Source organism: Jaculus jaculus, chromosome 5 (assembly GCF_020740685.1).
Source record: "Jaculus jaculus isolate mJacJac1 chromosome 5, mJacJac1.mat.Y.cur, whole genome shotgun sequence".
Classification (NCBI taxonomy): Eukaryota; Metazoa; Chordata; class Mammalia; order Rodentia; family Dipodidae; genus Jaculus; species Jaculus jaculus.
In genome coordinates, this window is record NC_059106.1 from 69,706,821 (window position 1) to 69,850,999 (window position 144,179).

General features: G+C 42.6%; 2 protein-coding genes and 1 pseudogene across 9 annotated transcripts; 2 read left to right on the plus strand and 1 right to left on the minus strand.

The window, feature by feature from the left end:
- Positions 1-20,457: 20,457 nt before the first annotated feature.
- Positions 20,458-106,048, plus strand: Zmym6 (zinc finger MYM-type containing 6). 8 transcript variants are annotated; one of them, XM_045150497.1, is made up of 17 exons: positions 38,803-38,938; positions 41,649-41,804; positions 48,947-49,031; positions 49,643-49,892; positions 55,419-55,593; positions 55,923-56,111; positions 63,057-63,207; positions 65,700-65,815; positions 68,718-69,005; positions 69,165-69,315; positions 71,952-72,127; positions 74,157-74,304; positions 76,098-76,178; positions 76,756-76,920; positions 77,705-77,742; positions 85,762-85,903; positions 104,096-106,048. In XM_045150497.1, exons 2-17 carry the CDS (start codon positions 41,712-41,714, stop codon positions 105,925-105,927), a joined length of 4,080 nt encoding a protein of 1,359 aa, XP_045006432.1. In that variant the 5' UTR covers positions 38,803-38,938; positions 41,649-41,711; the 3' UTR covers positions 105,928-106,048. The 8 variants fall into 8 exon arrangements, with proteins under 8 accessions (XP_045006430.1, XP_045006431.1, XP_045006435.1 ...); XM_045150499.1 differs by lacking the exon at positions 38,803-38,938 and adding an exon at positions 39,038-39,095; XM_045150498.1 differs by lacking the exon at positions 38,803-38,938 and adding an exon at positions 39,042-39,167.
- On the minus strand, positions 90,289-92,994 carry LOC123460908 (annotated as a pseudogene).
- Positions 106,049-108,898: 2,850 nt separating the features above from the next.
- Positions 108,899-112,298, plus strand: Tmem35b (transmembrane protein 35B). Its single transcript, XM_012950299.2, has 3 exons — positions 108,899-109,003; positions 110,097-110,277; positions 111,501-112,298. Exons 1-3 carry the CDS (start codon positions 108,899-108,901, stop codon positions 111,674-111,676), a joined length of 462 nt encoding a protein of 153 aa, XP_012805753.2. The 3' UTR covers positions 111,677-112,298.
- The last annotated feature ends 31,881 nt before the right edge of the window (positions 112,299-144,179 follow it).

A 144,179-nucleotide genomic window follows, 5' to 3' on the forward strand; every position in this document is an offset into this window, starting at 1 on the left:
AGCCAGATGCACAAAGTGGTGTATGTGTCTGGACTACGTCTGCAGTGGCTGGAGGCCCTGATGTGCTCATTCTCTCTCTCTCTGCCTCTTCCTCTCTGTCTGTTGCTTTCAAATAGATAAATAAAAATAAACCAAAATAATTAAAAAATATTTTTTTTAGGGCTGGAGAGATGACTTAGCGGTTAAAATGCATGCCTGTTAAGCCTAAGGACTCAGGTTCACTTCTCCAGGTCTCATGTATGCCAGATGCACATGGTGGCACATGCATCTGGTGTCCGTTTGCAGTGTGGCTGTAGGCCCTGGCACGCCCATCCTGTCTCTATCTGCCTCTTTCTCTCTCTGTCACTCTCAAATAAATAAAAATAAAAAAATATAAAAGAGGCTGAGCATGGTGGCACACACCTTTAACCCCAGCACTTGGGAGGCAAAGGTAGGAGGAATACCTCAAGCTCAAGGCCACCCTGAGACTACATAGTGAATTACAGGTCAGCCTGGGCTAGAGGGAGACCCCAGCTCAAAAAACCAAAATAAATAAATAAATAATAAAACAGCTGGATGACGTGGCACATGCTTTTAGTCCCAACACTTGGGAGGCAGAGGCCATGAGTTCAAGACCACCCTGAGATTACATAGTGAATTCTAAGTCAGTCTGGGCTAGAGCGAGACCCTATCCTAATAAAACCAAGAAATAAAAGTAAAAAAAGGGGCTGGAGAGATGGCTGAGTGGTTAGGTCACTTGCTTGCAAAGTCTAAGGACCTTGGTTCAATTACCCAGTACTCACATAAGCCAGATACACAAGGTAGCTCATGCATCTGGAGTTTATTTGCAGTGGCTAGAGGCCCTGGTGTGCTCATTGTCTCTCTTTCTCATTTGCCTCTTTCCCATCTCTCTCAAATAAATAAATAATGAAAAAATATATTTGTTTTTTTCAAGGTAGGGTTTCACTCTAGCCCAGGCTGACCTGGAATTCACTACATAGTCTCAGGGTGGCCTCAAACTCATGGCGATTTTCCTACCTCTGCCTCCTGAGTGCTGGGATTAAAAGTATGCACCACCACGCCTGACACAATATATTTATTTTTGTTTATTTGAGAGCGACAGACAGACAGAGAGAGAAAGAGGAAGAGAGAGAGAGAGAAAGAGAGAGAGAGAATGGGCATGCCAAGGTCTCCAGCCACCGCAAATGAACTCCAGATGCATGTGCCACCTTATGTATCTGGCTAACGTGGGTCCTAGAGAATTGAGCTTTGAACTGGGGTCCTTAGGCATCACAGGCAGGTGCTGAACCACTAAGCCATCTCTCCAGCACCCTGGCACAATATTTTTATTTATTTATTTATTTAAAAATTTTTATTAGCATTTTCCATGATTATAAAAAAAAAATCCCATGGTAATTCCCTTCCTCCCCCCCAACTTTCCCCTTTGAAATTCCATTCTCCATCATATTACCTCCCCATCACAATCATTGTACTTACATATATACAATATCAACCTATTAAGTACCCTCCTCTCTTCCTTTCTCTTCCCTTTATGTTTCCTTTTTAACTTACTGGCCTCTGCTACTGTTGCAGTCTGGGCCGCATTGCTGGTAGAAATCACCCAACAAAGAGCAGCTTCTGGGAAAAAGAGATTTATTTTGGCTTACAGGATCAAGGGGAAGCTCCACGATGGCAGGGGAAAATGATGGCATGAGCAGAGGGTGGACATCACCCCCTGGCCAACAGAAGGTGGACCACAGCAACAGGAGAGTGTGGCAGACACTGGCATGGGGAAACTGGCTATAAAGCCCATAAGCCTGCCCCCAACAATACACTCCCTCCAGGAGGCATTAATTCTCAAATCTCCATCAGCTGGGGAGCTAGCATTCAGAACACCTAAGTTTATGGGGGACACCTGAATCAAACCACCACAGCTACTAAGTATTTTCATTCTCACACAGAAGCCCAGTCATCTGTAGCTAGGATCCACATATGAGAGAGAACATGTGGTGCTTGGCTTTCTGGGTCTGGGTTACCTCACTAAGTCTAATCCTCTCCAGGTCCATCCATTTTTTTTTAATTTATTTATTTGAGAGCGACAGACACAGAGAGAAAGACAGATAGAGGGAGAGAGAGAGAATGGGCGCGCCAGGGCTTCCAGCCTCTGCAAACGAACTCCAGACGTGTGCGCCCCCTTGTGCATCTGGCTAACGTGGGACCTGGGGAACTGAGCCTCAAACCGGGGTCCTTAGGCTTCACAGGCAAGCGCTTAACCGCTAAGCCATCTCTCCAGCCCAGGTCCATCCATTTTTCTGCAAATTTCATAACTTCATTTTTCTTTACTGCTGAGTAGAACTCCATTGTATAAATGTGCCACATCTTCATTATCCACTCATCAGTTGAGGGACATTTAGGTTGGTTCCATTTCCCAGCTATTATAAATTGAGCAGCAATAAACATGGTTGAGCTCGTACTTCTAAGGAAATGAGATGAGTCCTTTGGATATATGCCTAGGAGTGCTATAGCTGGGTCATATGGTAGATCAATCTCTAGCTGTCTTAGAAAACTCCACACTGATTTTCACAATGGCTGGACCAGATTGCATTCCCACCAGCAGTGTAGAAGGGTTCCCTTTTTTTTCACATCCCCACCAACATTTATGATCATTTGTTTTCATGACGATATCCAATCTGACAGGAGTGAGATGTTATTTCAATGTAGTTTTAATCTGCATTTCCCTGATGGATAGTGACGTAGAACATTTTTTAGATGCTTATATGTCATTCGTATTTCTTCCTTTGAGAATGCTCTATTGAGCTCCATAGCCCATTTTTTGATTGGCTTGTTTGATTCCTTATTATTTAACTTTTTGAGTTCTTTGTATATCCTAGATATTAATCCTCTATCAGATATATAGCTGGCAAAGATTTTTTTCCCATTCTGTAGGTTGCCTCTTTGCTTTTTTCACTGTATCCTTTGCAGAGCAAAATCTTTGTAATTTCATGAGGTCCCAGTGATTAATCTGTGGTTTTATTGCCTGAGCAATTGGGGTTGTATTCAGAAAGTCTTTGCCAAGACCAACATGTTGAAGGGTTTCCCATACTTTTTCCTCTAGCAGTTTCAGAGTTTCAGGTCTGATGTTAAGGTCTTTAATCCATTTGGACTTAATTCTTGTGCATGGAGAGAGAGAAGAATCTATTTTCGTCCTTCTACAGATATATATCCAGTTTTCCCAACACCATTTGCTGAAGAGGCTGTCTCTTCTCCAATGAGTATTTTGGGCATTTTTATTGAATATCAGGTGGCTATAGCTACTTGGGCTTACATCTGGGTCCTCTATTCTGTTACACTGATCTACATGTCTGTTTTTTGTGCCAGTACCACGCTGTTTTTGTTACTATGGCTCTGTAGTATAGGTTAAAATCAGGTATGGTGATACCACCAGTCTTATTTTTGTTGCTCAGTATTATTTTAGATATTTAAGGTCTTTTGTGATTCCAAATGAATTTTTGGATTGTTTTTTTCTATTTCCATGAAAAATGCTTTTGGAATTTTGATAGGGATTGCATTAAATGTGTAGATTGCTTTTGGTAAGATTGCCATTTTTGGGCTGGAGAGATGGCTTAGCGGTTAAGCGCTTGCCTGTGAAGCCTAAGGACCCCGGTTCGAGGCTTGGTTCCCCAGGTCCCACGTTAGCCAGATGCACAAGGGGGCGCACGCATCTGGAGTTCGTTTGCAGAGGCTGGAAGCCCTGGCGCGCCCATTCTCTCTCTCTCCCTCTATCTGTCTTTCTCTCTGTGTCTGTCGCTCTCAAATAAATAAATAAATAAATAAATAAATAAATAAAATTAAAAAAAAAAAAAGATTGCCGTTTTCACAATATTGATTCTTCCAATCCAGGAATGGAGGATGTTTCTCCACTTTCTAGTGTCTTGTGCAATTTCTCGCTTGAGTGTTTTAAAGTTCTCATTGTAGGGATTCTTTACTTCCTTGGTTAGTTTTATTCCAAGGTAGTTTATTTTTTTTGATGCAATTGTGAATGGGAGTGATTCTCTGATTTCAGCCTCTGTGTGTTTGTTGTTAGCATATATGAAGGCTACTGATTTCTGTGTATTTATTTTGTATCCTGCTACATGGCTGTAGGTTTTGATCAGCTCTAACAGTTTGCTAGTAGAATTTTTAGGGTCCTTTATGTATAGAATCATGTCATCTGCAAATAATGATAACTTGATCTCTTCCTTTCCAATTTGTATCCCTTTTATGTGTGTCTCTTGCCTTATTGCTATGGCTAAGACTTCCACTTTTTAAATAAAAGTGGGGACAGTGGACACCCTTGTCTTGTTCCTGGTTTTAGTGGAAAAGCTTCCAGTTTTTCCCCATTTAGTAATATGTTGGCTGTAGGCTTGTCATAAATAGCTTTTATTATATTGAGATATGTTCCTTCTATTCCCAGTCTCTGTAGGATTTTTATCATGAAGGTATGTTGGATTTTGTCAAATGCTTTCTCTGTGTCCAATGAGATGATCATGTGATTTTTGTCCTTCAACCCATTTATATAATGTATTACATTTATAGATTTGCATATATTGAACCATCCCTGCATCTCTGGGATAAAGCCTACTTGGTCAGTGTGAATGATCTTTTTGATATACTCTTGTATTCTGTTTGCCAATATTTTGTTGAGAATTTTTGCATCTATGTTCATGAGGGAGATTGGTCTGTAATTTTCTTTTTTTGTTCTATCTTTGCCTGGTTTTGGTATCAGGGTGATGCTGGCCTCATAGAAGGAGTTTGGTAGAATTCCTTCTTTTTCTATTTCCTGGAAAAGCTTAAGAAGCAATGGTGTTAACTCTTCCTTAAATGTTTGGTAAAATTCAGCAGTGAATCCATCTGGGCCTGGGCTTTTTTTAGTTGGGAGATTATTGATAACTGTTCAGATCTCCATGTTTGTTATAGGTCTATTTAATTGATTAATCTCATTTTGATTTAATTTGGGTAGGTCATATAAATCAAGGAAAGCATCCATTTCTTTCAGATTTTCATACTTTGTTGAGTATATGCTTTTATAGTATGTCCCTATGTTTTTTTGAATTTCTCTGGAATCTGTTGTGATGTTACCTTGTTCATCTTTGATTTTATTAATTTGTGTCTCTTCTGTCTTTCTTTTGGTCAGATTTGCTAAGGGTTTATCAATCTTGTTTATCCTTTCAAAGGACCAACTCTTTGTTTCATTAATTCTTTGGATATTTTTTTGTTTCTATTTCATTAATTTCTGCCCTAATCTTTATTATTTCTTCCCACCTACTGATTTTTGGTTTGCCTTGTTCTTCTTTTTCCAAGGCTTTAAGGTGAAGCATTAGGTTGTTTACTTGTGACCTTTCTAATTTCTTAATATAGGCACTTAAGGCTATAAATTTACCTCTTAGAACTGCCTTCATCGTGTCCCAGAGATTTTGATATGTTGTGTTCTCATTATCGTTTGACTCTATAAATTTTTTGATTTCCTTCTTGATTTCTTCATTGACCCATTCATCATTTAGTAGTGTATTGTTTAGTTTCCAAGATTTTGTGTATGCTCTATAGCCTTTCTAGCTTCTGATTTGTAATTTAATTCCATTGTGGTCAGATAGAATGCAAGGAATTATTTCAATTTTCCTGAATTTGTTAAGATTTGCTTTGTGTCCTAATATATGGTCTATTTTACAGAATGTTCCATGTGCTTCTGAAAAGAATGTATATTCTGCAGCCTTTGGATGAAATGTCCTGTATATATCTGTTAGGTCCATTCCTTCTATGACCTCATTTAGTCCAGATGCCTCTCTGTTTATTCTTTCCCTGGATGACCTGTCAATTGATGAGAGTGGGGTGTTAAAGTCACCCACCACCACTGTGTTTGGTGTTATCTGTGACCTTAGTTCTAATAGTGTTTGTTTGATGAATTTGGGAGCCCCCATGTTAGGTGCATATATGTTTAGGATTGTAATGTCCTCCTGTTGGAGTGTGCCCTTAATCAATATAAAGTGACCTTCCTTATCTTTCTTGACTAACGTTGGACTAAAGTCTACCTTGTCAGATATTAGGATAGCAACCCCTGCTTGTTTTCTAGGCCCATTTGATTGAAACACCGTCTTTTAACCTTTCATCCTAAGATAATGTCTATCCTTTGTAGAAAGGTGAGTTTCTTGGAGACAACAAATTGTAGGATCCTGCTTTTTAACCCGTCTGCAAACCTATGTCTTTTCGTTGGGCATTGAGGCCATTGATATTAAGAGATATTATTGAAAGGTGTGTATTTATGTTTGCCATTTTGTGTGTGTGTGTGGTTCCGGTTCTCCCTGTGTTCTCTTGTGTTAACTAGTATTTGAGTATTGCTTGTTTTTTCTAGGTTCCTTATATGTGTGCTTTTCCTTTTGTTCAGCATGGAGTATTCTATCAAGTATTTTCTGTAGAGCTGGTTTTGTCTTCAAATACTCCTTTAACCTGCTTTTGTCATGGAATGTCCTTATTTCTCCATCTATTTGAATGGATAACTTTGCAAGATAAAGTAACCTTGGTTGACAGTTGTTATCTTTCAGAACTTGGAATATATCACTCCAAGCCCTTCTGGCTTTAAAAGTTTGTGTTGAATAATCTGCTGTAATCCTGATGGGCTTGCTTTTGTAGGTAACTTGATTTTTCTCTCTAACTGCTTTCAATATTTTTTCTTTGGTGTGTGTGTTTGAAAGTTTGATTATAATATGGCAAGGAGAGATCCTTTCCAGGTTTTGTCTGGCTGGGGTTCTAAAGGCTTCCTGTATCTGTATTGGAACCTCTTTCCCAATTTGGGGGAAATTTTCTTCTATGATTTTGTTGAAGACGCCTACTATGCCTTTGGAGTGGAATTCTTCTCCTTCTACTATGCCCTGAATTCTTATATTGGATCTTTTCATAGTGTCCCGAATATCTTGAAATTCCCACTCATACTTTTCTATAAGTTTGTCTTTCTCTTTGTTGGCTTGTATTAGATCTGCCACCTGATCTTCTAGCTTAGATATCCTGTCCTCTCCTTCATCCATTCTACTGGTGAGATTTTCTACAGAGTTTTTTATTTCATTAACTGTGTTCTTCTTTGCTAGTAATTCTGACTGGTTTTTCTTTATTGTTTCTATTTCCTTATTTATGTCTTGTATTGCCTTCTTTATTTCATGAAATTGGTATCCTGCATCTTCTTTGATTCCTTTGATTTCCTCTTTAAGTTCCTCTTTGACTCCTTTGATTTGTTCTCTGGCTTCTTTGAACATATTTACAATCATTCTTTTGAAATCTTTCTCAGGCATTTCCTCTAACTCATTCTCACTGGAGGTCATTTCTGATGCATTAATACTTTTAAGTGGATTTATATCATCTTGCTTTTTAGTGTTTCTTGTGTTATAATGTATATATTTTTGTATCTTGGATTAAGTTAATGCTTGGATTTTCTAGCTAGCTGGGTATTCTTAGCTGTATCAATTGATTTGATGTTATATATTTTCAGGGTAGGAGCTTAAGGTGTTAGGTGTGGCTCTTAAGACTCTCAGAGAATCTACAAAGGTGCTCCTAGGGGTTGAGTTTCCCTGCTATGGGAGTATTCAAGTAGGCTGAGTAGAATAAAATACAGGTAGATTGTAAAGGTTAACTAAACACTGTACCCATTCAGTCAAAAACAGCCCCAAGTATGTATGCCAGAGTAGTTATTATAACAACCAGATCCTCTATCAACATAGAGGTTAAGATTTCTGGTCTGTTGAAGGATCCAAGTCAGCTTGCGACCAAGTGAGACCCTTCCCTGGTGCAATCCCAGTTACCTTGGATGATTTTGGTCTCAGTCAAGTTGCTGCCTGGGTCTTCGGGCTGCTGTTCTGATTTCTGGAGCTGGGCACTGGCTTTTCCTGCAGGGCAAACCGAGCCTGGCAACTGTGGCCCTGCAGATCAGCACTCCCGCTGCTGGAACTGCTGCTGCTAAAGGCACCTCTGCTGGGTCTGTCAGCAGCTGAAGCTGCTGCTGCTGGACCCACTGCTGCTGCTGCCTCTGCTGCTGCTATAGCTGCCACTTCTGGAACCACTGCTGCTGCTGAAGCTGCTGCTGCTGGGTCTGCCGCTCCTGGGTCTGTTGCTGCTGGGGCTGCTGTTACCGGTGCTGGAGCCGCTGATGTTGCTGCTGGACTCTTCTCCTGCTTGGGTCTCGCTGTCGGCTCAAGTTGGCGTGGCCAGGTCCCGGGCCGCTGCTCTGTTCGCTGGAGCTGGGCTCAGGCGTTGGCGGAGGGGAGGGAGCCGCAGCTGCTCTGGTTGTCTCGCTGCTCCACATGTTCTTCTACCTCGCAGTGTGCTCCTCCGCTGCTCGCTGCCGCTCTCCCCTCACATTTCCTGAGTTGCGGAGAGCGCGGTGTGAGGGGAAGCTCCTGCACCTGGCTTTTCCTGCGGCTGGAGCTGAGCCTGGTGTCTTTCTGGTGCGCCGCCGCCGCCGCCACCGCCGTGGCTGGCAGAGCTGCCGGGGCTGCTTTTGCCAGCTTGTGTGGGCTCTGGATGCTCTGGATCTCTTCTACTTCTCCGATGCTGCTTCAATTTCCTATACACCTCACTTTTTAGTAAAAGTGTGTATTTTGCTGAGTTTTTTGGTCTTTTTTCCCCCCAGGCTGCTTTGGGGTGGTACCTATGCCGCCATCTTAACCGGAAGTCCCTGGCACAATATTTTTAAAAGCTGAAAACTTACTAGAGTAGTTTCTAAAGAAATGGATTACCCTTCCCCAGGAGCCAAGCTAGTCCACAGAACTCTAGAAAAGCTCGTGATCAGCCAGGCATAGTGGTGCACGCCTTTAATCCCAGCACTCGGGAGGCAGAGGTAGGAGGATCGCCGTGAGTTCCAGGTAAACCTAAGGCTACGTGGTGAATTCCTGGTCAGCCTGAGCTAGAGTGAAATCTTATCTTGAAAAACAAAAATAAATAAATAAATAAATAAAATAAAAAAAAGAAAAGCTCAGGATGCAGAGAAATCAGATGATGAATGATGAAATAGGAACAAAACAATATAAAATGGAAGAAGTTGTGAATTTAGGACAGTTTATTCCTAGCACGCTCACCATCAGGCACTGCAGTCAGGCAATGACCCGTATCCTGACTCCTCATATGGGAGAGATTGAACCAGAAAAGCCTAAGATTTGGGGATATCTGGCAAATGGAGAGTAGTAATATTGAGTGGGGAAGGAAATGGTGAAAATTTACAAACAGAATGATGAGATCTGGAGTCTTCTTTCCCCATGCCATTCATAGGTTAGTGGTTAGAAGAAAGGAAGTTGAATTCCTCTTCTTTTTTTTTTTTTTTTTTTTCCAGTTTTTCAAGGTAGGGTTTCACTCTAGTCCAGGCTGACCTGGAATTCACTATGTGGTTTCAGGTAGCATCGCACTCACATTGATCCTCCCACCTCTGCCTTCCATGTCCTGGGATTAAAGGTGTGTGCCACCACACCTGGCTGGAAGTTGACTTCTTCTCTGAAGAAACTGAAGGACCTTAGAAGAAAGATCTTTAGACAAGTCATTCAGAGAGTCTGCACGGAAGCCAGACATGGCGGTACATCCCTATAATCCCAGCACTTGAGTAGTGGATGCAGGAGGATTAGGGGTTCAAGGTCATCATGACAAGTTTGAGGCCACTCTAGGCTATATGAAAACCTATGTCAGGGCTGGAGAGATGACTTAGCAGTTAAGCGCTTGTCTGTGAAGCCTAAGGATCCTGGTTCGAGGCTCGATTCCCCCGGACCCACGTTAGCCAGATGCACAAGGGGGCGCAAGCGTCTGGAGTTCATTTGCAGTGGCTGGAGACCCTGGTGCGCCCATTCACTCTCTATTTGCCTCTTTCTCTCTCTGTCTGTTGCTCTCCAATAAATAAATAAAAACAAACAAAACAAAAAAAAAAAAAAAAAAGAAAACCCATGTCAAAACAAGCCAAAAACAGAAAGAGACAGAGGAGAGAGCACCTTTATTTATTTCATTTATTTGAGAAAGAGATAGAGAGAATGGGCATGCCAGGGACTTTAGTCCTGAAAACAAACTCCAGATGCATGTGCCACCTTGTGCATCTGGCTTATGTGGGTCCTGAGGAACTGGACCTGGATCCTTTGGCTTTGTAAGCAAGTGCCTTCATCACTAACTTATCTCTCCAGCCCAAGAAAGAGAGATCCTTTAATGAAGAATCCAATATTGCCTTTCCTCTCAATCTGTTTCATTAAATAAATGAACAGGGGGCCGGAGAGATTTCTTAGTGGTTAAGATGCATGCCTCTGAAACCTAAGGACCCAGGTTTGATTCTCCAGGTCCCACATAAGCCAGATGCACATAGTGGCACATGCATCTGGAGTTCGGTTGCAGTGGCTAGAGGCCCTGGCATGCCCACTCTCTCCCCGCGCCCCTGTATCTCTACTAAACAAGCAAATAAAAATAAAATCTTAAAAAAAATGAATAGGAGGGCTGGAGAGATGGCTTAGCAGTTAAGGCGCTTGCCTGTGACTCCCTAAAACTCACATAAGCCAGATGCGCCTAGTGGCACATGCGTCTGGAGTTTGTTTGCAGTGGCTAGAGGCCCCAGTACATCCATTCTGAAAAATAAAAGAAAATAAAAATAAAATAGAACGAGGCAGGAAAGATGGCTCAGCAGTGAAAGGCACTTGCTTGTAAAGCCCGATGGCCTGGGCTCAATTTCCTTGCACCCACATAAACCCAGACGCAGTGTTGTGTGCTTCAGACAAGAGGTCCTGGCATGCCCATAATCTTTATCTCATTCTCTCTCTCTCAAATAAATCTTTAAAAAAATAAATAGAGCACTAAAGAGCCTCAAACATTTGAGAAGATTTTAAAATGAAAGGGAGAAACTAAAGTTGGGCATAGTGGTACCCATGTGTAATCACAGCACTTGGAAGGTGGAGGCAAAGAGGTTCAGGAGTTCACTCATCCTTCACGCTGAATACAAGACCAGTCTATCCGATATATCCTGCCTCAAAAAAAAACAAACAAAAAAAAAAAAACAAGTGTGTGTGTGCATGTGTGTGGGGAGAAACCAAAACCAGGAAAATTTCACAAACTTCAATTAATATGCCTAGAGTTAAGAGAGTATATTACATTTATAAAATAAGAACCAATGCTAGGGGCTGGAGAGATGGCTCAGTGACTAAAGGCACTTGCTTGAAAAGCCTGATGGCCCTGGTTGGATTCCCCAGTACCCATGTAAAGCTGGATGTACAAAGTGGCACATGCATCTGGAATTTATTTACAGTGGCAGGATCCCTGACACATCCATACTTATACTCTCTCTCTCCCCTCTCTCTGTCTGTCTCAATTAAATACATAAAAATATAAAAAAAGAACCCATGCTATAAAACAGAAACAGTCAGAGCACAAGAATAGAAATTCTGGAGGATGTAGCCGTAGCTCATGTGACAGAGGGCCTGTCTGTCTGGCATATACTCAGGTGACAGAGGGCCTGTCTAGCATATACAAGCTTCTGAACTTGATTCTCAGCACCACATAAAACTGGGCATGTTGGGTTGCACATGCCTATAATCCTAGCACTCTGGAGCTGGAGATAGGAGGATTAAAAGTTCAAGGTTATCCTTAAAATAAAATAAATCATTGGGGAGATTGGGCAAAAAGATATGCTATGATGCTAAATTTTTGCCTCTCGTGCACAGAAATAATGATGATAGAATCAAAAAGAAATTCAGGGCTGGAGAGATGGCTTACCTAAAAAGTGCAGTTCCTGCACAAGTATGAGGGCCCCAGGGGTCCCAAAGGGGCCTGAATTTGAATCTCCAGTTCCCATGTAAATAGCTGGGTATGGCCACACCCACAGTCACACCCACAAAAGGGTTTGGAAACCAGGAAATCATCTGAGCTCACGAAAAATAGCAAGCTACAGTATCAGGAAGACTCGGGCTCAAAATGAAAAAGGGCTGGGGGGCTGGAGAGATGGCTTAGCGGTTAAGCACTTGCCTGTGAAGCCTAAGGACCCTGGTTCAAGGCTTGATTCCCCAGGACCCATGTTAGCCAGATGCACAAGGGGGTGCATGTGTCTGGAGTTCGTTTGCAGTGGCTAGAGGCCCTGGCACACCCATTCTCTCTCTGTCTCCCTCTTTCTCTCTCTCTATCACTCTCAAAGAAATAAATAAAATTAAACGATTAAAAAAAAAAAAAGAAAAAGGGCTGGGGGCTGGAGAGATGGCTTAGCAGTTAAGGCGCTTGCCTGAGAATCCTAAGAACTCATGTTCAAATCTCCAGGTCACCACATAGCCAGATGCACAGTGATGCAAACATGCAATGTCACACATTGCACACAAGGGGGCGCACGCATCTGGAATTCGCTTGCAGTGGCTGAAGGCCCTGGTGTGCCCTTTCTCTCTCTACCTCTTTCTCTCTTAAGTAAATGAATAAGTGAATAAACAAATAAATTAATTAATAAGGTCTGGGCATTGTGGTGCATGCCTTTAATCCCAGCCCTCAGGAGGCATAGGTAGGTGGGTTGCTGTGAGTTTGAGGTCACCTTGAGACTACCTAGTGAATTCCAGGTCAGCCTGAGTGACGGAGTGGGGGACACCTGCCATTCTGCTCCAGGCACCCCAGATGAGTGTTCCCTGCCACAGGTGAGCACATGGAACACTGCAAGAACACATACATGTGCATGCACAAACCATGCTACCTATACACACACACACTATACATACTCGACACTACACGTACACCCCCCACTACAAGCTCACACACACACACACACACACACACACACACACACACACACACCACGCTACACATCCACACACACCACACTACACCTACACACAGCATGTACACCACATTGTATACAAGGACCCAGGATAGCGAGAGCAATGTTGAAGAACAAAGCTGGAGGATTCACACTCTCTCATTTTGAAACTTTCTGCAAAGTTACAATGATCAAGAGAATATGGTACCAGCATTTAAGAATAGATATATGGCCTGGTGTGGTGGTGCATGGCCTTTAATCCCAGCATTTAGAAGGCAGAGGTAGGAGGATCATTGTGAGTTTGAGAGCATTCTGAGACTATATAGTGAGTTCCAGGTTAGCCTGGACTAGAGTGAGACCCTACCTAATAAAAAAGAGCGGGGAAGGGGGGGGGGTTGTGCTGGAGGGATGGCTTAGCAGTTAATGAGCTTGCCTGCAAAGGCAAAAGACCCAGCTTTGATTCCCCAGGACCCAAATAAGCCAGATGCAGAAAGTGGTGCATGTATCTGGAGTTCGTTTGCAGTGGCTGAAGGCCCTGGCCCACTCATTCTCTCTCTCTTTCTGCCTCTTTTTCTCTCAAATAAACAAAATAAAATAAATATTAAAAAAAAGAAAAAGCTGGGTGTAGTGGCACACACCTTTAATCCCAGCACTTGGGAGGCAGAGGTAGGAGGATCACTGTGAGTTCGAGGTCGCCCTGAGACTACATAGTGAATTCCAGGTCAGCCTGGGTTAGAGCGAAACTCTACCTTGAAGAAGAAAAAAAAAAAAAGGCAGAAAGAAGGAAATAAAGAAAAGATATGTAAATCAGGCATGATGGAGCACATCTATAGGCCATCCCAGCACCCAGAAGCTGAGGCAGGAGGATGCCCATGAATTCAGGATTAGCCTGGGCTACATAGCACTAACCAGAGCAGCACAACTACTTGTAATCCCTTGACTGAAGAACAGTCCTCTACTGGGGAAAGTCATCCTCTTTGACTGAGTTCTCAGCTTCAGAAGGGATGTGCATGGAGGGGTGAGGGTGGAAGGGGACACCCCCGTAGCCAGTCAGATCAGCCGAACCAACCTTGACAAACAGTAGAGGGACAGATGTCTCAGCCAGATCATCCTCACATCGGCAAGAGCCTACCTAAAGAAAAGTAGACATGTAGATGAATGAAATGGAATTTGGAGTTCAGAAATAAACCTTCACTTTTACTGACAATTCATCTTGACAAGAATGCCAAAACATTTCTCTAGAGGAAAGGTAAGAATAATCTTTTCACAGCTGGTGTGTATGTGGGGGGCATGCCTTTAATCCCAGCACTACAAAGGCAGAAGTAGGAGAATTACAGTGAGTTGGACTGGTCTGGGACTACATAGTGAATCCCAGGTCAGCCTGGGCTAGAATGAGACCTTACCTCAAAAAATAAATAAATAAATAAAAATAAAAAAATAAAGAGGGCTGGAGAGATGGCTCAGTTGTTAAAATGCTTGCGTGCAAAGCCTAAGGACCCAGGTTTGATTGCTCAGTACCCACGTAAAGCCAGATGCACAAGGTAGCACATGTGCCTGGAGTTCGTTTGTAGTGGCTAGAGGCCTTGGGGTGCCCATTCTGTCTTTCTCAAGTAAGTAAAGGAAAACTTTTTTCAACAAATAATTATGTGGATATCCACATGCAAAAGAATGAAGTTGAACCCCTATCACTACATACAAAATTAAATCATAATGGTCCATAGGCTAAAAAGAGAAAGCGATTAAATGATGAAAATCTTGAAGGAAAATCTAGGCATAACCTTTTGTGATCTTAGGTTGCAGTGTTTCTTTTTTCATCATACTAAAATTGCAAGCAGCAAAAAAAAAAAAAAAAAAAAAAAAAAGAAGTAGATTCATTGTTGAAATTAAAGACTTCTGTGTAAAAGCGATCATGAAGAAAGCTGAAAAGGCAACCCAAAAATGGAATTTAAAGTTTGCAAATTATTTGATATTTTAAAAATACTTTATTTAGTGATTTATTTGCAAGCAAAGAAAGAGAAAGAGAGAATGGGCACGCCAGGGTCTCCAGCCATTGCAAAAGAACTCCAAATGCATGTGCCCCTTTGTCCGTCTGGCTTTATGTGGGTACTGGGGCATCAAACTCAGATTGTTAGGTTTTAGGAAGAAACCTTAACTGCTGAGCCATCTTTCCAGCCCTTATTTGAGTTATATATATATTTTTTTGAGGCATAATCTAACTCTCGCCTAGGCTGACCTGTAACCCATTCTATAGACCTAGGCTAGCCTTGAACTCATGGAGACCCTCCTACTTTAACCTTCCAGCTGGAACTAAACATGTATATTGCCGGGCCCAACTTGACAAGGGACTTTTTTTTTTTTTTTTTCCAAGTGTGGTCTCATTCTAGCCCAGGCTGACCTGGAGCTCATTCTGTAGTCCCAGGCTGGCCTAGAACTCACAACAATCCTCCTATCCCTCCCACCTTTTGAGTGCTGGGTTGAAAGGCATGGGACTTTTATGGGGAATGTAAGGTTCGGGAGTGACCAAGAGCACGAAGACCACTTTGAGGCAAAGACGGAAGTTTTAATTCGGGGAAAAACACGAGCTGCCAAGACTGACTCTCAAGAGCAGAGCAGTGAACTTGGGGTTACAGATAGAGGGTTTTATAGGCTCTTCAGTTAGGGGGAAAAGTGAGGAAGGGAAGGAATTTCTTTCTTCTTTGCCTTAGCCATAAGGTGAGACCGGAAGTGACCCCGTGAGAGATGAGGGGGCAGTAAATCTAGACTTGGAGCCTTGTTAGGTAGGGGAGGGATAATGGCTGGGCAATTCCTTGAGGAATGTGGATGACTCACTTGTCTGCCGCCCTCCTGCTCTCACTCCACTTTGTCCTGACCTAACAGTGAGCATGTAAACAGCTCTTACATCTAAACAATGAAAAGACAGTCCAGTTAAAAATGGGGGACTGGGCTGAAGAGAAGGCTTGGCGACTAAGGCACCTGTCTGTGAAATCTAAGGACCCATGTTTGACTCTTCAGATCCCACATAGCCAGACCCATAAGGTGATGCAAACGTGCAAGGTTGCACATGTGCGTAAGGTGACACAAGCATCTGGAGTTCAATTACAGTGGCTGAAGTTCCTGGTGTTCCAATTTCTCTCTCTCACTATTGCTCTCTTACATTAAAAAAAAAAAGGCCAGGAGCTGGGCGTGGTGGCTCATGCCTTTAATCCCAGTACTCGGGAGGCAGAGGTAGGAGGATTACCAAGAGTTTGAGGCCATCCTGAGACTACATAGTGAATTCCAGGTCTGCCTGGACCAGAGTGAAACCCTACCTCAAAAAAACTGAACAATATGGGCTGGAGAGATGGCTTAGCGGTTAAGCGCTTGCCTGTGAAGCCTAAGGACCCCGGTTCGAGGCTCGGTTCCCCAGGTCCCACGTTAGCCAGATGCACAAGGGGGCGCACGCATCTGGAGTTCGTTTGCAGAGGCTGGAAGCCCTGGCGTGCCCATTCTCTCTCTCTCCCTCTATCTGTCTTTCTCTCTGTCTCTGTCACTCTCAAATAAATAAATAAAATTAAAAAAAAAACCTGAACAATAAATAAATAGAGAAAGAAAGAAAGGCCAGGGCAGGAGAGATGGCCTTGTCGTTAAGGTGCTTGCCTGTGAAACCTAAGGAAACAGGTTTGGTTCCCATGTAAAGCCAAGTGCACAAGGTGGCTCATGCATCTGGGGTTTGTTTGCAGTGCTAGAGGCCCTGCCACATCCATTCTCATTCTCTCTCCACCTCTCTAATAAACAAATAAATACATAAATAAAAATATGGGCAGAGCTGGAGGAATGACCCAGCAGTTAAGGCACCTGCCTACAAAGTCTAACGACCCAGGTTTGATTCCCAAGTACCCAGGTAAGCCAGATACACAAAGGGGCACATGTGTCTGGAGTGTTTGCAGTGGTTGGAGGCCCTCGCATGCCCATTCTGTCTGCATAACTTTCTTTAAAAAAAAAATATTTTGTGTTGGAGAGATGGTTTAGCGGTTAAGCGCTTGCCTGTGAAGCCTAAGAACCCCAGTTTGAGGCTCAATTCCCCAGAAACCACATTAGCCAGATGTATAAGGGAGGCACACTCATCTGGAGTTCGTTTGCAGTGGCTGGAGGCCCTGGCACACCCATTCTCTATCTCTCTCTCTATCTGTCTATTTCTCTCTCTGTCTGTCACTCTCAAATAAATAAATAAAAATGAACAAAAAAATTAAAAAAAATATATTTTATTTATTTATTTGATACAGAGAAAGAGGGAGAGAGAGTGGGAGAGAATGGGCACTCTGTGGCCTTCAACCACTGTAAACGAACTCCAGATGCATGTGCCCCCTTGTGCATCTGGCTTATGTGGGTCCTGGAGAATCCAACCGGGATCCTTTGGCTTTGCAGGCAAATGCCTTAACCGCTAAGTTCTCTGGCCCATATCTTTCTTCTCTCTCTCTCTGCTTGCAAATAAATAAAACATTTAAAAAGAATGGGCAAAAGATCTGAAGAAATGAAAAGGTGAAAAAATGCTCAACTATCCTTGCCAACTTTTCTTGCTGAGCCGCTTTCCCCATAAGGCAGTCAGGCAGGCAGGAGGCGCTACAGTATTGAAGGGGAACAATGGGGCACTTGGAAACCTCCACCTCTTTCTGGAATCCAGTTTGAGGGTACAATCTGTCATGGCAGGGCAGCTGTAGCAGCAGGAGAGTGAGGTAGCTGCTTACACTGTCAGCAGTCAGGAAGCAGGGAAAAATGGTTCTACCTGCACATGAACTCCAGACACATGAGCCACCTTGTACATCCAGCTTACATGGGTCCTCGGGAAGCAAATCTGGGTCCTTCAGCTTTGCAGGCAAGTGCCTTAACTGCTATGGCTTACAGCTTTTTTAAAATTTATTTTTATTTATTTATTTATTTATTTTCTCAATTTTTATTAACATTTTCCATGATTAGAAAAAATACCCCATGGTAGTACCCTCCCCCTGCCCACTTTTCCTTTGAAATTCCATTCTCCATCATATCCCCTCCCCATCTCAATCAGTCTCTCTTTTATTTTCATGTCATGATCTTTTCCTCCTCTTATGATGGTCTTGTGTAGGTAGTGTCAGGCACTGTGAAGTCATGGATATCCAGGCCATTTTATGTCTGGAGGGGGCAGCTTGTACGGAGTTCTACCCTTCCTTTGGCTCTTACATTCTTTCCGCCATCTCTTCCTCATTAGGCCCTGAGCCTTGGAAGTTGTGATCGAGATGTTACTCAGTACTCCAGTCACTTCTTTCCAGCACTATGATACCTTCTGAGTCATCCCAAGGTCACTGCCATCTGAAAAGAGAAGATTCTCTACCCAAAGTGGGAGTAGCATTAATATAAGGGTATAAATATTAAGAGAAGTGCTTACTGGGCAGTTTGATAAGCTTAGTATATACATTTTTTCAGACATCAGCAGATGTTACACCCCTAGGGCTCATGACTACCCATGTTTTAAGTTTTCAGTATCAGGGATGTATCCCCCATGGAGTGGGCCTCCAGTCCAATTGGAGTTGGTTTCCACCATGACAGACCTGCCACTATTGCACCCATTGGCTCATTTGGCCTGGCTGGCCAATTATAAGGCTTGTAGTGTTCATTGTTGAGTATCTTTACTGGTGGTATCTCTTTCTCTCATTGAACGAAATGTAGAATGGCTTCTTCCAGCTATCTGTCAGCTAGTCTACATGGAAGAGGTTATCAGCTCAATTCCAGCAGGATTTCTCAGTGGCCTTGCAGCCCAAGTATGTGGAGTCTTCAGCAATAGGGTCTTACCATCTATTCTTGATGGGAAACCAAGGGCCTTGGCAATGGCCTATAATGTTTTGGGGGCATCAGGGACCTTCTTGGCCAACAATTCACTGGAGGTATCCCATCCCTGGCACTGAAAATTTTCTAACAATGATCTATGACTCCTGAGTGTTCCATTGTCTGAAACTGGAGGATTCCATATGATTTATTTGCATCCTCTTAGATTTTGATTAGCCTTCCCTCCACCTTTCCTTTACTCAGTCTCTTCCCCTGACCTCACTTTGGGCCTTTTCACCCCATTCATCTATTTTTTTACTTACATATATACAATACCAACCTATTAAGTACCCTCCTCCCTTCCTTTCTCTTCCATTTGTATCTCCTTTTTAACTTACTGGCCTCTGCTACTGAGTGGCTTACAGTTTTGAAGGGAAGTTTCATCATTGTGGAAATACATGGCAGGAGCAGCCAGCCAGCCTCACGGTTTCCCATCAGCATGGAGGCGGTAGAAAGAGTGAGTTAACTGTGACAAGCAGGGCTGGGCTATAATGTCCCCCAAGGTCCGTCCTCAGTGACACACTTCCTCCAGCAAGACTCTATCTCCTATCTCCTAAAGGCTCCACAACTTTCCCAGACAGTGCCACCAAGGGGGACATTTTACATTCAAACCACCACAGTATGTGTGTGTATATGTGTGTAATTCGGTTGGTGATAGATGATTTGTTGCTGATCCAATTAAATCCAGACACCAGTGAATTAAGTATCTGTTTCCCCAACTCGCTCATTTTATTTATTTATTTATTTTTAATTAAAAAATTTTTTTCTTTTGTTTATTTTTATTTATTTATTTGAGAGCGACACAGAGAGGAAGGCAGAGAGAGAGAGAGAGAGAATGGGCATGCCAGTTGCCTCCAGCCACTGCCAACAAACTCCAGATGCATGCACCCCCTTGTGCATCTGGCTAACGTGGGTCCTGGGTCATCGAGCCTCGAACCGGGGTCCTTTGGCTTCACAGGCAAGTGCTTAACCACTAAGCCATCTCTCCAGCCCGTATTTATTTGTTTTTTTGAGATAGGGTCTTGCTTTAGTCCAGGCTGACCTGGAATTCACTACACAGTCTTAAACTGTCCTCAAACTTATGGTTGATCCTCCGACTGCCTCCTGAGTGCTGGACCTAAAGGTGTGCACTATCTCTCCTGACTCCTCACTCATTTTTTTTTTTTTTTTAAGAAAGAGGAAGAGAGAGGAAAAAAAATTGGGATCACCAGGGCTTCTAGCCACTGTGAACAAACTTTAGATGCATGTGCCACCTTGTGCACCTGGCTTATGTGAGTACTGGGGAATGGAACCTGGGTTGTCAGGCTTTGTAGGCAAACACCTTAACCACTAAGCCAGCTCTCTAGCTAACACACTTTGTATACCTGATGACATAGAGTAATAATGACTCCACTGTACATTGTCACATCCCTGTTCAAAGGGGAAGAGCAAAGGGCTGGGGAATATAGCATTTCTATTAGAGTCCTTTCCTGCCATGTATGAGCATGGCTCTGGGTTTGACCCCAGCACTGAAAAGAATAAAAAAGGGTGGATGAAATAGAAAAAGTATAAATAGTAATTGATCCTTAGGAATTCTGAAATTGGCTTGGGCACCTATTGTCTGTTGGGAGCTGTAGCTGTTCCTTGACCTCTTTTCTTGAGACTTTAGACACAGAGGCATTATCCTACGGCCTTGGTGAAGTTGACTCTAGACATGTAGGCATTGTCCAGAAAGTTTTATTTTCTGTATATAAGCTTGTGTCTGCCTGAATCAATTTGAGCCTTGGTCAGAACTTGTCTTGGCTCCATTCCTTGTGTTCTTGTCTCAGATCCATTCCCACCCCCTCCTTCGGGGGCTGTTTGACTCTCATGCTGCAGGTTGGCACAGTGTGGGCCGGGAACAGGGACCTGAGTACAAGGGGCTTCCGTGAGGAATGCCAACATCAACCCAGGATCCGCGGAAGAAAGTGAAACTAAAAAGAGTTGTCTGCTCAGTCTTCTGGAATAAGGTAAGTTGGCGCAACTATGGGACAAGCAAAGAGTAAAAAGGAGCTAATTGCTGTAGTAAAAGATTTTAAAAGCACAAGGAATTGTGATTGCTTCAAGTTCTTTAAGCAAATTTTTTGATTTTGTTAATAAAATGAGCCCTTGGTCTATAGAGCAGGGCAGGGAAAATTCTAACAGCAGATGATTGGAAATCTTTAGGCAAAGCTTGTTTATCAGGAGGATTTGTTCTTTTTGTTTGTGTGGTGTATGTGTGTTTGTGTGTACTTATTGTGATTGCTAGTCGTGTCGTGTTTGTGACTGTTTGTAACTAAAAAGATGAGATGGACACAGGTAACATCCCTTTCTCTTCTAGAGAACCATTTCAAGGAAATCAAAGACCTGAGCATAGAAATTAAAAAGGAAAGTTAAATGTCTTTTGCAGGAGTGAATTTGCCAGATATTTGTTCTAGGTCAACTTCACCTTACATAGAGGATTATTAAAAACAACAGAACTCCCTCCGAAGAGGTAACTTATAATTTGTCACATATTTTAAAAAGGATTGTAATGTCCTGTTACTTAAAAGGAGGAGGCAGCTGACCTGACTTCTAAGCCAGCCTGCCTCAAGATAACAACACAATTTGCCTTAGTTACTCCTAATAAAATCATTTCCAAGTGTCTTATTGGTATTGACATAAAATTGTATTAAGACTACATTCTTTTTAGTAATAGGATTAATCAATTTGGTGTAATTTTTTAATAGCCTTATAAGAAAGATGGTTAATGATGGGGTGAGATGAATTGATTGAAGGAACTGGGAAGGAATTTTTCAATGTTGGGACATAGAGTGCTTGTCAAAAATTCCTTTTGAGTGGTACTTAGATCAGAATGTTAAAATATGTAAACAAAGGTGTGTGGATGTAAAAAAAAAAGAAAATTTCAGGCTAAAACTAAATACCATGCATAAAGTTAGAGGTTTTTAAACTACAAACTCTTAAAGAAAAAAAAAGTGATTTTCAGGCTAAAATATGTTGGGATAACTTGCTTAAGCTTTATCAAATTTAAGTCATGGGTAAAACATAAAATTGTTTTATGTTAATAAGAATTTCTGTGGTGCATAAAATCAATAGCTATCAAGTTTAAGCCAAAATCATTGGTTGTCAAATAATGTTTTTTCTTTCAAAAAGATTTATCAAGGGTTATATTAATATTTAGCTAGCTGTTTTGCCTCAGAAAAGAACAGATTCTATTCTATTGTATGTAAAGTAACTGTCTCAATTTTGGCATCTTAAGTCCAATGCTTATAACAAAATTAACCCTTAAGACATATTCCCTACTTTAGGGTACAGCCTCATGCTCAAACAATGATCTTCATCTGAGGAAAAAAAATTATTCAAGCTCCATGGTTCTGTTTCTAATGTTTTCTGGGTAATTTGTACCCACACAGGCATCTGAACTAATCGAAGATGTTTTCACACAGGTGCTAAGACCTTACACTGTCTTACTTGTCCTTTTCTGATAATTTCTAGCTTAAATTAGTTAAGTTTGTAAATCAACTGGTACTGTTTTCAAGACTGGTAACAGGTCTGCCTATATTTATAAATGTTAGATATTCAAAATGTGAGATGTGCCTACTTTCTATACCTCAGATATATGACTTATGCTGCCACAGTACAACAAAAAAGTTTAAAAATAGGACAAAATGATTTTAGAAGCTCTTGTGCCATTCTTTTTTTTTTTTTTTTTTTGGTTTGTCGAGGTAGGGTCTCACTCTGGTCCAGGCTGACCTGGAATTAACTCTGTCATCTCAGTTTGGCCTTGAACTCATGGCAATCCTCCTACCTCTGCCTCCCGAGTGCTGGGATTAAAGGCGTGCGCCACGACGCCCGGCTGTGCCATTCTTTAATAAGTGTATTTCGGTAATTAAATGTGCTCTATATGTACATACATCCAGGCTGGTGTAACTTCCTTTCTAAGTGTGTTAATCACCTATGTAGAAGCCAAAGCCAATTGGAATCACTGGAGTAAAAAATGTCAATATTTTGGCCTGTGCTCCCATGTCATGAGGCCACTGGAGATGATGGGACATTTCTACACTGGCCCCTGGTAAGTCACCTGTCTTCCTGAGCAGGGAGGATATGGAGACTCCCCCAAAATTGGTGTACAATGTGAAATAGAAGAGTCACAATTGAGGAGCAATCAGTCCTCCTGACTTCCCAAAGAAGGGAAAACTACTTGGCCAGCATGGCCATGACTCATCCTAACAGGCAAAAGACACCAGTAAGTTATGGGGCTACTCCTGTGTCCCTAAAGTCTCTTTGGAGAGCCATTAATGACCTCCAAAATTAATCCTTAATTAACTTTTGGCTATCTGCATAGTCTTAAACATTCAGAGAGAAATGTATAACCAAAGATAAAAAATACCTTAAATAGGGCTGGAGAGATGGCTTAGTGGTTAAGTGCTTGCCTGTGAAGCCTAAGGACCCCGGTTTGAGGCTCGATTCCCCAGGACCCACGTTAGCCAGATGCACAAGGGGGCGCACGCGTCTGGAGTTCATTTGCAGTGGCTGGAGGCCCTGGCGCGCCCATTCTCAATCTCACTCTATCTGCCTCTTTCTCTCTCTGTCACTCTCAAATAAGTAAATTAAAAAAATGAACAAAAAAAAAATTAAAAAAAAATACCTTAAATATATGAATGGCCTATTAAGTAACACAAGAGCTTTTCGAGAGGGGAAACAAACAAACATTAAGACATCTTTTCCCCATAGTTCTAATTCTATAATAAAGAAAAACAACTATAGATGTTCAAAGGGTTATTTTCAAATCTAAAATATGTAAATAAGTCCTGAGACCAAAAAATATATTTGTATAGCCTTTAATGGCACCCAATAGCTCTTTATTATCAAGATTAAATGTTGTGTATATGTTTCTGATAACTCTGCTAACATCTCATTTGTTTTACAAGCCATGTTGAATACTACTGTGCCATTTACTGAACAGTTCTGAAAGAAAATCTCAGCCAGCTTATCCTCAGATGGTCCTGAGACGATCCAAGCCTGTCTACCTGGATTCCCACGACCTCTAAAAAGACCAGTTTTCTGTGTGCTCACTTCTCATTAACTCCTTACTTTTATTCTTTCTCCCCAATGTTCTCTTTCAAGACTATCTTCCTACACCCTGGGGTCCATTACAATAGTTCCCCTCTCTGGGAGAGACTCTCTAGCTGCAACAAGTCCCCACTTCATGTTCTGTTCAGCAGGAAATAATAAATGATCTGATGTCTTCAACCCAGTCCCCTAAAGCTGTTAGAGTGTCTTCTCATGAGAGGGGGAAATAAAAGGGGATTAGATCTACTCTTCCTACAACAAGGAGGACTATGCCAAGCCCTGGAGAGCAGTGTGGTTTTTATATCAACAATTTGGGTATCGTTAGAGATAGCTTAGCCATGGTCCACAAGAAACTAGAGGAATGGGCTAAAGCTAGACAGCAGAATCAAAATTGATATGAATCCATGTTTGATTGGTCCCCGTGGCTAATGACCTTGCTTTCAGCCCTAGCTGGGCCCGTGATTCTATGTATTATTGTTGTTACTAACCCTTGGACCCTGCATAATCAGTGGATAAATCTCTTTTGTCAGGGAATAAATGAATACAGTACAACTCATGGTGCTAAGTACCCAGTACCATCCTTTACATATTCCCCCTTAATAAGGACCCAAGATTGGGTCCTCCTAAGTAGAGGGGGGAATGAAGGACTCAGGAAGCCATAATAAACCTCAGAATCAATAGGCCTAAGTTTCTGCTTCCCAGCAAGGTCAGTTTCCTGATAAGGGGGAATAGACTGTCTGCACCATGCGTTCCTGTGGTTATAGATAAAGTTTGCTTAAAATAAGTTTGTTTAAAGTTCCTCAAATACACATAGCCAATTACAGAGCTTGATTGGAATGCCATGCAGATTACCAATGGATCTGCATAACCTCTAAAACTTACAATGCTAGTTATGAAAATTGGGTAAAAGTCAAAATGCACTTAGAAGGAATTTGGCACCATGATAACATTTTGTTAGATTTGGTTAGTTTACATTCAGAAATTCTAGCTGTACAGAGCAGTCATCTTGGTTTTGATGCCACTAAGGCTGCTAATGATTTACTTACTGCAATTAAGTCTGTGTTGCCTGGTTGGAACTCTCTATGTTTCTGGATAGGCAGCTTTGCAGCTGTGGGAGTTTGCCTTCTGCTTCTCTTATGCCTATTGCCTATTTTCTTCAAGTGTCTAATGAAGTCTATTGTGAATGTTTGCACAGAGGTCCGAGGTATGCACTATAGAACACGTCCTTGGCTCCCTCAGACTTTATCCTAATCCTCCCTGAATTTTGTCCAGCTGGTAGCCAGAGACGGGTAAGATTGGGGAGGAGGCATCCAACCTGAGACAGGGCTCGTACTGAAGGATAATACGTTTGTCTATGATGGGTAAGGATGTTCTTCTGCTTTTGACAGGCACAGTCGCTTCTTTTAATAAATAAAGAAGGGGGAGATGTCGGGAGCTGTAGCTGTTCCTTGATCTCTTTTCTTGAGACTTTAGACACAGAGGCATTATCGTACGGCCTTGGTGAAGCAGACTTTAGACACAGAGGCATTGTCTAGAGAGTTTTATTTTCTGTATATAAGTTTGTGTCTGCCTGAATAAACTTGAGCCTTGATCAGAACTTGTCTTGGCTCCATTCCTTGTGTCCTTGTCTCAGATCCATTCCCACTTCCTCCTTTGGGGGCTGTTCGACTTTCATGTTGCAGGTCGGCACAATTGTCAGAATATTCTAGTCTGAGGATAGAAAGTGGTCTTTGATACTATTCTCTGGAAATGGTTTTGTAGCTTTTTCTGGACTCTTGCCTTCACGTTCCCTCCCCCAACAAACTTTCTTTTTCTGTAATGAGTCTTCATTTTCATTTTTTGTCTCAAGATAGGGTCTTACTCTAGCCCACACTGACCTGGAATTTACTATGTGGTCTCAGGGTGGCCTCAAACTCACAGGGATCCTCCTACCTCTGCCTCCCAAGTGCTGGGATTAAAGGCACGCGCCACCATGGCAGGCTTTTTTTTTTTTTGGTTTGGTTAATTTGTTTTTTTTGAGGTAGGGTCTCATTCTAGCCCAAGCTGACCTGAAATTCAGTACATAGTCTCACTGGCCTAGAATTCACAGTGATCCTCCTACCTCTGCTTCCTGAGTGCTGAGATTAAAGGTGTACCCCATCATGTCAGGCCTTTTTTTTTTCTTTTTGCTTGTTTTTTATTTTTTCAGGTAGGGTTTCACTCTAGCCCAGGCTGACCTGGAATTCACTATGTAGTCTCAGGGTGGCCTCGAATTCATTGTGATCCTCCTACCTCTGCCTTCCGAGTGCTGGGATTAAAGGAGTGCACCACCACAGCTGGCTAGCCTTTTTTTTTTTTTTTAAAGTATTTTGATTAAATTAGTTAATTAATTAGAGAGAGAGAGAGAAAGAGGCAGATAGAGAGAGAATGGGCAAGCCAGGTCCTCTAGTCACTGCATGTAAACTCCAGATGCATGTGCCACCCTGAGCATCTGGCTTCTGTGGGTACTGGGGAATCAAACCTGGGTCCTTTGGCTTTGCTGGCAAGTGCCTTAATTGCTAGGCCATCTCTGAAGTCCCTAGCCTTTTCTTTTCTTTTTTTTTTGAGACAGGTTCATATATATATACTTCAAACTGTCTTTACCCCCTGTGGTAGTTTGATTTAGTTGTCCCCCATAAACTTAGGTGTTCTGGATGCTAGGTTCCCCAGCTGATGGCAATTGGAAATTAAAGCATCCTGGAGGTGGTGGTGTTGGGGGCGGGCTTATGGGTGTTATAGCCAGTTTCCCCTTGCCAGTGTTTGGCACACTCTCCTGTTCCTGTTGTCCACCTTATGTAGGCCAGGGGGTGATGTCCATCCCACCCTCTGCTCATGACATCATTTTCCCTGCTATTGTGGAGCTTCCCCTCAAGCCTGTAAGCCAAAATAAACCTCTTTTTCCCACAAGCTGCTCTTGATTGGGTAATTTCTACCAGCAATGTGAACCCGACTGCAACACCATTATGGTATATGGTCTTGCTTTTGCCAGTATCTCACTGGGATTCAATCCATATACTCCAAACCACAACCATAGTTCTTTCTGAGAGGGAGGTGTTTCTACTTTGACTATATTAGATTGCTGTGCCCCAGAGCCCTCATGTTTCTTAGAAGCACTTTTGTGTAGGTTAGAGGGTCAGTATGCACTGATTACTTTATACAGTAATACAGCTACATCATTCTTTAAATGCTTTTATTCATTTATTTATTTGAGAGAGAGAGAGGTGGGGGGAGGGAAGAAGGGAGGGAGAGAATATACATGCCAGGGCCTCTAGCTGCTGCAAACAAACTCCAGATGCATGCACCACCTTGTGCATCTGGTTTACATGGGTATTGGGGAACGGAACCAGGATCCTTAGGCTTTACAGGTGAGCACCCTAACCACTAAGCAATCTCCCCAGTCCTATATAATTCTTGATTTGATCTTGACCTCAAGGCCACATTTTACCTGTCATGTCCTAGATTTGTCTGAGGTTATCCATTTTTCACTTTCCTTCCTTTCCCATTTTCTGTTTTTTTTCTAAATATTTATTCATTTGCAAGGAGAGAGAGAGCGAGAGAGAGAGAGAGAAAGCAAAAGAGAGAGGAGAGAGAGAGAGAGAGAGAGAGAGACTGAGAGAATGGGTGCACCAGGGCCTCTACTGCAAACTCCAGACACATGTGCCACCTGTGCATCTGGCTTTATATCAGTACTGGGAATCAAACCTGGGTCTTTTGGATTTGCTAGCAAGTGCCTTAATTGCTAAGCCATCTCTCCAGTGCTCCCCTATTTCTTTTTTATTTTATCTTCCTTTCCACTTTCCTTCCCTTGCCTCCTCTCTTCCATTTCTTTCCTGGTGTAAAGGATTGACACCATGGCATTATGCAGATTGTTGCATGCACCACCTGAGTTGTTAGGCTTTGAAGAGAAGCACCCTACCCTTTGAGCCATCTCTCCAGCCCCATTGTGCATGCTTAACTGAGTGCTCTGTCCCTGAGGTTCCCTCACCCTAAGGCCATTTATATATTTTGGTTTTTTGAGGTAGGGTCATGCTCTAGCTCAGGCTGACCTGGAATTCACAATGTAGTCTCAGGGTGGTCTCAAACTCACAGGCAATCCTCCTACCTCTGCCTCCCGAGTGCTGGGATTAAAGGAGTGTGCCACCATGCTTGGGTAGCCATTTATTATTTCCATGCTCTTTTCTAGCTGGAGGGCCTGTCTTAGGCCCTTTATATTTTGTCTACTTTCCTCTTGAAAACTGAGTAATTGCTTATTTGCATTTTGAAATATACTCTCATAGTATATTGGTGCAAAGATATCAGTAAGCACTTCTGGTATTCCTCATGGAAATGCCCTTAGGGCTGGCCCATGAGGTCACCAAGGACATTTTCTGACTTTTAAGCTATCACAAGTGACAGTGGCACCAATCATATTGCCACTGTGTAACACAAGAGGTCATTCTTTCTCTAGCTTCTTACAATTCCTCACTCCTCTAGACTCTGCTAATAGTTTCCTTGTGTACTTTCTAGACACAACTCCTGCTTGGTCCCAATGTCAATGACATGTTTTGTGTCTTGTGGCAGTACCCCATTTTTATTAATATGTTAACAGTTATTTATTGCAAAATACTACAACACTTCTCTGCTAGTTAGAAATTGATGCTACAGACACATATCCAGCTGGAGGATCTAAGATGATTTTACAAGGGCCATACAGGAGGACTTGGTGTAGATGTGTTTATTTTGTTATGGGAAATGAAGTCACACAGAAATGGCACCGCAGATAGAGTGGAGAATCAGAAAATTTATTCATGTGGACATGGACTCAGGGGAATAAATTCCAAAACCTGAGTACTGAGCTCTGATAGCTCAGAGGTTTTATGGGCAGTATGGCAGGCAGTCTGACATCACCTTGAATTCGTTTTTTGGTCTTTTGTTTATTTATTTATTTGAAATTGAGAGAGAGAGAGAGAGAGAGAGAGAGAGAGAGAGAGAAAGAGAGAGGGGAAGTGGGCACGCCATGGCCTCCAGCCACTGCAAATGAATTCCAGATGCATGTGCCACCATGTGCATCTGGCTTATGTGAGTCCTGGAGAATTGAATCAGGCTCTTTTGGCTTTGCAGGCAAATGCCTTAACCACTAAGCCATCTCTCTAGCCCCCACCTTGAATTCTTTACACTATTGGTGGGTTATAAGTTTGCATGATTTTCCTTAGTAATCAGTCAGTGATAGAATAGAAAGCTATTTGTTTAGGGGTGTTTTAACCCATGGTTTGCTCTTGTTAGATGTCTGACTGACCCAAGATGGGATACAGTGACCCAGTTGTGTTGGGTTATGATAAGAATAGGACAAGGTTATTTACATTCTTTTCAGATTAGAATCTGAGGTGTTTATAAAATGCTGCTCAGCACAGAAAGAGTAGAGGGGGCTTTAGTTTGATTGAGATCTCTACCACATCCCCCCTTTTGAGATGTGGTTTCCTTTTTTTTTTTTTTTTTTGATGTTTTTCAAGGTAGAGTCTCACTCTAGCCCAGGCTGACCTGGAATTCACTATGTAGTCTCAGGCTGGCCTCGAACTCATGGCGATCCTTCTACCTCTCCCTCCTGAGTGCTGGGATTAAAGGCATGCGCCACCACACCCGGGTTTGATTTTTTTAATAGATATTATCAAGAGACATCATCTATTTGGTATCACCATAGATGTTAACCCTCTGATACCCCTTGAGAAATATTTGAAATTTTGTGAAGTAACAAACTTGACTATCATATTTAGAATATAGGTGCAAACAGAAGGACCACGAAAAGCACCAAGAGGAAGCTAGAAAATGGAAGAAGACAGGATCCTGCCTGACTATCTCTGACTTAGAGAGTTTAGCAGGGCACAAGCTGTTATAAGAGGCAGATAATTCTTCCAACCAGACACAGCATACACCTAGCGCTGGTGAACATCATGTTCATTTTCCCCAGTATCCTGTGTGAAATTTCTTAGGCTTCTTCTGTGCATGGACCAGTCAGCTTCCAGGATTGTAACCAGAGCAGGGCTGAAGACTCCTCAAGCTTTTTCCATGACATTAGTCAGCTTCTGGAGTGACAAGAGCAGGGCCATAATCTTGTCAGGGGCAGGTGTCCTCTGGAGCTTGGCCCCGAGGGGACTTTGTGAGTCCCTGGTAACTTGTAATCTGCCACCATCAGCTGAGGATATTGCCCTCTTGACTCTGATGTGATGAATCTATAGTGTACCCCTTGGCTGATGGGTAGGGACCCAATTTCCTAGGGGTATGTAACTTACCAGAAGCTATCACTAGAAGTGATCTGTTGTCACTTGTGGAATTTTTGACCTGGGAGCAGGAACCAAATTATCAGTTAGCCTTTTTTATTTTTATTTATATTTATTTATTTGAGAGCAACAGACAGAGAGAGAAAGAGGCAGATATAGAGAGAGAGTGGGCATGCCAGGACCTCCAGCCACTGCAAATGAACCCCAGACCCATGCACCACCGTGTGCATCTGGCGGACGTGGGTCCTGGGGAATCAAGCCTCAAACCAGGGTCTGTAGGCTTCACAAGCCAGCACTTAACTGCTAAGCCATCTCTCCAGCCCTAGTTATCCTTTTTAACTCTGATGTTTTCAACTGGCTTTGACTCTTACACATGGTTATTAACCACTCATGGAGACTTACAATACACCTCTGATTAGCAAAACAGCTTTAGTTAAAGAAGTATAGAATATATCTGGTTAACAAAACAGATCTGGTTAGAAAATGACACAACGGTTTGAAATCATTCTGATTAACATTTAAGTTTAGTTGTCAAGTGACAGTGTAAGCTATATCTGGAACATAGAAAGCAGACACATTTATCCTTTAAGTATCTGTCACTTACAAGTACAGGCAAAACATGTTAGCAGCCCTGGAAAAAATATTTTAGCAGCAACTTTAATTAATTAATTAATTTATTTGAGAGGGGGAAAGAGGCAAAGTGAGAAAAAGAAAGAGAGAATGGGTGTGCCAGGGCTACCAGCCATTGCAAACAAACTCCAGATGCATGCGCCACCTTGTGCATCTGGCTTATGTGGGTACTGGGGAATCGAACTGAGGTCCTTTGGCTTTGCAGGCAAGTGCCTTAACTGCTAAGCCATCTCTCCAGCCTAGTAACACGTTTAAATCAATTTATTTCATCTAGAAATTGTAGGTCAGGAAAAGATAAGACAGTGTAAAATCCTGGCATCTGTGTTTGAAACATCTTTGGCAGTCTGTATACCTATGTAGGTACCAATTATCCCCTCAAAGCTGGAAAACAAAACAGCAGAGTTTAAGATAATTTCACTTTAGTGATGATCATTTGAACAGATCATGAAGTTATAACATGTCTTAGGAATCAATATATGTATAAGCTATGAACTTAAGATACCAGAAATGAGACAATTACTCAAATAAAACTTTGACTAAGACTGTTTGATTACACACAGCTTAAGAATAGAACAAAACCTGGTCTTTCTTGGTCAGATTTGCTAAAGGTTTATCAATCTTGTTTATCCTTTCAGAGAACCAACTCTTGATTTCATTGATTCTTTGGATTGTTTTTTTGGTTTCTATTTCATTAATTTCTGCCCTAATCTTTATTATTTCTTCCCATCTACCAATTTTCTTTTTTTTTTTAAACTTTATTTATTTGAGAACAACAGACAGGGAGAGAAAGAGGGAGAGGGAGAGAGAGAGAGAGAGAGAGAGAGAGAGAGAGAGAGAGAGAGAGAGAAAGTGAAAGAGAATGGGTGTGCCAGAGCTTCCAGCCACTGCAAATGAACTCCGGATGCATGCGCTCCCTTGTGCATCTGGCTAACATGGGTCCTGGGGAATCAAGCCTCGAACCAAGGTCTTTAGGCTTCACAGGCAAGTGCTTAACCACTGAGCCATCTCTCCAGCCCTCTAATTTCTTAATATAGGCACTTAAAGCTATAAATTTCCCTCTTAGAACTGCCTTCATTGTGTCCCAAAGGTTTTGGTATATTGTATTCTCATTATCATTTGATTCTATGAATTTTTTTTGTTTGTTTGTTTTGAGGTAGTATTTCACTCTATTCTAGGCTGACCTGGAATTCACTTATGTATTCTTAGGTTGGCCTCAAACTCTTGGAAATCCTCCTACCTCTGCCTCCCGAGTGCTGGGGTTAAATGTGTGAGCCACCACACCTGGCTCTATGAATGTTTTGATTTCCTTCTTGATTTCTTCATTGACACATTCATCATTTAGTAGTGTATTGCTTAGGTCCCATGATTTTGTGTATGCTCTATAGCTTTTCTTGCTATTGATTTGTAGTTTGATCCCATTGTGATCAGATTGAATGCAAGGAATTATTTCAGTTTTCCTGCATTTGTTAAGATTTTCTTTGTGTCCTAATATATGGTCTCTTCTATTTTAGAGAAAATTCCATGTGCTGCTGAAAAGAATGTATATTCTGCAGCATTTGGATGAAATGTCTTGTATATATCTGTTAGGTCCATTTGTTCTATGATCTCATTTAATCCAGATGCATTTCTGTTTATATTTTGCTGGGATGACCTGTCAGTTGATGATAGTGGGCTGTTGAAGTCACCTATTAAAACTGTGTTTGGTGTTATCTGTGACCTTAGTTCTAATAGCATTTGTTTGATGAAGTTGGGAGCCCCCATGTTAGGTTCATATATGCTTAGGATTGTAATGTCCTCCATTTAGAGTGTGTCTTTAATCAATATAAAGTGACCTTCCTTTTCTTTCCTAACTAATGTTGAACTGAAGTCTACCTTGTTACATATTAGGATCGCAAGCCCTGATTGTTTTCTAGGCCCATTTGCTTGAAACACCACTTTTCCAACCTTTCACCCTTAGGGAGTGTCCATCCTTTGTAGAAAGGTGAGTTTCTTAGAGGCAGCAAATTAAAGGATCCTGCTGTTTAACCCAGTCTGCAAACTGGTTTGGTTGGGGCATTGAGGCTGTTGATATTAAAAGATATTATTGAAAAGTGTGTATTTATTTTTGCCATTTTTTGTTTTGTAGTTCTTCTGGTTTTACCTTTGCTCTCTTATATTAACTAGTATTTGAGTATGTTTTTTTTTTTTTCTAGGTTCCTCATATGTGTGCTTTTCTTTCTCTTCAGCATGGAGGATCCTTTCAAGTATCTTCTGTAGAGCTGGTTTTGTCTTCAAATATATTTTTAGCCTGCTTTTGTTGTAGAATGTCCTAATTTCTCTGTCTATTTTAATGGATAACTTTGCAGGATAAAGTAACCTTGGTTGACAGTTGTTATCCTTCAGAACTTGGAATACATGACTCCACGCCCTTCTGGTTTTTATTTTTTAAAATATTTTATTTTTATTTACTTATGGGTATGCCAGGGCCTCCAGCTACTGCAAATGAACTCCAGATGTGTGTGTCCCCTTGTGCATCTGGCTTATGAGGGTCCTGGGGAGTCAAACCTGATTCCTTTGACTCTGCAGGCAAGTGACTTAACAGCTAAGGCATCTCTCTAGCCCTCTTCTGGCTTTAAAGTTTGTGTTGAATAATCTGCTGTGATCTTGATGGGCTTGCCTTTGCATATGACTTGATTTTTCTCTCTGTTTTCAGTATATTATCTTTGGTTTGTGTGTTTGTTAGCTTGATTATAATATGGCGAGGAGAGGTTCTTTCCAGGTTTTGTCTTTTTGGTGTCCTAAAGGCTTCCTGTATCTGCATTGGCATCTCTTTATCAATTTGGGGGAAGTTTTCTTCTATGATTTTGTTGAAAATGCCTACTATACCTTTGGAGTTAAATTCTTCTCCTTCTACTATACCCTGAATTATTATTATTATTATTTTTGATAGTCAAGGTCTTTATTAACAGTAACAGCAACCATTGGCGAGAATTCCCCCCCTCACCCCACTTCCAAACGTTTTCTGGCTTGGAAGGACAGCTCAAACAAAACCAGTCATGGACACACACAGACCTGCCTTGGGATAGCATGGCACCCCGCTACCCATGGCTGCAGGTGCATGAAGAGAGGCGGAGGGAGACGGCACACCAGGGAGGATGGGGTTGAGTGCTGGCGACCCGTGTTTGTGTGGCACACAGCTAGGCCTAGCAGCACTGGACAGGGAAGGGATTCTCATACAAAATACTTACAAAGATGCTTAAAATAGGTGCCTGAGGATGCGTGTCCCCAGGGACCTTCCTGGCACCTAGAGGTGTATGACTCTTGTTCAGGTGGAATGAGGTGATATACCCTGAATTCTTATGTTAGATCTTTTCATAGTGTCCTGAATATCTTGAAATTCCCATTCATACTTTCCTATTAGTTTGTCTTTCTCTTTGTTGGACTGTATTAGATCTGCCACCTGGTCTTCTAGTTTAGATATTCTATCCTCTCCTTCATCCATTCTACTGGTGAGATTTTCTATAGAGTTTTTTATTTCATTAACTGTGTTCTTCATTGCTAGTAATTCTGACTAATTTTGTCTGTTATTTCCATTTCCTTATTTATGTCTTGTATTGACCTTCTCATTTCATTAAATTGGTTTTCTATGTCTTCTTTGATTCCTTTGATTTCCTCTTTGATTCCTTTGATTTATTTGAACAGATTTATAATCATTCTTTTGAAATCTTTCTTAGGCATTTCCTCTAAATCATTCTCACTGGAGGTCAGTTCTGATGCATTAATAGTTTTTGGTGGATTTATATTGTCTTGATTTTTGATATTTCTTGTGTTATACTGTACACAGTTTTTTGCATCTTGGATTAATTTAATGCTTGGATTTTCTAATTAGCTACAGTATTATTAGATGTATCAATCAGTCTGATGTTATGTATCTTCAAGGTAGGATTTTAAGGTGCTAGGTATGGCTCTTAAGACCCTCAGAGTAACTACAAAGGTGACCCTAGATGTTGGGTTTGCCTGCTATGAGTGTATTCAAGTAGGCTGAGTGGAACAAAATACAGGCAGATTCTAAAATTTAACTAAACAATGTACACATACAATGTACAATGAAAAACAGCACAAGTATTATGACTACCAGATCCTCAAAAAAGTCCTGGTCACTTAGGATATGTGTTGCCCCAAAGTCTTAATCCTTCCAACTAGGAGGCTAAGATTTCTGGTTTGTTGAGGGTTCCAAGTCAGCTTTTGACATATGAGAACCTTCCCTAATCAACGACAGAAGAGGAAACAAAGGCACTATAAATCAAGATGCAACAAATGACAAGCCCAAAATATAGCTTATTTAAGAAAGGCAAATCCAACCATCCATCAAATTTAACATATAACTTATCCTGATATGGAAGGTGCAATTAGTACTTCTGATTCAAGCCTATTTTCCAGGCTTATTTGGCGGGTACTGACCTGGTGTAATCCTATTACCTTTTGGGATAGTTTTGGTCTCGATTTTGCTGCAATCTTGCTTGGGTCCCACTTGTTGCGCTGTAGGCTCAGGTAGGATGGCTGGATTGCTGCTCTGATTGCCTGTGCTGGGTGCTGTGTAGATGAGCTTCCTTCCCCAGGTCTCTGGTGCTTGCTGGCGTTTATGCTGGTGGTTGGGGAGCGGAGGCTGTGGATGGTGGCTGATGTTTTCCTGCTGGTCCTTGCAATCGTCTTCCTCATGAGCTGCTCCTCTGTTCTTCCCTGCTGTCCTCCCTTTACTTTTCTTGAGTTTGAGAGGAGCTCCAGTGTGAGTGGAGAGTCTCCTCACCTGGCTCTTCCTGTGGCCCAGGCCGAGCCTGGCAGCTGTGGTCATGGGACCTGGTTCTTCCACTGCTAGAGCCACTTCTGTTTGTTTCTATGGGCTGTAGAAGCTCTGGATCTCTCCTACTTATACTTTTCTTATACTCTTCACTTTTTAGTAGAACAGTGTATTTTGCTGTATTTTTTTCTTTTTTCTCCCCTAGGCTGCTTTGGTATGAATTCCTATGCCACCATCTTAACCAGAACAGTTACAGTGTTTTTAGATATAATACTTTATAATAGATAATTAAATACTAATGAACAAATTTTAATCTTAAAAATTCGTGTTTTTTCATTTTTTTATTAACAAATTCCATGATAAAAAATATCCCATGGTAATACCTTCCCTCCTCCACTTTCCTCTTTGAAACTCCATTCTCCCCATCTCAATCAGTCTCTCTTTCATTTTGGTGTCATGATTTTCCTTGTATTATGATGGTCTTGTGTAGGTAGTGTCAGGCACTGTGAAGTCATGGATATCCAGGCCACTTTGTGTCTGGGGGAAGCACATTATAAGGAGTCCTACCCTTTGGCTCTTACATTCTTTTTGCCACCTCTTCCACAACAGACCCTGAGCCTTGGAAGGTGTGATAGAGATATTGGAGTACTGAGCACTCCTGTCACTTCTTTCCAGCATCATGATGCCTTCTGAGTCATCCCAAGGTCACTGCCATCTGAAAAGAGAAGATTCTCTACCAAAAGTTGAGAGTAGCATTAATATAAGGGTATGAACATTAAGAGAAGTGCTTACTGGGCAGTTTGATAAGCATAGTATATACATTTAGCCAGACAGCAGCTGATGTTACACCCCCTAGGGCTCATGACTACCACGTTTTAAGTTTTCAGTATCAGGGATGTATTCCCTCCCATGGAGCGGGCCTACAGTCCAATTAGAGGGCAGTTGGTTTCCTCCATGACAGACATGCCACTATTGCACCTGTTGGCTCATTTGGTCTGGCTGGCCAAGTATAAGGCTTGCAATGTCCACTGTTGAGTATCTTCAGTGGTGATTTCTCTTTCTCCCATTGAACTGCATGCAGAATGGCTTCTTCCAGCTTTCTGTCAGGTGGTCTAAGCTTTCTTGCTCTGCATTTGGAGGCAGCTCTCCTCTGAGCTGGCTCTGACTTCATTATGTGAAGCAGTGTTTAAGTTCCTTTCATTCCTCCACACGCTTCCTTACCAGTCCTGTCCAGACCATCTGGTTCAGTTCCTCAGAGCTCACATAGATCCAGACACAAAAGTTGGTGTGTGGGTTAGGCGTTTGATTGTCATAGCAAGGGACTCTGGAGTGCCCCGCCCCAAGCATGCCTGCGCAACCACGGCTGGAAGTTCCTAAGTGATCAGAGAGCCAGACACTCAGCTTTTCCCCTCCCCCCATAGTTAAAAGATTGACCAACAGAGGAACATAGCTAACTTGGTTGAGCACTCTAAAGTCAGTCTTTTATAACTGTTGTCATGAACAGATTAATGTCAGTGAGTTGAAGTTTTAATTTAACCTTGATATTTTAAAGCATGGTGGCAGGAAAAAGAGGCTGGAGAGATTGCTAAGTGATACTTCCTGCATAAGCATAAAGGCCACAGGGAGCCCTGAGACCACTGGAATTTGAATCTCCAGAGACCAGGTAAACAGCTGGGCATGGCCATGCTCATCTGTAACTCCAGTTCTGTGGGAAGCAGGGACTAGAGAATCCCTGTGGCTTCTGAGTGGCAAGGTCCAGAATCAATAAGAGACTCTGGCCCAAGTGGAAAGAGGCAACAGAAAGGTGAGTAATGAGAAACATATAACATTCTCCTCCTACCAATGTATTAGCATATACACTACACCACACATACTAGGCAAAAAAAAAAAAAAAAAAAAAAAAAAAAATCCAAGGACTAGGGAGCTTGGTCAGTGGTTAAAGGCATTTATTTGTAAAAGCTTCCAGCCCAGGTTTGAGTCCCCAGTACCCACATGAAGGCTGATTCACAAAATGGTGCATTGGTCTAAAATCATAAAAGCATTCCAGGGGGCTGGAGAGATGACTTAGTGGTTAAGGTGCTTGCCTGCAAAGCCTAAGGACTCAGGTTTGAATCCCCAGTACCCACGTAAGCCAGATGCACAAGGTGGTACATGTGTCTGGAGTTCGTTTGTCATGGCTAGAGGCCCTGGCATGCCCATTCTATCTGCCTCTTTCTTTCTCTTTCCCTCAAATAAATAAAATAAAATAAAATAAAATAAAATAAAATAAAATAAAATAAAATAAAATAAAATAAAATAAAATAAAATAGACAAAAGCTTTAAAAAATTCCAGCTGGGCATGATGGCCCATGCCTTTAATCCTAGCACTTGAGAGGCGGACATAGGAGTATTGCCTTGAGTTGAAGGCAATCCTGAGATTACATAATGAATTCTAGGTCAGCATGGGCTGGAGGGAGACCCTACCTTGAGAAACAAACCAAACCAAACCAAACAATCCAAAAAAAAAAAGGAATTCTATCAGAGTATATTATGACCAAATTGTAGCTCACTCATAAAATGGAATACCCTGCTACACTCCACATAAAGGAAGAGCTGCCTCACATATCATGGACATGTATCCAATGCAACATCAGATGAAAATATACTAAATCTTGCCTGGCTGGTGCATGCTTTTAATCCTGGCACTCAGGAGGCAGAGGTAGGAGAGGATCGCCATCAGTTTGAGGCCATCCTGAGACTACATAGTGAATTCCAGCTCAGTCTGAGGAGTGAGACCCTACCTCAACAAACAAAACAAAGCAAAGCAAAACAAAACAAAGAAAATACACCAAATCTTAATCTCCCCATTTATATCTCAAAAATGTATGCATTCTTAGAGTTGTCATCAAGATTAAGTGGGATGATATAAATGTGGCTTTGCTTCATAAATGTCAAGAAATTGTTATTTTTCAAAGTTGAACTTCTTTTTTTTTAAAGATATTTTTTGTTTATTTGCAAGCAGTGAGAAATAGAAAGAATAGGCCCACTAGGGCCTCCAACCTCTGCAACCCTGCTCCACATGCATCATGCATCACTTTGTGAATCTGGTTTTACATGGGTACTGAGGAATTGAACTTGGGTCATTAGGCTTTGTAAGCAAGTGCCTTAACCACTAAGCCATCTTTACAGCTTTTGTTTCTTTATCATCCAACTCTCTAGAGAAGTGGCCATTAAAGAATACAGCAAGGTACATATAATCCTATCAACACCCCTGATATCCTCTATAGAATTCCTTCATCCCTCCGTTTTCACAACCCTCTCAGGTTCTCTTTAAGAAGTTCATAACAACGAAGGTGAAAGGAACGCCGGGAAGGTCACTTGGTTTGATTCTGGGGCACGACGGGAAAGGAGGGCGGAGCCATGGGTGGGAAGGTCCAATCAGCTCGGTTCTGTGGCATGACGGGAAAAGGGGGCGGGGCAAGGACCGCGCACGCGTAGTTAGTCGGGTGTTTCCTCGCGATGGAACCGGCTGGCTTTCAATAAGAAATTTCCCGTGGTCCCGGTGGGCGCGGGGCGTCGGGCGGTCATTGTGAGTTCTGCCCCTCAAGCTCCTCTGGGAGTCGTGGGGCGACGGTAGGTGGGCATGCGAGGTCGGCGGCAGGGGGCGGAGCGGAGGTGGCCACGTGACCGGGATGAGGCGAGGCGGGGCGGGGCATGGCGGGGCGGGCGGCGGAGGTTGAGGTGGTTGAGGTGTCGCCGCGGGGTGGTCGCCTGCGCCCCCTTGGACAAGGTGTTGCTGCGTTGGTCCCCGGGACGGGCTTGGGCATTATTGTTGGGGTCGGGAACTTCGGAACACGGAGGGATGAGCGCCTGTCTGTGGTTACAACTGTGGCAAGTGGTGGAAAGTTCCGGGCTGTTCGTCGCAACAGTCTTTAATGAAACAACAAAGCCGGTTGTCCTTTCCACGACTGGCTCGAGGAGAATGGAGACCACCCGGGCAGCGCTCGCGGTTCACTTCTGCGCTCCTATGCATCGTTGGGCGGCTCAGGAGTGGCCTATAGTTTGTAAGAGGAAGGACGAGGGCAGAGGGCCCCGACCTCCGTGGACGCTCCCAAAAGGTCCAGCAGGACCACTGGGGGTAGGGAAATTAAGGGGCTGGAGAGATGGCTTATGTTAAGGCGCTTGCCTGCAAAGCTGAAGGACCCAGGTTCAATTCCCCAGGACCTACGTAAACCAGACACACAACGGGGCGTATGTGTCAGGAGTGCGTTTGCCATGGCTAGCCCTGGCGCTCCCATTCTCTATCTGTCCCTCTCAAATAAATAAAAATAAAATATTTGAAAACTAAAAAATATGCTGGGCGTGGTAGCACACGCCTTTAATCCCAGCACTAGGGAGGCAGAGGTAGGAGAATTGCCATGAGTTCAAGGCCACCCTGACCACATAATGAATTCCAGGTCAGCCTGGACTAGCGTGAGACTCTACCTGGAAAAACAAACAACAACAACAACAAGCCAAAACAAAAAAAATAATTTTAAGGGCTTGAGAGAGTACTTAAGGCTGTTACCTGCAAAATCTGTGATTCCAGGGTTCAGTTCCCCAGGACTCCCATAAAGCCAGATGAGCAAGGTGGCACATGCATCCGATAGAATCAAGAATGCAGTACCTGGGCTGGAGAGAGGGCTCAGCCTTGAAGGCACTTGCCTGCAAAACCTACCACCCAGGTTCAGTTCCTCAACATTTATGTACAGCTAGGTGCACACAGTGGTGCATGCATCTGGAGGTCCTTTGCAGTGACTGGAGGTCCTGGGACACCATACTGTTTGTCTGTTTTCTCTCTCTCTCTCTCTCTCTCTCTCTCTCTCTCTCTCTCTCTGTGCTTGCAAAAAACAAAAAAAAAAAAAAAAACAAAAAAACAAAAAAGCTGACTTGGCTTTCAAGTCATCATTTAACTCATGTAATCAGGAATTGCATTTTTTTTTTCTTGAAAATGTCAACCATTTTCATAGGAATTGCATTCTTATTTTTTTGTTTTCTTCGAGGTCGGGTCTCACTCTAGCCCAGGCTGACCTGCAATTCACTATGTAGTCTTAGGGTGGCCTCGAACCCATGGCACTTCTACTGCTTCTGCCTCCTGAATGCTGGGATTAAAGGCATGTGCCACCATGCCTGACTTCCTTATTTATTTATTTGAGAGAGGCAGGCAGAATGGGCGTGCCAGGGCTTACAGCCACTGCAAATGAACTCCAGACATGTGCCACTTTGTGCATCTGGCTTATATGGGTACTGGGAAAGTAAACCTTGTTAGGCACAGTTAGGGGCCCCAGGCCACTGAAGGCTGAAGTAGGCCTGAGCTGTCAGGCTTGGTTAAGGATTACCCCAGGCCTCAGGAGGTTGCAGCAGGTCTAGACCCAGGAGGGCTGCTTCCTACCTTGCTTGGGGCACCTGGACGTCCTGATAAGACTTAGGTTTTGGATTCCTGGTGGCCATGTGACCTTTTACAGTTCATCTGGAAGGTCCCTATATGTTAATGAGGATTCAGCTGGCAGCCCTCACACAGCCAATCCCCCTGTGTAAGGTACCCCATACCTTTTCCTGCCACTACATGAATCCTTATAAGCCCATTCCCCCAACAAATAAATGATCTGTCCTCTGACACAGTCTCTGGGGTGTTTCATCCTGTTGCACTCAAGGCCACTCAAGACCCTGCTCAGCAATTGCCTCTGGGAAACCTGTGCGCAGTAACCCCAGGGCAGCCAGAAACTACAAAATCTGAGTCCTTAGGCTTTGCAGGCAAGTACCTTAACTGCTGAGTCATCTCTCCAGCCCAGGAATTACACTCTTTGAATCTGTCAGAGAGCTTAGCAGTTTCCTCCCAGGGTTTGTTTTGCTATTCTAATTCTGCTCAACAACCTTGGCAGTAAAGGACTGCAACACCTTTAAAGATAGTAGGGACCTGTGAAGTCTTTATGGAAAATTTTTCTTTTTCTTTTTTAAATGTTTGTTTTATTTATGAGGTGGGGGGACAAAAGAGAAAGGGTGTGCCAGGGCTTCCAGCCACTGCAAATGAACTCCAGAGGAATGTGCCACCTTGTGCATCTGGCTTATGTGGGTCCTGAGGAATTGAACTTGGTCCTTTGGCTTTGCAGGTAAGCGCCTTACACCACTAAGCCATCTCCCCAGCCCAGAAGAATTTTCTCATTGGGAGATAGTGCAGAGAACAGTTGATCATAGTTACAGAAGGGTTGTTTCTCAGATGGATAACCCTGAAGTTTTTAGTTCAGGTCAACGTGAAGGAATGTAAAACCAATCCTAAGTACCAATCCTTTATGCTATGTTTTAGGAGTCTAGCTATCCATTGTCAAGAAGAAATCACTCAGGGAAACTCCTCTTCACACAAGTTACAATGAAGGAACCTTTGGATGGTGGCTGTGATGCAGCAGTGACACTGCAACAGGTCCATCTGGGCAGAATTAAAGAAGAGCCTGACAGTGCTCAAGTAAGCATTTCCTCTTGACTTCTAGAGGCTTTTACATGTGTCCATTCCTTTCTGTTGGTGAATTGGAACTGTTAGGCATTTCAACCCAAACTTTTTTTTTTTTTCCTACTACTAGATGAGTACAATGAGGCCAGAGGATGCATAACTCTGTGGAAGAGTGTTTTGCCTAGTTAATGTGTCAGGCTCTGGGATCAATCCCAGTGCTGCCCCTGAAATAGATGGATGCTATGTTTTGCAACCCCCCCCCCACAAAGTTCATGTGTTGAAAACGTAATTCCCAATGCAACATTATTTTGGGGGTGGACCTAATGGTGTTGACTGTTGGTTCCCATCGTTATTGGTAGTGAGTTACTTATCACCCCGTGGGCATGTTAGAAAAGCCATTTGAGCTTGCTTTTGATTGATGCTGTATCCATTCTTGGGTACTCTCTTGCCCTCCCACCTGTTCTTGAGCCTCTCACCATCCAGCATCCAGAATTGTGAGACTTTTTTTTCTCTTATATCTTACCTGTCTCTGGTTTTGTCTTATAGCCACACCTAAAGATGTATCAAGTTTTCTGTGACTTGAATGAAAAAAGGTCTTGGTACCTGTAATAATTTTTATTTTTAAACACATTTTATTCATTTGAGAGAGAGAAAGAGAATGGGTGTGCCAGGGCCTCTAGCCACTGCACATGAACTTCAGGTACATGCTCCACCTTGTGCACATGGGCTTATGTGGGTCCTGGGGAATCAAAATCTGGTGCTTAGACTTTGTAGTCAAGTGCTTTAACCATTGGGTAATCTCTCCAGCTCTGACATTTCTTTCTTTTTAATTTTTTTCTGAGGTAGGGTCTCACTCTAGCCCAGGCTGACCTGGAACTCACTATGTAGTCTCAGGGTGGCTTCGAACTCACAGTGAAACTCCTACCTCTGCCTCCCAAGTGCTGGCATTAAAGGCATGCACCATCACCCCCACTGACATTTCTTTTCTTTGTACATTTCTTTTTTAATGAAAAAAGTAATATGTGTTATCATTTCTTCATTTTTGGCAGTTAAAAAACAGATTCTCGTAACTAGTGTTTATTTTATTCTTATGTAGTTTCTGCCCTATGCCAGGCTTTTTGCATTCAGGGATGAGCAGTAAGCTTAGTCTTTTTCCTTGCATATCTTGTTGATTACTAAATATGTGTGTAATATATGATTATTGATCAGTAAATATATACATATGTGTGTATATATATATGCACACACACGTGTGACTTTTTTTTTTTTGAGGTAGGGTCTCATTCTAGCCCAGGCTGACCTGGAATTCACTATGGAGTCTCAGAGTGGCCTCAAATTCATGGTGATCCCCCTACCTCTGCCTCCTGAGTGCTGGGATTAAAGGCGTGTGCCATCACACCTGGCTTTTTTTTTTTTAATTTTCAAGGTAAGGTCTTGGTCTAGCGCAGGCTGGCCTCGAATGTACTATGAAGTCTCAGGCTAGCCTTGAATTATGACATTTTTATTTTTAATTTTTATTTATATACTTGGTTTTTTGTGGTATGGTCCCACTCTAGTCCAGGCTGACCTGGAATTCACTATGGAGTCTCAGCATGGCCTCAAACTCATGGCAGTCCTCCTACCTCTGCCTCCTGAGTGCTGGGATTAAAGGTGTGCCCCACCAAGCCCGGCTTTTTTTTTGTTTGTGGTTTTCAAGGTAAGGTCTTGGTCTAGCCCAGGCTGGCCTAGAATGCAGTATGAAGTCTCAGGTTAGCCTTGAATTAGGACATTTTTATTTTTAAGTTTAATTTATTTATTTGTTTTTTTGTGGTAGGGTCTCACTCTAGCCTAGGCTGACCTGAAATTCACTCAGTAGTAGTAGAGTGACCTTGAACTCACGGTGATTCTCGTACCTCTGCCTCCCAAGTGCTGGTATTAAAAATGTGCACCATCACACCCAGCTTCCATATTTTTATTTATTTTTTTAAGGGAGTGGGGGCAGTATGAGCATGCGAGGGTGTCTTCCCACTGCAAATGAACTACAGACATATGTGCCGCTTTGTCTGGTTCTAGGTAGGTACTGGGGAATTGAATCTGCACTATCAAACTCTACAATCCAAGTGCCTTTAATCACTGAGCCATCTCTCCAGCCCCATATTTCATTATTTTTATGTGAACTTTGTTTCCTACTTATCTTTTTTTCACTCAGGCATTCTTTTTTTTTTTTTTTTAATTTATTTATTTGAGAGCGACAGACACAGAGAGAAAGACAGATAGAGGGAGAGAAAGAATGGGTGCGCCAGGGCTTCCCGCCTCTGCAAATGAACTCCAGACGCGTGTGCCCCCTTGTGCATCTGGCTAACGTGGGACCTGGGGAACCAAGCCTCAAACTGGGGTCCTTAGGCTTCACAGGCAAGCGCTTAACCGCTAAGCCATCTCTCCAGCCCTCACTCAGGCATTCTACCAAAACATTGTCATGATGTCATTATATTCTCAATAGAGCGGATGTTAATCTTTTTTGTTTTGCTTTCAGTGTTGAGGTTTGAACACAGGGACATAAGCATGCCAGGCAGACACTCCTCTTTTTTAAAATATTTTATTTTATTATTTATTTATTTATTTTTGTTCTATAAGGTAAGGGTCTCACTTGAGCCCAAGGTGACCTGGAATTTACTGTGTAGTCTCAGGGTGGCCTCAAACTCAAGGTGGCCCTTCTACCTTTGCCTCTCGAGTGCTGGGGATTAAAGCTGTGTGCCACCATGCCTGGCTTTAAATATTTAATTTTTTTTTTAAATTAAAAATTTTTATTAACATTTTCCATGATTATAAAATATATCCCATGGTAATTCCCTCCCTCCCCACCCCCACACTTTCCCATTTGAAATTCCATTCTCCATCATATTACCTCCATTAATTTTTATTTATTTGAGAGAGAAAGAGAAAAATAGGTAAGTAGAAAGAGAGAAAATGAATGTACCAGGGCCTCCAGCCACTGTAAATGAACTCCAGAAGCATGCATCCTCATGTGCATCTAGCTTTATGTGGGTACTAGGGAATCAAATTTGGGTCCTTTTGCTTCGCAGGTAAGCACCTTAAATGCTAAGTCATTTCTCCAGCCATACCCTTTTTTTAAAAAAAATTTTTATTTATTTATTTGCAAACAGAGAGAGACAGAAGAAAGACAGAGAGAATGGGCATGCCAGCCACTGCAAATGAACTCCAGATGCATGTGCCCTGTGCATCAGGCTCTATGTCTGTACTGGGGAATTGAACCTGGGTTGTTAGGTTTTGCAGGCAAGAGCTTTAACTACTAAGCCATCTTTCCAGCTCTAATATTACTTTTCTTTAAGACTTTGTGCTGATAATAGAGTGTAATTTTTTTTTTCTCTTTGAGGTAGGGTCTCACTCTAGCCCAGGCTGACCTGGGATTCACTATGGAGTCTCAGGGTGGCCTTGAACTCATGGCAATCCTCCTACCTCTGCCTCCTGGGTGCTGGGATTAAAGCCGTGCGCCACCATGCCAGGCTCTAAATTTTTTTTTTTTTTGATACATATAAAGTGACAAAGTTTATTATTAAGAATTTTTAACAGTTTAAAAGAATGCTTGGGTTTTAGAATAATGAAAGGTGACAATCCATCACAGGGCATACAAAGATAATTAAGACTTATTAAATAGTATCTAAATTAAAAGGCCATAATTCAAATTACTAATTCAAAATACTAATTGTAATCACTGTGTGTTGGAATATTGGAAAATGTTATAGGTTGACTTGAAACAGCAAAGTCTATTTATTTATTTGCAGGCAGAGAGAGGGGAGGAGAGGAGAGAGAATGGGCATGCCAGGGCCTCCAGAAAGAGGGGGGGGGGAGAGAGGAGGGGGAAGGGATGGGAGAGGACAAGAGAGGAGAGGAAAGAAAAGGAAAGGAGAGGAGAGAGAATGGGCATGCCAGGGCCTCCAGCCACCACAAGTGACCTCCATATGCATGTACCACTTTGCATTTGGCTTTACATGGGCACTGGGGAATCGAACCTGGATCATTTGGCTTTGTAGTCAAGCACCTTAAATGCCATGCTCTCTCTCCAGCCCCAGCTTACCTTTTTGAATCTGTACCAGTTCTATGTAGCCAAGGATGACTCTGAATTTTGAATTTCCCTGCTGGGGAAAATTCCTACTGCTGGAATTACAGGTGTGTACTACCACACCTGTTTTATGAGGGACTGGAGATTGAACCAGGGCTCTGTACATGCTAGATAACAGCTCTTCCAGCTAAGCTATGTCTCTAGCTCTGTTTTCTTTTTTTTGTTGTTGAGGCAGGCTTTCACTCTATGTAGCCCAGGCTGTCCTGGAACTCACTCTGTAGTCCCAGGCTGGTCTTGAACTCACAGTGGTCCTTCTACCTCTGCCTTATAAGTATAAGAATTAAAGGCATGGTATGTGATGTGATATGAGTGGCCCATGTAGCCCCATTTTTATTTTATTAAAAATTTTTTTAGTTTTAAAATTTTTATTTATTTGAGAGAGGGAAAGAGATATAGAGAGAGAGGGGGAGAGAGAATGGGCATGCCAGGGCTTCCAGACGAACTCCAGATGCATGTACCACCTTGTGCATCTAGCTTATGTGGGTTCTGGGGAATTGAACTGAGGTCCTTTGGCTTTGCAAGCAAGCGCCTTAACTGCTAAGCCATATCTCCAGCCTCTGTTTTTATTTTTATTTTTTAAATTAATCATTTACTTTTGGTTTTTAGAGAGAGGGTCTCATTCTAGCTCAGGCTGGTCCGGAATTCACTGTGTAGTCTCAGGGTAGCCTCAAACTCACGGTGGTCCTCCTATCTCTGCTTCACAGGTGCTGGGGTTAAAGGTATGTGCCACCTCACCCGGCTTTTTATTTTTTTTAATCTTAAGAAATTTTCCTGAAAAGTTGAAGAAAGTGTCAATAAAAAAATGTTGTATGGGTATGGTGGTACACACCTTTAGCTCCAGCACTCAGGAGGCAGAGATAGTAGGATTGCTGTGAGTTCAAGACCACCCTGAGACTACATACTGAATTCCAGGTCAGCCTGGGCTAGAGTGAGACCCTATCTCAAAAAACTAATATATATTATTTCAGTATGATTTTTAAGAACATCTAGTTTAGATTGAATGGGCATGTTCATTCATTCAACTAGTATTAGAGGCCATAGTTGTGAAACTCTAAGTGTAAGAGTGAGAGTTTTTGTGTGTACACCATCATGTTACATATTTTATTTCTATTTTTATTGACAGCTTCCATAATTGTAAACAATATCCCATGGTAAATTCCCTCCCTCCCCCCACTTTCTCCATTGAAACTCCACTTTCCATCAGATCCAATCCCTCTCTCAATCAATCTCTTTTATTTTGTTTTTATTTTTATTTATTTGGTAGAGAAAGAGGGAGAGAGAGAGAGAGAGAGAGAGAGAGAGAGAGACAGACAGACAATGGGTGCGCCAGCACCTCCAGCTAGTGCAAACAAACTCTAGATATGTGTGCCCCCTTGTACATCTGGCTAACGTGGGTCTTGGGGAATAGAACCTCAGTCCTTTGCCTTTCTAGGCAAATGCCTTAATAACAGCAAGCCCTCTAGCCCCTCTCTTTTATTTTGATGTCATGATCTTTCCCTCCTGTTATGATGGTCTTGTGTAGGTAGTGTCAGGCACTGTGAGGTCATGGATATCCCGGCCATTTTGTGTCTGGAGGAGCACGTTGTAAGGAGTCCTACCCTTCCTTTGGTTCTTACATTCTTTCTGCCACCTCTTCTGCAATGGACCCTGAGCTATGGAAGGTATGATAGAGATATTTCACTGCTGAGCACTCCTCTGTCACTTCTTCTCAGCACCATGTTGCCTTCTGAAAAGAGAAGGTCCTCTAACTAAAAGTGAGGGTAGCATTAATATATGGGTATGAACATTAAGAGAAGTGCTTACTGGGCAATTTGGTGAGCATAGTATGTACATTTAGCCAGACAGCAGCAGACATTACACCGGTAGGACTCATGACTACCTCTGTTGTAGGTTTTCAGTGTCAGGGATATATTCCCTCCCAATGAGTGGGCCTCCAGTCCAATTAGAGGGCTGTTGGTTTCCTCCATAACAGACATGCCACTGTTGTACCAGTTGGCCCATTTGGCCTAGCTGGCCAAATATAAAGCTTGCAGTGTTCACTGTTGGGTATTTCCACTGGTTATTTCGCTCTCACCTATTGAACTGCATGCAGCATGGCTTTCTCCAGCTTTCTGTTACCTGGTCTACATGGAGGAGGTTTTTAGCTCAGTTAGGATGTCTCAGTGACCTTGCAGCCCAAGTATGTTGGGTCTTCAGCAATAGGGTCTTACATCTATTCCTGGTGGGAAGGCAAGGGCCTTGGCAATGGCCTGTAATGTTTTGGGGGCATCAGGGACCTCCCTGACCAACAATTCACTGGAAGGCATCTCATCCCTGACACTGAAAATTTTCTAGTAACAATCTATGGCTCCAGTGTGTGCTATTGTCCAAAACAGTGGTTTCCACTGTGACTTAGTTATATCCTCTTAGATTTTGATGAGCCCTCCCTTCATCTTTCCTTTACTCAGTCTCTTCCCCTGACCTCACTTAGGCCTTTCCACCCCCTCTGTAATGGTGTATTGGTCTAGGTGGTACTTTATTTCACATATAAGGCAATTGGAACTAAGAAGATGAACTCATTTAAGAGCCATAATCACATCTCCTTCTGCCTTCAGTTAGAACCTATAGCCTTATCTGTTGTGTTATGTTCACTGTGTTGGTTTTTAGGTATGCAGAGGTTAACAAAATGTTACCCACCCCAGGGCGTGGTGGTACATGCCTTTTATCCCAGCACTGGGGAGGCAGATGTAGGAGGATCACCATGAGTTCAAGGCCACCCTGAGACTACATAGTGAATTCCAGGTCAGCCTGGGCTAAAATGAGACCCTACTTGAAAAAAAAAACAAAACAAAACAAAAAAAAAAAACAACCAAAAAAGGTACCCCTATGCATAGCAGACATAATCTGTTCGGTCTACTTTAATGAGTGGTGTTAAGTATTAATCAAATTACTGTGTAAATATGAAATGTTAGAAATTTTTTTTTTCTTGAATTTCCTTGAAGTTTACTTAAGTATGCTGTTTTCCCTCCCTCACTCCCTGTTTTTCTCTTTTATAAAGGAGTATGGACAAGCCCAACAGCCAAAAACTGAGGAAAGTGATCTGAAAATAAGCTCTGTATTTTCAGTTACTGCCAGTCTTCTTGGTAAGAAATAGAATGGGATAAGTTAATTACAGTTAGCACTTGTTTATTTGTTATAACTGAGGGAGAGCACCTCCTCTTATAAGTCTTTCTCCTCTAGAGCCTATTTTTGTGGGAACTTGTTATCTTTGGCTTTTAAGAAAGGAAATCAGTTAAGATTATATCATAAGGTATAGTAAGAAAATGGTTCACAAACCTCTTATTTCAGTTAATAAGTTACACACGTGCAAATGTGTGTGTATGTGAGAAGCTAGACCTAGTAGTGCAGGCCTGACATACAGCACCTTGGGAGGTTGAGTCAAGAGGGTTGGGGTGCTGAAGCCAGCCTGAGTGAGTCCCTCTCTCAGAGAAAAATATTTAAAAAGAATGATCTTGCCTATCATATATGTATTTGAGGACTTGGTCACAACTAAAATGTAATTTTTACTATGGGCTATAGTCAGAAAAATTTGAAACCTCATTTTGGAGTGCTTATTGTTTCCTTACTAGTAATTTTTGTGAAACTGAATATAACTTTTTGTTCTCAAAAAGTAAGTAAATAAATATATACATATATATACATAAATTATTGTTGATACTAAAACTGTTTTCTCTTTCTTATTTTGTTTTACTAGCTCAACAGTTGAGCACAGGTTTTCAGCTTTCTGTCCCATCACATGACCCGAATATATCACTTTCCTCAGTGCCTGCTGCAGCTGCTCAGGCTCTTTGTTGTGGCTGTAAAAAAACCTTTTATAAAGGGCAGACTGCATATCATAAGACAGGATCTGCTCAGCTCTTCTGCTCCATTCAGTGCATCGGCAGATACTCTTCAGCTGTTTGCCAACAACTTCCTCCTAGGAGAACCTGCACAAACTGCTCCAAGTATCCCAACTTTTTTTTTTTTTTCTTTTAATGTATTTATTTGTTTGAGAGAGAGAAAGGTGGGGGGGGGAGGTGGGGAGACAGAATGGGCACGCCAGGTCCTCTAGCCACTGCAAACAAACTCCAGATGCCTGCACCCCGTGTGAATCTGGCTTAAGTGGGTCCCAGAGAGTCAAACCGGGATCCTCTGGCTTTTCAGGCAAACGCCTGAACTGCTGAGCCATCTCTCCAGCTCCCAAGTATCAAATTCGTTTTTATTTTTTTAACATTCTTATTTTTTTTTTAAATTATTTTTTGGTTCATTTTTATTTATTTATTTATTTGAGAGTGACAGAGAGAGAGAAAGAGGCAGATAGAGAGAGAGAATGGGTGCGCCAGGGCTTCCAGCCTCTGCAAACGAACTCCAGACGCATGCGCCCCCTTGTGCATCTGGCTAACAGGGGTCCTGGGGAACCAAGCCTCGAACCGGGGTCCTTAGGCTTCACAGGCAAGCGCTTAACCGCTAAGCCATCTCTCCAGCCCTTAACATTCTTATTTTTATTTATTTATTTATTTGGCAGAGAGAGACAGAGAGAAAGAAAGAGAGAATGTGCACACCAGGGCCTCCAGCCAATGCAAGTGAACTCCAGATATATGTGCCCCCTTGTGCATCTGGCTAACGTGGGTCCTGGGGAATTGAACATCGAGACTGATAAACCTATGGAGACTTTTGGGCTAGAGAGATGGCTTAGCAGTTAAGGCATATGCCTGTGAAGCCTAAAGACAGATGCCTTAATCGTCAAGCCATCCCTCCAGCCCTCACTTTTTAGTTTAAATGTTACTATGGAAAGAAATTTGTGGGAATTTTTAGACCATTAATATATACTGTAATTGTGAACAGCCATTATTTAAAATACTTTTAACATGGGCTGGAGAGATGGCTTAGCAGTTAAGCGCTTGCCTGTGAAGCCTAAGGATCCCAGTTCAAGGCTCGATTCCCAGGACCCACGTTAGCCAGATGCACAAGGGGGCACATGCATCTGGAGTTCGTTTGCAGTGGCTGGAGGCCCTGGCGCGCCCATTCTCTCTCACTCTCTCTCTCTCTCTGCCTCTTTCTCCGTCACTTTCAAATAAATAAATAAACATAAAACAAAAAAATTAAAAAAAATAAAATACTTTTAACAGTTCTCTTTAAAGTTATTAAGCTACAGAAAAAAATAGTATCACTAAATAGAATATAAAAGTTATTTAGAGCCAGTGTGGTAGCATATGCCTTTCATCCCAGCACTTAGGAGGCAGAGGTAGGAGGATTGTCATGAGTTCCAGACCACCCTGAGAACACAGAGTGAATTCCAGATCAGCCTAGATCAGGCTAGAGTGAGACTCTACCTTGAAAAAAGAAAGGTTATTTAGATTATTTAAAGAAAAGTTATTTAGGGCTGGAGAGATGTCTTAGTGTTTAAGGCCCTTGACTGCAAAACCTAAGGACCCATGTTGGACTCTCTTGATCCCACATTAGCCAGATGTACAATGGTGGGGCAAGTGCAAGTTTGCACATGCACACTAGGTGGCACAAGCATCTGGAGTTTGATTTCAGTGGCTGAGGCTCTGGTGTGCCAATACTCTTATCTCTCTAACAAAAAGGAAAAGAAAGAAAAAAAGAAATTAAAAAAAAAAGTTATTTAGGGCCAGGCATGGTGGTGCATGCCTTTAATCCCAGTACTTGGGAGGCAAAGGTAGAAGGATTGGTATGAGTTTGAGGCCACCCTGAGACTACATAATAAATTCCAGTTCAGCCTGGGCTACAAGTGAGACCCTGCCTCAAAAAAAAAAAAAAAAAAAAGTCATTTAGGGGCTGGGTAGATGGCTCAGTGGTTGAAGGCACTTACTTGCAAAGCCTGATTGGCCTGGGTTCAATTCCCCAGCACCCATGTAAAACCAAGTACAACATGTCTCTGTAGTTCATTTGTAGTGGCTTGAGGCCCTGGTGGTACAGTCAGGTTTGCATTGCTGGCAGAAAACACCCAACCAAGAACAGCTTGTGAGAAAAAAGGTTTATTTTGGCTTACAGACTCAAGGGAAAGTTCCATGCTAGCATGAGCAGAGGGTGGACATCAGCTCCCTGCCAACAACTGGTAGACAATAGCAACAGGAGTGTGTGCCAAACACTGGCAGGGGAAACTGGCTATAACACCTTATAAGGCTGCCCCCAACAACCACTGCCTCCAGGAGGCATTAATTCCCAAATCTCTTATCAGCTGGGAACCTAGCATTCAGAACACCTAAGTTTATGGGGGGCACCTGAGTCAAACCACAACATTCTGCCCTTGGCCCCCATAAACTAATAACCATACATGATATAAAATACAATGCATTCAGTTCAACTTTAAAAGTCTCTCTAGTTTTTTTAAAAAAAGATTTATTTATTTATTAGAGATGGAGGGGGCAAGAGAGAAAAAGAGAGAATGGGCAAGCCAGGGCCTCAAGCTGCTGCAGATAAACTCCAGAAGCATCCACCACCATGTACATCTGGCTTACATGGGACCTAGAGAATCAAACCTTGGTCTTTAGGCTTCACAGGCATATGCCTTAACTGCTAAGCCATCTCTCTAGCCCAAAAGTCTCCATAGATTTATCAGTCTCAATGATGTTCAAACATCCCATAATCCGAGGTCTTTTAACTGAGCTCTAATATTGGGGAAAAAAAAAAAAGAATCCCCCCAAACTCATAATGGCACACAATAAACACGCTGCAAAAGATGACATTGGGCATAGCAAAGAAATATTCAACCAATACAAGATTTAAACAGGGAAAACATTAAATTCTGTAACTCCAAGTCCTAAAACTCTAGTTAGTAACAAATCTTCAAGTCCAGTAATTCTAACCAGCAACAATCTCTGAGTTCAAGTTCCACCCTTCTAGCTAGGCTACACACAGTCCTAGAAAACTTCATCCGGGCTGTCAGCTCTCCTTAGCAGCTATCTGGTGGTCCAGGCATCTCCACTGGGTCTTCACTGTGACCCATGGTCCATCATTTTGCGTCCGCTAGGTCTCCATGCAGGCAGTGCAGCAAACCTGCTTCACACTGCCCATGGCTGTCTTCAAAACACAAGATTGTGCTGCAAATTCAATGACCCTCTCTTTCTTGCATTTCTTATTCTCCATAATACCAGGTAGGGTGCCAATTTGTTATTCCAGAGAGAATAAAGCAGACTTTGAAGAACATGACACTTCTTGAGCATCTAGGCCCCTTCAAAAGAGTGCATTCTTCCTGTTGACTCAATGCACATGAGCTGGCCCAATCTCTATGGTTGTAATCTCTCATACAATTGCAGCTGAACAGGCCACAGTTTCGGCCCAAATATTTCATTTTTTCTGTGCCATGTCCCTCTGCTCGTACCAGTCCATTTCTATGTAATGCAACCATGCACAAGTTCTCAGGACATGGGCATAACAGCAAGCCTCTTACACAAACTACTTTTAGCCCAGTCCAAGCAAAGCTGTTTCTCATTCTTATAAGCCAAACCTCACAGTCTCTAGTTCTTACTACATTCAGGTCTTTCAATTCTGACTAGAATAGTACATCAAGAAGTCCTTACAGTGTTGCAAGTTATCTCTTAGGTCAAGATTTCAAATCCGTCCATATTACTCTTGCAAAGAGGTTCCAAAAAGTCAAAGCCACACATTCAGTTTTGTAGGAGTAACGATCCCACTTCTTGGTACCAACTTTATTGTTGCAGTCATGTTCACATTGCTGGCGTAAGTCACCTGACCAAGAGCAGCTTGTGGTAAAATAAGGTTTATTTTGGCTTATAGACTCGAGGGGAAGCTCCATGATGGCAGGGGAAAATGAAGGCATGAGCAGAGGGTGGACATCACCTGCTCATCAACATCAGGTGGACAACAGCAACGGGAGACTGTGCCAAACACTGGCAAGGGGAAACTGGCTATAATATCCATAAGCTCACTCCCAACAATACACTGCCTCCAGGGGCATTAGTTCCCAAATCTCCATCAGTTGGGAACCTAGCACTCAGGACACCTGACTCAAACCAATGCACCTGGCATGCCCATTCTCTTTCTCAAATAATAGTTTTAAAAAGTTATTTAACTCTTGAGAAAGTAAAACCTCAGGCGATTTTAGTAGTAGTAGTTATGAGTGTAGTTGGGATCACTGTTGCTTTACAATAATGATTTGATGCAGAGATGTAGAAACAGCAGTTACATAAACTTTTTGCTTAGTAAGTAAATAGGGATGTTTTGCATATTTCTCTGGTGGTATAATTCCAGGAATATTGTGTGACAATTCCAGCTCCACCTAACTTTGATCTGCTGGAACCAGTGGGACTGGATTCATTGGTAATGCCACAACTGCAGACCCTGAGACACATGTCCTCTTTTACTAGACAGCAGCTACCAAGACTGGAGGCATGAATAAGATATTTTAAATTTGTATAGTCATTAGTGACAGAGAAGAAAAGCTTGTTTAGTATTAGGCCTGTAGCTCAGTGGTAGAGAGCTTGCCTAGTATGTATGAGGTTGTGGATTCCATTTCCAGCACCACAAAAAGAAATTTAATTCTTATATTGTGATTTCATTGCTTATCAGCTGAATGACCTTGAACTAGACCACGGCCCTTTCCCCTCTCTCCCTCTTTACTCCCTTCTCTTCCCCTCTCTTCCCCTCTGCTGTCTTCTCCTTTCCTTCCTTCCCTTTGCCTTGGGTGTGGAGGTGAGAGTACAATTTTGAACTGTCTGTGCTACACTGTCTTTGAGACAGGATCTCTTGCTGATGCAAATAAGCTGGCTTTGGATTCTGGTTCTGTATCATTGTCATTGGCACATTGGAATCACAGATGCATCCTTACATGGGTGCTAGGAAATTGAACCAGGATATTGGGAAATTGATCTAGGACCAGCAGGCTTTGCAAGCTAGTGCCTTTAACTGCTGAGCTTTCTCCCCAGCCCATTTTTTAGTTGTTTGAGGCAGAATCTCTTTCTACCCTAGGCTGACCTGGAACTCATTCTGTAACCCAAGGTGGCTTCAAACTCAGGGCCATCTTCTATTTCAGCCTCCCAAATGCCGGAATTATAGGTATGAACCACCATGCCTGGCTCTATATCTTGGATTTTTAAAATTTAAAATTTAAATTTTTATTATACTGGGTTATATTTCATTTGTGATTCTACTTGTGGCAGTTGCTGGCTAGTAAGAGGACATGTGTTTTGTGTTTTGTAGTGGGTGTTGTGTGGTATCCACTGAATCTAATCTGTTTTTTTTTGTTGTTGTTGTTGAATTCTCCCTGTATAGATGTATATATTAGATATAATAGACCCCATTTTATGAGAAATTGAGAAAATAATTGCTGCATTCATCATTCAGCTGAGAAGGGTCATGACTAATTGTCAAACTAGGTTTTAAGATGCTTTATCCAGGGCATTTTTCTACTGTGCAGTAGCTGCTCCTAGTAAATGTTAATTTAGTTCCCAGAGAGAAAGAATTTAGAATTATTACATATTTCACTTTGTCTTTGCTATTTGTTTTAGGGATATTTTAAATCCGGAGGATGTGATCACAATGAAATTTGAAAATTCCTCTCCTAGCAAAGATTTCTGCAGCAAATCATGCCTATCTTCTCACAAGTTAAAGAAAAAACCTGTTGTTACCATATATACCAATGGCATTTCAACTAAGTGCAGTATGTGTCAGAAAAATGCTGATGTAAGTTACATTTTACTTTTATTGGAATTCTGCTCAAATATCAAATATTTTTGTCTTTTTGTATAATTTTAAAAATATTTTTTTAATTTAATTTATTTGAAAGAGGTAGAGAGAATGGGTGTGCCAGAGCCCCTCCAGCCTTTCCCAACAAACTCCAGACACATGTACCACCTTGCGCATCTGGCTTACTAGGTACTGGGGAATTGGACCTGGGTCCTTAGGCTTTGCTGGCGAGCACCTTAACCGCTAAGCCATCTGTCCAGTCCAAAATGAGATATTTTAAATGACTCTACTTATTTTGAATGCGTTTACCTGTTTTTATGTTCTAGATTCGATTTGAAGTTAAATATAAAAATGTAGTTCATGCTCTCTGTAGTGATGCCTGTTTTTCAAAATTTCACACTACCAACAACCTCACTATGAAGTGTTGTGAGCACTGTGGGAGCTATTGCTATAGTACTTTTGGACATTCCCAGACCCAGAAGGTTTTTAGCTCAAGTGTCACTGCATACAAGCAGGTATGTATTTCCAGTGTGTCACATGAAATTAGGTTTACTCCTGTGCTGGCTGCAAAATGAATGTTTCTCTTCCATTCACCCTGAGGTGTGATATTTCTCTCCAGGAAAATGGGATAGGTTCTTGTATTTTAGGGATGATGTAGTGAGATAATAAAGGCAAAATACGTCACTCTGTTTCATTCATAGCTGAGAATTCATAGATATAATCTTATGATTTGCCATGAGGTGAAATATAAAACCATGAGCAACAGTTAAATGCTAAAGCCATTGAATTTTCTTTTTCTTTTTTTTGGGGGGGGTAGGGTCTTGCTCTAGCCCAGGTTGACCTGAAATTCACTATGTAGTCTCAGGCTTGCCTTGAACTCATAGCAATCCTCCTACCTAGTGGGAGTGCTGTGATTAAAGGTGTGCACCACCACACCTGGCTTTGATTTGAGTTTGTAAGAAAATTTTGACACCTTCCATGATTATAGACAATATCCCATGGTAATTCCCTCTCTTCCCCCACTTTCCCCTTTGAAACTCCACTCTCCATCATGTCCCCTCCCCCTCTCAATCAGTCCCTCTTTTATTTTGATGTTGTGATCTTTTCCTTCTATTATGATGGTCTTGTGTAGGTAGTGTCAGGCATTGTGAGGTCATGGATAGCCAGGCCATTTTGTGTCTGGAGGAGCATGTTGTAAGGGAGCCCTGCCCTTCCTTTGGCTCTTACATTTTTTCCACCACCTCTTCCACAAAGGACCCTGAGCTTTGGAATGTGTGGTAGAGATATTTCAGTTCTGAGCATATGCCACTATTGCACCCATTGGCTCATTTAGCCTAGCTGGCCAGATTTAAGGCTTGCAGTGTCCACTGATGAGTACCTTCACTGGTGATTTCTGTCTCTCCCATTGAACTTCATGCAGCCCAAGTATGTGGAGTCCTCAGAAATAGGGTTTTACCATCTATTCCTCATGGGAAACCAAGGGCCTCAGCAATGGCCTGTAATGTTTTGGGGGCATCAGGGACCTCCCTGGCCAATAACTCACTGGAAGTTATCCCATCCCTGGCACTGAAAATTTTCTAGTAACAATCTGTGGCTTCTCAGTGTTCCGTTGTCCAAAAAAGTAGGTTTCTCTTAGAAACCTAGTATGTTTCTCTTAGAAACCTAGTATGTCCTATTAGATTTTGATTAGCTCTCCCTCTACCTTTCCTTTACTCAATCTCTTCCCCTGACTTCACTTAGGCCTTTTCATCCCCATTAATCTGTTTTTCTACTTACATATATACAATACCATCCTATTAAGTACCCCCCCTCCCTCCCTTTCTATTCCCTTTATATCCCCTTTCTAGATTACTGGTCTCTGCTACTGAGTTTCTTCCTATTCACACAGAAGTCCAATCATCTGAAGCTAGGATCCACATATGAGAGAGAACATGTGACGTTTGGCTTTCTGGGCCTGTGGGTTACTTCACTAAATATAATACTTTCCTGATTGATTTGAGTTTTTACCAAGTAATTCTCATAAAGGACATAAATGATTTTTTTTTTTTCCTGGTTTTTGAGGTACGGTCTTGCTGTAGCCCAGGTTGACTGGGAATTAGTCTCAGGCTGACCTTGAATTCACAGTGATCCTCCTTCCTCAGCTTCCCAAATGCTGGGATTAAGGTGTATACTACCATGCCCAGCATTTTTTTTTTCCCCCTGAGGTAGAGTTTCACTCTAGCTTAGGCTGACCTGGAATTCGCTATGTAGTCTCATGGTGATCCTCCTCCCTCTGCCTCCCTAGTGCTAGGATTAAAAGCGTGTGCCACCACGCCTAGCCCAGCATTTTTTTTTAAGTTACCTTTTTTTTTTTTTTAGTTTTTCCAGGTAGGGTCTCCCTCTAGTCCAGGCTGACCTGGAATTTACTATGTCTTAGGGTCCCCTTGAATTCATGGCAGTCCTCCTTCCTCTGCCTCCTGAGTGTTGGGATTAAAGGCTTGCACCACCTTGCCTGGCTAGTTACCAAATTTTAAAAATCTTTTAAAAATCAGCAAATGCACATGATAGTACATTTGCCTGGAGTTCATTTGCAGTGGCTAGAGGCCTTGGCATGCCCATTCTCTCTCATAACAAAAATAAAATATTTAGCTGAGTGTAGTGGTTCATGCTTCTAATCCCAGCACTCGGGAGGCAGAGGTAGGAGGATCGCTGTGAGTTTGAGGCCATCCTGAGACTATGTAGTGAATTCCAGGTCAACCTGGGTGTTGCTGTCCGGTTGTCATTGCTGGTAGAAATCACCCAACCAAGAGCAGCTTCTGGGAAAAAGAGGTTTATTTTGGCTTACAGGTTTGAGGGGAAGCTCCAAGATGGCAGGGGAAAATGATGGTGTGAGCAGAGGGTGGACATCACCTCCTGGCCAACATAAGGTAGACCACAGCAACAGGAGAGTGTGCCAAACATTGGCATGTGGAAACGGGCTGTAAAGCCCATAAGCCTGCCCCCAACAATACACTCCTTCCAGGAGGCATTAATTCCCAAATATGCAGCTGGGGAGCTAGCATTCACAACACCTAAGTTTATGGGGGACACCTGAATCAAACCACCACATTCTGCCCCTGACCCCCATAAACTGATAATCGTACATGATGTAAAATGTAATGCATTCATCTCATTTTAAAAGTCCCCATAGTTTTTATCAATCCCAATGATGTTCAAACATCCCCATAATCCAAGGTCTTTTAACTGAGCCATAATACCAAAAAATGACCTCAAAAAACCCATAATGGCACAGAATAAATATTCACACTCCAATAGATGGCATTGGGCATAGCAAAGAAACATTCAACCAATCCAAGATTTAAAACAACCAGGGCAAACATCAAACTCTGTAGCTTCAAGTCCAGCAACTCTAGCCAGTGACAAATCTTCAAGTCCGATAATTCTAAGCAGCAACAAGTCTCTGGCATTCCAATTCTGCCCCTCCAGCTAGGCTACTCACAGTCCTGGAAAACTTCATTGGGGCCGGCAGCTCTTTGGCAGCCATCTCATGGTCCCGGCATCTCCACTGGGTCTCCACTGCAAGCCACAGTTCATCCTCATGGCCCCATGGGGTCTCTATGCAGGCAACCAGCAAACCTGCTTCACACTGCCCATGGCCATTTCCAAAACACAAGACCGTGTTGCAAACACAATGACCCTCTTTCCAGCATTTCTTATACTCCATGATACTAGGTAGGGTGCCAATTTGTTAATCCAGAGGGGAATAAAGCAGACTTTGAAGAACAGAACTCCTTGAGCACTCAAGCCCCTTCAAAAGAGTCTACATTTTTGTTGCCCCAGTGCAGGTCAGCTAGCCCAGTCTCACAGGTTGTAATCTCTCAGTTGCAGCTGAACAGGCAAGAGTTCACCCAAAGATTTTTCTTTCTGTGCCATATCCCTTTGCTCACACCAGTTCATTTTCACGCAAAGCAACCCTGCACAACTTCTCAGGACACAGGCATAACAGCAAGCTTTTTATACAAACTGCTAGCCCAGTCCAGGCAAAGCTCTTTCTCATCCTCATGAGCCAAACCTCACAGTCCATAGTTCTTACTGCATTCAAGTCTTGCAGTTCAGACCAGAATAGTCCATCAAGCTGTATTTACAGCACTGCAAGGCATCTCTTAGGCCAAGGTTTCAAATCCTCCCACATTCCTTTTGAAAATCAGCTCCAAAAGGCCAAAGCCACACAGTCAGATGTCTAGCAGCAATCCCACTCCTTGGTACCACTTTACTGTTGCAGTCTGGTTCTCATTGCTGGTAGAAATCACCCAACCAAGAGCAGCTTCTGGGAAAAAGAGGTTTATTTTGGCTTACAGGTTCAAGGGGAAGCTCCACGATGGCATGGGAAAATGATGGCATGAGCAGAGGGTGGACATCACCTCCTGGCCAATATAAGGTAGACCACAGCAACAGGAGGGTGTGCCAAGCATTCGAATGGGGAAACTGGCTATAAAGCCCATAAGCCCGCCCCCAACAATACACTCCCTCCAGGAGGCTTTAATTCCCAAATATGCAGCTGGGGAGCTAGCATTCACAACACCTAAGTTTATGGGGGACTAAAGTAAAACTCGGGTGTGGTGGCACATGCCTTTAATCCTAGGACTCAGGAGGTAGAGGTAGGAGGATTGCTGTGAGTTCAATGCCGTGAGTCTCATCCTGAGACTACATAGTGAATTCCAGGTCACCTTGAACTAGAGTGAAACTCTACCTCAAAAAATAAAACAAACAAATAACCAAAACAAAAAAAGGGGGGCTAGAGAGATGGCTTAGTGGTTACGGTGCTTGCCTGCAAAGCCAAAGGACCTCTGTTTGATTCCCCAGTACCCATGTAAGACAGATGCATAAGGGGAACATGTGTCTGGCGTGCCCATTATCTCCTTTCTCTCTCTCTCTCTCAAATAAATAAATAATAAAATAAACAAAAGAAAACTATGTTAAAGGTTAAAGGCAGGGTCTTATGTGGCCCAGCCTGACCTTGAAACCTCTTTGAAGTTGACACTGTCCTTGATTTTCTGATCCTTCTGCCTGCACTTCCTCATTGCTTGGATTACAGGCATGTGCCCCACATTCAGATAATTTGCATTAAAAAATATTTTTAAAATATTTTATTTATTTATTTATTTGAGAGAGAGAAAGAGGTAGGTAAAGAGAAAGAGAGAATGGGCATGGCAGGTCCTCTATCCACTGCAAAAAACCTCCAGAGGCATGTGCCCCCTTGTGCATTTGGCTTACGTGGCTCCTGGGGAATCAAACCAGGGACTGCCTTAACTGCTAAGCCATTTTCCCAGCCCTAAAAAAAAATACATATTTTTTTAACTTATTTGCACTTTTGTGTGGGTGTGTTGGGGGGGAGTACGCTTGTCAGGATCTCTTGCTGCAATCAAATACTATCTGGCTTTTTGTGGGATGCTGTGAAATTGAACCCAGGCTGGCAGGCATTTTGCAAGCAGGTACCTTTAACCACTGAGCCATCTTCTCAGCCCAGTTCATATTTTTAAATATTTTATTTTTATTTATCTTACTTATTTGACAGAGAAAGAGGGGAAAGAGAGAGAGAGAGAGAGACAGAAAGAGAAAGGGAGAATGGGCACTACAGGGCCTCCAACCACTGTAAACAATCTCCAGACACATGTGCCACCTTGTGTATCTGGCTTATGTAGGTCCTGGGGAATTGAACCTGGGTTATCTGGCTTTTGCTGGCAAGCGCCTTAACTGCTAAGCCATTCCTCTAGCCCCCAGTTTGTGTTTTTAAATTCATTATTATTATTATTTTGTTTTTTGTTTTTCAAGATAGGGTCTCACTCTAGCCCATGCTGACCTGGAATTCACTCTGTAGTCTCAGGGTGGCCTTGAACTCATAGCAATCCTTCTACTTCTGCCTTCCAGGTAAGCTACTACGCCTGACTTAAATTAATTTTTAAATAATTAGTATATGTTTTGGGGCTGGAGAGATGGCTTAGTGGTTTTAAGCACTTGCTTGTGAAGCCTGAGGACCACAGTTCGAGGCTTGATTCTCCAATACCCACATAAGCCAGATGCACAAAGTGGCACATGCATCTGGAGTTCATTTGCAGTGCCTGGAGGCTCTCGTATGCCCATTCTCTCCCTCTCTTCCTCTTTCTTTCTCTGTCTGTTGCTCTCACACAAATAATTAAAAAAATTAGTATATATTTTTGAGATAAGGTCTTGCTACATAACACAGTCTTGGCTAGCCTAAAACTCACTTTGTAGCTTAGACTGGCTTCTGTCTCCTGATCCTTCTTCCTCTGCCTCCTGACTACTGAGATTACAGGGTTGTACCACCAAACTTGGCACACATATATTATTTCCTTTCATTCTCTTTCCTTCCTCTCCTTCCTCCCAGAATCTATTGGTGCACCAGAGCCTCTTGCTGCTTCAAACAAACTCCAGACATGTGTCACTTTGTGCATTGGCTTTATGTGGGTATTGGGGAATCAAGAGTCAGGCTGTGAGGCTTTGCATACAATCACCATTAGCCACTGAACCATCATTCCAGCCTGTATTTTATTATTGTCTGAAATAGATCACTGTTCTCATATTTTAACTTTTAGAAAAGTCTATTTTTTTTTTTCTTCAAGGTAGGGTCTCACTCTAGCCCAGGCTGACCTGGAATTCACTATGTCATCTCAGGGTGGCCTTGAACTCACAGTGATCCTCCTACCTTTGCCTCTCTGCCTCTTGAGTGCTGGGATTAAAGGCATGCACCACCACGCCTGGCTCTAATTTTCTTTATTTTTTATTTTTTAATTTATTTACTTGAGAGCAACAGACAGAGAAAGAAAGAGGCAGACTAGAGAGGAATGGGCGCCCCAGGGCCTCCAGCCACTGCAAACAAACTCCAGACACGTGCACCCCCTTGTGCATTTGGCTAACATGGGTCCTGGGAAATTGAGCCTCAAACCAGGGTCCTTAGGCTTCACAGGCAAGTGCTTAACTGCTAAGCCATCTCTCCAGCCCTCTAATTTTTTTTTTTTTTTTTGAGGTAGGGTCTCACTGTAGCCCAGGCTGACCTGGAATTCACTATGTTGTTCCAGGGTGGCCTCAAACTCACTGCAATCCTCCTATCTCTGCCTCCTAAATGTTGGGATTAAAGGTGTGCACCACTACACCTGGATAGAAAAGTCTAATATTTAGTGTGGCCTCATTGTCATGTTCAAGTATTTCAATTGAAGATGGTAGTTACAGTTTTTCTTTTTTTCTTTTTTTTTTTTTTTTTTGGTTTTCCAGGGTAGTGGTTCACTCCAGCTCAGGTTGATCTGGAATTTACTATGTAATCTCAGGTGGTCTTGAACTCACAGCAATCCTCCTACTTCTGCCTCCCAAGTGCTGGGATTAAAGGTGTGTGCCACTACACCTGGCTCTTTTAAAAAAAATAATAATTATGTACATAAGTATATGTTCTTTTATTATCTTAATAGAATTCAGCTCACAAGCCTCCATATGCCATGGGGAAATCATTGAGACCCTCAACTGAAGTGATAGAGACTACAAATTACTCAGGAAAAACAGAGCTTTTCTGTTCTGTTAATTGTTTATCTGCTTACAGAGTTAAGAATGTTACTTCCTCAGGTAATGTTTAAATTTTATACATTTAATAACTGCTGTTCTTTCACTTTTTTTATAAATGAAATTTATGTGGCTAAAGACCCAAGATTGATTTGCTTTTAAAGAACTAATAATTGAAAATAGGTTTTCCTTGAGTGATATTCTTTTTTACAAGATCTTGTGTGTGTGTGTGTGTGTGTGTGTGTGTGTGTGTGTGTGTGTGGTGTGCACACATCCCATGGCATGCGTGCTTGTGCGTAGGTCAGAGGACAACCCAGGATGTATGTTTTTACCTTTTACCCTGTGTGAAGCAGGGCCTTTCATTGTTCACTGATGCTTTCCAAGGGATCCTTCTGTTTTTGCTTGCTGTCTTGCTGTAGAAGTGCTGAGATTACAGATGCCTGTGCTGCTGGGTACTGGGGATCTGAACTCAGGTTCTTGTGCTTACACAGCAACTAGTTTTTCCACTGATCCATTTCCCCAGCCTTCAATTGTATGTATGTGTATGTTTCTTTGTGCAAGTGCATGTGTGTGGAGGATGGAGGAAAACGTTTGATGTCATCCTTAGGAATGCCATCCACATTTTTTGAGACAGGGTCCCATTGGCCCAGAACACATCAATTTGGACTAACTGGCTGGCCAGTGAGCCCCAGAGATCTTTCTGTCTCTGCTTGTCGAGTACTGGGATTATGTGCACATGCTACCATATTTGGCATTTTTGTATGTATTCTAGGTATCAAATTTAGGTCTTCATGCTTATAAGGCAAGCCCTTTACTGGCTTAGCTATATCTCCTCAGTCCTTTCACTGATATCTTGCTAGAATACGTTTTGTAGTTTGATACACAAGAAGAAAGAAAAACTAATTACTGCCAGATTTTGGTAAGTGGGAGTTAATTGGGATTAGTTGTTATGTTTACAGATTTTTATAAAGTTTATTGATACTTTTTATATGTTATAGTGACCTTCCACATTGATGGATTCAACCAACTGTGGCTCAAAAATATTCAGGAAGGGGGGGGGAAGGGAGGGTTTTACTAAGGGATACTTTTTATAATTATGGAAAATGTTAATAAGAATTGAGAAAAGAAAAAAACATTTCAGAAACTCCTGAAAAAAAAACAAAACAGAAATACTGAGTCTAAATGTAGCCCTTAAAAGGACAGGGACAGATCACTTCTATAGCATGAGTTTCTGTTTCATTGGAACTTCACTGAAGTAAAGATAAAGATTGCTTATATGTATATATAACAAAATGTCAAAAATAAAAAAAGAAATAAATAATTTAAATAAAAAAATTCAGGAAAGATACATATAATTAAACACGTATGGGGGGCTAGAAAGATGGCCTGATGGTTAAGGCACTTGCCCATATTTGATTCCCTAATACTCATCAAAGTCAGATGCACAAAATGGCTTATCATACATCTGGAGTTCATTTGCCATGGCTGGAGACCCTGGTGTGCCCATTCTCTTTCTCTTTTGGGTGTGGTGGCACATGCCTTGGATCCTAGCACTTGGGAGGCAGAGTTAGGAGTATTGATGTGCGTTCAAGGCCAGCCTGAGAATACATAGTGAATTCCAGGTCAGCTTGGGCTGGAAGTGAGATTCTACCTTGAAAAAAAACAAATAAAAAAATAAACATGTACAGCTTTTTTTTTTTTTTTTTTTTTTTTGTTTCTTGGACAGGGTCTCACACTAGCCTTGAACTCATGGTGATCCTTCTACTTCAGTCTTTCAAGTGCTGGTTTTATAGGCATGAACCAACATACCCTGTTGTGATATACAGACTTTTTTCTTTTTTAAAATATATATTTTTTGAAGTAGGGTCTTGTTCTAGCCCAGGCTAACCTGGAATTCACTTTGTAGTCTCAGACTGGCCTCAAACTCATAGCAGTCCTCTTACATCAACCTCTTGAGTGCTGGGATTAAAGGCATGGACCACCAAGCCCTGTAAAAAGAGAATGGGCACACCAGAGCCTCCAGCCACTGCAAATGCACTCCAGATGCATGAGCCACTTTGTGTGTCTGGCTTTATGTTGTTAGCAGGCAAGTGTCTTAACTGCTGAGCCACCTCTCCAGCCCTAAAATATTTTTATTTATTTATTTAGAGAATGCTGCTACAAACAAACTTCAGATGCATGTACCACTTTGTGCATCTGGCTGTATGTGGGTACTGGGGAATTCAACCAGTCGTTAAGCTTTACTCTTGTTATTATTCTAAAGCAATACAGGGCAGCTTCTGTGTATGTAACATTTGCATTTTATTAGGTTTTGTAAGTAATCTAGAAATCTATAATTTGGGAGGATGTGTACAATGCATATGTAAATTATATGTGCTATTTTATAGTAGGGACTTGAGCATCAGTGGATTTTAGTATCTTTGGTGAGTCCTGGAGCCAATCTCCTGAAGGGGAGGTTGTGCTGAGTATTTTACTTTTCCTTTATTTCTGCTACTAGAATGTTGGATCATTAGTTCATTTGGGTAACATATTCAACTTTTTTTTGTGTGATTAAGGTCTCCAGGTTTTGTGTCATAGTTGTAAAACGTCAGCAATCCCTCAGTATCACGTAGCCATGTCAAATGGAACTATTTACAGCTTCTGCAGCTCCAGCTGTGTTGTGTCTTTCCAGGTATGTATGATCTAAGATAGTATTTTAATCCTTCTAGTTCTCTTAGCCATTGATCTGTGGCAAAATGTTCACTCCCTAAGGTCTATACTCACAAAAGGTTATTACTATTATTATTGTTGTTGTTATTGGTGTTTTGAGATGTTATTGCTACTTTGCCTAGGCATGCCTAGAATTCACTGTGTAGACCAAGGTAGCCTCATACTCGAGGCAATCATTTTAACTCTGCCTCCTGAGTGCTGGGATTGCAGGCATGCACCATTCTACCCAGTTTTAAGAACTTGAGTTTAAGTCTGGGGTTGCACAAGTGTGAGGATCTGAGTTCAGATCCTCAGAACCCACATCAAGCTGAATACAGTGGTGGGCATCTGTAATCCCAGCATGCCTATAGTGAGTGAGATGGAAGGCAGAAATAGGATAATCCCCTAGAACCGTACAGTCCAGCTACCATGACAAATGCAGTGGTGAACAATGAAAGTCCTTATCTCAACTAGGCATGGTGGTGCATGCCTTTAATCCCAGCGTTTAGCAGACCGAGGTAGGAGGTGCGTTTGAGGCCCACCTCAGACTACAGAGTGTGTTCCAAGTCAGCCCTTGCTAGAATGAAACCCTACCTTGGGGAGGGGCCAGGGGAAGAAAGACTCTATATCAAAATAAAAGCTAAGGACTGGCCTTGAGGTTTTCCTCTGACCTCCATATGTGTTGTGGCATGTACACACACACACACACACACACACACAATGTTTAATTTTTTTAAATTTATTTGAGGGGTGGGGGTGGATGGGCATGTCAGGCCTCCTGCTGCTGCAGCAAACAAACTGCAGGTGCATGTACCAGTTTGTGCATTTGACTTTATGTAGTTATTAGGGGATTGATTTCAAGCTGTCAGGCTTTGCATGTGAGCACCTTTAACTGCTGAGTTTTTAAAAATATTTGAGAGAGAAAGAATGGTCCGACCAGGACCTCTTATCACTGCATATGAACTCCAGGTGCATATACTGTTTTGTGTATCTGGCTTTATATGAGTATTGGGAAATTGAACCTGGGCCTTTTAGGCTTTGTATGAACGTGCCTGTAACCACTTAGAAATCTCCCTAGCCCTCAAATAGGCTGGAGAGGTGGCTGAGTGATTAAGGTACTTGCCTGCTAAGCCTAACAACTCAGTTTTGATTCCCCAGTGCCCACGTAAAGCCAGATGCACAAGGTGGCACATGCACCTGGATTTTGTTTGCAGTGGTTGGATGCCCTCGTGTGCCCATCCTCTCTACCTCTCTTCTCCCTATCTCTCTCTACTTTCAACTAAATAAATTTTTTAAAAGCTTGAATTTAAGGTAAATAAAGTATTCAACCAGGGTTTTAGAGGTCATTTCTACAAAATATGTTGGGCTTCCTTATTCAGAATCCTTGCCCAAACTATCCTTCCTTCTGGCTTATTCCCTTGGTTCTATCTCCTCCTCCTCTGTGTGTGTTCATGCATGTGCCATAGCACATGTTTGGAGGTTAGAGGACAACCTCAGATGGTGGTTATTGCCTTCTGCTTTGTTCCATGCAGGGTTTCTTGTTCACTGCTACGTTCCACAGGCTACATAGCCTGTGATCTTCTGGAGTATTCTCCTGCCCACCTTACATCTTGCTGGAGGCACTCTGGAGATCTGAGATTAGGTACTCAAATTTGCTTGGCAAGGGCTTTATCCACAGAACCATCTCCCCAACCTTTTTTTTTAATTTTTTTTTTTAAGTTTTTCAAGGTAGGGGGCTCTTGCTCTAGGCTGACCTGGAATTCATTATGTAGTTTCAGGCTGGCCTCAAACTCAGTGCAGTTCTCTTACCTCTGCCTCCTGTGTGTTGGAATTAAAGGTGTGCATCACCATACCTAGTTGTTTTTTTTTTTTTTTTGATACATGGATCCTAGGCTGGCCTTGGAACTCAGTATGTAGCTGAGGCTGGCTTTGAAACCCTGATCCTCTTGCCTCCACCTCTCATATGTTGGGATTATAGGCATGGGCCACCATACCAGTCTTTGATCTCTTCTTTCAAAGGAGTAGAAACTAGGATATTATTTGAGGATCGTTTAGGGCCATGTGCCCCTTCCTCTTACGTTGGGCCTGGGATGGAACTATAGCTATCTCATTTCTCCTCCCTTTCTGCAATATACAGAGTTTCTCAATTTTTCTTGGTGGGAGGATGCTTGATGTATTATCCCTGGCCCAGAGTGAAAGAGACTGTTTATGGCTACTTACCAGCCATCAGGAGTGGGTTGATGATGGTCAGGGTAGGAGGAGAGAGCTTCTGGGAAAAAGAGAGGCCTGCTCTTACATTTATCAGAGGCATATGCAGGAGTCTTTTGTTCTAGTCCTTGATCTTTGAATGTTTCATTTCTTAGTGCTTCTAGAAGTATGCCATGGAAATTCATTCTGTTGGAATATTAAAAAATTACTCATGGGCTGGAGGGTTTCGTGGTTAAGGTGTCTGCCTGTAAAGCCAAAGGACCTGGTTCTATTGCCCAGATACACAAGGTGGCGCATGCATCTGTAGTTCGTTTGCAGTGGCTGGAGGCCCTGGTGCACCCATTCTCTCTCTCTCTCCTTCCCCCTCTTTTTCTCTGTCAAATAAGGAAGAAAAATGCTCATTATAGAATTAATTTTTAAAAATGAGGAAATTAAAATGATTATGATACATTATTTCTCAGCTGATAAAATCTTTGTGCCAGCTGTGGTGGCACATGCCTTTAATCCCAGCACTTGAGAGGCAGAGGTCGGAGGATTTCCTGAGTTCGAGGCTACCCTGAGGCTTCCTAGTAAATCCCAGGTCAGCCTGGACTAGAAGAGTGAAACCCTACCTCAAAAAACAACAAAACAAAACAAAAAAACCAAAACCCAAAATCTTTGCTTTGTGTTTATTTCAGAATATATTTAACAAGCCAAAGGAAACAAACTCTTCAGCATTCCCATCTCATGGCCAAGTGGTTGCAAGTTCACCCTTGGGGTCTGCAGTGTTAGCAGGCAAAGGTGACAAGGCCTGTGACAACGCCCCCTGTTCCTTCAGCACCCCTGTCACTGACCCTGCTGCAGTTGCTCTCCACACCCTCACTGAACAATCCCAGCAGATGACCTTAGCTCATACACTGATTAAACTCAAGTGTCAGCAGTGTAACCATCTTTTTGCCGCAAAACCAGAGCTGCTTTTCTACAAGGTAAAGAGCGATCATCAGAGGGACTGATGTAAACCCATCCAGTAAGAGCACTTCTCTTTTTACATCTTTGACTCAGTTTGCTTTGAGATGAGAAAGAAAAAAATTTCTTGAAGAGAAAGTAGCTGTTTAGTTAGAGCTTGACTGTTGTTTTTTTTGCAGGGAAGAATGCTTCTATTTTGTGGCAAGACTTGTTCTGATGAATACAAAAGAGAAAATAAAGTTATGGCATTGTGTGACTATTGCAAACTACCGAAAATCATAAAGGAGACTGTGCGATTCTCAGGGGTTGATAAACCATTTTGTAGTGAAGGTAAAGAAAGGCTTCCTTATATCCAGTAGTTCATGGTTGTTATGAGATATATCATGACCAGTTGAGCAGTTAAATCATAATTAATTTTCAAGTAAATTTTTCTCTTATTAAGCATAATTTAAGCATTAAAATTATATATGTATAAATAAATAAATAAATAAATAAAATACAGGTCTTTTTAATAGTTTTTATTTTTATTTGATTATTTGAGAGAGGGGGAAGGCAGATATATACAGAGAATGGGCACACCAGGGCCTCCAGCCACTGCAAACAGAACTCCAGACGCATGCGCCACCTTGTGCATCTGAATTTACATGGGTACTGGGGAATCGAACCTGGGTCCTTTGGCTTTGCTGGCAAGTGCCTTAACTGCTAAACCATCTCTCCAGCCCGTAATTTGAGCATTTTTATTAAAATTTTAAAAAAAAATTATTTTATTTGAGAGCCTTTAGTCACTACAAACTCCAGATGCATGCACCACCTTGTGCTTCTGGCTTTTGTTGGTCCTGGGGAATTGAACCTGGGTCCTTTGGCTTTATAGACAAGTGCCTTAAGTGCTAAACTATGTCCCTAGCCCTTGAGCATTTCTATTTTCCTTTTTTTTTTTTCTTGTTTTGGTTTTTCAAGGTAGGGTGTCTCTCTAGCCCAGGCTGACCTGGAATTCACTATGTAGTCTCAGGGTGGCCCCAACTCACAGCAGTCCTCTTACCTCTGCCTCCTGAGTGCTGGGATTAAAGGCATGCGCCACCACACCCAGCTTTTTTTTTAATTTAATTTTTAAAAGATTTTATTTTTATTTATTTATTAGAGAGAGAGAGAGAGAATGGGCATGCCAGGGTCTCTAGCCACTGCAAGCAAACTCCAAATGCATGCGGCACCATGTGCATCTGGCTTATGTGGGACCTGGAGAATTGAACTGGGGTTCTTAAGCTTTACAGGCATGCGCCTTAGCTGCTAAACCATCCCTCCAGCCCTTAATTTTATCTTACTTTAAAAAATTTATTTATTTGTTTTCTAAGGTAGGGTTTCAAAACTCGAGCTCAGGCTGACCTGGAATTCACTATATATTCTTAGGGTGGCCTCAAACTCATGGTGATCCTCCTATCTCTGCCTCCTTTGTGCTGGTATTAAAGATGTGTGCCACCATGCCCATCTCTTAATTTAATGTTATTTAATTAATTTATTTTAATATTTTATATTTATTTATTAGAGAGAGAGAGATGGGTATACCAGGGCCTTCAGCCACTGCAAATGAACTCCAGATGCATGGGTCCCCTCGTGCATATGGCTAACGTGGGTCATGGGGAATCGACCTGGGTCCTTTGGCTTTGCAGGCAAATGCCTTAACCACTAAGTCATCCCTTCAGCCCTCTTAATTTTATTTTATTTTATTTTTTGGTTTTTCTAGGTAGGGTTTCACTCTAGCCCAGGGTGACCTGGAATTCACTATGGAGTCTCAGGGTGGCCTCAAACTCACGGCAATCCTCCTACCTCTGCCTCCCGAGTGCTGGGATTAAAGGCATGCGCCACCACGCTCAGCTTTAATTTTATTTTTAAAGAGAGTGAGAGAGAGAATTGGCATGTCAGGGGCCTCATCCACTGCAATTGAACTCCAGATTTGCATCACCTAGTAGGCATGTGAGACCTTGCACTTGCTTTACCTTTATGTGTCTGGCTAACATGGGATCTGGAGAGTAGAATGTGGGTCCTTAGGCTTCACAGGCAAGTGCCCTAACCACCAAACTGTCTCTCCAGCCTCCATGAGCATGTTTGTAAAAGTTGAATTTAGCTGGCCATGGTGGCGCATGACTTTTATCCCAGCACTCGGGAGGCAGAGGTAGGAGGATCATTGTGAGTTTGAGGTCGCCCTGAGACTACATAGTTAATTCCAGATCAGCCTGGACCAGAGTGAGACCCTATCTCAAAACAAACAAACAAACAAAAAAAAAAGTTGAATTTATACTTAGTTCACCTTAATGTCTGTCTTTATATTAGTTATTTATTTTTTTTGGTATGGTTTATCTTTTTAAATATTGCAGTAATCTCAGCAAAGAAAAACTATTAAATACAATTAAATCAGTGGTATTAATATAGAAAAATCTGACAAGTTTAGATAGTTATTCCATTTGTAAAAGAGGAAACTAAAGCAGTTGCTGCTGCTGCTTTTTGCTGTTTTTTTATTTTTTTTTTTTTGCGATAGGATCTCACTGTAGCCCAGGCTAATCTAGAATTAGTCTCAAGGTGGCCTCAAACTCACAGCAGTCCTACCTCTGCCTCCCAAGTGCTGGGATAAGAGGCGTGCATCACCATGTCCAGCTCTGTGGCTTCTTTTATATCTCTGATATTCTTGACTATAAATAGTCTAATATTTAGACTATTATAAATGGTCTAATAAGTAGAGCATATTTAAAAATTTATGATTTTTTAAATTTTGAGGCAGAGTCTCATGTAGGCTGTATGAGTCTTGAGCTACTGATCCCTTTACCTCTATTTCTCAAGTACTGGGATTATAGGCACATGCCACCACCCCAGCTAGAAATCAGCTTAAACTTTGGTTTAACACCATATAAGCTCCCTTTAACTCCTTGAAGTTAAAGTAAATTTTGTTTCTTCCATTCATCCCTTTTCATGGTTAGTTTGCAAATTCCTCTTTGCTCGAGACTTTGGAGAAAGATGGGGAAACTACTACTGTAAGATGTGCAGTTACTGTTCACAGACATCTGCAAATGTGGTAGAAAATCGGTTGGAGGGCAAGCTGGAAGTGTTCTGCTGTGAGGAGTGCCTGACCAGATTTACAGTACTGTTCTATCAGGTAAATAACATAATTTTTTCACTTCTGAAATCAGTGCAAATTATTTAAAATATGTTCAAATTATGTAAAGAAAAATGCTTGGAGCTGAACAAAATAAGAAAATTGAATAAACACATGATTTCTTTGGAGTAAAGAGCTTAGGGTTTCCAGGTGGTGTTTTTTTTTTTTAAGTTATTTTAAGCTTTTAAAATACTTATTTGGCCAGTCGTGGTGGTGCATGCCTTTAATCCCAGCACTTGAGAGGCAGAGGTAGGAGGATGGCCATGAGTTCTAGGCCACCCTGACACTACATAGTGAATTCCAGATCAGTCTGAGCTAAAGTGAGGCCCTACCTCAAAAAAAAAAAAAAAAAAATTGGGCTGGAGAGATGGCTTAGTGATTAAGCGCTTGCCTGTGAAGCCTGAGGACCCCGGTTCAAGGCTCGATTCCCTAGGACCCACATTAGCCAGATGCACAAGGGGGCGCATGTGTCAGGAGTTTGTTTGCAGTGGCTGGAGGCCCTGGCGTGCCCGTTCTCTCTCTGCCTCTTTCTCTGTCTGTCGCTCTCAAATAAATAAATAAAAATAAACCAAAAAAATTAAAAAAATATTTTAAGGAGAGAGAGAGAGAGAGAGAGAGAGAGAGAGAGAGAGGGAGGGAGGGAGGGAGGGAGGAGGAAGGGTGGGAGGGAGGGAGGGGGGGAGAGATATCGAATGAGAATTGGTACATTAGGACCCCTAACCACAGCAAATGAACTGCAAATGCATGTACTACCTTGTGCATCTGGCTTTACATGGGTATTGGAGAATTAAACCCAGGTTGATAGGCATTGTAGGCAAGTGTTTTAACTGCTGAGCCATCTCTCCAGCTCCTGTTTTAAGTTTTTGTCTTTGTCCTGCCCTGGTCCTAGGAATTGAACCTAGGGCTTTCATGCATGCTAGACAAGTACTCTACCGTTGAGCTGTTTCCCTAGGTTGAGATACTGACCTTGTTTGTAACTTTCAGGTTAGAACTTTACATAATGTTGCCTGAAGTGGCTCTCATTCAGGTTATTCTGAGAAATCTGAAATCAGACCTTGCTCTCACATCTTAGGTTGAATGACAGACTGACAGTCTCACCTACTTTCCTTTACAGTTTTGAAAGGTAAACAATTAATGGAGCCAGTTAAGTGATCTGGTGTTCCTTCATTGTTGTTTTACTTAATCCTCTCGACAGTCCCAGATATTTAGGTGTATTGTTGCTAGCTTATAAGTAAAGAGAGAAGTCAGAGAGGTTGAACACACCTTTGAAGGAATTAGTAGCTGACAAGTGTATAGCATCTATCACTGTTTGTCTGCCTCACTCCTAAATGTAATTTTATTTTTTTGAGGTGGGGGGCTTTAAAGGTAAGGTTTCACTCTAGCTCAGGCTGACTTAGAATTCACTATGTTGTCTCAAGGTGGCCTTGAACCAATCTCCTCCTACCTCTGCCTCCCAAGTGCTTGGATTAAAGGTGTGTGCTACCACGCCAGGCTGTAAATATAATTTTCTTGGGGAGGAAGGTAATCTCTTTGAATTGTTATATGGCCAGGACCAATCATAGTGCATCAGACAAAGGATGCCAGTGTGCTCTTTTTAAATCTTCTATAAATAGAACTGTCTTTATATTCATTCATCTGTAATTTTTTTGGGGGGGTTGAGGTAGGGTCTCACTCTAGCCCAGGCTGACCTGGAATTCACTATGTAGTCTCAGGGTGGCCTTGAACTCATGGCAATCCTCCTACCTCTGCCTCTCAAGTGCTGGGATTAAAGGTGTGTGCCACCATGCCTGGCTCATCATCTGTAATTTTGGAAACAAAAGAGCAGCCATTATAAAGTCTCACAATTTAGGGCATCTATATGAAATTAGTAGTAAATACTTATTTTTAGCTATAATAGTTTAAGTTAGAACCTTATGTTATGTTTCAACTAACTCACATACCCCAGTTTTCATAGTGCTGCTGGTTTATGATTAATACCTTTGCACAGTTTTATTATTTTAACCCTGCCTTGGCTTACTTTCCCTTTCAGATGGCAAAATGTGATGGTTGTAAACGTCAGGGTAAGCTGAGTGAGTCTATAAAATGGCGAGGCAACATCAAACATTTCTGTAACCTATTCTGTGTCTTGAAGTTTTGTCATCAATATAGTATGAATGACTCTCTTCCGCAAAAAAGAGGTAAAATTAAACTTGGCCAGTGGGCTTGTTATGTCTGTGCTAGCATATTCTATAGTATGCAGATTTTAAACTAATTGCATAAAAGCAAAATATCACTGGATTCAAGTAGCCTGAATTTCCTTAAATTTTCTTTTAAGTGTCTTTAATAATAACTCTTGAATATTTCTGAATCTTTTTGCTGTCATAATCGAACAGATCAAGAAATTAGTAAGTGGATACATACTAATTTTGTAGGAGAATTTAGCTTGTTGCTTTTGATTAAATGTAACTGAACATATGCAGTTTATACTAAGGGATGAATACTACTCAGTTAATAAACTAAAAATAGAAACGGAAATAGGGCAAACAAAAGGAGAAGACATAAGTATGTTAATATAGTTGCTGTGACTGGTATAATAGTTGATCCCAAGCTTGCTTATAGCTAAGGAAAAAAAGAGCTGCACATTAATTATCTGAGAAAAAATAAAGTAGACCAATTCTTCGTGGGGAGCAAAGTTTTCCTGGGTAAAATAAAATAAGTTTACAAGTAGGACAGATAATGTGGTCAGGGTGTTCAGAGGACTAGGTAGATACATGACACATTCTTAAAGTAGCACCCTTAGGTAGTACTTTCTGACTGTTAGATCAGAGAGACTTGATGTTAGCTGTGCTCAAAGCCTGAGTGCTGCTTAAGTGATAGAATCCATGTGCTTTGGCTCCTGCCTGCCTTCGCTTTCTTACTATCACATATGCTTTGTGTTGCTCTTCTGAGGACGAGGCAGGTTGCTAATAGGATATTCATTTTATAATACAGCTGAGGAAAGCCAGTGTTGCTAGAAGAGGGTACTGTGTAGGTAGAGGAGGGGTTCCAACAGGAGGGGGTAGAGGGAATAAAAAAGGGTAATAGGAGGGGAAAAAGAGAAACAAATACTGTATGTTTTCATGTGGAATCTGGCAGAAGGGGAACTATTTGTGGGAGGGGAGAAGGGATGAGAAGAGAAGGAGACATGGTAAAGTAATGGGAAGATGAGACTGTGAAGAAAATACAATGATATACATATGAAAATGCCATCACAAAGTCATTATTTTTGGACTTGCACGTGTAGCTCAGTTGTTAGAATGTATGCAGGTAGCCTGAGTTTGATCCCAGCACCTTGTAATTGAGTGTGGTGGTGTAAGCCTGCCATCCCAGCGCTTGGCAGGTGGATCAGAAGTTCCAGGTCATCTTAGCTCTACATTGAGTTCAAGGCCAGCCTAGGCTATAGAAACCCAGTCTTAAAAACAGACCAAAATTAGGCATAGTGGCACAAGCTTTCAATCCCAGCACTCAGGAGGCAGAGGTAAGAGGATTGTTGCATATTTCAAAAAACCAAAACCAAAAATTATTTTTTATGCTAACTAAAAAAATAAGCAAAGCAAAGCAAAACAAACAAAAAGCCCACACATGTGGTGGTGCACGCCTTAGTCTCAGCACTTGGGAGGCAGAGGTAGGAGGATCACCATGAGTTCAAGGCCATCCTGAGACTGCATAATGAATTACAGGTCAGTCTGGGCTAGAGTGAGTTTCTACCTTGAAAAACCAAAAAAAAAAAAAAAAGATGGACAGCTTCTCCATCATTTATAAAAATTGTCATGTTACTTTTTATTTGAAGCAAACTTGAATGTTGGAGTTAAATTTATCCCAAAGTTAATACCTGTTTTTCTTAACTTTTTAAAATTTATTTTGTTTAACCTATTAAATGTCATTTAAAGCCTAGAATTTTATAGAACCAGGCTCTAAATTTTTTTAATACTTTTATTTATTTATTCACAAGCAGGGAGAGAGAGAGCAAGAAGAAAGAAAGACAGACAGAATGGGAGCACCAGGGCCTCCAGCCGCTGCAAACGAACTCCAGGTGTATGCGTCACTTTGTACATCTGGCTTTATGTGGGTACTGGGGAATCAAATCTGGGTAGTTAGGCTTTATAGGCACATGCCTTAACCTCTCAGCTGTCTCTCCAGCTCTGAACCAGGCTCTTTTTAAACCCTGGTGAACACTAATTTGACCCAAATCATACAAGCCAATGTTTACAGAGTTTGTAGTATTTGTATTGCTTCCTGAAAACCTAGTTGCTAAACGAAGGCTTTTTTTTTTTTTTTGTATGTATAACTCTTTTTGTTTACACCATATCTTTTTTTTTTTTTTCCTTGGTTTTTCAAGGTAGGGTTTCACTCTAGCTCAGGCTGACCTGGAGTTCATTATGTAGTCTCAGGTGTCCTTGAACTCATGGGGATCCTTCTACCTCTGCCTCCTGAGTGCTGGAATTAGAGGCGTGCACCACCATGCCTGGCTACACCATGTCTTTTATGTTAATCAGTTTATTAGTATTTCTTTTCCATTTTTCTTTTTACTGGGAAACTTCACAAATTTGCATTTATGATCCTTGCTTTTTAGAGACTATGCTAATCCTTGTATTATTCCAACTTTTTAGTAGTTTTGTTGCCGAAGCCAGCACCAGAAATTATTCCCAAGGCACAGACTTTGATGGCTCTTCCTTCTGCAAGGACGGCTTCAACACCAGTTATAACCAGTGTAGTATCACTGGCAAAATTACCTGCTGCCCAACCCACAGGGGACACTAATAGTGTTTTAAAAGGTATGACACTATAAAGGCGCTTGTCTAGGAGGTAGAGGTAAGCACTGCCTAGCCTAGATAGTTAGTAGTTCTTTTGATAATATCTTTTCCTTTTCTCTCTCTCTCTCTCTCTCTTTTTTTTTTTTTTTTTTTTTTTGGTTTTTTTGATGTAGGGTCCTGCTCTAGCCCAGGCTGACCTGGAATTCAGGCTGGCCTCAACCTCACAGCAGTCCTCCTACCTCTGCCTCCCAAGTGCTGGGATGCCACCACTACCAGGTTTTCCCTCCCTCCCTCCCTCCCTTCCTTCCTTTCTTTCATTTTTCCTGAGCCAGTCTCAATCTAGTTCCGGCTGACCTGGAACTTAAATTCTGTAGCTCATGTTAGCCTTGAGCTCACTGCACTCCTACCTCAGCCTCCTAAGTGCTAGGAATAAAGGCATGACCTACTATATCCAGCGACAATATCTTTATATTATGTGAGGAAACACTCCCCTCTGTACCTGGGAAGAGTGGCCAACAGACAAGGTACTATAAGTTGGAAAGAAAGTGTTATGCATAATATTTTTTTTAAAGACCCCAAATTATTTTGCTTGGCTGCTGCTATCTCATCAGTGATTCTACTGTAGTAGGATGGGGCTGAACCCTGCAGTCCTTACCTTTATAAGCAGCACAGGTGTGATGCAGAATCTCCTTGAGAAATTCTGGTTCAGATTCTAGTTCACCTCAGTGAGAGAAAATTGACTTCTTGATTTCAGTATTTGCTTAATGTATATCCTGGGAATAATGCATGTTTTAATTCATGACAGGTATAGCTCCTAAAGAAGCAGCAAAGATCATGGAAGATGTGAGTTTTATTGATATTTTTCCTGCTAATCCTATTAGTGTTTATTTTCATTTTGGCTATAGCAGTCTCATATTTTTTGTTTTGAATCACTGTTTGACTCAAGATCATAATAAAGGTGTTCTCTTGATTGATTTTACTGTCTGTGTTTAGGTTCCTTAACATCTTTATGTATTTGCAAGCTCTATCTAGTTGCATCTTCTTTTTTTTTTTTTTACTACATTCAAGTATTTTCATTTTTTACACTAAAAAGTGTTTGAAAGTTCAGTGTGATATCATTGTAATTTTGGGGTTTTTGAGGCTGAAAGTGGTACAAAGTGAAAATTTACTTTTTTAAAAATGTTTTTATTAGCCGGGTGTGGTGGTGCACGCCTTTAATCCCAGCACTCGGGAGGCAGAGGTAGGAGGATCGCTGAGAGTTCGAGCCCACCCTGAGACTACAGAGTGAATTTCAGGTCAGCCTGAGCCAGAGTGAGACCCTACCTTGAAAAACCAAAAAAAAAAAAAAAAAAAAAAAAAAATGTTTTTACTTATTTATATGTGATGAAGGAAGAGAGAGTGTATGAGTGAGTATGGGTGTGCCAAGGCCTCTTGCTACTACAAATGAACTCCAGATGCATGCTCCACTTTGTGTATCTGGTTTTATATGAGTACTGGGGAATTGAACCTAGGCTGGCATGCTTGAAAATTTATTTAAACTCACTTTATCTCTCAAATTTGAAATACTGCAAAACTTCCCCCAAATTAAAAAAAAAAAAAAAATCAATGAGCTGGGCATGGTGGCACACGCCTTTAATCCCAATACTTGGAGGCAGAGATAGGAGGAATGCAGTGAATTGGAGGCTACCCTGAGATTACATAGTGAATTCCAGGTCAGCCTGGGCTAGAATGAGACCCTACCTTGAAAAACAAAACAAAACAAAACAAACAAACAAGCAAAAGCTGGAGGGATGGCTTAGCAGTAAAGGCGCTTGCCTGCAAAGCAAAAGGACCCAGGCTTGATTCTCCAGGACCCATGAAAGCCAGACGCACAAGGTGGCGCATGCATCTGGAGTTCATTTGCGTTGCTAGAGGCCCTGGCATGCCCATTGTCTCTCTCTCTCTCTTTCTCTCTGTCAAGTAAATAAAAATAAAATATATTAAAAAAAAATCAAGGGCTGGAGAGATGGCTTAGCGGTTAAGCGCTTGCCTGTGAAGCCAAGGATCCCAGTTCGAGGCTCGGTTCCCCAGGTCCCACGTTAGCCAGATGCACAAGGGGGTGCACGCGTCTGGAGTTTGTTTGCAGAGGCTGGAAGCCCTGGCGCGCCCATTCTCTCTCTCTCCCTCTATGTGTCTTTCTCTCTGTGTCTGTCTCTCTCAAATAAATAAATAAATAAAAATTAAAAAAAAAAATCAAGGAACACCTAATTTCTAACCTACCAAGCTGAAAGGATTATAGACTATGCCATTGTTGCCCAATTATCACTTCAGCTGACTAAACTTCCCATCAACTTCAGTATCACATGACACTGCTAGCTTAAGTTAATATTTTTGGTGATTGTGGTACTGTGATATTAACAGTTGCTCTCAATTTAACTAAAAGTCTTTTCTTATGTAACAATGCAATTCAAATGTTCATGAAGTGGTGGTGCTAGTGCTCAAAAATATCCCACATTCATTGCCTTTGGAACAGAAATTAGCTGATGAAAGTCTATGGATGTTGGTATCTTAGGCTATTAATTTAGGTGAATGTGTCTTGCACAGTTGTATTAGTTGTTTTAATTGCTTTATTGGCTGCTGTGACCACGTTCTTGACAAGAAGCAGCTTAAGAAAGGAAGGGAGAGATGGCTTGGCACTTAAAAGCGCTTGCCTGCAAAGCCAAAGGATCCTAGGTTCGATTCCCCAGGACCCACAAAAACCAGATGCACAAGGTGGCACATGCGTCTCGAGTTCTTTTGCATTGGCTAGAGGCCTTGGCATACCTGTTCACTCTCTGCCTCTCTCTAATAAATAAAAATATTTAAAAAAGAAAGGAAGTGTTTATTTCAGCTTACAATTCCAGTGGGGAGATAGGTTCCATCCTGGTGGGGAAGTGGCAGTAAGAATGGGAAGCTGGTTGGTCACCTTGCATTGCAGTCAAGGGATCAGAGAGTGTGAATAGGAAGTAAGTAGGTCAAGGCTAAAAAACCTTAAGGCTTACCTTCAGTAGCCCACTTCTGTAGCAAGACTGCCTCCTAAAGGCTGCACAACCTTCCCAAATAGCACCACAAGCTGGAGATAAGTGTTCATGAGCCTGTGGAGAACATTTCACATTCAAGCCACAATAGCAGTATTAGAGGTAAAGTTCAAAATGCCAAAAGCAGCATATTAAAACAAATAGGGCTGGTGAGAGGATTCATCAGTGAAGTCTTAACGACCCAGATTTGATTCCCCAATACTTACTTAAAGCCAGATGCAAAAAGTGGTGCATGTGTCTGGAGTTTGTTTGCAGAGGCTCAAGGTCTTGGCACGCTCATTCTATCTGTCTCTGCTTGAAAAATAATTTTAAAAAAGGCTGTGTGTGGTGGTGCATGCCTTTAATCCCAGCACTCTGGAGGCAGAGGTAGGAGGTTCGCTGTGAGTTCGAGGCCACCCTGATACTACATAGTGAATTCCAGGTCAGCCTGGGCTACAGCAAGACCCTACCTCAAAAAACCAAAAAAAAAAAAAAAAAAAAAAAAAAAAGTGGAGAGGGGGGCTGGAGAGATGGCTTAGAGGCTGAGGCTTTTGCCTGTAAAGCCAAAGGACCCAGGTTCAATTCCTCAGGACCCATGTGAGCCAGATGAACAGGGTAGCACATGCACCTGAAGTCAGTTTGCAGGGCCTAGAGACCCTGGTATGCCATCCTCTTTCTTCTTCCTTCTCTCCTCTCTCAAATAAATAAATAGAAATAAAATATTTTTAAAAATTAAAGAAACCAAATAACCCCCTTAGCTCAGAAAAATGATCTTTTTTTTTTTTAAAATTTTTTGTTCATTTTTTGTTTATTTATTTGAGAGCGACAGACATAGAGAGAAAGACAGATGGAGGGAGAGAGAGAGAATGGGCGCGCCAGGGCTTCCAGCCACTGCAAACGAACTCCAGATGCGTGCGCCCCCTTGTGCATCTGGCTAACGTGGGACCTGGGGAACCGAGCCTCGAACCGGGGTCCTTAGGCTTCACAGGCAAGCGCTTAACCGCTAAGCCATCTCCCCAGCCCAGAAAAATGATCTTATAAACAAACAAGGATGATAGAAAATTTATGACAGTTTGGGCATAAATTACTTTTGATAATATGAAAGGAGGTAAGAGACAAAAGATTTACTATTAGTCATGGCTGGCTTTTCAATTTTAAAGCCATTGAGGTTTTTAAGTATATGAGCAGGCAAGCCATATTTGCTCCTATATCTGACTGTATTTTATCAGTAATTACTATTTTTGAAGATGATACAAATATGGATGGCTCTTCCATGGTATCAACACATAAGATGGAAAATGTGTTTACAGTCAAGAAATCTTTAGTGGGAAAAGATCAGAGGAAAACATTCAAGCCACATTATATTCATTTTTCAGACAAAGTCTTGTCAAGAGTCAGCCTGGTCTTTGCTGAAATGTAGAGAGAGACAGCTTGTCATAATTTTTCCATCTTAACTCTCCCGTTTGTATTGTTGGAGGATGGTAACAATTCTACTAGGTTATTTTCAGACAGTATTTCATCAGTTAATGAAATATCATTAAATTAACTTGTACCTATTTGTGTATTGTATGTTGTACATTAAACTATACTTTTGAATTACATGATTAATCATTGTTGTATCAGTAATAATTATGTCATTAAGTACACTTGTAAAACTAAGATATTGTTATGTATTAATAAGCATATTGACATGTATTTCTATTATAGTCCACAACACTGGTTGTTGATTTATGTACCAAGATGCATCCTCTTCCTGCTTTGTATATGTGGGGAAATTAGTCTTGAATTATATTAGTTTTAAATTATTTGGGGTTTCATGAACATATAGTACATATTACATATGTCTTCCCTATAAATATTTTCCCTATGTGGATTATTTTTATCATTCTCCACTCATTTAAATGGTGTTACCAAGTAGGTTTGAAGATGATTTTCAGTTTAATCTATAAAAAGTATAATATTAAGGATAGGATATGGCTCAGTGTATGATAAAGAGTTGTCACACAAGCATGCATGAAGAACTCAGTGTGGATCTCCAGTTGCTCTGTAAAAGCTGGCTGTGGTGGTGCATGCCTATAATCTTAGCAGTAGGGTGGCAGGGGGAAAAAAGAACAGAGAGAAAGAGAGATTGGGTACACCAGGGCCTTCAGTCACTGCAAACGAACTCCAAATGCATGTGCCACCTTGTGCATCTGGCTTTACACAGGTACTGGGGGAATTGAACCCAGGTCCTTAGGCTTTGTAGGCAAGTGCCTTAACTGCTGAGCCATTTCTCCAGCCCAGTATTTGGACTTTTAACTTTCACATTGCTTTACAAAGTTGCTGTTCTGGCTTTTATTCCCATTTCTCAATCTTACCATCACTTGATGCTTTAATGTATGCTATTCTAAGTAGGATTATGGTATCCTGCAGCACCCTGCTTTGTTCTTACATGTGGTCATGGGGTTTTGGCTGCAATTGTTGTTTATTTTTAAGATGGTGTTAGGGATCAAACCAAGGGCCTTGCATGTGTTAAGCATTTGCTGTACCACTGAGCTATGTTCCCAGGCCCGGCCCCCTGCCTTCATTTTTTTTTTTTTTTTTCAAGGGAGGGTCTCATTCTAGCTCAGGCTGACCTGGAATTCACTATGTAGTCTCAGGGTGGCTTTGAACTCACAGCGATCTTCCTACCTCTGCTGATACATGGTTCAGGCTGGCCTTGAACTTGTGGTGATCCTCTTGCTTCTGTCTCCCAAGTGCTGGGATTGCATGTGTGTGCCACCATGCCCGGTTCTCTGAAGTGGTTTTATTTTATTTATTTAATTTTGGTTTTTCAAGGTAGGGTCTCTCTCTAGTCCAGGCTGACCTGGAATTCACTTTGTAGTCTCAGGGTAGCCTTGAACTCATGAAGATCCTCTTACCTCTGCCTCCCAAGTACTGGGATTAAAGGCATGCACCACCGTGCCCGGCTTTTTTCTTAAGTGATTTAAAAACACCATATTGGTAATAGCTGATTCCGGGTTAATTTCTCTTGCTTTGACCTTTGAGCTTCAGATTGATGTAGCCAAATGCCTACCTGACATTTACACTTGGATGATTAATGGCTATTTCAAGTGTGTTTAAAATAGCATCCTGACTGGACATGGTGGCACATGCCTTTAATCCCAGTTCTCAGAAGACTGAGGTAGGATTGCTGTGAGTTCAAGGCCAGCATGAGACTACATGGTGAATTCCAGGTCAGCCTGGGCTAGAGTGAGACCCTACCTTGAAAACCAAAGTAAAATAGAATAGAACAGAGCCGGGCATGGTGGCACATGCTTTTAATCCCAGCACTCGGGAGGCAGAGGTAGGAGGATTGGCATGAGTTCAAGGCCACCCTGAGGAATTCCAGGTCAGCCTGGGCCAGAGTGAGACCCTACCTCGATAAACAACAACAAAAGAATAGAATTATATATATATAAAATAATTATTCCCCCCCCAGACTTCTCCCCAGTGTTCCTCCCTCTTACTCTCTTGGTGCTGCCTTTGTTGTCTGACCACCGTTGTCTCCTAGACTATTGCGGGGACCCTCTACCTGTTTCATATCTGCATGCATTTTCTGCCCTTTGCAGTTTTTGCCTCCATATTGTTACCAGAATGATTTTTTTCTTTAAAAAAATATATTTATTTGAGAGAGCAAGAAAGGCATATATATAGAGAGAATGGGCATGTCAGGGCCTCTAGCCAATGCAAATGAACTCCAGATACATACACCACCTTGTGCATCTGGCTTTATGTGGGCACTGGGGACTCAAACTCAGGTTCTTAGGGTTTGTGGGCAAGCACCTTAATCTCTCAGTCATCTCTCCAGTCCCAGAATGATTTTTTTAAACCCAAATTTACTTGGGATACTGAGGCAGGAGTATCAAGAATTCAAGGCCAGCCTGAACTGAGACACTTACTCACAAAACAAGACAAAAACTGAAAACAGTTCTCCCCACATCAGATCTTGTCACTTCTCTGCTCAAAGACCTTAAGTGCAATCCTGATGCAAATGTGGGGGGAGTGGTTTAAAAAAACTACATACAAGCTGGGCGTGGTGATGGATTAGAGTGAGTTCCTAACTTAAGAAACAAAAACAAACAAAAAAACAAAAAACATAGTTACAACAACTAATCATGATCATGGTTCATAAATAGACAACAGGAAGAAATCCAGAAATATACCCAATATATGAGTTTTGTAATGATAAAAGGTAGCATTTCAGAGCTGGAGGGATGGCTTAGTGGTTAAGGCATTTGCCTGCAAAGCCAAAGGGCCCAGGTTTGATTCCCCAGGACCCATGTTAACCAGATGTACAAGGGGGCACATGTGTCTACTGTTCCTTTGCAGTGGCTTGAAGCCCTGGTGCACCCATTCTCTGTCTCTCTCTCCCTCCCTCTTTCTCTGTCAAATAAATAAATGAAAATAATAAACTTAAAAAATCATATAAAAAGGTGGCATTTCAAATCGGCAGGAGAAATACAGATCATTCACTAATGATGGGACACCCGAGTAGCATAGACAAGGAAATAAGGTTGGATTTTTTCCATCCAGTTTAGGCCAAAATGAAGTTCAGATGGACAATACTTAAATGTAAGAAATAAAAGAACTAAGAAATATGAAGAGAAAAATAAGTGTTTCTAAGAATGTGCCAAATTCAGAAGGTATAAAAGTATCTATAGTCTACAGGAAATTCAACTATAGTCTAAACTTAAAAGGGGCTTGTCATGCTTAGCAAATGCTCTATTGTGGACCCACATACCAACCCTATAAACTAGTTTTTTCCCCTGAGGTATCGTCTTAGCTCTAGCCCAGGCTGACTGGAGTTCACTATGTAGTCTCAAGGTGTCCCTGAACTCTCGGCCATCCTCCTACCTCTGCCTCCCAAGTGCTGGGATTAAAGGTGTGCACCACCACTGCTTGGCTTTAAGCTATTTATTATTTTTTAAAAATTATTTATTTACTTGAGAGAGGAGGGGAGAGAGGAAGAGGTAGATAGAGAACCGGCATTCCAGGGCCTCCAGCCACTGCAAATGAACTCCAAATACGTGCACCACCTTGTGCATCTGGCTTACTTGGATACTGGGGAATCAAACCTGGGTCCTTAGGCTTAGCAGGCAAGTACCTTAACCACTAAGCCATCTCTCCAGCCTCCTGTAAGCTAGTTTTAAAAAATATGTAAAAAAGTCGGGCATGGTGGCACCTGCCTTTAATCCCAGCACTTGGGAGGCAGAGGTAGGAGTACTGCCATGGGCTCAAGGCTATCCTGAGACTATATAATGAATTCCAGGTAAGCCTGGGCTACAGTGGGACCCTACCTCAAAAAACAAAACAAAACAAAAAAACATAAAAAAAAAAAACAAAAACAAGCAAAACTAAGATTGGAACTAAAGCCTCACCCATGTTAGGCAAGTACTTTGTCATTGATCCAACACCTCTAGCCTCCAGAATATTGTTTTAAAATTCAGTAAATGGAGCTAATGCTGATTAGAAGAATTCTCCAGATGCTTTCTTTTTTTTTTAAAAAAAAAATAAATTAATTAATTAGTTAATTTGAGAGAGAGATAATGGGTACGCCAGGGCCTTCAGCCACTACAAATGAACTTCAGATGCATGTGCCCCCTTGTGCATCTGGCTTTCATGGGCCCTGGGGAATCAAACCTGGATCCTTAGGCCTTGCAGGCAAATGCCATAACTGCTAAGCCATCTCTCCAGCCCCAGATGCTTGCTTGCTTTTTCTTTTTTTACAACCATTCTTTAAGATAGCAGTGTAGTCAGTGATAAGGTACTAACACTCTCTTTGGTTTGTAAATTTCTTTTAAACTAGAATGCCCAGGCAGCTCCTGTGAAATTTCAGGCTTCTCAGCCTCTCAAGCTTCTCAAGAACAAAGGTGTATTGTGCAAGCCAGTCACTCAGAACAAGGCTACCTCTTGTAAACCATGTATGCAACACATTGGATGCCAGACAGGTATGTGTGTTTGCTCTTGCAATAAAGTTTATTTCCTAACCTAGTCTTTGCTTTTATAAGAAAGGGAAAGAGAATTTTTTTTTTCAAGGTAGGCTTTCACTCTAGACCAGGCTGACCTGGAATTCACTCTAATCCCAGGCTAGCCTCAAGCTCACAGTGATCCTCTTACTTCTACCTCCTGAGTGCTGGAATTAAAGGTGTTGCTACCATACCTGGCCAAGAGCAATTCTTTCTGGAATGTGAAGACATTTATTTCTAGATTCCATGTTTTGAATCTATATGCACACAAACATCATGTCTAGAGTAGACAAGCATCTCCTAATGGTATTATCCAGATGAATAGGTACACCATTATAATTACTAATATATGTATGTTGATTACAGGCATTATTGATTGAACCTTACTTTAAAAATTTTTGTGTGTGTATGTGTTCATTTGTGTGAGTGCAAATGCACATGCATTGTAGTGCTTGAGATCAGAGGACAACTTTTGGTTATCTGTCCTCACCTTCTACCTTGCTGCGTTTGCCAGGCTGGCCGGCCCTGCCAGCTTCCAGCAGATTCTTCTGTTTCCTCTTCCATTCTTGCTGTAGATGTGCTGGGGTTACAGATGGCTGCTATAACATCTGGCCTGTAAGTTCTGGGGATCTGAATTCAGGTTGCAGCCTGAATGGCAAGGACCTTCTCTATTGAGACATCTTCCATCCTAGTATTTTTTTAATCTCTGCATTTAATTATCATTTACTGATATTACAGATAATAGATTTGAAGTATTGGTAATCAATTATATTGAATTTATTCTTTAAGAGACTGTAAAATATTGCTGTAATCCATGTGAATTATTTTTAATCTCACACTCCTTATGTTTTCAGTTACTTGAGTAACCTGCTCTGCCCAAAGCATTTTTTGATTTTGTGTGCTGTGTGTGTATGCATGCATGTGTGTGTATGCATGCATGTGTGTGTGCGCATGCATGTGTGTGCGTGCATGCATGTGTGTGTATGCATGCATGTGTGTGTGCATGCATGTGTGTGGGGGTGTTGGAGATTGAATTTAGAGACTTGCACTTTATTAGTGAGCTACATCCCTAGCACCTTGATTTTTTAAAAATATTATTTATTTATTTATTTTTTGTTTTTGAGTTTTTGAGGTGGGGTCTCACTCTAGCTCAGTCTGACCTGGAATTCACTCTGTAGTCTCAGGGTGGACTTGAACTCATAGCAGTCCTCCTACCTCTGCCTCCCAATGCCTGGCTTGATTTTGTTATTAACAATAATTTTATAGGTTAGCCTGTATTTAAAAAGCTTAGTCTAGTCGGGCATGGTGGCACACACCTTTAATCCCAGTACTTGGGAGGTAGAGATAGGAGGATCACCATGAGTTCGAGGCCACTCTGAAACTACATAGTAAATTCCAGGTCAGCCTGGGCTAGAGCGAGACCCTGCCTTGAAAAAATAAAAAGATAAAAATAAAAATAAAGTAAAAAGCTTAGTTTGGGGCTGGAGAGATAGTTTAGTGGTTAAGGCATTTGCCAGTGAAGCTTAAGAACTTCTGTTCGAATCTCCAGGTCCCATATAAGCCAGATACAATGACGCAAGTGTGGAATGTCACACATGTTTGAAGTTTGTTCACAGTGGCCAAAGGCCCTGGCATGCCCATTCTCTCTCTTGCTATCTCTCAAAATAAATTAATTTAAAAAATAATAAAAGCTGGGCGTGGTGGCGCACACCTTTAATCCCAGCACTTGGGAGGTAGAGGTAGGAGGATCGCCGTGAGTTTGAGGCCACCCTGAGACTCCATAGTGAATTTCAGGTCAGCTTGGGCTTTTAGAATGAGACTCCACCTCGAAAAACAAAACAAAACAACAACAAAATAATAATACTAATAAAAAGCTTAGTCTGGAGCTGACTGGTGATAAGTGCTATAGCTCCAGCCATTTGGGATACTAAGGCTCGAAGATTTTGAATTCAAGGTTAGCCTGGGCAGTATGATTCTGTCTCTAATTACATACATGCACACACACACACACACACACACACACACACACACACACACATACACACGCCAAGCTTACATTGTTACAAAGTAATTATAGGTATTTTATTGGTGCCTTTCCTTTGGTAGGAGTTAAAGAGAATTTGTTTCTTTCCCGAAGACATTTGATTAGCTTATGCTTCTGTTAGAGAACTACTCTGATTTTACCTACATTCACATGTAGAGAGTAGTAAGTATCTGTGGAGCTATCTTCCTGTGGGTATGTGTGCATTTATACTTTTTAAATTTTTAAAAATTTATTAAAAAAATTAAATATTATGTGTGTGTGTATGTATGTATGTATTTGAGAGAGAAAGAGGCAGAGAGAGAGAAAATGGGCATGTCAGGGCCTCTAACCACTGCAAACAAACTCCAGATGTATGTGTCCCCTTGTGCATCTGGCTTACATGGGTCCTAGAGAAGTGAATCAGGATCCTTTGGCTTTGTAGGCAAACACCTTAACTGTTAAGCCATCTCTCCAGCCCCATTTACACTTTAAAAAAAATTTCTAATATGACCCTGGTGAAGCTGACCTTAGGCACATAGGCTTTGTCAAAAAAGTTCTATCTTCTGTATATAAGCTTATGTTTGCCTGAATAAACCTGAGCCTTGATCAGAAAAAATAAGTAAATAAAATAAAAAATAAAAAAATTTCTACGTTAGGGCTGGAAGGATGGCTTGGAGGCAAAAGCCCTTGCCTGCAAGGCCAAAGGACCCAGGTTTGATTCCTCAGGACCCAAGTAAGCCAGATATACAAGGTGATACATGCATCTGGAGTTCATTTGCAGTGGCGGGAGACCCTGGTGCATCTGCTCTCTCTCTCTCAAATAAATAAATAAAAATTTATTTTTTATTTATTTGAGAGAGGGAAAGAGGCAGAGAGAGAGAGAGAATGAGAATGGGCATGCCAGGGCTTCCAGCCACTGCAAATGAACTCCAGACGCATGTGCCACCTTGTACATCTGGTTTACTTGGGTCCTGGGGAATCGAACCTGAGTCCTTTGGCTTTGTAGGCAAGCTCCTTAACCACTAAGCCATCTCTCCAGCCCCAATAAATAAAAAATTAAAAATAAAATTTCTATATTAAGTACCAGATATTTTTTTTCTCTTTGAGACAAGGTTTCATGTAGTTGCCCAAGCTGGCCTTGAATTTCCTGGGTACCAAGATGGCCATAACACCTGATCCTCCTGCCTCTGCTTCCCATGTGCTGGGATTACAGATGGGTGCTACCAGACTTAGCCCTGAACTGGGATTCTTTTTTATTTTTTTAAGTATTTTATTTTTATTTATTTATTTGAGAGAAAGAGGGAGGGAAAGGGGGAGAGAGAGAGAGAGAGAAAGAATGGGCATGCCAGGACTTCCAACAACTTCAAATGAACTCTAGATGCAGGTGCCGCCTTGAGCAGGCTTATGTAGGTCTTGGGGAAGCTAGGTCCTTTGGTTTTGCAGGTAAGTGCCTTAACTGCTAAGCCATCTCTCCAGCCCTGAAAACTTTTTTTTTTTTTTTTTTTTTTGAGGTAGGGTCTCGCTTTGCTCCAGGCTGACCTGGAATTAACTATGTAGTCTCAGAGTGGCCTTGAACTCATGGCAATCCTCCTACCTCTGCCTCCCAATGTACTGAGATTCTTAAAGGACATGTATTCCACTGCATATAATGTAACCAGTCCCCTATGATTGGACTTTAAATTTTATTTTTTGCAGTGCTTGGGACTAAATCCAAGGCTTCATATATTGTAGGCAAGTTCTCTGTCACTGAGCTATGCTCCTACTATAAATATATATATATGTATTATTTGTAATTTATTTGAGAGAGAGAGAATATATGGGCATGCCAGGGCCTCTTGCTGTTGCAAATGAAATCCAGATGCATGTGCCACTTTGTGTATCTGGATACACACACACACACACACACACACACACATACATATTTGAGAGAGAGGGAGAGAATGGGCACACCAGGGCCTCCAACCACTTCAAACAAACTCCAGATACATGCTCCTCCTTGTGCATCTGACTTATGTGGGTCCTGGAGAGTCGAACTGAGATCTTTTGGCTTTTCAGGCAAATGCCTTAACCTCTAAGCCATCCCTCCAGCCCTTTTATATATTTTTTAATTCCAAGAGTTTCAAATTTTTTTCTCTATCTCCTATGTCCCAGGCTACTTTATTTAAAAACAAAGTAATGAATGACTTGGGGATTTAAATATCAAGAGCATCCTTAAACTTCATCTTTCCTCCAACCACTTCCTCCTAAACTTCCTGTCCCCACCCTTCCATTCTCTTTATAAGCCCAGGTTGGCTTCCTCTCCCTCCTCCCCACCTGCTCCCCATCTCTGGGCAGGGCAGACACTTCAGTTTGAATGTACGGAAGAACCCAGAGTAGTAACAGGAACAGAGGGGAAGGCTTCACCCTCTGGGAAAGGGACAGAGGAGCACAGTGTGGGGTACTTATAAGGCCAGGAGTACCAAAATGGAGCCCTGGGTCAGAGGGAAGGATGTAGGTCCCCCTGGAAAAGGAGACCCTGTGGCCTCAAGCTCTTCTGGCTGGGCATAGTCCCTGCTCTATTGCTTGCCCTTCTGGTGCTGGCTGCAGAGCCACACTGAGACACATCCTTCTCCAGCCCCAGCTGCTCAGCGGTGAGGCTGATCTAGGTTTCCTCTCACACAGTTCTCTTCTGGGTCTGTGCTATGTCTCTGCCGTGCATATCTCCTGAAGGTTTTCATTGTTGTCAGCTTCCTCCACCTTCTTCTGTAGCAGGGGCCGTAGCTTACACATGTTCTTGAACTGAGCTGCAGAACCTCAAAGCGGCAGATGGTTGTCTGGTTGAACACCTTTCCAAAAGGAACCCCTGGGTGAGCCCCACCTTGGTCTGGGTGTACCCCAGCGTGATCCTCTTCTGCTTCAGAAGCCTGGCAGATTGTTCCAGTTCTTTCTGCAGAGCTTTCATTTCCTGGGATTCCTCTGGGTTTGACTGCAGGTTACCCACCTCCACCTTCACTGCACCTGGGTGGGGAAGCACAGGGCCTGGAGGGAGGCCCCCTCTGAGTTGCTCTCCACCCTGGCTCCTGCCTTGTCCTCAGGCTGCAAGGTTTCCAAGCCAACCTGGGGCATCAGGCCCACTCCAACCTGAAGTCCACAGTATGCCATCTTGCCACAGAACTTATAAGGAGAAGGGCATGGGGAGAGCCCCCATACCTCTAGGCCTTGGAAGCTTATCCAGGTCCGAGGGTCCACCTAGCCTGGCTCCAGGCCTCCTAACCCATCACTACCACCACACCGTGGGGGCTAGGAGGGGAACTCAGAAGCTGTGGGGACGATGGGCACCCCAAACCAGGGGCCTGATGGGAGGAGGGTTTACCAAGAGACTTCCACACCTCTCACTCTCCCTCCCCAATCCCACCCCTCAAAAGTCTTAATTTTTTATAAGTTAATTTTGAGTCAAGCTGTAAATGGATCTTTATCATAATTTTTTCCAATAATATCTTTAGCATAAACCCTAAGCAATTAAATACAAAGGCTTTCATAGATTTTTTTTTTTTTCCTTTTGAGGCATGGTATCATGTAGCTAAGGTTTGCCTCAGACTGTTAGTGAAGGATGACTTTGAACTCCTGATCTCTCTACCTCTACCTACCAAGTGTTCTCTAGAAAAAAATGTTTTTTGCAATATAAGTTGGGCATCACATCTATAATCTGAGCATCCAGGAGGTGGAAGCAAGAGGGTCAGGGAGAGTTCAAGGAAGTCTTGGCTACTTACCAAATTGAAGGTCAGCCTGGGCTAGATGAGACTGTCTCAAAAAACAAAACAAAACAAAACAAAAAACAAAAAAAGGACTGGAGAGATGGCTTAGCGGTTAAGCGCTTGCCTGTGAAGCCTAAGGACCCCGGTTCGAGGCTCAGTTCCCCAGGTCCCACGTTAGCTAGATGCACAAGGGGGCGCCCGCGTCTGGAGTTCGTTTGCAGAGGCTAGAAGCCCTGGCGTGCCTATTCTCTCTCTCGCCCTCTATCTGTCTTTCTCTCTGTGTCTGTCGCTCTCAAATAAATAAATAAATAATTAAAAAAAAAAAAACACCTACAAAAGAAGCAAGTGCTCATGCTTTGCTTTATCATATTTTTTTTCCCTTCAAGGTGGGGTCTCACTCTAGCCTAGGCTGACCTGAAATTTACTATGCAGTCTCAGGATGGCATTGAACTCACAACGATCCTCCTAACTCTGCCTCCCGAGTGCTGGGATTAAAGGCGTGCACCACCACACTGGACTTAGAGATTTGTAAAGCTGTCAAAACCTGAGAGTAGATAGCTGAGTGGGTAAAGTGATTTGCCTTATAAGCAGGAGGACCCGAGTACAGTTCCCAGTACCTGTGTACATGCCATGTGTCGTCACATCATGCCTGTTATGCTCGTGCTTGGAAGGTAAAGATAGGTAGATCCCTGCAGTTACAGCCAAGAGTAGCTTAGTTGGTGGCCAGCCACGTCTAGCCTAATTGGTGAACTTCAGGCCAGTAAGGGACCCTGTCTCAAAGAAGGCCCTGCTGTACCTTAGAATGACCTATGCCCATCCTCTTGCCTTCACATGCATGCATGCATGCATGCATGCAACCTGCACACAGATGCAAACATGCATATACACAAATGCACATCACACACATATATACATTTAGAATAAACAAAACAACAACAAAACCTGTTGCTAGCCGGGCGTGGTGGCACACACCTTTAATTCCAGCACTCGGGAGGTAGAGGTAGGAGGATTGCCATGAGTTCGAGGCCACCCTGAGACTCCATAGTGAATTCCAGGTCAGCCTGGGCTAAAGTGAGACCCTACCTCGAAAAACCAAAAAAAAAAAAAAAAAAAAAAAAAAACCAAAAAAAAAACAAACCCTGTTGCTAAATTGCCCTCCCGAGTCAGGTGGCACGTGATTAGAACACCAGTACTCAGGAGGCTGGGGGGGGGGTCCTGAGATTGACGCCAGCCTGCCTCACAAGATAGGTGATCGATAGTTATACTATTTTATGCTCCGTTAGGGCTCGAGAGGATCTATTTCTCTTTACCCTCATCGGGGTAATATTGTATATTAAAATCTATAATTTCATATAGTTTTCACCAATTTTAATTTAGAAAAATTTCCATGTTCAATTTGAAAATTATTGCAGTCAGGTTTGCATTGCTGGTAGAAATCACCCAACCAAGAACAGCTTGTGGAAAAAAAAGAGGTTTATTTTGGCTTATAGACTAGAGAAGGAAGCTCCATGATGGCAGGGAAAATTTTGGCATGAGCAGAGGGTGGACATTGCCCCTGGCCAACAGAAGATGAGCAATAGCAACAGGAGAACATGCCAAATACTGGCATGGGGAAACTGACTATAACACCCATAAGCCTGCCTCCAACAATACACCACCCCAGGAGGGTTTAATTTCCAATTGCCATCAGCTGGGGAACTTAGCATCCAGAACACCTAAGTTTATAGGGACACCTGAGTCAAATCACCACAAAAATATAGTATAATAAGAGGATAGAGAAATGGCTCACTTAAGATGCTTGCCTGCAAAAATTAATCATCTTAGTTTGATTCCCCAGTACCCACATAAAGCCAGGCGCACAAAAGGGGCCCATGCGTCTGGAGTTTGTTGGCAGTGGCTAGGGGCCTTAGTGTACCCATTCTCTCTCCATCTCTCTTTGATGCAAATAAATAAGGAAATAAATAAATTTACAATATTTTATTTAAGAGCAAGTGAGAGAAAGAGGCAGATAGAGAGTATGGGTGTGCCAGAGCCTCTTGCCACTGCCAATGAACTTCAGATGTGTATGCCACCTTGTGCATCTGGCTTTACATGGGTATTGGGGAATCAAACTCTTGGGTTTTTAGGATTTGCTGGTAAGTGCCTTAACCACTGAGCAATCTCTCCAGCCCCCAAATACTTTTTTTTAAAAAGAAAATATTAGTGTTATGAATGTAAACACATCTTTAATATAGACTTTTCAAATTAAATGCTTGCTGTCACTGAAAATTAGCTTTTTAAGGGCTGGAGAGATGGCTTAGCAGTTAAGGTACTTGCCTATGAAGCCTAAGAACCCAGGTTCGATTCCCCAGAACCCATGTAAGCTAACTGAACATGGTAGTGCATGTATCTGGAGTTTGTTTGCAGTGGCTAGAGGCCCTGGCACACTCATTATCTCTCTGTCAGACAGACAGACAGACACACACACACACAATGGGTACACCAGGGCCTGTAGCCACTGAAAATGAATTCCAGATGCTTACATCAGCTTGTGTGTGTGGCTTATGTGGGTACTGGGGAATTGAACTTGGGTCCTTAGGCTTCACCAGCAAGTGCCTTACCCGCAAAGCCATCTCTCCAGCCAGCCCCCTTAAAAAGTTTTTAAAAGGCCAGTTCAGCCTGCACTAGAGTGAGACCCTATCTTGAAAAACAAAACAAACTTTTTAAAAGGAAAATAATTGATTTTTTATTTCATTCTAACAATCTACTGAATACTTCAGATTATTTAGACAATTTTATTATTTCCATCGATCAAGTTTTTAGAGAAGAAGAAAATAAATTTTAATCATTTAAAATAATTTTTATTTGAGGGAAAGAGAGGACAAGAGACAAGAAGAGGCATTTAGAGAGGGAGAATGGGCTTGCCAGGGTCTCCAGCCACTGCAAATGAGCTTCAGACACATGTGCCACCATGTACATCTGGCTTACATGGTACTGGGGAATCGAACCTGGGTCCTTAGCCTTCACAGGCAAGTGCCTTATGTGCTATGTTATCTCTCCAGCCTGAAACTCGTTAAAAATATTTGATTTATTTGCAAGCAGAGGTATATAGATAGAGAGCAAGAGAGGGAGAGAGAGAATCAGTGTGCCAGGGCCTCCAGCCACTGCAAATGAATTCCAGACACATGTGCCACCATGTGCATCTGGCTTATGTGTGTACTGGGGAATTGAACATGGGTCCTTAGCCTTCACAGACGATCGCCTTAACTGCTATGCTATCTCTTCAGTCTGAAACTCATTAAAAATATTTTATTTATTTGCAAGCAGAGATATATAGACAGAGCAAGAGAGGGAGAGAGAGAATCAGTGTGCCAGGGCCTCTAGCCATTGCAAATGAATTCTATTGCATGTGCTGCATTGTGCATCTGGTTTTACATGGGTACTGGGGAACTGAACCCAGGTCATTAGGCATTGCAGGCAAGTGCCTTAAACACTGAGCAATCTCTCCAGCTGTAAACTCTTTTTTTTGAGGTAGGATTTCACTGTAGCTCAGGCTGACCTGGAATTCTCTATGTAGTGTCAGAGTGTCAGGCTGGTCTTGAAATCATAGTGATCCTCCTACCTCTGCCTGCTGAATGCTGGGATTAAAGGCATGTGCCACCACACCTGTCAGAGAGAGAGAGAGAATGGGCACACCAGGGTCTCTGGCTACTGCGAATGAACTCCAGATGCTTGAGCCACTTTGTGTATGTGGCTTTACATAGGTATTGGAGAATAGAGCTTGGGTCATTAGGCTTTGCAGGTAAGCACCTTTACTGCCATCTCTCCAGCCCCCAATACTCATTTCTTTTTCAAATTTTTATTAACAACTTCCATGATTATAAAATATATCCCATGGTAATACCCTCCCTTCCCCCACTTTCCCCTTTGAAACTCCATTCTTCATCATATCTCCTCCCCATCTCAATCAGTCTCTCTTTTATTTTGATGTCATGATCTTTTCCTCCTCTTATGATGGTCTTGTGTAGGTAGTGTCAGGCACTGTGAGGTCATGGATATCCAGGCCATTTTGTGTCTGGGGTGGGGGGGGAGAACGTTGTAAGGAGTCCTACCTTTCCTTTGGCTCTTACATTCTTTCCACCACCTCTCCAACATTAGACCCTGAGCCTTGGAAGGTGTGATAGAGATACTGCAGTACTAAGCACTGTGGTCACTTCTTTCCAGCACCATAATACCTTCTGAGTTGTCCCAAGATCACTGCCATCTGAAAAGAGAAGATTCTCTACCAAAAGTGAGAGTAGCATTAATATAAGGGTATGAACATTAAGAGAAGTGCTTACTGGGCAGTTTGATAAGCATAGTATATACATTTAGCCAGACAGCAGCAGACGTTACACCCTTGGGTTCATGACTACCCCTGTTTTAAGTTTTCAGTATCAGGGATGTATTTCCTCCCATGGAGCTTACCTCCAGTCCAATTAGAGGGCAGTTGGTTTCCACCATGATAGATGTGCCACTATTGTACCCATTGGTAATTGCACTCATTTGGCCTGGCTGGCCAATTATAAGGCTTGCAGTGTCCACTGTTGAGTATCTTCACTGGTGATTTCTCTTTCTTCCATTGAACTGCATGCAGAATGGCTTCTTCTAGATTTCTGTCACTTGGTCTACATGGAGGAGGTTATCAGCTCAGTTCCAGCAGGATTTCTCTGTGGCCTTGCAGCCCAAGTATGTGGAGTCTTCAGCAATGGGGTCTTACCATCTATTCCTGGTGGGAAACCAAGGGCCTCAGCAATGGCCTATAATGTTTTGGGGGTATTAGGAACCTCCCTAGCCAACAACTCACTGGAAGGTATCCCATCCCTGGCACTGAAAATTTTCTAGCAACAACCTATGGCTCCTGAGTGTTCCATTATCCAAAAAAGTAGGGTTCCATATGATCTATTTATATCCTCTTAGATTTTGATTAGCCCTCCCTCCACCTTTCCTTTACTCAGTCTCTTCCCCTGACCTCACTTTGAGCCTGTTCACCCCCATTAATCTATTCTTCTGCTTACATATATACAATACCATCCTATTAAGTACCCCTCTCCCTTCATTTCTCTTCCCTTTATATCTCTTTTCTAGCTTACTGGCCTCTGCTACTGAGTTTTTTCCTTCTTACACAGAAGGCCAATCATCTGTAGCTAGTATCCACATATGAGAGAGAACATGCGACAATTGGATTTTTGAGCCTGGGTTACCTCACTTAGTATAATCCTTTCCAGATCCATCCATTTTCCTGCAAATTTCATAACTTCATTTTTCTTTACCGCTGAGTAGAACTCCAGTGTATAAATGTGCCATATCTTCATTATCCACTCATCAGTTGAAGGGTATCTAGGCTGTTTCCATTTCCCAGCCATTGTGAATTGAGTGGCAATAAACATGGTGAGCAAGTATTTCTAAGGTAATGAGATGAGTCCTTAGGAACCTCCACACTGATTTCCACAATGGCTGGACCAGATTGCATTCCCACCAGCAGTGCAGAAGGGTTCCTTTTTTTCCACATCCCTGCCAACATTTATGATCATTTGTTTTCATGATGGTAGCCAATCTGATAGGAGTGAGATGGAATCTCAATGTAGTTTTAATCTGCATTTCCCTGATGACTAGGGATGTAGAACATTTTTTTAGATGCTTCTATGCCATCTGTATTTCTTCTTTTGAGAACTCTCTATTTAGTTCTATAGCCCATTTTTTTAAAATTTTTATTAACATTTTCCATGATTATAAAATATATCCCATGGTAATTCCCTCCCTCCCCACCCCCACACTTTCCCATTTGAAATTCCATTCTCCATCATATTACCTCCCCATTACAATCATTGTAATTACATATATACAATATCAACCTATTAAGTATCCTCTCCTCTTCCTTTCTCTACCCTTTATGTCTCCTTTTTAACTTACTTAGCCCATTTTTAAATGGCTTAATTTCTTATTATTTAATTTTTTTGAGTTCTTTGTATATCCTAGATATTAATCCTCTATCAGATGTATAGCTGGCAAAAAAATTTTTTCCCATTCTGTAGGTTGCCTCTTTGCTTTATTCACAGTGTCTTTTGCCGTACAAAATCTTTGTAATTTCATGAGGTCCCAGCAGTTCATCTGAGGTTTTATTGCCTGAGCAATTGGGGTTATATTCAGAAAGTCTGTGCCAAGACCAATATGTTGAAGGGTTTTCCCTACTTTTTCCTGTAGCAGTTTCAGAGTTTCAGGTCTGATGTCAAGGTCTTTAATCCATTGGGACTTAATTCTTGTGCATAGAGAGAGAAGAATCTACTTTCATCCTTCTATAGATACATATCCAGTTTTCCCAGCACCATTTGCTGAAGAGGCTGTCTTTTCTCCAATGAGTATTTTTGGCATTTTTATCGAATATCAGGTGGCAATAGCTACCTGGACTTACATCTGGGTCCTCTATTCTGTTCCATTGATCTACATATCTGCTTTTGTGCCAGTGCCATGCTGTTTTTGTTACTATGCCTCTATAGTATAGGTTAAAATCAGTTATGGTGGTACCACCAGCCTTATTTTTGTTGCTCAGTATTATTTTAGATATTCGAGGTTTTTGTGATTCCAAATTAATTTTTGGATTTTTTTTTTCTATTTCCGTGAAGAATGCTATTGGAATTTTGATGGGGATTGCATTAAATGTGTAGATTGCTTTTGGTAAGATTGCCATTTTCACAATATTGATTCTTCCGATCCAGGAACAAGGGATGTTTTTCCATTTCCTAGTGTCTTCTGCAACACTCTTGCTTGAGTGTTTTAAAGTTTTCATTGTAGATATCCTTTACTTCCTTGGTTAGGTTTATTCCAAGGCACTTTATTTTCTTTGATGCAATTGTGAATGGGAGTGATTCTCTGATTTCATCCTCTGTGTGTTTGTTGTTAGTATATATGAAGGCTACTGATTTCTGTGTATTTATTTTGTATCCTGCTACATGGCTGTAGGTGCTTATCAGCTCTAACAGTTTGCTGCTAGAGTCTTTAGGGTCGTTTATATATGGAATCATATCATCTGCAAATAATGATAACTTGATCTCTTCCTTTCCAATTTGTATTCCTTTTATGTGTATCTCTTGCCTTAATGCTATGGCTAAGACTTCCAGTACTAGATTAAATAAAAGTGGGGACAGTGGACATCCTTGTCTTGTTCCTGATTTTAGTTGAAAAGCTTCCAGTTTTTCCCCATTTAGTAATATGTTGGCTATAGGCTTGTCATAAATAGCCTTTATTATATTGAGATATGTTACTTCTGTTCCCAGTCTCTGTAGAACTTTTATCATGAAGCAGTGTTGGATTTTGTCAAATGCTTTTTCTGAGTATAATGAAATGATCATGTGATTTTTGTCCTTCAGTGCATTTATATAATGTATTACATTTATTGGTTTGCATATGTTGAACCATCCCTGCATCTCTGGAATAAAGCCTACTTGGTCAGGGTGAATGATCTTTCTGATATATTCTTGTATTCTGTTTGCCAATATTTTGTTGAGAATTTTTGCATCTATGTTCATGAGGGAGATTGGTCTGTAATTTTCTTTTTTTTGTTCTATCTTTGCTTGGTTTTGGTATCAGGGTGATGCTGGCTTCCTAGAAGGAGTTGGTAAGATTCCTTCTATTTTATGGAAAAGCTTAAGAAGCAATGGTGATAGTTCTTCCCTGAAGGTCTGATAAAATTCAGCTGTGAATCCATCTGGGCCTGGGCTTTTTTTAGTTGGGAGATTTTAATAATTGCTTGGTTCTCCATGCTTGTTATAGGTCTATTTAAGTGATTAATGTCATCTTGATTTAATTTAGGTAGGTCATATAAATCAAGGAAATCCTCCATTTCTTTCAGATTTTCATACTTTGTGGAGTATATGCTTTTATAGTATGTCCCTATGATTTTTTGAATTTCTCTGGCATCTGTTGTGATGTTACCTTTTTCATCTCTAATTTTATTAATTTGTGTCTCTTCTCTCTCTCTTTTGGTCAGATTTGCTAAGGGTTTATCAATCTTGTTTATCCTTTCAAAGAACCAACTCTTTGTTTCATTGATGTTTTTGGATTATTTTTTGGGTTTCTATTTCATTAATTTCTGTCCTAATCTGTATTATTTCTTCCCGTCTCCTGAGTTTTGGTTTTCCTTCTTCTTTTTCCAAGGCTTTATTTAAGGCAAAGCATTAGGTCATTTACTTGAGACCTTTCTAGTTTCTTAATACAGGCACTTAAAGCTATACATTTACCTCTTAGTACAGCCTTCATTGTGTCCCAGAGATTTTGGTATGTTGTGTTCTCATTATCATTTCTTTTTTTTTTTTTTAAAGATTTTTTTAAATTTTTATTTATTTATTTGAGAGCAACAGACACAGAGAGAAAGACAGATAGAGGAAGAGAGAGAATGGGCGCGCCAGGGCTTCCAGCCTCTGCAAACGAACTCCAGACGCATGTGCCCCATTTTGCATCTGGCTAACGTGGGACCTGAGGAACCGAGCCTCGAACCGGGGTCCTTAGGCTTCACAGGCAAGCGCTTAACCGCTAAGCCATCTCTCCAGCCCCTCATTATCATTTGACTCTGTGAATTTTTTGATTTCCTTCTTGATTTCTTCATTGACCCATTCATCATTTAGTAGTGTATTGTTTAGTTTCCATGATTTTGCGTATGCTCTATAGCCTTTCTTGCTATTGATTTGTAGTTTGATTCCATTTTCGTCAGATAGAATGCAAGGAATTATTTCAATATTCCTATACTTGTGAAGATTTGCTTTGTGTCCTAATATATGGTCTATTTTAGAGAATGTTCCATGTGCTGCTGAAAAGAATGTATTTTCTGCAGCATTTTGGATGAAATGTCCTATATCTATCTGTTAGGTCCATTTCTTCTATGATCTTGTTTAGTCCAAATACCTCTCTGTTTATTTTTTTCCTGGGATGACCTGTCAATTGATGAGAGTAGGTTGTTGAAGTCACCCACTAACACTGTGTTTGGTATTATTTGTGACCTTAGTTGTTTTTTTTTTTTTTTAATTTCTTCTTTTAAAAATTTTTTTTGTTCATTTTTATTTATTTATTTGAGAGTGACAGAGGCAGATAGAGTGAGAGAGAGAGAATGGGCTCGCCAGAGCTTCCAGCTACTGCAAACGAACTCCAGATGTGTACGCCCCCTTGTGCATCTGGCTAACATGGGTCCTGGAGAATCAAGCCTTGCACCGGGGTCCTTAGGCTTCACAGGCCAGCGCTTAACCGCTAAGCCATCTCTCCAGCCCATGTGACCTTAGTTCTAATAGCATTTGTTTGATGAGGTTGGGAGCCCCCATGTTAGGTGCATATATGCTTAGGATTGTAATGTCCTTCGGTTGGAGTGTATCTTTAATAAAGTGACCTTCCTTATCTTTCTTAACAAATGTTGAACTGAAGTCTACCTTGTTAGATATTAGGATAGCTACCTCTGCTTGTTTTCTAGGCCCATTTGCTTGAAACACTGTTTTCCATCTTTTTACCCTAAGGTACTGTCCATCCTTTTAGAAAGGTGGGTTTCTTGGAGGCAACAAATTGAAGGATCCTGCTTTTTAACCCAGTCTGCAAACCTATGTCTTTTGGTTGGGGCCTTGAGGCTGTTGATATTAAGAGATATTATTGAAAGATGTGTATTCATATTATTGAAAGGTGTGTATTTGTTTTTGCCATTTTTTTTGTAGTTCTTCCGGTTTTACCTTTGCTCTCTTGTGTTAACTACTACTTGAGTATTGTTTGTTTTTTCCAGGTTCCTTATATGTGTGCTTTTTCTTTCTCTTCAGCATGGAGGATTCTTTCAAGTATTTTCTCTAGAGCTAGTTTTGTCTTCAAATACTCCTTTAGCCTGCTTTTGTCATGGAATGTCCTTATTTCTCTGCCTATTTGAATAGATAACTTCACAAGATAAAGTAACCTTGGTTGACAGTTGTTATCTTTCAGGACTTGGAATACATCACTCCAAGCCCTTCTGGCTTTTAAAGTTTGTATTGAGTAATCTGTGATCCTGATGGGCTTGCCTTTGTAGGTAACTTGATTTTTCTCTCTGACTGCTTTTAATATTTTTTCTTTGGTTTGTGTGTTTGGTAGTTTGATTATAATATGGCGAGGAGAGGTTCTTTCCAGGTTTTGTCTGGTTGATGTTCTAAAGGATTTCTGTATCTGCATTGGCACCTCTTTCCCAATTTGGTAGAAGTTTTCTTCTATGATTTTGTTGAAGACGCTTACTATGTCTTTGGAGTGAAATTCTTCTACTTCTACTATGCCCTGAATTCTTTTTTTTTAATTTAATTTTTATTAACATTTTCCATGATTATAAAACAAGTCTCATGGTAATACCCTCCCCCCCCCACTTTCCCCTTTGACATTCCATTCTCCATGCCCTGCATTCTTACTTTTGATCTTTTCATAGTGTCCCGAATATCTTGAAATTCCCATTCATACTTTTCTATTAGGTTGCTTCTCTTTGTTGGACTGTATTAGATCTGCCACTTGGTCTTCTAGCTTAGATATTCTGTCCTCTCCTTCCATTCTACTTGTAAGATTTTCTACAGAGTTTTTTGTTTCATTAACTGTGTTCTTTATTGCTAGTAATTCTAACTGGTTTTTCTTTATTATTTCTTTCTCCTTATTTACGTCTAGTATTGACCTCTTTATTTCATTAAATTGGTATCCTGTGTCATCTTTGATTCCTTTGATTTCCTTTTTCATTCCTTTGATTTCTTCTTTGACTTCTTTGAACATATTTGTAATCTTTCTTTTGAAATCTTTCTCAGGCATTTCCTCTAACTCGTTCTCACTGGAGGTCATTTCTAATGCAATAATACTTTTTGGTAGAATTATGTTGTCTTGGTTTTTGATGTTTCTTGTGTTATAATGTATATATTTTTGCATCTTGGAATAATTTAATGCTTGGATTTTCTAGTTAGCTGGGTATTATTAGATGTATCAATCAATCTGATGTTATATATCTTCAGGGTAGGAGCTTAAGGTGCTAGGTGTGGCTCTCCAGACTCTGAGAGTATTTACAAAAGTGACCCTAGGTGTTGGGTTTGCCTGCTATGGGAGTATTCAAGTAGGCTGAGTGGAACATGATACAGATAGATTCTAAAATTTAGCTAAATAATGTACACTTTCAATGAAAAACAGCACAGAGTATTTATGTAAGAATAGGTATTATGACAGCCAGATTCTCTATCAACAAGGAGGTGATGATTTCTGGTCTGTTGAGGGTTCCAAGTCAGCTTGTGACCAAGTGACACCCTTCGTTATTATATAACAGAAGAGGAAACAAAGCCACTATAAATCAAGAAGCAACAAATAACAAGCCCAAAATATAGCTTATTTAAGAATGGCAAATCTAACCATCCATTAGATTTAACATATAATTTATCCTGATATGGAATGTGCAATAAGCACTTCTGGTTCAGGCCCTATATACCAGGCTTATTTGGCGGGTACTGACCTGGTGTAATCCCAGTTACCTTTTGGGATGATTTGGTCCCAGTTGTGCTGTGCTACTGCTTGGGTCCCTCTTTAATGTACTGTGGGTTCAAGTAGGCTGGCTGGGTTACTGGACCTCTGCTCTGTTCGCTGGAGCTGGTCACTGGCGGTGGGGATAGGAGGCTGTCGATGGTGGCTCCAGTTCTTTCGTTGGTCCACGTGATCCCCTACTTTGTGATCTCCTCCGTTGTTCACTGCCATTCTCCCTTCACGTTTCTTGAGTTTGAAGAGCTCCCGTGTGAGTGGAGAATCCCCTCACCTGGCTTTTCCTGTGCCTCAAGCCGAGCCTGGCAGCTGTGACCCCACAGTGCCGCCGCTGCTGGAGCCATTTCTGCCTGCCTGTGTGGGCTCTGGATGCTCTGGATCTCTCCTACTCCTCTGTGGCCGTTTTAATTTCTTATACACCTCACTTTTTAGTAAAAGTGTATATTTTGCTGGTTTTTTGTTTTTTTTTTTGGCTTTTTCTTCCCTAGGCTGCTTTGGCATGGTTCCTACACTGCCATCTTAACTGGAAGCCCTAATACTCATTTTTATTTTGTTTATTTGACAGAGAAAGAGGGAGGGAGAGGGAGAGAATGGGCGTGCTACAGAGCCTCCAGCCACTGCAAACGAACTCCAGACATGTGAACCTCCTTGTGTATCTGGCTAACGTGGGTCCTGGGGAATCAAACCTGGATCCTTCGGCTTTGCAGGCATATGTCTTAACCGCTAAGCCATCCCTCCGGCCCCCAAAACTCATTTTTTAATGGCATAATAGAGGTAGTATGGTTTTATTTTAAACTTCAGTCAGTGCATTTTCTTTGATAAGCATAGGTAATAAGAAAGTGTGTGTGGAAACAAAGCACACTGCTTACTTGTTCTTGACAGCAGCTGTAATTCTGCTCTCTCCCTCAGACTTGCCTGGCTGCAGTGCGAACTGTGATGCAGAACCTACTTCTCCGCCTGCAAAGAAAAAGAGAGCAGGGTTTTTCCAGACTTACCATATGGAATATTTACAGTTTGGTTTTATTATCTGTCCTGGATCAATAGAGAGTTCGCCAAGGCCACAGTGTGTCATTTGTGGAGAGATCTTACCCAGTGAAAGCATGACGCCAGCAAGTCTTTCTCATCACTTGAAGACAAAACATTCAGAATTAGAAAATAAACCAGTAGAATTTTTTGAACAAAAATCTGTTGAAGTACAATGTGAAAACAGTTCTTTAAAAAAATGTTTACTGGTTGAAAAGTCACTTGTGAAAGCTTCTTATTTAATTGCTTTCCAAATTGCTGCCAGGAAGAAGCCATTTGCCATTGCTGAAGAATTAATTAAACCATATTTAGTAGAAATGTGCTCAGAAGTTTTGGGTTCAAGTGCTGGAGACAAAATGAAAACCATTCCTCTCTCAAACAATACAATTGGATGCAGGATTGACAGGCTCTCTGCAGATATTGAAGATCAGCTCATTCAGAAGGTCAGAGAGTCCAAGTGGTTTGCCCTTCAGATAGATGAGTCATCAGAAATTTCAACCCTCACTCTTCTCTTGTGCTATATTCGTTTCATTGATTATGACTGTAGTGATATAAAAGAAGAATTATTATTTTGCATTGAAATGCCTTCTCAGGTCACAGATTTTGAAATATTTGAACTAATAAATAAATACATTGATAGTAAATCTCTGAATTGGAACCATTGTGTTGGTTTCTGTACTGATGGTGCTGCAAGCCTGACTGGTAGGTGGTCTCGTTTAAGGTCAAAAATTCAAGAAATTGCCAAGAATACGGTAACATTTACACATTGTTTCATTCACCGTGAACATTTAGCAGGTAAAAACTTATCTCCATGCTTACATGAAATTCTCTTGCAGTCAGCACAAATTATAAGTTTTGTGAAGAGCAATGCATCGAATTCACGAATGTTAACAATTCTATGTGAGGAGATGGGGTCTGAGCATGTGAATTTACCACTTAATGCCGAAGTGCGTTGGTTATCAAGAGGGAGAATTTTAACAAGATTATTTGAATTGCGACATGAAATTGAGATATTTTTAAATCAAAAGCATTCCGATTTGGCCAGGTATTTTCACAATGATGAATGGGTTGCAAAGCTTGCTTACTTAGCAGATATATTTTCACTTATCAATAAATTAAACTCAAGTCTTCAAGGAACCATGACTACTTTCTTCAGTTTGTACAGTAAAATCGATGTCTTTAAAACAAAGCTAAAGATGTGGTTGAAGCGCACACAGAAGAATGATTATGACATGTTCCCTTCATTTTCTGAGTTCTCAAGCTCATCAGACTTAAATGTGAAAAACATCACAAGTGTTATTTTTGAGCACCTGGAAGGACTTTCTCAAATGTTCCATTACTGTTATCCAGCGGAAGATGATTTGCGTTCAGGAAATCTGTGGGTAATTAGTCCCTTTGCCGATCACCAAAATAATAACCTCAGCCACTCTGAAGAAGAAAAGCTAGTGGAGTTGTCTTCAGAGTTAGAATTACAGTCGGCCTTCAAGTCAATGTCTGTGACTCAGTTCTGGATACATGCAAAGACAAGTTACCCAGAACTCCATGAGAAGGCAATGAAAGTCTTGTTGCCCTTTTCAACTGTCTATCTGTGTGATGCTGCTTTCTCAGCTCTGACCGAATCCAAACAAAGAAACCTGTTGATTTTTGGCCCTGCCCTAAGACTTGCTGTAACATCATTAATTCCAAGGATAGAAAAGTTAGTAAAGGAGAAGGAATAGTGTCCTATATATTGCTTTGAATCAAAGTCTGCAGTTTTGCATTCAATTTTGTATAAGTATCCAAAAATATAATTTCCTAATGTGGATTTGTGTTTTCAGTGATTAAACGTTTTAATAATTTTTCCTTTGTTTTGGAGAGATTAAATAATGTTGCTTGGTGATTGTTACTGGAGTTAATGGGAAATGTCCCAGCTCAGGGAGTGCCCCAGCAGACTCTGCTCAGCCACTTGTCTTGGTAGGACCCATGAGTAGTGGTGAAGGGAGTGGAAGAGATTGATGAGTGAGTGTGGACAGGTTGGGAAGGACAGATCATGTCCAGTGACCCCACATCAGTCTTCAAGGGCAAGTAGGAATTTTTATAGAAAAAGGAAACAAACGTAGAGTTCGGGGATGTCATCACTTTACGGGAGCAGTCTGATTCCATGAGATGACTGCTGCTCTGGGGTGCAGCCTCACCATCATGGTGATTGTCCTCATTTGAGGGCTGATCTGGTCTGCCGTGCTCCTTGTTGCTTGGGGCTAGTTTTGGTCCCTCATTATAAAGATGTTTATTGATCAGTTCTGTCCTCCCTGCTTTCCAAAGTCACTGCAGGAGACCTAGGAAGAGGCTGTGGGTAGGTGGAAATAGAAGCAGCAGAAGAGTTTGAGACCTCAGTTTGGGGCATTTTCTGACCCACTAGACCAAGGCTTGGTAATTTTTTTTTTTTTTTTTAGAAGACAGGGCTTGCTATGCAGCCCTGGTACTTGCTGCATAGCCTGATGTGGCCCTGGAATACATCTCCACCATCCTCTTACCTCAACCTGGAATTATACGAGTGTTGTTCAACAGACCTGAATTTTTTTAGCAAACTTTGTTTTTTAAAAAGGCAAAAGTGATGGGATGACTCAGAATGTAACATAGTCCTGGAAAGAAGTGACTGGAGTACTTAGTAACATCTTGATCACACCTTCCAAGGCTCTGGGTCTAATGCGGAAGAGGTGGCAGAAAGAATCTAAGAGCCAAAGGAAGGGTAGGACTCCTTACAACTGCTCCCTCCAGACACAACATGGCCTGGATATCCATGACCTTATAGTGCCTGACACTACCTACACAAGACCATCATAAGAGGAAAGATCATGACATCAAAATAAAAGAGAGACTTATTGAGATGGGGAGGGGATATGATGGAGAATGGAATCTCAAAGGAGAAAGTGGGGGGGAGGGAGGGTATTACCAGGGGATATTTTTTCTAATCATGGAAAATGTTAGTAAAAATTGAGGAAACAAAAAGGCAAAAGTGGGCTGTAGAGGTGGCTTGGAGGTTAAGCCCTTGCCTGTGAGCCTAAGGACCCTGGTTCGAAGCTTGATTCCCTAGGACCGATGTAAGCCAGATACACAAGAGGTCACATGCATTTGGAGTTCCTTTACAGTGGCTGGAGGCCCTGGCACGCCCTCCCTCCCTCCCTCCCTCCCTCCCTCCCTCCCTCCTCTCTCTCTGCCTGTTGCTCTCACATAAATAATTTCTTTAAAAAGGCAAAAGGGGCTGGAGAGATGGCTTAGTGGTTAAGCGCTTGCCTGTGAAGCCTAAGGACCCGGGTTCGAGGCTGGGCTCCCCAGGTCCCACGTTAGCCAGGTGCACAAGGGGGCGCACGCGTCTGGAGTTCGTTTGCAGAGGCTGGAAGCCCTGGCGTGCCCATTCTCTCTCTCTCCCTCTGTCTTTCTCTCTATGTCTGTTGCTCTCAAATAAATAAATAAAAAATTTAAAAAAAAAAAAGGCAAAAGATTTTTACTATCTGAAGAGAAACCAGAATATATTTTGTTTTTTAAATTTTTTTTTTTTAAATTTGAGAGAATGGTTGTGCCAGGGCCTCCAGCTGCTACAAACGAACTCCAGATGCATGTGCCAACTTGTGCATCTGGCTTATGTGGGTTCTGGGAACAGAAACTGTGTTCTTTGGTTTTGCAGGCAAATGCCTTACTGCTAAGCCATTTCTCCAGCCGTTTTTAACAAACTTTCTCAGGATCAATAAGTATTTTAGGTGTTTGACACTGGCCTCCACTGTGCATAAACAACTGTAGGCAATATAAGTGTGGTTGTGTTCCATAAGATTTTTTTTTTGTTTTGTTTTCTAGTCAGGGTCTCTCTAGCCCAGGCTGACCTGGAACTCACCCTGTAGTCTCAGTGTGTTTTTGAACTCTCAATAATTCTCCCACGGCTGCCTCCCAAGTACTGGGATTATAGCATGCACCATTACACCTGGCCCAGTATGATTTTTAACCTATGAACACTGGGCTACTGATTCCATGTAATAGGCAGGAAAAGTATTCGAACATGCTCTGAAATGTTCAAACATTTTCAGGGGGCAGGGGTAGGTGGGAAGGTTGGGTGAGCACAGAAAGTAATCAACCAGATTTGGCCCATTGTTTGCTGAGCTACCTTTAGACAGATGACCAGGTAATAGCAGATGATGGGTCTGGAGTGTAAAAAGAGAAAAAAAGCCCTCGCAAGTAACAGTTCTCAAACATCTTCCATACTTTCATTTAATCAGAAATGGGAGGTGGTGGGGGGAGGGCACAACGGGTAGTTTACGCCGAGATGGACGAGGGCAAGTGTTTTTTTTTTTTCTTTTAATTATTTGGGCTTTTGTTTTTAATAATTCCTGGTTACCGTTATTAGGAACGACTGTCTAGTTACATTGACAACTTTCTGAACACACAGAGTGGGTGGCACTGCGCCGGGCCTGGCTGACTTTCCTAGCCGAGGCGGACCCCAGGCCCGAGGGTCAGAGCCCACCGCCAGGGCTCACGCCCGGCTCTTGGAGCGGTGCCCGTGCGGCGTGGCTGGGGCGGCGGCGGGGGGCGCGGGAGGGCGGTGCCGGGGACGGGAGCGCCGGGCGAGCTGGGCTGGGGCGGGGCCGGGGCGGGGCGGGGCGCGGCGGTCTTCCGGCCGGCCGCGGGGCGGGCTCTCGGCGTCGGGGGGCGGGCGCGGCCATGGCGCTGGTGCTCGGCGCGCTGCGCGTCCTGCTGGGCGGCTTCTTCGCGCTCGCGGGGGCGGCCAAGCTCTCGCCCATCTCGGCTCCCGCGTCCGAGCAGATGGTGAGCGGCGGCGGGGCGGGCGGCGGGGGCTCGGCCTGGTCGCCCCCGGGGACTTCCTCGAGGTCCCCGCGTCCTCTCCGGGCCCGAGCGTGCTGCCCCCAGGCGATGCCGGACCCGGGCAGGAAGAGGCCGCCCGAGAGTGACCGAGCCTCCCCGCCGCTTTGTCGGTTCTTGGGGGGCTGAGGCCGGGTTTGGTGATGCCCCCCCCCCGCTCCCCCGCTCCCCCGCAGCTGGGAAACCCACGCCGAAAGTCAAGTGTAATTTGCTAGCGGTGATACGGCTAGTCACGAAACCAGGCCCAAGCGAGACTCCCTTAAGGCAGAGTCCACTGTGCCCTTTCCAAGAAGCCGGAAGGGAGACCTCTGCAAGTCACCTACACGTTTCATCCTAGTTCATAACTCCCGGGACACTTTCTAGCCCTGCTCACCAGTCTCACCAAGTGCCCCCAAAGAAGCCAGGGCCTCAGCAAGGACCCCCAACCCCCCCCTCCCCCGTTAACTCTTCCCATTCTCTTTTATCTGAGGGTGGTGGTGGTTTGGAGCATACTGGCCAGAGCCGGACAGCTTAGCGCTTCCTGGCAGGATTGAATTGGGAGTGGGAGAGTGGAGGGTCTTGGTGAAGTTGTCATTTGGACTCAGTAAGATGAGCCACTTTGATCCCCCTCATACTTTCCTTGTGGCTGCCTCAGTGGGATCCAGAAGATTAAAGATGGGGAACCTCCAAATACTCAGCGGCCTGAAGAAAAAAAAACAGCCTAGCATAAAGACAATCAGGAGTTCCCAAGGCCTTGGCTCTATGAGAAGGCCCAGGCAGGCCCTGTTGCCTCTGTGGAGAGGACTGGCGGGGAAATCGATCCATCTCTATGCTGTCCCTAGTCCATTTCACATGTGGAGAGCCCGCTAAGTAACTTCAAAGCTTAGTTAGCCACACGGGGTGGCTCCCTACTCATCAGGTGCTCCCCAAGCCTGGACTTGACCCATTGGAGTAGCTGATTTGTTGGGGGAGTCCTGCATAGGTACAGAAAGGTCTCTGTTGCCTCCGGGCAGTGCACCTTTGGGGAGCGTGGCTGACAGGCATTCCCTGCCACTCCTAGAAAGCCCTGTTCGTGCAGTTTGCTGAGGTGTTCCCGTTGAAGTTGTTCGGCTACCAGCCAGATCCCATGAACTACCAAACGGCTGTGGGCTGGCTGGAACTGCTGGCTGGGCTGCTGCTGCTGGTGGGCCCGCCAATGCTGCAAGAGATGAGTAACTTGCTCTTGACCCTGCTCATGATGGGTAAGGGGGCCGACCGGCCTAGGGAACTGGGGGCTTCAAGGGAACGACGGTTTGGCTGTTCTTCCTTACTGTAGCCTTCCTCTTTCTCTGGGGCCAGGAACATTCCTCCCCCCTCCCCCTCAACTGCTGTGTCTTCTGTCTCCTCTGGCTTGGATGGATTGTTTTTGAAATTTAATGGACTGACCCACCCATGAGATAGAATTTTCCATATCAGTGGCTGCATAGTATTCCCATGTGAGGATATAGTGTAACCTCAGAGCCCCTATGACTTCCTCTTTTCAGCTACCACTTAACATAATCTGGCAGGTAGGAGCAGTCAGTAGGAAAGGTTGCGCTCTCAGAACAAGGAGTGTGCCTCCTAGAAGTTCTTTCTGTAGAAGTGCTGTACATAGACAGCTGCTGCCTCTGAGGCTTTGTTTGGGCTGTTCAGTACCCCCGGCCTGGGTTCACCTACCGACAGACAGCACCTCTCCATCCTTGGTGAACATTCGCTCCATTTCTAGAGCTTTCCTCAGTTTTAGATCTTTACCACATTAACACCACCAACTTCTGGGCCTCTTCTAATGTTCCAGTAGATTTAGGGTTAAGAAGAGGTGGCACATGCCTTTAATCCCAGCATTTGGGAGGTAGGAGAAACGATGTGAGTTCGAGGCCAGCCTGAGACTACATAGTGAATTCCAGGTCAGTGTGGGCTAGGGTGAGATCCTACTGTGAAAAAACAAGGAAGGAAGGAAGGAAGGAAGGAAGGAAGGAAAGAAAGAAAGGGTTGGGAGGTCTGGAGGCTCAGTGGTTAAGGCATTTGCCTGCAAAGCCAAGGGATCCCCGTTCAATTCCCCAGGACCCATGTAAGCCAGATGCACAAGGGGCCACATGCATCTGGAGTTTGTTTGCGGTGGCTGGAGGCCCTGCTGTGCCATTCTCTCTCTCTCTCTCTGCCTCTTTCTCTCCCTCAAATAAGTAAATAAATATTTTAAGCAAAAAGCAAGGGTTGGGGAGAATTTGTTCCCCAGCCCCCATTACCTCCTGCTGTTTGGCTGGTTATTTCTTTACACTTCCCCCCATCCCACCCAGGCCCTACATAGTAGTTCAGGAGGCTTCTAATTGTTAGTTCTGCTCATTGGAGGAAGGGGTGTGGAGGGGTATTCGATGGGAGGGCTTGGGCTGACATCAGGTAGTCTGGGCTGCAATCTCTGAACTCTTGGACATCTTCCTTTTCATTCCAGGGGCCATCTTCACCTTGGCCGCTCTGAAAGAGTCACTGAGCACGTGCATCCCTGCCATTGTCTGTCTGGGGCTCCTGCTGCTGCTGAATGTTGGCCAGCTCTTAGGCCAAACTAAGAAGGTGGTCAGAAGCTCTAGGAAGAAGATTCCGGGTACATTCAAGGAATCCTGGGAGTAGAGAGTCTTCATGCCATGCAGTTATCACTGTGGAAACTTCTGGAACTTCTACCACCTTGTTACTAATATGTCCAGGAGCCTTCAGTGTTGAAAACCACCTTGTCTACATGGCCCCAATTTCTCCCTGTAACTATGTTGCTCTGTTTAGAGCAGTGCGTATAACACACAGCCTAACATTCCTCCTGTCATATGAAAGTAGAAAACAGAGCACCCCAACTCTAGTACTCTAAAACAATCATTTTTAATAGTTTGATGTAACTACCTCTTGACTTTGTCTATGCTTTTATACAGATACTTATTTTCTTAATGAGAATGAAACCATAGAGTCTACTTGATTACCTACTTTTAAAACCTAATATTCTATAACATTCCATGTCTGTTTCACCTCATCATTGTTAATGGCGCCACAGTACTCCATTGTAAGAAAAACTATACTTTTCTCTGCTCCCCACAGGAACATTTGGATTGCTCCTTTTTATATATTTATTTATTTTTGTAATTGTAAATCACCTTTTCACACTTATTTCCTTTCCCAAGAAGTAAGGGTGCTGTTTCAAAAAAGAAAAAAAGAAAAAGCACTTTTCTAAGGTTGTTAATACATAATTAAAAATTTTATAAGTTGAGTGTTGCAGAGTGTATCTACTTTCCACCGTTCTTCCGAGTCACATGAGGGGGTTCCTTCCCATTCCTCTTGATTTCTGACAGTGTAGGTTTGCAGAACTAACAGACCAGCACCGGGTCATTTTATAAGTCCTGTCGTCACCAGCCTGTGGTTGTGTGGTACGACACCCAGACCAGAGAGTGCTGAATGGTGCAGCAGAGTCCAAAGCCTGAGAATTTCATAAGTTCTTGGGGATCAGAAGGGTGTGTGTCTGTGTGTGTGTGTGTTAGAGAGAGAGACATGCAGGGATGGGGTAGGGGTTGAGATCTCCAGGGAATAGGAACAACACATGAGGGCACCTACTGTCATGCCACTAAACCATCTTCACCTTAGTCCTGTAGTGTCACGGTGGCCTTCAACTCAGCAATCCTACCTCAGCCTCCCAAGTGCTGGGATGAAAGGCATGTGCCACCACACCTGGTTTGAATATTATTTATTTATATGTTTTCAAGCAGAGAGAGAGAGAGTGGGTGTGCCAGGGCCTCCAGCCACTGCAAACCAATTCCAGATGCATGTGCCACCTTTTGCATCTGGCTTATGTGGGTTCTGAGGAGTTTGAACCTGGGTCCTTAGGCTTTGCAGGCAAGACCCAAGACCCTACCTCGAAAAACCAAAAAAAACCCCAAAAACAAAACAACAACAACAACAAAAACCAAAACTGAATGGTCCAGAGACAATCTGACTTTGATTTCAACCAAATGCCTTTTTAAAAAATATTTTAATTTTAAAAACTTTATTTTTTGGTTTTTGAGGTAGGGTCTTGCTCTACCCCAGGCTGACCTGTAATTCACTATGTCGTCTCAGAATGGCCTTGAACTCACTGTGATCCTCCTATCTCTGCCTCCTGAGTGCTGGTATTAAAGGTGTGCACCACCATGCCCAGCTTAAACTTTATTTGAGAGAGGGAGGCAGATAGAGAATGGACGCACCAGGGGCTTCAGCTGCTGCAGACGAACTCCAGATGCATGTGCTACCTTATGTATCTGGCTTATGTGGGTTCTGAGGAGTTGAACCTGGGTCCTTAGACTTCGCAGGCTAGTGTCTTAACCACTAACGCATCTTTCCAGTCCTGCTTTATTTGCAAGCAGCGAGAGGCAAAGACGGGTGCAGAATGGGCACAAGAGGGTGTGTAGCCACTGCAGATGAACTCCAGATGTATGTACCACTTTGTACGTCTGGCTTTACCTGGGCACTGGGGAATCAGACCGGGATCATTAGGCTTTGCAGGCAAGTGCCTTAACTACTGAAACATCATCATCTCATCAGCCTGCCTTTTTAAAAAATATTTTTATTTATTTGCAAGGAGAGAGAGAGGGAGAGGGAGGACTACTATGGGCATGCCAGGACCTCTTGCTGCTGCCAACAAACTAGACACATATGCTATTTTGTACATCTGACTTTACACAGGCACTGGGGAATTGAGCCCAGGCCAGCAGGCTTTGCAAGCAAATGCCTTTAACCACCTAGCCCTTGGCTTCGATTGCAATGTTGGTTAATTGGTTTATGTTGGTTAAAGAAGTGACCAGGGGGCTGGAGAGATGGCTTAGCTGTTAAGGTGTTTGGGGCCTGCGAAGCCTAAAGACCTAGGTTTGATTCTCAGGTCCCATGTAAGCCAGATGCACATGATGGTGCATGCATCTAGAGTTTGCTTTCAATGGTTAGAGGCCCTGGCGTGCCCATTCTCTCTCTCTCACTCACTTGTCTCAAATAAATAAATAAATAAATTTTTTGTTTATTTTTAGTTATTATTTGAAAGTGACACACAGAGAGAATGGGTGCACCAGAGCCTCCAACCACTGCAAACAAACTCCAGATGTATGTGCCACCTTGTACATCTGGCATATGTGTGTACTGGAGAGTCAAGCCTTGAACTGGGGTCCTTAGGCTTCACTGGCAAGTGCTTAACCGCTAAGCCATCTCTCCAGCCTACAAAAATATAAATTTAAAAAATTATTTAAAAAAAAAGAAGTGACCAAGGATCACTGTTCTTTCAGCTTTCTCTTTGGCTTTCAGTCTAACAACAGCTGCCTTCAGAGCTGCAAAGAGCTAGAGCTTGTCTGGTAGGCTATTAGCAAACAACACCCAAAGATGAGGAGAGAGTAGAAAGCCTTTCATAAAGCTCCAGATAGGGGCTTGGAAGATGTCTGTGTGGTTAAAGGCACTTGCTTGCAAAGCCTGCCAACCTGGGTTCAATTCCCAAACCACTTATATAAGCAGATAGCAAAATGTGATGCAAGCATCTGGCATTTGTTTGCAAGGGGCCAGAGACCCTAGTGTACCCACCCACACATTGCAATTTCACAAAGATTTAAAGAAAACCCTACATTATTCCTCACAGCTCACAAGTACAAGTCAGAATTATGTCACTTCCATTCTTAAAAAAATTTTTTTTGCTTATTTTTTTTATTTATTTATTTGAGAGCGACAGACACAGAAAGAAAGACAGATAGAGGGAGAGAGAGAGAATGGACGCGCCAGGGCTTCCAGCCTCTGCAAACGAACTCCAGACGCGTGCACCCCCTTGTGCATCTGGCTAACGTGGGACCTGGGGAACCAAGCCTCGAACCGGGGTCCTTAGGCTCCACAGGCAAGCGCTTAGCCACTAAGCCATCTCTCCAGCCCTCATTTCCATTCTTAAACAATAACTGGCCAGGAGAATGGATTCCCATGGCAGGCTTTGACTACTTAACTCTTACCCACACTTGCCAGCAAGGATGAAGGTGGGGATACTAGCATCTGCTACTTCCTGGCTTGTTTTACAAAGTATAGATAATAAAAGTAAACATTTCATAGCCTGGCACATAATAAATGCTCAGTAAATGCTATTATTAAATACCGATTTGTTCTTCCAATAAGAATATGGCCCTGGAAAGATTTAAGTGCCTTTGTGTCAGAACTGAGACTATAACGAAGGCCAGATTGATCCCAGAACCCATGCTTTTCAGTGCATTAGCTGCCAAAGCTGAAAATGGGCAGACATGACACCTGGGATGACCTATTCAATGTGACTAACTGTTCCCTGCTTTCCAAACTGGACTGCTGCATGGACATTTGGAAACCCCTGAAAGTAGATCCTGGTATCCTTGGAATCTGGTCTCCAACTTTCTCTACTAATCCTTTCAGGATTCCACAGCCAGCCTGTCTCTGGTCAGAACTTTAAATAAAACCTCTTGCAGCCAGCACTGGATTGAGGGCTTCCATTATCGAGGCTTGGCCTATAGGCTGATGAGCAGTTACCAACTGACTCCTGAGCATGGCTGTAGGGCCAGGGCTAAGCCAGAAGCTGAAGGACAAGCAGGGTGCTGGAGGAGCCGGCTGATGCCCTGGTGTGCAGAAGCAGTTGACATTGACAGCAGCCGGCGAGTCTTGAGTCCCAGCAGTGCTCTCTGAGCATCTTAAGTCACCAGGCCTTGGGATAACAGACGTCTAGGTCAACTCAGTGCAGTGACATTCAGCTGCTTGGCCCCCTCTTGCTTGTAACACTCCATTCCCTGGGGATCCTGGGGACACCCTTATAAATTCAGCTCACTGACATAGGTGGGTCCCAATCCTTCTAGCTTTTAGGCCCACTCTTCATGTCCTGTTCTGGATTTATCTGGAAGGGTCTGGGATATGTGGGTTGGGAGGGGATTCTGCTTTGTCTCAACTTTTTTTCTTTTTTCTTTCTTTTTTATTTTTTGAGGTAGGGTCTCACTCTAGCCCAGGCTGACCTGGCATTCACTATGTAGTCCCAGGCTGGCCTCACACTTGTGTTCATCCTACCTCTGCCTCCTGAGTGCTGGGATTAAAGGCATACACCATCATGCCTGGCAGTCTTAACTTCTTAAAGCCAATATATGAGAGAGGAGAGAAAAAGACGAGGGGGGGGGGGACCTAGCAGCCAGAATAGCAAGAGAAGGAATAATCTGGTGGCATGACTGGGAGAGGGGGTACAGTGAGGGACTTCTGGGGACAAAAGCTAAGGTGGACAACTGACTCAGAGTCCTGAGGAAACTGGAGCTTGAGATGCTCAAAGGCAGAAATATGGATTTTGGTACTGGGGGGACTGAGTCTGGGGATATCCTAGGAATACATTCAACTGTCAAAATTACCACTACGATATTAGCTTATGCACTTACCCTCTTTGGGGAGGGGGCAGGAATATGCCCAGATGTTTTTGTGTGCTTGGATGCTGTTATCCCTGTGCTTCCTAGAAGGCACGGGAGCTAAGCGCTGAAGCACCTGCAAGCGTCAGACACAGGGCTTAAAGTTTTGTGTTTTCTCATAGTCCAAGAGCCCTAAGAGGAAGGCTGACCTGGAATTCTTTATGGAGTTTCAGGCTGGTCTTGAACTCACAGCGATCCTGCTATTTCAGCTTCCTGAGTGCTGGGACTAAAGGTGTAAGGTCGCCATGCCCGGGGAAGGTGGGATTTTAACCTCCATTTTATAGCAGCAAAGAGAGGGTCAATGAGGTTGAGTAATTCATCCCAGGTTACATGGCCAGTAACTGTGTGCGTGTCTGGATTTGCCAGAGTCCCAAGCCCAGGCTGCCTCTGTTTTGTAGTTGGTCATTCTGAGTCTGACCCAGAAAAGGCAAACCAAAAGGAAACAGGTCATAAGGCTGGAGATTTGTGAAACTTTTTTAGTTCTGCCAAGGGTGCTGGAGGTAATTCTGGGCACTTCCAGGGAGAAATCCTTCACCAAGGCAAGTTCAAAATCACTATGCATGGGCCTGCATAGGAACCCTGCATTCCGAGATCGTTCTTCCATCTCTGCCTTGCTCCCTCTGCCAGTGATTTGAAGGGAGCGGGAAGCCCAGTCCCTGAAAAGGACTGTCTTGCTAGTCCAGCCTGGTTTCTCAGGAATCGCGCTATCACATATCTGATCCACAGCCCATTTGAGAAATACCTCCATTCTCCCAGTCACTAGGATTGGAAATTTCCAAGTTCCCCAAGAACTCTTGCTTCTTCCTTGTTTCCCACAACTTGTCACCAAGAACTCTGGAACTCATCCTTTTCTCTATGTCCCCAGCAATTGCTGGCTGGGTTTGGCCCTCCTACCTCTGCCTTTTGAGTGCTGGGATTAAAGGCGAGTGCCATCATGCCTGGCACATTAGTTCTCATCTGGAAGCCTTTCTTGGCTAGCAACACACAGGTTCACAACTGTATCCCACGCGATTACTCCTTCATTATTCTTTCTCACAATTGTAATCAGGCCATTAATTGAGTGATGTGTTTTCCTTTTCCTCTGTTGCCAGAATATATTCATGTCAGTCCATAAGAAATTGCCAGCTTTATGGGCCCCAAAAGGTTGAATATTGGCAATTTTCTTTCCTTTTTTTAGTGTTTTTTTTTTTAAGATAGGGTCTCACTCTAGCGCAGGCTGAACTGGAATTCACTCTGTAATCTCAGGGTGGCCTCAAATTCATAGTGATCCTCCTACCTCTGCCTCCCGAGTGCTGGTATTAAAGGTGTATGCCACCACACCCGGCTTATTATTTATTTATTTATTTGAGAGAGAGGAAGGGGCACATAGAGGATGTGCATGTCAGAACCTCCAGCCACTGCAAACAACCTCCACACGCATGCGCCACCTGTGTATCTGGTTTATGTGTGTCCTGGGGAGTTGAACAGGGTTCATTGGCTTTGCAGGCAAGCACCTAAACTGCTAAGCCATCTCTTTAGCCCTGGAAATTTTGGTTTCTCTCTCTCTCTTTCTTTCTTTTTGCGGTAGGGTCTCACTGTAGCCCAGGCTGACCTGGAGTTCACTCTGTAATCCTAGGCTGGTCTCAAATTCTGAATGATCTTCCTACCTCTGCCTCCTAAGTGCTAGGATTAAAGGCATGCGCCATCACACCCAGCTAATTCTGTTTCCTTTTAAAAAATTATTTTTATTTATTTTCAAGGGGAGAGAAAGAGAAAGGGCACACCAGGGCCTCCAGCCACTGCAAAGGAACTCCATGTGCCATGTGAGCATCTGGCTTTATGTGGGTCCTGGGGAATGGAACTCGGGTAGTTAGGCTTTGCAGGCAAGAGCCTTACCCACTGAGCCATCTCTTCAGCCTCTAAATCTGTTTTCTTTTTATTCTACTTGATAAATTCCATGTTTGCCTTGCTCATGGCATTATTTCCTATGGATATTGTGTCTTGCATGCAGTAGGAGTTCAAAGTATCAAATGAGTGACTGAAACCTGAATATCATTAATTTGTTTTTTTCAAGATAGGGTCGTGCTCTAGCCCAGACTGCCTGGAACTCACTATGGAGTCTCAGGGTGGCCTCGAACTCATGGCAACCCTCCTACCTCAGCCTCCCACCTCAGCCTCCCAAGTGCTGGGATTAAAGGCGTGCACCACCATGCCTGTCAAATATCATTAACTAAAAAAAGTTTTTATTTATTTATTTATTTATTTTGGTTTTTCGAGGTAGGGTCTTACTCTAGCCCAAGCTGACCTGGAATTCACTATGGAGTCTCAGGGTGGCCTCAAACTCACGGCAATCCTCCTACCTCTGTCTCCCGAGTGCTGGGATTAAAGGCGTGCGCCACCACACCCGGCTTTATTTATTTATTTTGAGAGACAGAAAGATAGTAAGTATAGGCATGCCAGGGTCTTTTGCCACTGCAACCAAACTTCAGACCTATGTGCCACTTTGTGCATCTGGCTTTGTGTGAGTACTGGGGAATCAAACTCAGGCCATTGGCTTTGAAGGCAAGTGCATTTAGCTGATAAGCCATCTTTCCATCCTCTCATTAATTAAAAAAAAAAATTGTTGCCAGGTGTGGCACAAGCCTTTAATCCCAGCACTTGGGAGGCAGAGGTAGGAGTGCTGTAAGTTCAAGGCCACCTTGAGACGAAGCGCATTCCAGATCAGCCTGGGCTAGAGCAAAACTCTACCTCAAAAACTGAAAGAAAAAAAAAAAAAAGCAGAAAAAGTCTCTCCTCTCTCTCTCTCTCTCTTGTTTATATGGAGGTTAGAGAACAACTTTAAGGTGTCTGTGCTCCACCTTTTCTGAGGCAGGGTCTCTTGCTACTGCAAATGAGCTGCCAGACTGCAAGCGGACATCAGAATAGTAAGAGTCTCCTGGCTCAGCCCCCCATTGTCTTAGGTGTGTTGGGGTCACAGACGCATGGACCTCTTTACATCTGGCTTTAGGTGAGTGCTGAGGAGATGGACCTGGGTCAGCAGGCCTTGCAAGCAAGGGCCTTTAACTGCTGAGCCTGAATACCATTGACTTATATCTTTCCAGTAGTGAGACATCATGGTCTCCAGTAGCTTTCCCTCTGGTGTCTCTGAGGTTCTTCAAGCTTGTCTTAACGTGGAGGCATTTCTGACCCAGACCTTTGGCTGTTTCCTTCTGCTGTAGCTGGATATCTGCAACTCTGCCATCCATCACCTCCGCTGTGCCAAGACTTGCTGATAACCAGGCTGGAGCTCCATCCTGCCATTAGCTGGGACAAGGATTAGCCAAGCTTGCCGCCTTTAGCTTCTGTTGGCCTGAACCTTTCACAGGGCACACATCCCCGCCAGTGGCCCTGCCTTCTGCGGTCTCCCTCTTCTGTGTTGGGCCAACTCGGTCACCTGTCTGCTTCTGCTGGGGAAGGGCACCGCTGTCTGCACTTAGCCATGCTACTGGGAGTCCTAAAGCAGCAAGGCTCTTTAAGTGTCAAGGACTTTGAGCTCAGCAAGCGAGAGTGGAGAGTCCATGTGGCCGTCTTCTGGTCAGGAAGGGTCCATCAATCAGTCAGCGAGTCTCAACAACCTTCAGGCCCTTTCACTGAGTTTGCCTTCTAATGATAAATTTGGTAAATTCTTTCTTTTCTTTTTGATAAATGACCTTTCATGGGTCCCTTATTGCTTCTTTCACTTTTTCCCTTTTGTGCTTTAAAAGCGGCGCATGTTCCTGGAAGTAAAGTCAAAGCAATGGAGAAAAGTGTAAAATGCAAAGTAGAGGGCTGAAGTGATGCCTTAGTGGTTAAGGTGCTTGCTTGCAAAGCCTGAGGACCCAGGGTCGATTCCCCAGTACCTACGTAAAGCCAGATGAACATGGTGGTGCATGTGTCTGGAGTTCATTTGCAGTAGCTTTTTTTGCTCTCTCTCTCTCTCTTAAACAAACAAGAAAACAAACAATAAATAAATACCTTTAAAACGCAAAATAGAGATCCCTGCATGGTAGCCATGTGTATGTGTGTGTGTGTGTGTGTGTGGTATGTATGTGTGTGTCTTTCCAGATGTTTTCTAGTCCCATATAAATACACGGATAGTCAATTTTCATCAAAAACCTACAAATGAGATAGTATTACAAAACTCTTCTGCAAGGGCTGGAGAGATGGCTCAGCGGTTAAGCGCTTGCTTGTGAAGCCTAAGGACCCTGGTTCAAGGCTCGGTTCCCCAGGTCCCACGTTGGCCAGATGCACAAGGGGGCGCACGTGTCTGGAGTTAGTTTGCAGAGGCTGGAAGCCCTGGCGTGCCCATTCTCTCTCTCTCCCTCTATCTGTCTTTCTCTCTGTGTCTGTCGCTCTCAAATAAACAAATAAATAAATAAAAAATTAAAAAATAACTCTTCTGCAATATGTTTACTCCCATTTAACTTATCATCTATAATTCTCCATCTGTATTGATATATACGTATGTACACCTCGTTCTTTTTATTAAATGCAGTGTTTATTTTGCTCGATTGGCTCAGTGGATGTTTATAGCCATTCTTTTCCTGCTATAAGCAATGCTGCAGTGAACCTTCATGTTTCAAAAAAACTCTGAATATTTGTAAACTTATGGAATGAATGACTGACAAATTGTTGCATCAAAGAGTATATGCATGTGCAATTAAGCTATTTGATAACATCACCAAACTGTCTCAAAAAATGCTGTAGCGATCACATACCCCTCACAGCATGCAAGGGTCCTTGTTTTACCACACACTCCCCAGCACTGAGTACTGGGTGATATCATCTGTCTTCTTTGTACATTTTTTGTTTTTTTTTTTGGCTAGGCATGGTGACACACACTTTTAATCTTAGCACTCAGGAGGCAGAGGAAAGAGGATCACTGTGAGTTTGAGGCCACCCTGAGACTACATAGTGAATTCCAGGTCGTCCTGGACTAAAGTGAGACCCTGACTCAAAACAAACAAACATACAAACAAAAACCCCAAAACTATTTATTTATTTGCCAGCAGAGAGATGCAAACACACACACACACACACACACACACACACACACACACACACACACACAGGATGGGCATGCTCGGCCCTCTAGCCACTGCAAATGAACTCCAGGTGCATCTGCTACTTTGCCCATCTGGCTTTATGTGGGTACTGGGGAATCAAACCCAGGACATTAGGCTTTGCAGGTAAGCGCCTTAACTACCAAGCCATCTCTCCAGCCCTTTTGTGTACTTTTTGTTTGTGGTTTTCATAACATATGAGACCCAGTGAACTTTGAAACAGAAATATGAAAAGTGGAGGTCAGGTTTTGCTTCATTTTGGACTTGGTCCAAGTGTAATTCTCCATACAGCATGTTAAAGGCATGGTGTCCAGGGTGCAGGGTGGCCACACTGGGAAGTGGTGGGACCTTTAAGGGTTGTGGCTTTATGGGAGGGTGTTAGGAGTAAAAAGGAAAAAATTTATTTCTTCGTTTATTTGAGAGACAGGGAGAGAGAAAGAGAGAGGGAGAATGTGCATGCCAGGGCCTCCTGCCACTGCAAAGAAATTCCAGATGCACGTACCATGTTGTGTATCTGGCTTTATGTGGACACTAGGGAATCGAACCCAGGCCATCAAGTTTTGCAACTAAGTGCTTTAACCACTAAGCCATCTCTCCAGCCCTCTCTTTTAAAGTTTTCACTACCTCCCAAGAGCACCAGGCTGGAGCCCCAGTCTTTTAACACACAGGCTTTTGGGAAGCATTTCAGGCCAAACCACAATCTCTCCCAATATTGTCACACTGAGGATCGAGCCTTTAACATGGGAGCCTTTGAAGGACATTTTAAGATCTAAACTGTAGTAGCATCCTTGTTTTTCTACATATATATCTGCATCCCAACCTGTGAGCATATTTTTTTTTCCCCTTTTTCCTCAAAGACTATGTGTTTGGAACCTTGTGGAAGAAGAAATGGGAAGAGAAAGGAGGGCACCTATGCCCTCACACCAGCTAAAGCTTAGCCCATCTTTTGCTTGTTGGGGGAATTAAATGACAACCCAAAAGCACAGCAGTAGACCTGACTATTGTTGTTAGCTCTTGGCCCTTCCTTGGGAATTAAGCAAGCTTATCCTATGCGGCACGGACCAGTGTCTGAGCGAGGCTGGGGCTGGGTGACAGCTGCCTCAGTGATCCACATCAACAGTTCATTTGTTCTGGTGGAGTGAACTGCTCAGCTGTGGGCGCCATGCAAGGCTGGATCTTTGAGAAATGGCCTGGCATCCCCACCAGGGCCAGCTGAATCTCCAGAGGCTGAATTTGATTCTGTCCATATAAGAAATGATTCCCACTGACTTATCCATCCCTGTGGTCTTCTTGTACTATTCATGCATTTGATGTGACATTTCCCCTAGCAACGAAGTCGGTTTCCTTTGGGAAAATGTCCCACTTAGTCTTGTGTGTCTAACCTGGGGACAAAGAACTTGAGGACTGATTGCCCGTGGGAGGAGGTCACTCACAAGGGAAAGAAATCCTTGGTGGAGAATTACAGTGTGTGAGAATCCCTTGTTCCCCTCTAGGTCAGCTCAGGAAAGGAGAAACCTGGGGTGAATACCCAGAGGCGAGGGGTGACAAAGCAGAGTCCTGATCACCATCATCCTTTTGGACTGTTCCCAAACCTTCGACAGTTTGTCCCAAGACCCTCCTTAGTCTTTGAACAGCGGGAAGTCAAGAGTGGTCTTTGATTTGATGCCAGTGACTCCTCCCTGGGATTTGGGGAGCACTCACTTGCCAGCTGTTTTCAGTAATCGCCAGTTAGCATGTCCCAGACTCTCTGAGCCAGGGACACTCCATGCCCACCTTCACAGCCAGGCTCTGCACCCTGCTGTGGGGGTGGGCACCATGTCGGAGAGCTGCCCCTAGCTCAGAAAGAGCAAGGTGCCCTTTCTCTCTCTGAGCTGCCCTCTCCCTCAGCTCTATCATGGTCCAGGCATCTGAACCCAGCCCAACACTATTATTATTATTTTGGTTTTTCTTTTTTTTTTTTTTTTTTTTGGTTTTTCGAGTTAGGGTCTCACTCTGGCTCAGGCTGACCTGGAATTCACTATGTAGTCTCAGGGTGGCCTCGAACTCCCAGCGATCCTCCTACCTCTGCCTCCCGAGTGCTGGGATTAAAGGCGTGCGCCACCACGCCCGGCTTATTTTGGTTTTTCAAAGTAGGTTCTTGCTCTAGCCCGGGCTGACCTGGAATTCACTATGAGTGGCCACGAACTCATGGCGATCCTCATACCGCTGCCTTCCAAGTGGGGGTATTAAAGGTGTGTGTCACCACGCCTGGATCCAACGCTATTTTTGCCCTGGCCAGGATAGCCTCAGGATAGCCACGTATTGCACACGTCCTCCTGGGCCTGTCTGCCAACCCGGCGTCCTCTGTCATCCTACTTACTCCTGCCCCGGTCTTTTCTCTGCCTCAGGCCCCACTTTTCCATGGTCTCTGGAGGGAAGCCAGCTTGGTTGTTTGTCCCTGCCTTTAGGCCCCAAGGTGCTCTCCCTCCAGTCAGTTTTTTGCTTTGATATCTGTCTCCCTCTCTTCTGGCCCCATGAAGTGATAGTGTCTTGGAGCCCCCAAGATCCTGAAGACCTGTGGCTGCAACTGTCCTGTTGCTGACCCTGAAGCCACCTCCGTGGGTGACATTTCAGCTGCAAGAACTACAACCTTCTTTTTCAGAAAAATCATTCAGAGAAGTCTCCTTGGCTTGTTCTTCCCTGCTCTTGCTGTGGCACGTGTTAACCACCTAACCCCAAGTGAACTATTGTCACTGGGGCTGGAGAGATGACTTAGCAGTTAAGGCACTTACCTGTAAAGCTAAAGGACCCAGGTTTGATACCCCAGTGTCCACGAAAAGCCAGATAAACAAAGTGGTATATGTGTCTGGAGTCATCTGCAGCAGCTGGAAGCCCTAGTGAACAAATTCTCTCTCTCCTTGAAAATACTTTTTTAAAATATTTGTTTATTTATTTGAGAGAAAGAAAGAAGGAGAGAGAGACAGAGAAGGAGAGAGAGAGAATGGGCACGCCAGGAACTGCCACTGCAAATGAACTCCAGACACTTGTGCCCCCTTGTGCATCTGGCTTACGTGGGTCCTGGGGAATTGAACCTGGGTCCTTTGGCTTTGCAGGCAAGTGCCTTAACCACTAAGCAATCCCTCCAGGCTGAAAATAAATAAAAAAAAAACATAAAAGAACTTTTGTCACTAAATCAGGTTTCTCCACCCATCACGGTGAGCACTGGCTTAGGTCTGAAGCGTACCTGTGGTTGGGTCCCTAGTGTTTACAGGGTCCCAGAGTACAGCAAATGCCTAGGCCCTAGTGTGTGATATTTTGAAGTTATAAATAAAGTTAACACCTAATTAACAAAAACACACATTCCATCCTCCTGTCTTGACAAATACACCTTTGGAATGACAAAATAGAAAAATATGTGTAAAGCTGTGGTTTTTCAGGACTGAAAGTCAGCAAATTACTAAAGATGACTGAATTCAATTTTACAGATTATGTTTAAACATTGTATTTGGGTCATGTGTGATAAATTATTATAACAGAAAATGTGAAATATTTTAATTGCATCACATAAGTCATACTGTGATTTTTATCTTTCTTTTTAAAATTAATTTTTTGACAATTCTATGAATATACTTAATCTAATGCATGTTGATCACTTTCTACCCCCATATTACCTTTTTTTTTTTTATTTGAAAGAGAAAAAGAAGCAGAGAGAGAGCAAGAGCAAGAGTGAGAAAATGGGCATGCCAGGGCCTCCATCCACCACAAACAAACTCTAGATACCACCTTGTAAAGCCAGATGGGCATTCATTTACAGTGGCAAGAAACCTTGGCATACCCATGTGTGCGTACACACATAAATACACACACATGCAAATAAAAATAAATAGAAATTACAAAGTAGCAAATGTTATTTAGCTTTTAAATTTGTTCAAATTTCTTTTCAATCAAGATTATATCTTGGGGCTGGAGAGATGGCTGAATGGTTAAAGATGCTTGCTTGTAAAGCCATTGATGGCTTGGGTTGGATTTCCCAGTACCCATGTAAAGCCAGATGCACAAATGGTACATGTACCTGGAGTTCATTTGCAGAGGATGGAGGCCCTGGCATCCCTTATACTTTCTCTTTCAAATAAAAACAAAAATTAAAAAAGATTATACCAAAAAAAAAAAAAAAAAGATCACACCAAGCCAGGCATGGTGGTGCACGCCTTTAATCTCAGTACTCAGAAAGCAGAGGTAGGAGTGTCACCAAGAGTTCGAGGCCACCCTGAGACTACATAGTGAATTCCAGGTCAGCCTGAGCCAGAGTGAGACCCTACCTTGAAAAACAAAACAAAACAAAACAAAACAAAACAAAACAAAACAAAACAAAACAAAACAAAACAAAAGTATTAGATGGGGTGTGGTGACACATGCCTTAATCCCAGCACTCCGTAGAGGATACCCATGTGTTCGAGGCCACCTGAGACTACATAGTGAATTCCAGGTCAGCCTGGGCTAGAGCAAGACTCAACCTTGAAAAAAAAAAAAAAAGAGAAGCTTATACCTTGGGCTGGGGAGATGGCTCAGCAATTAAGAGTTCTTACCACTTGAGCACAAAGGCCTTGGAGGGTCTGAGACTGCTCGAATTCTGTTTTCCCAGAACCCCAAGCAGATAAAATGAGGCCATGCAAATCTGTAACCCCAGCAAGGGTGAGCGTGGGGAATGGGAGAACCGTAGGAGCTTGCTGATAGAAACAAATAGCAGCTCTGGGAAGGAGACCCACCTCAAGGAAACACATGGAAGGGTGACAGAATAAGGCACCCCAAGTCCTCTAGCCTCTGCACGTATGTGCACAGTGTGCACACCCCACTACAAACACACGACACATCACACGCCACACGTACTCTACACGCACACACATAAAAAAAAAGATTACACCTTAATTGGCATCGGTAATAGTTTTGGGGGCTGGAGAGATGGCTCAGTGATTAAAGGTGCTTGTTTGGCGGGGCGTGGTGGTACACGCCTTTAATCCCAGCACTCTGGGAGGCTGAGGTAGGAGGATCACTGTGAGTTTGAGGCCAGCCTGAGACTACACAGTGAATTCCAGGACTGCCTGGGCTAGAGCAAGACCTGACCTGAAAAAGGAGAAAAAAAAAAAAAAAAAAGGTGTTTGTTTGCAAAGTCTTCTGGTCTAGGTTCAATTTTACAGAACCCACATAAAGCCAGATGCACAAAATGACACGCGCGTCTGGATCTGGAGCTCATTTGCAGTGGCAAGAGACCCTGGCCTCTTCTTTCTCCCTCGTGTGGACACGCACACGCACATGCACACATACATATACGTAAATAAAATATTTTTTAAAAGTCTTGTGCTGGGGGAGATGGCTCAGTGGATAATGCACTTGCCACTCAAGTCTGAGTACCTGAGTTCAGATCTCTAGACCCTGTCAAAGCCAGAAGCCATGGTGGCTTCTGTAACCCTTCCAGCACGCGGAGGACAAGGCGGGAGGCAGAGACAAGCAGTCAGCCTGCGCAGCACTGCCGTGAGCAATAACAGCAAGGGAAATGTAAGAGCCTGCCCCACACTGCGGGGACAGCGAGGACGGACACACCAAGAATTGTCCTTCCATCTCCACATGCCCACTCTGACATCACAGACAGTCTCTCGAGAAATTAGTTGGAGATTATTTGGCTTTGAGTTTTATTCAGTGGCATGCAAACATCTTTCTTCAATTCCCCAGTACCCACGAAACCAGTTGCACAAAGTGGCACACGCGTCTGAAGTTCATTTGAAGTGGCCCTGGCGCTCCCATACTCTCTCTCTCTGTGTCTGCCTCTTTCTCTCTGTCTCTTCCCCCTCCAATACACAAATAAAAATACTAAAAACTAACACTAAATGTTCATTTAACTTTTCTTTTTAAAAATATTTATTTTTAATTTTTATTTATTTGTTTATTTGAGAGAGTGAGAGAGACAGATGATAGACAGAGAATGGTCATGCCAGGACCTCTAGTCACTGCAAACGAACTCCAGGTACATGTATCATCTTGTGCATCTGGTTTTCCTGGGTCCTGGGTAATCAAACCTAGGTCCTTTGGGTTTGCAGTCAAGTGCCTTAAGCATTAAGCCATTTCTCCAGCCCTCATTTAACTTTTCTATCACATCTCATATTTTCAGGGTAATTGATTTAATGGTATATACTTGAGATTGCCAGAATATATTTGAGAGTGGTTTGAAGGCCAAATTTGACATTTCATCAGTATGTTCCATCTTGGGGCACATCAAGAAAAGGTTATATAGAAGTTCTGAATTATTCCAGAAATAATCATTTCCATTAGCGCAGTTGAAAGCCATGACTTCTGGATTTTTGGCTAAAATTTTGGTTTATATGCCTTTCATTGTTAATTATATTACCACTATGACCCGCTTGGCTTAAATCGCTGTTGATCATTCAAGTCAAACTTGTACTCTGTGACTCTGATGTGTCTAGGATATAGATCCTAATAGTGTACTCTGGTTGCAATAGTGAGAAAAAAGGCAAATAAATGACAAGCCCTATATTATTAAGACATTGAACCAGGTGTGGTGGTGCACGCCTTTAATCCCAGCACTTGGGAGGCAGAGGTAGGAGGATCGTCATGAGTTCAAGGCCACGCTGAGACAACATAGTGAATTCCAGGAGAGCCTGAGTGAGAGTGAGACCTACCTGGAAAAACCAAAAGACAAAAAACAAAAACAAAAACAAAACCCAACAACAGGAGGGGAGGGCTGGTCTGCTGGGCAAAGCTGCACAGGACTCGCCCTGCCTAAGGCAGCTCTAGCAGAATCACAGGAAAAGGATTTGCCACTCACACCAGCCCCACAAAGTCAAGAGACCTGAAGGAGAAGACAACAGGGACCAGCTGAGCAGCCCAGGAACTTCAGACACTCTCTGCAGCCTCCTCTCCCACAGCAGCCACTGGAGGAGGGATCCCAGCCACACAACATCTTGCACAGCCAATCACAACAACAGACTGACTGACCCAAAGAGCCCAGCTGACTCCACAGCACAGAGGGGTCCAACTGTGCACTCAGCAGAGGTGAGACAAAAGCCATCCTGAAAAGGTGACAGGGACTACTTACTTGGACCAATACCTGCCCCAAAGCCAGGTATACAGGCCTGCTTGCAAGTGCTAATTGCACCTTCTATGTCAGGGCAGGTTATGTGTTAGATTTGATTGATGTACTAGTGGTCGGGTTTACCATCTTACATAAGCTGTGTCTTGGGGTTGACTAGTGTTGCTTTGGATATTTCCTGATTTATAGTGCCTTCTTCTGTCTTTCTTGGGGGCAGGGTCTCACTGTCCCAGGATGACCTGGAATCAATTACAGACCAGAAATCTTAGCCTCCTGGTTGGCAGGATTAAGGGTGTGGATCAACACACAGCTTTAAGGATTTGGGCTTTGTTAGATTATCTGTTTGTTTTAATCCCCATTCTTACATAAATACCCCATGCTGTTTTTTCCCCCCCCCTGAGGTAGGGTCTCACTCTGGTCCAAGCTGACCCAGAATTAACCATGTAGTCTCAGGGTGGCTTCAAACTCTTGGTGATCCTCCTACCTCTGCCTCCCAAGTGCTGGGATTAAAGGTGTGCACCACCATGCCTGGCCCCATGCTGGTTTGATTGAATGTGTATATTGCTCAGTTGAATGTTAAAATTTGCCTGTACTTCACTCCACCCAGCCTACTAGAACATTTGCATAGTAGGCAAACCCAACCCAGGGTCACTTCTTTTGTTGCTCTTAGAGTCACATAAAAGCCACATCCGGTACCTTAAAGTCCTACCCTGAAGATATATAACATCATATTTACACATCTAAAGAATACTGCAGATAATTAGAAAACCCAAGCACCAAATCCACTCAAGATGCAAAGATCTCTATAAGAAACACACCAAAAAATAGACAATTTCACCAAAATTATAAATCCATCAGAAATGACCTCCAGTGAGACTGATTTCTATGAAATTCCTGACAAAGAATTCAAAAGAATGATATCTATGTTCAAAGAAATCAAAGGAATCAAAGAAGAAAACAAACACCTGAAGGAATCCCCCAGAAAACACAGGATATATTCCAAATTCTGAAAGATAACAACTGTCAACCAGGATTACTTTATCCAGCAAAGTTATCCATCCAAATCAATTGAGAAATAAGGACATTCCCCAATAAAAACAAGTTAACAGAATATATTACCACTAAGCCAGCTCTACAGAAAATATCTGGAGGGATCCTTCACACTGAAGAGAAAGAAAAGCACACATATGAGAAAACAGAAAAAAATAAAACCATACTCAAATAATAGTTAACACAAGAAGGTCAACAAAAAACAGGAAGTACTACAAAACAAAAAGAATAGCAAGGATAAATTTCACAACTTTCAATAATAACTTTTAATATCAGTGACCTCAATGCCCCAACCAAAAGACATAGACTTGCAGATTGGATTAAAAGGCAGGATACTGGGCTGGAGAGATGGTTTAGCAGTTAAGACTCTTGCCTGCGAAGCCTGAGAAGTCAAGAGTGAATCTCCAGGTCCCACATAAGCCAAACATACAGCGATGGAAGTGAAAAGATGGAGTTTGTTCACAGTGGTTGAAGGTCCTAGAGTGTCCATTCTCTCTATCTCTCACAATAAATAAATAATAAAAGCAGACAGGATCTTTCTGTTTGTTGCCTCTAAGAAACTCACCTCTCCATAAAAGACAGACAGTATCTTAGGATGAAAGGATTTCAAACAAATGGGCCTAGGAAACAATAAGTATTGCTATTCTAATATCTGACAGAACACTTCAAACCAATATTAGTGAGGAAAGATAAAGAAGGTCACTTTATATTGACTAAAGGATCAGTTCAATAGGAGGACACTACAATTATAAACATATATGCACCTAATATGGGGGTTCCTAATTTCATCAAACAAACACTATTAGTCTTATGGTCACAGATAACACCAAGTACAATTGTAGTGGGTGACTTCAATACCCTACTTACATCAATTTACAGGTCTTCCTGGCAAAAAAATAGAGAAACATCTGTATTAAATGAGGTCATAGAACAAAAAGACCTAACAGGATATCTATAGAACATACCATACAAATGCTGCAAATACACATTCTTTTTAGCAGCACATAAAACAATCTCTAAAACAGACATTATATTAGGGTACAAAGCAAATATTAACAAATACAGAAAAATTGAAGGCCGTGTGTGGTGGTGCACACCTTTAATCCCAGCATTTGGGAGGCAGAGGTAGGAGGATTGCAGTGAGTTCAAGGCCACCCTGAGACTACATAGTGAGTTCTAGGTCAGCCTGGACTAGAGTGAAACCCTACCTCATAAAACAAACAAACAAACAAACAAAGAAATTAGAAAGGTCACAAGTAAACAACTTAATACCCCACCTGAAGGCCTTGGTAAAAGAAGAACAAGGCAAATGAAAAATCAGCAGGCAGGAAAAGAATAATAAAGATTAGGGCAGAAAATAATGAAATAGAAACAAACAAACAAACAAAAAAACAAAACAATACAAAGAATCAATGAAACAAAGAGTTGGTTATTTGAAAGGATAAACAAAATTGATAAATCCTTAGCAAATCTGACCCAAAGAAATAGAGACACAAATTAATAAAAATAGAGGTGAAAAAGGCACCATTACAACAGACACCACTGAAATCCAGAAAATCATGAGGACATACTTTAGGAACATATACTCCATTAAGTTTGCAAATCTGTAAGAAATGGATGATTTCCTAGATTTATATAACCTACTGTGGTGGTTTGTTTCCAGTGCCCCCCATAAACTTAGGTGTTCTGAATGCTAGGTTCCCAGCTGATGGAGATTTGGGAATTAACAGCTCCTGGAGGGAGTGTATTGTTGGTGTTGTATATAGACTGAAGGACAAAAATCCCATGATCATCTCAATAGATGCAGAAAAGGCATTTGACAAAATCCAACATCCCTTCATGATAAAAGTCCTAAAGAAACTGGGAATAGAAGGAACATATCTCAACATTATAAAGGCTATTTATGACAAACCTACAGCCAACATAATACTGAATGGGGACAAACTTGAAGCTTTTCCACTAAAATCAAGAACAAGACAAGGGTGTCCACTGTCCCCACTTTTATTTAATACAGTACTGGAAGTCTTAGCCATAGCAATAAGGCAAGGGACACACATAAAAGGGATACAAATTGGAAAGGAAGAGATCAAGTTATCATTATTTGCAGATTTGATTTTATACATAAATGATCCTTCAGAATCTGTCAGCAAACTGTTAGGGTTGATAAACACTTTTAGCTACATAGCAGGATACAAAATTTACACACAGAAATCAGTAGCTTTCCCATATACTAACAACAAACATGCTGAGGATGAAATCAGGGAATTACTCTCATTCAAAACAGCCTCAATAAAATAAAATAAATAAAATAAATAAAATAAAATAGTACCTTGAAATAATCCTAACCAAGGAAGTGAAGGATCTTTATAATGAAAACTTTAAAACTCAAGAGAGAAATTGTAGAAGACACTAGGAAATAGAAAGACATCCTATGCTCTTGGATTGGAAGAATCAATATTGTGAAAATGTCAATCTTTTTAAAAATTTTTTTTTTTAATTTATTTATTTGAGAGCGACAGAGCGAGAAAGAGGCTGATAGATAGATAGGGAATGGGCATGCCAGGGCCTCTAGCCACTGCCAAGGACCTCCAGACATGTATGCCCCTTGTACATCTGGCTAACATGGGTCCTGGGGAATCGAGCCTCAAACCGGGGTCCTTAGGCTTGACAGGCAAGCGCTTAACCGCTAAGCCATCTCTCCAGCCCTGAAAATGTCAATCTTATCAAAAGCAATCTCCATCAAAATTCCAATGGCATTCTTTTTTTAATTGACAATTTCCATAATTGTAGACAATATCTCATGGTAATTACCTCCCTCCCCCCACTTTCCCCTTTGAAACTCCACTGTCCATCATATCCCCTCCCCTTCTCAGTCTCTTATTTATTTATTTATTTTTGGTTTTTCAAGGTAGGGTCTCACTCTAGCCCAGGCTGACCTGGAATTCACTATGGAGTCTCAGGGTGGCCTCGAACTCATGGTGATCCTCCTACCTCTGCCTACCGAGTGCTGGAATTAAAGGTGTGCACCACCACACCTGGCTTATTTATTTTTTTAAAACATATTTTATTTATTTATTTGAGATAGAAAGGGAGAGAGAGAGAGAATGGGCGTGCCATGGCTTTCAGCCACTGCAAACGAACTCTAGATGCATGTGTTCTCTTGTGCATCTGGCTTACATGGGTCCTGGAGAATCAAACCAGAATCCTTTGGCTTTGCAGACAAAGGCCTTAACTGCCAAGCCATCTCTCCAGCCCTCTCTTTTATTTTGATGTCATGATCTTTTCCTCCTATTATGATGGTCTTGTGTAGGTAGTGTCAGGCACTATGAGGTCATGGATATCCAGGCCATCTTGTGTCTGGAGGAGCATGTTGTAAGGAGTCCTACCCTTCCTTTGGCTCTTACATTCTTTCTGCCACCACTTTCACAATGAACTCTGAGCCTTGGAAGGTGGGATAGAGATATTTCAGTGCTGAGCACTCCTCTGTCACTTCTTCTCAGCACCATGGTTCCTTCTGAGTCATCCCAAGGTCCCTGCCATCTGAAAAGAGAAGGTCCTCTAACCAAAAGTGAAATTAGCATTAATATATGGGAATGAACATTTAAGAGAAGTGCGTACTGGGCAGTTTGGTGAGCATAGCATATATAGTTAGCCAGACAGGAGCAGACGTTACACCCCTAAGGCTCATGACTACCCCATTGTAGGTTTTCAGTATCAGGGATGTATTCCCTCCCATGGAGCAGGCCTCCAGTCCAATTAGAGAGTGGTTGGTTTCCCCCATAACAGACATGTCCAATGGCATTCTTCATGGAAGTAGAAAAAAAAATCTTAAAATTCATTTGGAAACACAAAAAGCCTCAAATAGGCAAAACAATAAGGCTGGCAGCTACTCTATTCATAATAGCTAGGAAATGGAACCAGCCTAGATGTACTTCAACTGGTGACTGAATAATGAAAATGTGGTACATTTATACAATGGAGTCCTATTCAATGCTTAAAACAAATAAATAATGAAAGTTCCAGGGACATGGATGGATCTGGAAAGGATTATACTTAGTGAGGGAACCCAGGCCCAGAAAGCCAAGTGCCACATGTTCTCTCTCATATGTGGGTCCTAGCTACAAATGTTTGGACTTGTATATAAGTTGGAGTAAAAATCGGCAGTAGAGGCCAGTTCTCTAGAAAGAGGGCATAAGGGAGAGAGGAGAGGGGAGGAGTTGAGAAATTGGTATTGTATCTGTAGATGAAAAGATTACTGGGGTGGAAAGGCCTAAGTGAGTTCAGGGGAAGAGATTGAGTAAAAGAAGGGTGGGAAGGGTTAATCAAAATTTAAGATGGGGGCTGGAGAGATGGCTTAGCGGTTAAGCGCTTGCCTGTGAAGCCTAAGGACCCCGGTTCGAGGCTCGGTTCCCCAGGTCCCATGTTAGCCAGATGCACAAGGGGGCGCACGCGTCTGGAGTTCGTTTGCAGAGGCTGGAAGCCCTGGTGTGCCCATTCTCTCTCTCTCCCTCTGTCTTTCTCTCTGTCTCTGTCGCTCTCAAATAAAAATAAATTAAAAAAAAATTTAAGATGGTATGAAAAAGCCATATAGAAACCTACTTTTTAGAAAAATGGCACACTCAGAAGCCATAGGTTGTTGCTAGAATAATTTTGGTGCCAGGGATGGGATACTTTCCAGTAAGTTGTGGGTCAGGGAGATCTCTGATGCCCCCAAAACATTACAGGCGTTTGCCAAGGCTCTTTGTTTCCCACCAGAACTATGGCAAGACCCTATTGCTGAAGACTCCACATGCTTGGGCTGCAGGTCACTGAGAAATCCTGCTGGAGCTGAGCTGAAAACCTTCTCCCTGTAGAGCAGGGGACAGAAAGTTGGAAAACGCTACATTGCAGGCAGCTCTATAGGAGAGAGAAGTCATCAGTGGTGATAAACCACAGTGGACACTACAAGCCTTATGTTTGGTTGGCCAGGCCAAAGGGGCCAATGGGTGCAATAGTGGCATGTCTGTTATGGGGGAAACCAACCACTCTCTAATTGGATTGGAGGCCGGCTCCATAGGAGGGAATACGTGCCTGGTACTGAAAACCTAGTCAAAAGCCTATGATGGGGGAGGTCACAAGCCCTAGGGCCATAATGCCTGCTGTTGTCTGATTAAATACGTATATTATGCTCACTAAACTGACCAGTAAGACCTTTCATACCCATATATTAATGCTACTCACTTTTGATTAGAGAAGCTCTCTTTTCAGATGGTTGTGACCACTGGGATGACTCATCAGGCACCAGAGTGCTGAAAAGAAGTGACAGAGGAGTGCTCAGCACTGAAATATCTCTATCACACCTTTCCAAGGCTCAGGTTCCATTGTGGAAGAGGTGGCGGAAAGAACGTAAGAGCCAAAGGAAGGATAGGACTGCTTACAATGCAATCTTCCAGCCACAAACTGGCCTCAATATTCATGGCCTCTCAGTGCCAGGTTCTAACTACCCAAGACCCTAACAGTAGGGGGAAAAGATGATGACATCAAAATAAAAGAGAGACTAATTGAGAGGGGAGGGATGTGATGATGGAGAGTGGATTTGTGAAGGGGAAAGTAGGGGAGGGGAAGGAATTATCATGGTTTATTGTCTACAATGATGGAAGTTATTAGTACAAAAGTATTTTTTTTAATTTTTTTGTTCCTTTTTTATTTATTTATTTGAGAGCAACAGACACAGAGAGAAAGACAGATAGAGGGAGAGAGAGAGAATGGGCGCGCCAGGGCTTCCAGCCACTGCAAACGAACTCCAGACACGTGCGCCTCCTTGTGCATCTGGCTAACGTGGGACCTGGGGAACTGAGCCTCGAACTGGGGTCCTTAGGCTTCACAGGCAAGCGCTTAACCACTAAGCCATCTCTCCAGCCCCAAAAGTATTTTTTTTTACAGGAGGGGAGCTGGGCCTGGTGGTGGATGCTTTTAATCCCAGTACTCCGGAGGCAGAGGTAGGATGACTGCTGTGAGTTTAAGGCCACCCTGAGACTACATAGTCAATTCCAGATCAGCCTGGGCTAGAGGGAGACCCTACATCGAAAAAATAAATAAATAAAAGCAGGGGTCTGGAGAGATGGTTCAGTAGGGCTAAAGGAGATTGCTTACAAAGCCCAGTGGTCTAGGTTTAATTTCCCAGTACCCATGTAAAGCCAGACACAAAAGTGCTCCTTATGTCTAGAGTGCTTCTGCAAGCAGTAAGAGGCTCTGGCATGCCCAAACCCCTCCCCACATGTATGCACACATACAGTCATGCAAATAAACAAATAAATAGGGCTGTGAAGATGGTTTATCAGTTAAAGGCACTTGCTTGCAAAGCCTGCTGGCTCAGGTTCAATCCCTCACTGCCCATGTAAATCCAGATGTGCAAAGTACTCATGCATCTGGGGTTCCTTTGCAGCAGCAAGACACCCTTGTACACTCATACACACACTCTCTCACTCTTTCTCTCCCACACATGTGCATGCATACACATACAAATAATAAGTAAAAAGTAAAATAATTGGTGCTGGAGAGATGGCTTAGCAATTAAGACAATTGCCTGAGAAGCCTAAGGACCCAGTTTTGATTCCCTAGTACTCACTTAAGCCCGATTCACAAGGTGGTGCATGTATCTGGAGTTTGTTTAGTGGCTAGAGGCCCTGACATCCCCATTATCAATCTCTCTCTCTCTCTCAGATAAATAAATACATAAATAAATAAAATTACACCCCCCCGTCCAAACGTAAACAAAATGCAAACAACAACTAATGGACAGCTGTGGAAGCAAGGATGATGAGAGGCATGAAGTGAGCCTCGGTCTCTGAAGTCTGCTTTCCTTCACAGTCGCTTCCTCACCTTGCCCATGAATTGAGTAGTGTGCTTGAGCCAGACACAGGAAAAGGATGGGGCAGGACATTTGGCAGCCAGTCTTCAAAACACAGCTAGCTTTCCCCATACAACACTCAGTGAAAAGTATAGGAGCTAGAGTTAGAGAAACCTGGAATAAACCTCCAGCTCTCCCCCACCCCTGCAGACGGACTGTAACTTCTTAGTCTCCACAATGAACACCGAAGACCATACCAAAGAAAACTCTCAACAGAATTGGGGTGGGGGAGAGGACGGGGTCTAAGAGTACAATAATTTTATATTTAAAAACAGCAGGGCTAGAGAGATGGCTTAGCAGTTAAGGCACTTGCCTGCAAAGCCAAAGGATCCTGGTTTGACTCTCTAGGACCCACATAAGCCAGATGCACAAGGTGTCACATGCAATTGGACTTTGTTTGTAGTGGCTGGAGGCCCTGGCCTGCCCATTTTCTCTCTCTCTCAAATAAATTTTATGTATACACACACACACACACACACACACACACACACACACAATAGGGGCTGGAGAGATGGCTCAGCAGTTAAAGCACTTGCCTACAAAACATAATGACTTGGGTTCAATTCCCAGTACCCACATAAAGCCAGATGCACAAAGTGGAGCATGTAACTGGAGTTTGTTTGCAATGGCTAGAGGCTCTGGCATGCTCATTCTCATTCTCTTTCTCTCTCTGTCTCTGCTTCTAATAAATAAAAAATTTTTTAGAGCAATGAGTAATAAGAATAAACATCAATAAAAATAAAAATTCCAGCTATAGCATATTCTACTGTAGATACGCAGCAAAGTTTTGTCCCTTTGCATACTCAGTATTCTCATTTATTTGAGATAGATACAGAGAGAGAATGGGCACACCAGGACTTCTAGCCATTGCAAATGGACTCCAGATGCATGTGCCACTTTGTACATCTGACTTATGTGGGTACTGGCGAATTGAACTAGGCTTCACAGGCAAGAGCCTTAAGTGCTAAGCCATCTCTCCAGCCCTACATGCCCAGTTTTTCCAGCTGAAAGGAGACAGCATTTACACAGCATCTCAGAGAGTGCTTGAATATATCAGAGGGTCAACAGGTGGGAGTGATAACCCTTGCAACAGTGATAGGCTAATATGTGAAGATAAAATGTTTATTATTTTGAATGTTTTCTCTTTTATTGGGCCTTCTTTGGGAACTTTCTTCTGTAGCAATGTAAGAATAAAATGCAATATGACAAGTTATAAAAAACAGCATCTAGGCACTGGTCACATGCTCGGGACAGGCACTGAAATTATACATCTGAATATTGAAATGGAAATCTGGATATGTAAAAATGTATTTACATTTATATATTTTTTCCTCAAGTAAAACAGAGACGATGAAATGTAACAATATGGAGAAACTAATTAGCAGCACAAATGTCAGAAGTGGAGATGTTTGAGAGTCTGTGCTATAATTTATCCTGTGCACTGTGAATTTTAACTAAAACAAGAGGCTGTGGTGAAAGAGAATTATCTCCTTCTAATCAATTCAGGGGAATAGCCATTTTGAAAAGGCTGCACCGTCATCTCAAGATGGGACAAATGTAAGTCAACAGGGCTACCACCTTATATCCTTTCCTAAAAGAAGTGCTCAAAGATTATCATGGCAAAAGGAACAGAGAGCCGAGCTTGGTGGTGCACACCTTTAATCCCGGCAGAGGTAGGAGGATCACTGTGAGTTTGAGGCCAGCCTGGGACTACACAGTGAATTCCAGGTCAGCCTGGGTTAGAGTGAGACTCTACCTCGAAAAACCAAGCCAAACCAAAACAAAAGAAACAGAGAATATCGGGACTGGAGTATGGCTCAGCAGATGAAGCACCTGACACTGAAGTCTGAGTACCTGAGTTCAATCCTCCCGAGACCCCATGTAAAAAGCCAAACCTCGTAATGGGCTTCTGTATTTCCAGCAAGCTGACTATGAGATGAGAGGTCGAGATAGGAGAATTTTCTGGAAATTAACTGCTAAGTGCAGCAAAGAACCGAGCTAGATCCAGAGAGCAAAACCTAAAGCCTAAAGTAATACTGATTTCAGAAAGCAAGCAGGCAAGAAAGAAAGGAAAGGAAAGGAAAGGGATGGAAAGGAGAGACTAGAGAGATAGCTTAGTGGTTAAGGTACTTACCTGCAAAGCCTAAGGATTCATGTTTGACTCTCCAGGTCCCACTTAAGCCTGACGCACCCTAACGTGATGCAAGCATGCAAGGTTGCACATGCACACAAGGGGGCGCATGTGTCTGGAGTTTGATTGCAGTAGCTGGAAGCCCTGGCACATCAATTCTCTCTCTCTTTCTCTCTCTCAAAATAAAAAAATAAAATAAAATAGGGCTGGATGGATGGTTTAGTGGTTAAGGTGCTAGCCTGAAAAGCTAAAGGACCCAGGTTTGATTCCCCAGGACCTGTATAAGCCAGATGCACAAGGTGGTGCATGCTTCTGGAGTTTGTTTGCAGTGGCTGAAGGCCCTGGTGCTCCCATTCTCTCTCTCCCTCCCTCTTTATCTCTTAAATATAAGTGAAAATAAAATATATTTTAAAAAAGATAAAAATATATTTAAAAAAGGAAAGGGGAAAGAAAGAAAAATAATAAGATTAAGTTCATTTCCTTTCTTTAAAAAAATACAAAATAAAGGATATACAGGGGCTGGAGAGATGGTTTAGAGGTTAAGCGCTTGCCTGTGAAGCCTAAGAACCCTGGTTCAAGGCTCGATTCCCTAGGACCCACATAAGCCAGATGCACAAGGTGGCACATGCATCTGAAGTTCATTTGCAGTGGCTGGAGGCCCTGGTGTGCCCATTCTCTCTCTCTTTCTCTGTGTCTGTCTGTCACTCTCAAATAAATTAAAAAAAAAAAAAGGATATACAATGCCTGAAATTACTTATTCATTTGGTGGGGTTAACAACAGACTGGACATAGATTATAAATTTGAGGGTAGGCTATTAGAAAATATCCAGGCATAATATAATAAGAATAAAATTTTAGGGCTGAGGAGATTGCTCAGTGGTTTAAAGCACTTGTTGTATAGGCCTGACGACTAGAGTTAGGAAATCCAGAACCTTTGAAAAGCCAGCTGCAGGTGGTGCACACCTCTGTAATGCTAAAATGCATATGGCAACGGGAGGCAAGCCAGGAGAGTCCCGAAGCTCACAAGCAAGCTATGCAACGGCTAACGACAAGAGCCACCCTGTCCCAAACAAGGTGGGAGGTGAGTACTGACATCCTGAAGTTGTTCTCTGACATCCACATGTATATTATGGACACACACACACACACACACACACACACACACATGAATAACATTTTAGTTGCAGGCCTGTAATCCTAGCACCTAGGAGGTAGAGGCAGGAGGATCAGGAACATAAAGCCAGCCTTGTCGATATAATGAGTTTGAGACCAGAGTGGTCTAGATGAGACTCTATCTCAGAAAGTCATAGGAACATGGGCCAGAGAGAGGGATCAGTGGTTAAGGCACTTGCCTGCAAAGCCTAAGGACCAAGGTTTGATTCCCCAGTACCCATGTAAGCCAGATGCACATAGTAGAATGTGCATCTGGAGTTCATTTGCAGCAGCTTGAGGCCCTGGTACACCTAATCTCTTTCTCTCTGTCAAATAAATAAATAGAAATAAAAATATATTTGGGGCTGGAAAATGGGTTAATTGTTAAAGCGCTTGCTTGCAAAGCCAAAGGACCCATGTAAGCCAGATGTACAGGGTGGCACATACATCTGGAGTTTGTTTGCAGTGACCAGAAGCTCTAGCATATCCATTCATTCTTACTATCTTTCCCTGTGAAATAAATAAATAAAAATAAAATATTCATAAAGAAAGAAAAAGCTGGGCGTGGTGGCGCATGCCTTTAATCCCAGCACTCGGGAGGCAGAGGTAGGAGGATCACCGTGAGTTCCAGGCCACCCTGAGACTCCATAGTGAATTCCAGGTCAGCCTGGGTTAGAGTGAGACCCTACCTCAAAAAACCAAAAAAAAAAAAAAAAAAAAGAAAGAAAAAAAGGAAAAGAAAGTCAAAGGAACATAAAAAGAATAAAATTTAGGGCTGGTGAGGTGGCTTAGTGGTTAAGGTGCTTGCCTGTGAAGCCAAAGGACTGAGGTTTGACACTCCAGGTCCCACATGAGCCAGATGCACAAGGTGACCTAAGTGGGCAAGGTCACACATGTGTACAAGGTGGCACACACACACCTGGAGTTTGGTTTCAGTGGCTGGAGGCCCAGGGATGCCAATTCTCTCTCTCTCTCTCTCTCTCTCTCTCTCTCTCTCACACACACACACACACACACACAAAAGGCCAATCTGTTGGGCTTGCCTGAAAAAAAAGTGAATAAAATTTTAAAATATTAGGAAGATGTCTCAGTGAGTAAAGCACACACTTGTGCAATAGCGGCACACATCTGGTACTGGAAACTGTCAGAACCCCACGGTCAGGAAACTCAAACTTCAGAAAAGTCCCCACTGCTCTCTGGAGAAGAAGAGTGGGTTTGCTCACACCAAAAACAAAAAGAAAATCTCTCAGATAAATTTACATACTCCCCTTAACCCAAGTTTCTCTCACTCTTGGCTGGAGATCGGCTTTATTTTTCCGATGGCAGAGAAGACGGAGGAGAACCACGATTCATTGATTAGACAAGAAGACAGCCACCTCCGCCACATCTGCCGGGGCCCAGGAGCAATGCTGCTCCTGCTGCTAGCCTGACCATCAGTTCCAGGGTGATGGTGACAGAGACGGTGATCAATCAAAACCTATCAAAGCAGAAATCCAGAGGCTCAAGAGAACACAGCACTAAATCAGACTGTCAACAGGCCTGTCATGGCTCAGGGAACATTGTGGAAAAGGGGGTAGAAAGATTGTAAGAGCCACAGAGTGGGTAGGAATACGTTGAGGCACGGTCCCCCACCCTCCTCAGCAACCCCACAGGGGCTGCCGGAGGCCTTCATGAGCCCACAGTGGATATCGTCGCCCCACTGAGGAGGGCCTCGAGGGTAACAGGAGCTGGGGCAAGGGGATAAAAGAGTATAACGTGTTATAATTTAGAAAAGAAAAAAAAATCGATATGTATGTACACCTGTGGTCCCAGCACTGAGGTGGGGCAGGGATAGAGGATCTCTGGGGCCTGCTGGCAACAGCAGTGTGTGTGTGTGTGTGTGTGTGTGTGTGTGTGCAGTGAGCTTCAGGTTCACTGAGAGACTGTCTCAAATACGTGAAGTGGGAGAACAATAAGGCAGGACACCAACACCTTCCTCTGGCCTCCACATCGTTGTACAGCTGCACCTACGTGTGCACACACTATACACACAAAGCGCCCCCCCCCCGAAACAATGGGGGCTAGGGCTATAACTCACAAGACCCTGGTTCCATCCGTAGTGCCACAAAAAGATTTTCAAAAATGGCAGGAAATAAGTTTCATGTGAGATTATTCAGACTATCAACATGGTTGCAAATATAGTTTGAGAAAAGAGGAGAAAGTTGGGACAGGGCGTATTTAAAGAAATAAGGATGACTCACTGAGAACACACACACTCAGCCCTTGACTGTGTATTTTTGCTCTGGAATAAAACTTCCTCCGAGTTCCTTACTTTATCTCAGCGCTGAATTCTTTTTTCTGACAGTAACAAGAACCTCATGCAGGGGCTGGAGAAGTGGCTCCGCAGTGAAAGATGTTCGCTCGCAACGCTTCATGCCCAGTGTCGATTTCCCAGTGCCCACGTGAAGTCAGATGCACAAAATGGTGCATGCATCTGGAGTTCATTTGCAGTGGTGGAAGGCCTGGAATGCATATATTCACACTCACACATACTCTCTCTCTGTCTTTCTGCTTTTCTCTTTCTCTCTCTCTCTCTCAAATAAATAAAAATATTTTCAAAAGAAGAACCTGAAACATTCCCAGAGCAGGTATCTAACCTTCAGCTCATAGGCTGCATACAGCTCAGAATAGCTATAAATGTGACCTAATACAAGATTGTAAACTTAAGACATTATGTGACTTTTTTTTTTTAAACAAATTGACTTCATGGTTCTTAAGAGATAACTGTAGGTGACATGATGTTGCAATGTCAAACAGTGGGACACCTCTAGAGGTCTCTATTTGCTCTTTCAATCTCCCCCCTGAAACTTCTCCAGTCATCACAACTGGCAATATCACTGGTGAGCCGGGAATTTACAAGGAATTGGTGAGTTTTTTTTATGACTCTGTCAACTCTCTGCCTCAACTCTGTGTCACAGGCAGAGCAATGCAATGTCAGTAGGCCTTTTGTTACTGGGACACATCTGTGAAATGTAAAGGAGCCATGGAATGGGATAGAATGACATTAGGTCCTTCTGTCCATTGCAAAAAAAAAAAAAAAAAAAAAAATCTCTGTGCAAAGAAATCAGTCCACAATAAAATCTGCCACAACCCACCACCATGGTTCCCTTTGTGATCCCATTTCCATTTTCTCTCACTCATTAACCCACCTCCAATTAATTCTTGTTATCTTAAGTCATGTTATCTACCTCCAGACCCAAGCTCTAATCCAAGCTCCCACAGCCTGCCCAAATTGCAGGCAATACAAAACTGCCCGCCGTCACGTCCAGGGTGCCGTTAGCTGTTTGTGTGCTCCTCCGGCGTAGAGTGGAGACGGTTAGGGGAATGGCCTGAGTAAGCCTGGAGCCACCCTGGGTGCCAGGGATCTCAAAAGGCAATGCTTGTGAGGGCCTCAGAGAAATATGCTGACCTCCAGCGGTCTGTGTCCTGGCCTCATCTGTACCACTCAGAGGGATTCTAGTAGGCTTCTGGGTACCCCCTCAGGAACCTGGGGAGCAGATGGGGTAGTCAATGTTGAAGAAAGCTGGGTGGTAGCTAAACCCAGGCACTCTCATGGAGGTTTACAGAGAGAAGGTTCTGAAAATAATGAGAAGTTCCCAAACTGTGGTCGCAGTCCTCATGAATGGGGACAGGCTAGAGACACTCAGGTTCGTTTCTAGTCACTGAGAAGAAGATGGGCGGACCTCACGTTCTCCAAGTCTCCCTTCACCTTTGTGAGCCACTATCCATACCTTGTCTAACTCGCTCAGGAGAACGTGTTTCTCTCTGGCCCATCCTCCCTCTCTCTTTCCTTTCAGAAAGTTCTCAATCACCTGATTCATTGTTCAGAGAACTATTTCCTTTGAGATTCTGTTACTATCTGAGTTCCCAGCAGTGGATTTGATTGCTCATTCTGTCTCTGAGAGGGAAGCCCTTCAATCCTGTCTCACTCAGTCAACTCTACCATCATCCTCCTTTAGTCTTTACTGCTGGCCGGAGTATTAACTGGTGCCGCCATTATGGAAATCAGTGTGGAAGTTCCTCAAAAAACTAAAAATGAGGGCTGGAGAGATGGCTTAGCAGTTAAGGCTCTTGCCTGCAAAGTCAAAGGACCCAGGTTCGACTCCCCAGGACCCACATAAGCCAGATGCACAAGGTGACGCATGCTTCTAGTGTTCGTTTGCAGCAGTTGAAGGCCCTGATGTGCCCATTCTCTATATATTGGCCTCTTTCTCTCTTTCCCTCTCTCAAACAGATATAATAAAGTTTTTTTTTTTGTTGTTGTTGTTTTATCGAGGAAGGGTCTCATTCTAGCCC

Bases quoted from the DNA above. Each gene is read 5' to 3' on its own strand.
- Zmym6 (XM_045150495.1), top strand. From the start codon at position 20,491: ATGCCAACATCAACCCAGGATCCGCGGAAGAAAGTGAAACTAAAAAGA. The intron at 63,208-65,699 runs GTAATGTTTAAA...TGTGTGATTAAG, and splicing joins TAAGAATGTTACTTCCTCAG to GTCTCCAGGTTTTGTGTCAT. The intron at 77,743-85,761 runs GTGAGTTTTATT...CTTTTAAACTAG, and splicing joins CAGCAAAGATCATGGAAGAT to AATGCCCAGGCAGCTCCTGT.
- Tmem35b (XM_012950299.2), top strand. From the start codon at position 108,899: ATGGCGCTGGTGCTCGGCGCGCTGCGCGTCCTGCTGGGCGGCTTCTTC. The intron at 109,004-110,096 runs GTGAGCGGCGGC...TGCCACTCCTAG, and splicing joins CTCCCGCGTCCGAGCAGATG to AAAGCCCTGTTCGTGCAGTT. The intron at 110,278-111,500 runs GTAAGGGGGCCG...TTTTCATTCCAG, and splicing joins CTTGACCCTGCTCATGATGG to GGGCCATCTTCACCTTGGCC.